Source organism: Elgaria multicarinata, chromosome 11 (genome assembly GCF_023053635.1).
Source record: "Elgaria multicarinata webbii isolate HBS135686 ecotype San Diego chromosome 11, rElgMul1.1.pri, whole genome shotgun sequence".
Taxonomy (NCBI): domain Eukaryota; kingdom Metazoa; phylum Chordata; class Lepidosauria; order Squamata; family Anguidae; genus Elgaria; species Elgaria multicarinata.
In genome coordinates, this window is record NC_086181.1 from 6556915 (window position 1) to 6701093 (window position 144179).

A 144179-nucleotide genomic window follows, 5' to 3' on the forward strand; every position below is an offset into this window, starting at 1 on the left:
GCCGCTGATCACTTGGTGCCTCATAGTGGAAAATCCAATTAGCACCTGCCTCCCCGGATGCCGCCTGCAGCAGATGCTGGAGATGCAAATTGTGGCAATGTGTTGGAGGACAGAGCTGTCTGAATGTGTCACATGGCTTGTTCCAAAGATAGCCAGCTGCCCTCAGGTGCACTGGAAGATACTGTCCTTTCACCAATGTTGAAGAAAGTTTTAACTGTGTGTCCAGTTGGCTTCTGTATTGGGACATCTTGTTAGTCTCAAGTTGTAAAATACCTTGGGCTGTCCCTGGGCAGCTGGGCCAAGCAATGACCCACCGAGCAGAATACACCCCACCAGCCATGTATTGTGGTTTCCCATGTGCTACAATCTACCCACCCGCCCGCCACCTGCCACACACACACACACACACAGAGATTATTTTCAGTTCCCAAGCAAAGACAGCAACAGGAGACCTCTGTTAGACCATCGTATGTGGCTGATGGACCCTGTTGGTTTGGTGAGTCACAAGTCATGCAGGCCTGGTCAGAAAGCTTACCAGGAAAAGCAACTTCTCGCATGATACCCATTTGGAATGTCCTCAATGCTTTCCCTTAGAGAGGAGTCCCCATTCTTATGAAAAGAGTTCTCCGCAGAGGGATTCAAACATGCTTGCTTCCGTGAGAATGCAGTGGTCTTTCCACTGTGGACATATCAATGAGGCATGGAAGTGGGGGGGTGGGGTAAGCTGCCTCCAGAAGTCACAAGAAAAGGTTTCTCCTAAACACTCGTGACCCAGAAGCAGAATGCCAGGAAAGAGGAGGCGAGAATGCCATTATGCCCCTGGGCTGGCAGAGGCTCAAACTTCCTGTAACAACTGAGATGGCGGGAATCAAACAACAGCATAATGCAACTCTTGGGCTGCAGAAAAGGGTAACATGATTTTGGTTAGCCAAACAGGAGACCACACAGGAAATCCTATCAAAAAAATATTGTTATGAGGGTTTGGGCAACACAGTTACCTTTCCTTCTGAAATAATAACAGCAGTGCCATTTCCCAAAGTTACCTAAAATAGCAGCCACGGTTATCTGCAAAAACAAAACTGCGGAACTGGTGTCACACCGAATCATGGGTGGTGTCAAAGAGAAGCCACTATCTGTGGCACCAGCAGGTGGGAAGTGAAAAGCAGAATGGTTCAGGGGCTGAGCCAGGGGATCTTATGCTGGGACAGAGTAGGATCACTAAGCAAGAGCATGGGGCAGAGTTGGTCTGAGGGTCAAGAGAATAGATCACATGCCAAGCCCACTCCAGGCCACAAACATGTATGAAGTAAAAGAACAGGCCAAAGTCAGGGTTAAAGAGGTGCAACAGATTCTTACTGCTGACCCTACATGCTCCCCAATGGTCCTTGGGCCCCTTAAACTGTTTCCTACAAGTGCTGGCAAATAGGATAAAACTCTGGAGGCAGGGCTTGCTTGGCAAACAAGGGCCATTGCTCAGTGGTAGGGCACATGTTTTAGATGCAGAAGGTCCCAGGTTCAATACCTGGCATCTCCTGCCTGAAACCCTGGTGAGCCGCTGTCAGTACTGGGCTAGATTTGCCTGGCACTTTAATAAACCTTTTACTAATAATATTTTTGTAGAAGATTCCTTGGTTCCACCCTTGCCCTTGGCTTATTTTTTACTCCAAGATAAAATAAAAACAGAATAAAACACTTCAAAATATATTTTAAAAGAAGTAAAATGTACAGTGAACTGGCCATTAAGGAAAGGCTTCCTGGAATAATGACATTTTCAAGAGGTGCCTTAGTATTCCTTTGTATTCAAAGGAATACAAAGTTGGCGCCTGCCTGGCCTCCAGAGGCAGGGATTTCATAGAAGGGGGCTACCACGCTGAAGGCTCTTCTCCTGGTGGACTCCAATTGGGGGATGGGTAGATGTGGAACCACCAGGAGCATGCCCTCGGATGACCTCAGTGACCGGGCAGGTTGGTAGGGGAGAAGGCACTCTCTCAGGTATCCTGGTCCCAAGTTGTTTAGGGTTTTGTACGCAAGTACAAGAACCTTAAACAAATGAATGGAAGTACTTCTTCACACAATGCATAGTTAAATTATGGAACTCACTACCACAAGATGTAGTGATTGCCACCAATTTGGATGGCTTTAAAAGGGGGTTGGATAAATTCCTGGAGGCAAAGTGGCTCCTAGCCCTGATGGTTGTGTGCTATCTCCAGTATTTGAGGCAGTAAGCCTGTGTGCACCAGTTGCTGGGGAACATGGATGGGAGGGTGCTGTTGCACCATGGCTGATGGCTGGTTGGCCACTGTGTGTACAGAGTGCTGGACTAGATGGACCCTTGGTCTGATCCAGCATCAGAGCACTTCTGATATTCTTAAACCTGACCCAGTAGTGAATAGGCAGCCAGTGCAGTTCCCTCAGCAGAGGAGTTACATGCTGGAAAGGGGCAGCTCTAGACAACAGCCGAGCTGCTGCATTCTGCACTAGCTCCAGCTTCCGGAGCAGCTTTAAGGGCAGCCCCACATAGAGTGCGTTGCAGTAATCCAATCTTGAGGTTACCAATGCCTGTACTACCGTGGCCAATCTACCCCTGTCCAGGAGAGGCTGTAGTTGGCGAACCAACCGAAGCTGGTAAAAGGCACTCCAAGCCGCCATGGCCACTTGAGCCTCCAGTGACAGAGATGGATCTAAGAGTACCCCCAAGCTACAAACCTGATCTTTCAGAGCAAGTGCAACCCCATCCAGAACAGGTAATGACTCAAGAACCACTCACCCACAGGGCTTCCATCTTGCCAGGGTTTAGTTTCAGTTTATTGGCCCTCATCCAGCCCATTACTGAGTCTAGGCACTGGTCCAGGACCTGCATAGCCTCACCTCATTCAGCTGTCCCAGGAATATAGAGCTGTGTGACTTGAGCATCATCATCATCATCATCATCATCATCATCATCAATTTATTTCTTACCCACCTCTCTCTTTGGATCGAGGCGGGGAACAACATTAGAACAGGAATCAATACATCTTAAAAATTGATGATTTAACATTGAGCTGGATAGTCCTGCCGGAAAAGGCTAGTCTTTAAAGCTGCCTTAAAATCACACAGAGAGTTAATTTTACGAATCTCCTCCGGCAGGCCATTCCACAATCTGGGGGCGACAGAAGAAAAGGTCCTCTGGGAAACTGATGTCAACCTAGTTTTAGCTGACTGAAGTATTTTCACCCCAGAGGACCTGAGTGTATGGGGCGGACTATATGGGAGAAGGCAATCCCGCAGGTAACCTGGACCCAAACCATTAAGGGCTTTAAAGGTAATGACCAACACTTTGTACTTTGCCCAGAAACTAATTGGCAGCCAGTGGAGTGATTTTAATGTTGGGGTAATATGCTCACCCCTAGATGAGCATATTACTAACCTGACCAACCTGGCTGCCATATTTTGAACTAGTTGAAGTTTCTGAACTAGGTACAATGGTAGCCCTATGTAGAGCGCATTGCAGAAGTCAAGCCTTGAGGTTACCAGCACGTGCACTACTGTCTTTAGGTCTTCTGACTCTAAGAAGTGCACGCAGCTGGCGTATCAGCCAAAGCTGATAGTAGGCACTCCTGGCCGTCGCTTCCATCTGGGCTGTCATTTGGAGCGACGGATCCAAGCGCACCCCCAAACTGCGAACACAGCCTTTCAGGGTAAGTGTAGCCCCATCCAGAACTGGCTGACACACTTCCAAACCTAGGTCAGAGCCCTTGACAGCAAGCACCTCTGTTTTGTCTGGATTCAGTTTGTTTTTCCTCATCCAGCCCATTACTGCCTCCAAGCATTCATTCAGAGGAGACACACTATCCTTAGCTGACGCTGTTATTGAAGGTATAGAGAAATATATTTGGGTGTCATCAGCATACTGATAGCACCCCGCCCCATGCCTCCGGATGATCTCTCCCAGCGGTTTCATGTAGATGTTAAACAGCATTGGGGAAAGGATGGCACCTTGTGGTACGCCATACAGCTCCTTTTTTGAGGAGCAACTATCCCCAAGCATCACCATCTGAAATCTGCCTGAGATTCTATTGATGGCATTTAGCTCCAAATCCCCTAATGACCACTCCCAGCAGTTTCATATAGATGTTAAATAACATTGGGGACAAGATGGTACCCTGCGGCACCCATAGTTCAATTGTCGAAGAATGATCACCCAATGCTAATCTCTGAAAATGACCCTGTAGTTAGGACCGGAACCAGTGTAGCATAGTGCCTCCGATGCCCATCCCACAGAGTTGATCCAGGAGGATACCATGGTCGATGGTATCAAAAGCCGATGAGAGATCAAGCAGAATTAACAGGGTTGCACTCCCCCGTCTCTCTCTTGATAAAGGTCATCCATCAGGGCGACCAAGGCTGATTCAGTCCCGTAGCTAGATTGGAACCCAGACTGGAATGGGTCTAGATAATCAGTATCCTCCAAGAGTGTCTGCAGTTACTCCGCCACAACCCTTCCCTAAAAAAGGGGTGGTTGCGACTGGGCGATAGTTGCCTAATACCATCGGGTCCAGGGTGGGCTTCTTCAGGAGTGGTCACACTACTGCCTCCTTAAGGACAGCAGGGACCTCGCCTTCCCAGAGTGAGGCATTTATCACTCCCTGGACTCACCCAGTCAAACCCCCTTGGCTTGCTTTTATAAGCCAGGAGGGGCAGGGATCGAGAGAGCAAGTGGTTGGTCCGTATTGCCGCAAGCACCTCGTCCACACCATCAGGCCGCAATAACTGGAACGGATCCCACAAAATCGGGCAGATGGTGGCATCGGACACCTCAACTGGAGCTGCACTAACAACAACATCGAGCTTGCTGCGGAGAGAAACAATTTTGTCCTCAAAGAGCGATGCAAAAAGGTCACAGTGGGTCCTCAATGGGGCCAGGGCCCCATTTGCTGGGGAGGGTGTTAGTAGCCCCCAGACCACCCGGAAGAGCTCCGCTGGATGGCTATTCGAGGATGCAATGGAGGCAGAAAATTAAGCCTTCTTTGCTGCCCGCACCGCCACGCAGTAGGCACAATTACGCGCCGCTAAGGCAGCTTCCTATGTTCCTAAATGATCCAAATCCAGAGAGTGGTGTGTTTCTGGCATTCTCCGCAGCTCTCCACTAGAGGATTGAGGTGCTGAAATCCAGAAGCCATTGGTTCAAGACCACCACCACCACCCTATGACTTGGCAGCTAGATGGTACCAAGAGGCCATTTAAGGCACATCCCCATGACTCACTTCTAGTTACGGTAGTTAAACTGGCATGGCTTCCCCAAAGAAAGGTAGGAACTATAATTTGGTGAGAGTGCTGAGAATTCCCAAGCACACCTGCATTACCTCCAAAGAATAGCTTCCAAGATGACCTGCCCAAAATAAATTATTATTTGCCAAGACTTGAATTCACAGCAGGTCTTGAATTGGTGACCTCAGGAGTGACAGGCAAGGATTCAGCATGTGCAACACCTGCTGGCGATGGACAAAGGATGGAATTGTAGGGTGATCCAAGGAAATCTCCTTGCTTTAATAGGTGGTGGTGGTTGGTGGCTCCAATGTCAGTGGGGCAGTAATTCCGCTCCAGGTTTCAGTCAGAACTCCAAAGGAGCTGTCCAAGGTGCTTTACAGTCAGAACTCAAGGTGCAAAAGCACCTTGGATAGTTCCATTGAGTTCCGACAAAAAACAGGAGTGGATTCACCACCTCACTGACATTGGAACCATCAGCCCCCACTGCTAATAGGCAGAGCAGCTCAGGTTATACTTCCTTGGTCCATATAAAAGCTCCCAGACTAGACTTGCTCCATGATCTGAACTTGCTCCTGCTAAGGTACCAATAATCTTCAGCTTTTGCTTTGACTCTCTCTGCCCTCTACTTACTGCACTGGAGCCAGATTTGACCTATTAAACCTGTATATATCTATGGTGTAGATACATATTTTGTCTAGCTCTCTGCCAAAAGTCACCCCTCTCCCAGCTTCCAACCCATTTGCCTTTACAATCCAGAGTGTAAAACGCTTGTAAACAAGCAAAACCACACACTGCAGTTTCCCGACATTAAAAGCGCGATCCTCTGCATGTTGGCTGGGGAATGCCGGGAGTTGGAGAACCTTTTTTCGGTCTAAACATACATAGGACTGCAGCCTCAATATGGCAGAGCAAAGCTCTGGAGTGAATAAAACCCATCAAAGGAAATTTGTACCAGACCTCTCCACGCCCTCAGCATTGCCCTTAACTATGATGGTCTGCAATTCCCAGGGGATTTGGAGGCGAAGCCCATCACTATGACCAATCCCAATGGGTCAGAATTGAAATATTGTGATACAAATCAAGGGGCCTTTTCGCAACTGACACTTAAATCGGGATTTTGCATTTCCGATGTTCTGGAATTAAAATTATAAACTGGTCTTGGGTAGAATGTACATGCAGTGTAAATGCTGCTGCCGCCGCCTCTCTTCCATGTGTGTGCAGAGACTGTGTAAGACTGGCTTAAGGGCAGCTTCATGTCTGAAAGCACCCAATATTTTTGTGTTGCTTCTTGCTGGTATAGCAGTGGGGGCTACTTCCTCCAACATTTTCTTAAAGTTTTTGTTTCCTAAGCCAGCCTTGCCATGGATACTAGTGCTCTTCTCTGAGCTGAATATCATTCCTTTTAAAGAAATGTTAACTGAAGACCAAAAGTATGGTCCCAGAGGAGATCTAAGGAGGTTACACTTATTTCAGATGGACCTGAAACTACCGTATTTCTTTGATTGTAAGACGCCATCAATTGTAAGACGCACCCCGTTTTTAGAGATGTTTATATGGGGAGAAAGTGTGTCTTAGAATCGAAGAAATATGAGATTCCCTATCCTTAATCATCTTTCTCTTCTAGACAACTATCCATAAGAAGGCACCGCAGCTGTATTGATATGCATGTGGCAATTGCTTCAATTCCTTCTTCCTTGAACTGCTTTCTTTTATCAGGCTTGGATTTCCCTCCCTGCAAATGCAACCCTCTCCCCCGGTCACCTTTTTAGACACATCCTTATGTTTGCCTTGCCTTTCTGCTATCTGTTAATTACAGTTAGTTAAACACAGTCCATTTTCCTCGATGGCCACCTTCATTACGGAGTCTGGGAAGCCCTCTGGCACCTGCCCACAGATAAATCAGTCTCTCTCTCCCCCCTTCTCTCTCTCTCTCTCTCTCTCTCTCTCTCTCTCTCTCACACACACACACACACACACACACACACACCACTTCCATTCCCTCCCGCCCCACCAAGCAAGGCTGCAGTGCGGTATGATTGTGCCGCACACCTTCTTCCCTAGCAGCCGAGGAGCCCCCTCATTCTGCATTCAGACAGGGTGGGAGTGCGTGGGAGGCTGGCAGGGAGGTTTATAAATAGTCGATGTCGCTGAAGCAGCTCCTGCTAAATATAGAAACGTATATTGACCCAGACTACAAAGCAGCAGCAGCTGAAGCAGCATTGACCTCTGGGGTAGGGGGCTGGGGGCGACAGCAGGCTGTGGAGAGAAAACAGCAGGCTGGCCTCCCTGCAAGGGACAGCTTAAGGAACTGGAAGATGCCACTCAACCAGGGAGAAATCTGCAATGTCACTGCAAGGACTGCCGGGAAGATCCACAGGGAGAGCTTTTCATTGGAATGCCTGCCACATATTTCTTGAGCAACCCCGAGCAGGTCTCTGAGCCTCGGTTGTCCCCCCGCAGACCTTCCGTGTGCGTTCTGTAAAATAAGACAGGCGGAGAGGCCTACAGAATGCTTTGTTTTCCTGCTTTAACAGGCTGCTTTGCTTTCGCATTTTATTGAGGTTTCAATAAGATTCTAATTTATTGCAATTACGTTTTCATTCTTTTTATGTAAGCTGCCTTGAGAGGACTTTGTCCTAAAACAGGGGTGGGGAACCTGGGGCCCTCCAGGTGTTGCTGGACTCCAACTCCTATCACCCAGGCATTTGGCCATGGCTGCTGGGGGTTGGGGGTCTAGCAAGCTGCAGGTTCCCCACCATTGCCCTAAAAGATGGGTTATAAATGCTTAAAATAAATACATACATAAAATAATGCTTTTCCAAATGGCTTTGCTAAGCTCTGCCTTCTCATAGCTCCAAATGCTTGGCATGCATTTTTTTAGATTTTTGCCCAGTTGCACACCTGAATGGCATTTCTTGGAAATAAAGACAGAGCCTTTTCTAATCTGTAACTCCCACTAGCTTGCCAGCATGGTCAATGGTCAGGTATGATGGGATTTGTAGTCCAAAACATCTGGAGGGCAAAAGTTTGGAGTAGGATAGATACATAGAGTTCTAATCAATTATATGATTTAAATATACATATGTTTAAAACAACAATTTGGAAGAAAAGGCAGGCTTTCTCTGTTTTCAGATAATGCACATATCATGCAACATCTTAGAAAGAGGCATTTCCTCTTCTGTATGAGAAAGGAGTTATGCTTCTTCTAAGATGAGGATGATGATAGACATATGCTGCCTTGCCCAGCTCAGCACCCCCCAGATACATTGGACTACAACTCCCACCATTCCCAGCTAGCAATGACCATGTTGGCTAGAGATTATGTAGTTCGGCACATCTAGAAGGTACTGGGTTCAGGGAGGCTGGTCTGAGGAAGAGACTTCCAGTGCTGTCACATGCATGTTTACTTAGAGGTCTCATTATGGTCAATGCAGCTTACACTGAAGTAAAGTATTCATACTATCATCTCCCCAAGCTAAAACGCAATGCATGTTTACTAGGTAGTACCCTATTTCTTCGATTCTAAGACACACTTTTTCCCCCCTATAAACATCTCTAAAAATGGGGTGCGTCTTAGAATCGCGGGTGTGCCTTAGGGTTTTTTTCCTGTTGGTGGTACTGAAATGAGTGTGGGTCTTACAATCGATGGCGTCTTACAGTCAAAGAAATATGGTAAGTCCCATTGAACTAGTGATGTAGTTATTTTTGAGTATACAGGCTTTAAGATTGCACTGCAATATCTATTATTTATACTACATCAGTCATATACATAATGCTTTACAGAGTTAAAATAAATATGCAAAAACGTTTATAATGGCCCCTGAACTCAAGGTGCTTACAATCTGAAATTGACAATGGGGAAAGGCAATAACAGAGGCAGAGGAGTCATGGTGGTGCATGAACGGGGGAAGCAGCTCAAAGCCTTTAGCATCCTCCCCTTCCTCGAAAGAGCTGGAGATGTCAGAGCAAAGAGCATTAGCAGGCAGCCTCCTTTTGATAGCAAGTGCAAGCAGAAATCCCCGGCATCCCCCATCCTTCCAGTCCCTCCTCCTCCACCGCCGCCTGCTTTCCTACACAGCAAAAAAACTGGCTGCCTGAAGGAGATGAATATTTATGGGGATTGAAAATAGCTCCGGCATTCGGTTTCCCCCTCACGTGCTGAGCCAGCAGGGATCCTGCTAAATTGGATGTCAGCACGGAGAAGGGATTCTGCTCATTCAGCCAAGAGATCGGATAAAAATAGACTCTGTGTGTGTGTGTGTGTGTGTGTGTTGTGGTGTGGGTATATCTCCTGAGCAAAAAACTCCTTGAGAAGCTTGCACAGCAACGGGCAGCATCCTGCCACCTCTGGATCTTTGCTTTCCTTCATGACTGCAGGCTTTGCCCGCTCCATCATTTCTCCTGAACACCCCCCTCCCCATGCACCACACAACCCCTGCTTTCCCCTCTACAGCGGTCCACATTTGTGCTCATCTCCGAAGGCAAGCCAAGCCAAGATGTTAACACAGCAAGTGGATGAATGAAATAACAGAGAGAAAAGAACTGTTGATCATTTCCTCAGATGTGAATGGTACCCAGGGCATTTCCTTTCCCTCTTCTCCCATACCCCAACAATCATTGGCTTCCAGGCCCTGTCTTACTTCTCCGAAAAGAAGGAAGAATCCCCATCCCCACCCCCACCCCCTTCATCCTTCCTCTGAACCATATTTGTCTTTCACAATAAAGCACGAGAGCCCAAGAGCCCCATTTCTAATTCCCAACCCCATTTCTTTTGCTTTTATGGGGTGTCCTATTACACCCAACCCCACTGTAAGGAAACAATTATGATGCAGAATGAACTGAGCAATTGCATCATGACAGAAGAAGGGAGGCAAAGCTCAGCGACAGGGTCCAAATTTTGCATCCTCCTCCTTAGCATCCCCCAGCAAAGCTTCCTCAACCTGGTGCCCTCCAGATGTGTTGAACAACAATTCCCATCTTGCTAGCTGGGGTGATGGGACATCAAGTGGGAGAGGCAAAGGAAGTGCAACCTTCCTTACCATTTGTATCCTCCTATGTAGCTACTATATTTGTAGCTAGTTGCTGAGTTCACAACCAGTGTGGGTTGCAATTGAACCGTGGATTATCATGTTGTTTGAATGCAGTCTGTTTTCCGCAGGGTGGGTTAACATGTTGTCAGAACACTGCACATTTTCCACAGGGTTGCTTGTTAACCACCCTGAACAATCCAACAAGAAGCCATTGGTTCTCAAGGCGGCTTGTTTGAGAAAAATAAACCACACTGCATGGTTAACGAGCCACCTTATGGAAAATAACCCACTGTGTGAAAAACGTACTGTGTTCAGACATGTTAACTCACCCTGTGGAAAACGTACTGTGTTCGGACAACATCCATGGTGGGTTAGCATGTTATGTGAGCCCAGCCAGGGTGTGTGTGATTTGGCTGAGATTGGAGGGCACACTGTCCCTGGCCACTCCCCAAATCCAAGCATTGCATTGTTGTCAGATGGCTGAGATAGACCTCTGCTGGAGTTCCCAAAGAAATGGGTTTGAGATTTGCTGCCACTCAGGGTCAATAATACACAGGGGTACTATTGGGGGTGGCTCCACTTTTGCCACATTCTTTAATTGCCACGCTGGACTGATCTGGTTCTCTGTGGCAAGTTCCCAGCTGGAGCTCTTCAGAATCTCAGAGCTCTTCAGAATCTCAGAACGGACACAGAGAACAATCTGGCAACTCCCTGGCTCTAGCATTGCCAACTGCAGCTGTGAGGAAATCTCTACAAGAGAGACCCTCTCTGCACTGTGATAAAATGACGTAAGCCCAGCACTTAATAACCTAGCAGTATTTCATAGCGGCTTCACCAGCTTCCAGCACAACAAAAAACTGGTAGGATGTAATGCCATCTATTGGCTAAAAACAGGAATAATCTGGTGAGTTACGTTAGTGCACTTTTAGGGGCCAATTATCACACTTTAACAGCCTCCAGAGAATTTGCTGCATTATTAAGGCAGTATTCTCAGTGGTGAATATGTACTGTTAAATGTGAAAAGGAGTTGTGCCACCTTCAAACGTGCAGTAGACACACGCCAAGGGAACAACATCCGTATGTTGACTGCCCTTCAGCTTTTCTGGTGGTACAATATGTAAACACCAAGGTAAAGGCATAGCTTTCCACTAGGCAATGTGAAATAACCCTTACTTTGGGCTGGACGGTAGGATGCTTGAACAATATGTCGCTTGCTGACAGGAGGACATTTCATGCAATCCATTCTGCAACACCAAAACGTTCAGAAGTAGCTATCTTCTTGCTCCCTAATGAAGATTAAAGGCAAACCTTTTCGTGTAACAAGACAGGAGCTAGGGGTGTCAGAGAAATCCGCAATGGATTCAACTTCTGCGAATCCAACCTGCAGGTGCCGGCTTTTGCTGAGTCATGAGGATTCTGTGGACTTGTGGAACAGGGTTTTTTTGGGGTGGGGGGGATTTGCGCAAGTGTGCATTTGCAAAAAGGAACAAAAATCCCATACATAAAATCTGATTCCGTCAATGAGCGGACTACAGCCGAAAGATGCCTAACAATCCATAAAATACTGATGGAACAGATTTTGTTGAATCTGTACATCCATATTTGCCACACACACAGATTGATGCTCACCTTGTCATGGCAAAACTGAACCACAGTGTAGTGAGCTCTGAACTGGGTACCCAAATGAAATAATTATGTAAGTCCATGGCACTGCCAGAACAGATGCAATATGAAAGACCCTATTAAAAGAGACAAGATTAATGCTGCAATCCTAGCCATTCTTACTTGGGATTAAAAGTGCTTCCATATGAGACTTTTAATGTGCAATCACCCTTCCTCATTCTCAGAATTTTACAGGCGGTCCAGATGACATTGTCGTTAATTTATGCCTCTCATGTTTTCCCACTGCTTCTTTCATCTTTTTTTCTTAATGCGGAAGAAAAGACAGAACAGCTGCACAATGCCTTTTGACTGTCCAGAAGCACTCCAAGTACCATTAAACTCAATGGGCAGTATTCTACATGCACCTGCACTAGTGGAATAGACCACTAGTAGTTCCTGAAACAACCAGAAATGAATGGCAATGTTCATTTCCAGAAAAGGGCAGGTCAGCAGAGCTCACAGAAGGGAGCTGCACTGATCTGACCTGTTCTTCAAATTATATTATTATTTATTTTGATAGGTGATCTTGATAGGCTGGAGTGCTGGGCTAAAAACAACAGAATGAAATTTAATAGGGATAAATGCCAAGTTCTACATTTAGGGAATACAAACCAAATGCACAGTTACAAGATGGGGGACACTTGGCTCAGCAATATTACAAATGAGAAAGATCTTGGAATTGTTGTAGATCACAAGCTGAATATGAGCCAACAGTGCGATATGGCTGCAAGAAAGGCAAATGCTATTTTGGGCTGCATTAATAGAAGTATAGCTTCCAAATCACGTGAGGTACTGGTTCCTCTCTATTCGGCCCTGGTTAGGCCTCATCTAGAGTATTGCGTCCAGTTCTGGGCTCCACAATTCAAGAAGGACGCAGACAAGCTGGAGCGTGTTCAGAAGAGGGCAACGAGGATGATCAGAGGTCTAGAAACAAAGCCCTATGAAGAGAGACTGAAAGAACTGGGCATGTTTAGCCTGGAGAAGAGAAGATTGAGGGGAGACATGATAGCACTCTTCAAATACTTAAAAGGTTGTCACACAGAGGAGGGCCAGGATCTCTTCTCGATCCTCCCAGAGTGCAGGACACGGAATAACGGGCTCAAGTTAAAGGAAGCCAGATTCCGGCTGGACATCAGGAAAAACTTCCTGACTGTTAGAGCAGTGCGACGGTGGAATCAGCTACCTAGGGAGGTTGTGGGCTCTCCCACACTAGAGGCATTCAAGAGGCAGCTGGACAACCATCTGTCAGGGATGCTTTAGGGTGGATTCCTGCATTGAGCAGGGGGTTGGACTCGATGGCCTTGTAGGCCCCTTCCAACTCTGCTATTCTATGATTCTATGATTCTATGATTCTATGATTACTTATTACATTTCTGTACCGCCCCATTGCCGAAGCTGTCTGAGAGTTTCCTTGTTGCACTAGCAGTCCATTCCACTGGTGAGAACTTATGGAGACACAGGATACTGGCCAATGGGATTTACTTCCTAGTAAACATTGATGGAATCAGGCTCTAAAACAGGTTTAAAAAACAACAACGCATCTGTGCAATTATGTCATATACTAAAACTTCTTTATGCATGTTCAGAAGTTTGAGCTGCTTTTTTTTCAATCTTAGAAATTCCAGGGCTAGCATATTCAAGAAGACACTACTAGGGGGATAGTCTGGAAAGCACGGAACTTTCTAGAGATAATTGTTCACATTAAACACTGCCATTTCGTGTCTGACAAACTGCATAAACCATAATCAAAGAGACACATAAACATGTCATTTCTCTTCTTTTTTTCTTTTAAACACCACAGCACTAGAGGCAAAACAACAACAACAAAAACACTTTAGTGTAATTCTTAGGTGCAAAACTAGACAATGTTAATTGCATGTACTTTGCTATGTAAATATCAGCCCAGGAGAACCCTGAGCAGCTTCAGTACCATGGTGGGTGGAGACAGGGACTTAAACTCTCCCCACTCCACCCCTGCCACATTCCTCTTTGAAGCTGCTGTTTGCATTTCAAGGGAAGGCTCCAAGGGCAGCTGGTGCTTGTGGTGAATAATTCAGAAATCCTATCCACCATGAGCGGGGTGGGGTGGGGTGGGGTGGGGGAACTACCATGCCTAGCCTTGGAAAAACAAAGTCCTGACGACAAGGCTGTGTCAGGGAAAGGCAGCAAGTGGAGGCCCTTTGTTGCGCACAGCACTGAGTTGGGGTGGTGGTGTCAGGACTGCTCACTGGGGCCAATTTTCACACAACGCACTCCCCAACCTTTCTCCTGTCCTACCACTATTTCTGCCTCAATATTTCCTTTCCACCCCCTCCAGACCACTTTTATTATGACATTTCCAGTACTCACGGTTTCCAGGTATGTTCTAATCAATGGGTATTTAACCCTTTATAGGAGTAGAACCTGTTTTGCAACATTTCCCCACCACCACCTTTTCCCCATGCTTCCATATTTTTCTCCTTTTCCTTCCATTCCCTGCTCTTTCCTTGCAAGATTTTTTTGATAAGATTTGCATCTGTGATTTTTAACAGCTTTTTTTCACTGTGCATCTACATTGCTGCACAGCTGTGAACAGCCACACAATTTATTTATTTTAATTCCTGCACATCTGCAAGGGTGCATATGCAGGTTTTTTAAAAAAATTAAATAGAAATGGAGCCATGCCCTCCCCACCCTCTTCCCCCCACTCCATGACTTTCTTCTCTTCCTCCCCCCATTCCCTGTTCTTTCCTTGCAAGGGTTTCAGTAGGACTTGTGAGCAGGAAACCTGGTGCGGGGGGGGGGGGGGGAGGGGGCGAGTTAAGGCTGTTTTTGAGGTGCGCAGCTGTGAATAACTACACAATTCATTATTAAATCTGCATTTCTGCACTTCAGCAAAGGTGCACATGTAGAGAGCAGACTCAAATTAAAAACGATCAAACTTATTTTCCCTGTAATTGCAACACTATACTGTGGTTTACTTTATGGCACGTGCTTGCTCTATAAATACAAAAGAAACAACACACGTCACCTTTCGAACTCCTCCTACGTCTCACACAATTACATTATACATTGCTGTGTATATTGACGCCTTATAAATAATGGAGATACTGCACTGTATTTAACATGTGTCTCCACAACAGCAATTTCATTTAAAAAATACTAGCTACAACTGCCTCAGAATCAAGAGGTTCCATTGATGGTTTGGTTAGCCCTTATTGTATAATTCACTGCATGCTTGAGTCCTTACAAAAACATCTGACCACAAGCAACACTTACTGCTTTTGGTAACTGGGTATCAATTAATAAAATGGCACGTTTATTTCAAAATGTGGTGAACTCAGCATAAATTCACACAACCACTGTTCACAAATTTGGAATTACTATTTTTAATTGTTGTTAGTCACCCTGAGTGGTGCAGAAGCACTAGAAGGCCAGGATATAATCTTGTATGTAAATAAATAAATAAATAAATAAATAATACACTTTTATTTAATGCAATAGCTCTTAGTGGATATATAACTGTGTGAGCTTAGCAAGACAGGAAATATACATTGAGGCCAAGGAGCCAAGAAGAGCACCTAAGAGAACAAAGCAAACTGCTGTAATTAAATCTACCTGTGTGATGGAACAAATCACGCACACGCACACCTGTTTCTTGCAAAACACACGCCAGCAAAACAAGTCATTAGATGCAATTCCAAGCCCTTTCAAAATCTCCGTGTAAACGTACCCAAAATGTACCACACAAATGAAATTTAAATATTAATAAACTACATTCTCTTTGTCCCCAAACATCACTGTTGTACCTTTTCATGTTCACATACAATCCTTGGTCTAATTAGGCATGACACCAAACAGGTATAGAGCAGGTTCATGTGACAAGCAGGTGAATGGGAGGCCCTACTGAGCCCTTCCGCCAAATCCCCTCCCATTTGTTTGGTTTTTTTCCTGGCTGAGCTTAAAAAAAAAAGCCCTAATTGGGGGTCAGAGTGAGGGGCTGGTGCTAGGAAATTTATTGGAGAAAAAAGGATCCTGCACCATTGCCTGCCTGCTTCGCTGAATGAAATTGCCATCCACACCTGCTTTATGCCAGCACCACCATCATGACTTGTTAGCTCCATGTAGAAGCACACAGCTTCACAAAAAGAAGACCCAACAGTGGATCCCAGTGGATCATTTACAATAATCAGGCATCTGCCTTTCAATCCAAAGTCCTGAGCTATCAAGCTCCTGTTAATTCGGACGATGGCCTAGGCACCATGCAGAAGGACCCAGGCCAGGGATACTAACGTTCCTGCTCAGTGTGGGTAGTGGAATGAAATGTCAGAGAACAGCTGGGATGATAGCAGTGCAGGTGGCGGAGGGGTGTGTGTTCTTCTTGTTTCTAAGATCACCCTGGGAATCCTCAGCTGCTCCTCTCCCAAACACAGCGTGGGATTGGTATTCCCGCTGCATGAATTCCGGCAAGTGAAAGGCAGGGCTCTCGGACGTGGGACGCATTGGGGGAACTGCAAAGAAATTCTCAGCTGGAATTGCATTCTTTTCAGGAATGAGAGGGTGGTGAAGGGGAAAAATTTGCTAAATGAGTTTGAGAGAGAAGGAGAGCCAAAAGGACTTCAGAGAGGAATGGTGATTTAGCAGCACCTGTAGTTCATTGCGATGAGACTGGCCCTCTGTACATGCCAGCACATGCACCAGTTTTTCACAACGGACATTCTGGAATGCCTTAAAAACATCCGTGGAGATGGTCAGGCACTGGGGCTGTGAGCTAACACGGAGAAAATGGCCTGGTTTGCCCCTGTACCTTTAATATTAACTTGGTCTACAGAAATCAACAGACAAAGCTTTCATGGCATAAAAATCAGTATGATCACTTACAAATGTCTGCAAGCAGAGGAACAGAAGCTGGGAAAGATGTTGGCAGCCCTATTATTTATTATCAGTATATCCATGATGCCTTTCATGGGCCAAAGCCTTCCCAAGGTGGCTCCTGTACAAAGTTAAAATATAAAATGGAGACAGATAAAATCAGTTTATGAAGATTATAAAATAAAAGAAGCAATCTAAAACGTTCTTATCATCCGGTGCATCAATTCTCAGCAGCTGTAAAAGCAATAAAACATCTGAAAACCTTTTCAGTGGTGGCACTCCAGTTGTGGATGCCCTCTCCAGAGAGGCTTGCTAGGCATCTCTACACTGTGGTCTTTATGGCACCAGGTGAAGAAAAACACCCCACAGCGTTTTAGGCCCTCAGTTTTAAAAACAGTGATAGTGTATTTTTAGATCTTTGCACCGCTGCTAACTTTTATTCTTGTTTTTAGTTGTTTTTATTCTGTTTTATAGTTTCTAAGGGAGCAATCCTAGACATTGTTTGAGGTGCTCTAGGATACTGGAGATTCCCCACTCTGACCTTGGAAGGGGGGGAATCAGAGATGTGACCTCCTCCACCCCACCCGGTGGGGAAAGAATTATGTCGGCTACCCTCCAAGCTTGGAATGGCGACCTCGGGGGGGGGGGGGGCGCATTTCCATTGGTGGGTGGAGGCCGGAAAGTCTGGGCCAGGATATGAGCAATTCTGAGTCTCTTCCAGTCTCCTTCCCTCCCCATCTGAAGCATCGTTGCTAGATGGGCAAAAAAGCCCATCTAGTAAAAAATGCTGGCAAGGAAGACGGGGAGGTGAAGACTGCCTCCACTGCACTTCCTGTTCTGCACTGGATAATCAGAATCCTCCAAGTTTGAGCACTTCTGATCATCGAGAGCACAACAGACAGGCCCAATATTTTGATTTACTGTGTTACAATATTTTATGATTTTGTGTTTTGTTTTATGAACTACTCAGAGGGGTTTGGCTGTAGAGCAGTATCAAAACGTAATAAATACATAAAAATCTGACACAACATATTTAAATAAAAGCAGAACAAACCTGAAGGGTTCTCAAGGCTGTTTAAAACCTGACAAGCAAGAGCCCAAACATATATCACTCATGAGTTCCACAACTATCTCTATTATGCAGAAATTCTCCGATCTGAGAATGAGCAATTTAGGAAACAGGATAATTGTTCCTGAGCATTCTGTTGAAAAATACTGGTTTGGCTTTATAAGGTGAGGGGTGGATTTTTTTTCATGAGCCATTTCTCTCTCACACACACTCACATACATACCTAAAAACGGCAATTTTTGCACCAAAATGAAATTTCAAAAATTGAATGAAGGCCAAGCCAAAAGCAAGCCAAGAGCAGATCAGGGGGGTCATTCCTAATTACTTTCCCAATTCCCAACCAGATCCTGCCCCCAAATTTAATGAATTCCCCATTAATTAATTACTTCATTTGTCGATCAACATTACCTCCATAAATAAAATTTGAAATAAAATAAAGTGGTGCACAATTCCATTGGGTGGTGAGTGTGTTAAAATGCTGGGTGGGTGGAGAGTGGGACAGAGGAGATAAGAGGAAAGGGGGCAAGGAAGCAGATTAGTAAGGGAAACCCACACTATGCACCACAGCCCAAGACAGAGACCTACACAAAGATCTAGGGGCAGATCACACGCACATGCGCACACAAGACCAAGATCTTGTACAGTACCATGTACATTGATAGTGCTATATAAATAATAAATAAACAAATAATAATCTAATACAGACTTGTGGTACCTGCAGAAAAATCTCCTACTGAGAAGGGCAAAACCCACTTTTCCCCTCTTTGTTTCTTGTCCACTCTTCTCCCTCCTGAAGGAAAATTGCTCCCATTCCTTACAATTTCCAGGTCCAGGTTACCTGCGGGATCACCTTCTCCCATACAGTCCGCCCAGCACACTCAGGTCCTCTGGGGTGAACTTACTTCAGTCAGCTAAAACTAGGCTGACATCAGTTTCCCAGAGGACCTTTTCTTCTGTCGCCCCCAGATTGTGGAATGACCTGCCGGAGGAGATTCGTAAAATTAACTCTGTGTGATTTTAAGGCAGCTTTAAAGACTAGCCTTTTCCGGCAGGCCTATCCAGATCACTGTAAAATCAAGAATTTTTTAAGATGTATTCCTGTTCTAATGTTGTTCCCCGCCTCGATCCAAAGGGAGAGGCGGGTAAGAAATAAATAAATAAATTATTATTATTATTATTATTATTATTATTATTATTATTATTATTATTATTATTATTAAGCTTAGGGAGGAAAGCTTCAATTGGCATCATAGGAAGGCTCTCTCCCCCTCCCCTCCCCTCCCCTCCCCCAGCTTAATTTCCATTAGGGAAGAGTATTCTTGGGGCCATATCACACAGGGAGGGGAAGGTTAACTGCAGTCTCCTCTGAACCCCACCCCGCACCGCATGGCAAATACGGCAACCTTTTAAAAACCCTCCCATTGACATAATGGAAATATTTTTTCCTAAGTTAAATTACCATTCAGTGGGGATTTGGGGGGCGTTATGCAGCTTTTGGGGAGGGTTGACCCTCCCCCCCAGTTCTAAACCCCCTTGAAAATTGCCCCCTGCATGTCAAAAGTCTGTGGGGGGGGGGAATTCCATTGGTACCAATGGACACTCAGGATCCTGGGGAACAGGCACGGTCCATCAACCCAGCAAGGAACAAACATCCTCTGTGTGTTATAGAAAAATCATCACGTCTGGGGACATGTCTAGTTTTCCACATGGCAGGATTTATTTATTTATTTATTTTTGTATGGCGGTATTACCTGAGCCCCCGACTGCAGGGAAGAAAAATAACCTAGCTCTTTCGGCAGCTCCTCCCACCGCTAATATTACCTTTGAAGAAATTTGGGAGTTGCGTGTGTATCAGCTGCTCCCTTGAGAACTACATTTCCCAACATGCCCCAGTGTCTGCTGGTGATGATGCGTTTGGAGAGGAGGTGCTGCAAAAGCTCCGTGCTGTGTTGTCAGCTCTTGAGAAGTCTAAGCTGCGGGGGTCTTTCGAGGGAGAGAAAGACCCCCCCCCTCCGCTCTTCCAGGCAACTCACAACAGGGGCCAAAGGGGGAAGTCTTGTTCCTGTCTGTATTGAAAGGTAAGTGAGGGGCATGGCGCGGATAGAATAGGAGAAGAAGGGTCAGACTGCTTCAGCATGAAAGCTAGCCAGAAACACTGCTGGGGGCGGGGTTGGTGTGTGTGAGTAGGTGTGTGTGTCTGTCTGTCTTTGGTAGTAAACATAATCAGGAAACGCGAGGCAGTAAGAAAGGAAGTTTAAAACCTGGGCCCTTTGTATGTGTCGTGAGGAGGAGTATCTTGGAAGGAGGGGATGCAGAGATGTGACAAGGGGAGCACATATTGGTGCTCCTAAGAAGGGGTGGATGGATTAACGAGCGGTCTTGTGGGAGAAGGGTGCGCGCGCGCGTTTGGGAAAGAGACAAGTTATATGTGAGTGACTGTATCACAAAAGTGATGTCTCGTTTGGAGAAGCTGGTGGGTGGTTTAAAGTTTAAATGGGAGAGGAAGATGACAGCATCTCAAAAGTTGGGAGTAAAGTACCTGTTTTTTGTTTTGCTTCCTCTTGTGCTGTTGGACCTAATTGGGAGACTGGCCTGGTTCAGACAACACGCTAAACCATGCTGCTTAATCACAAAATGGTTAATGGAATGGTTTAGTGTGTTGTCTGAACCAGGGCAGTGTAGAAAAATCTGCAGTGTAGCCAAGGAGAAGCAGGCCTCGATGTTGTGGGGTACACACACACACCACACACACTGTGCCCCTTTTCTGTGTGTCAGAACCCATGACTAAATTTAGATCCTGGGAATTATGAGTCATTAAACTCCAGTATTACACTCACTGACGAAATCCTGGAGAACAGACAAGAAGGGGCAGAATGAGATCTTGAGTTATCCAAAAAAGCACAAGGGATTAGGACAGGAAGGGGAGAGAAATTGCTTGAAATGGCTGGAAAAAACACAAAGTTTCACAGCATGGCTGTAAAAATATGAAGAGAGTGATCCCATGTTGTATCCCAGTTTGGGTGGTGGTGGTTGTGTGTACAGAAAATGTGTGCATCTGCATGATATATGGGGTGGGGTATGTGTGTAACTTCCTTGGCGCACCCAATTCCTATCTACATTGGATGAGAAGATGGTGGCTGAATGGGCATAGTATTCACTGGTGCCATTACAGCAGGGCTTGGGGACAGATGTCCAAGACCTCACTCAATAGAATGAGCAGGAGGGCCCCCAAATGCAGCAGGGGTGGATTACCACATTCTGAAGTGAAATGTAAAGGGCAGGAGCTATAAGACAGTCTAAAAATACCTACCTGTACCACCAACAGCTCTGCTGCCTTTGGCCTCTTTTCCGGGTCTGATGCAAGCAAACAATAAGAGGTGCACACACACAAAAAGCATTTTGAAGAGCACATCGCTAATAATATCAAAGCCAACAATAAAGAATTCTTTAATTATATCAGAAGTAGGAAATCAGCTAGGGAAGCTGTTGGACCTTTGGATGACAATGGAGTTAAGGGAGTACTAAAGGAGGACAGGGAGATCGCAGAGAAGCTGAATGAATTCTTTGCAGAGGATACAGGACAGATGCCTATGCCTGAACTGATGTTTTCAGGAAGGGAGTCTGAGGAACTGAGGCAAATAGTGGTGACAAAAGATGAAGTTCTCAACCTTACTGACAAATTGAAAGCAAATAAATCACCAGGCCCAGATGGTATACATCCTAGAGTTCTCAAAGAACTCAAATATGAAATTGTGGACCTCCTCACAAAAATATGCAACATGTCCCTAAGCTCAGCCTCTGTACCAGAAGACTGGAAGATGGCCAATATAATACCATTTTTTTAAAAAAGGGATGCAGGGGGATCCGGAAAATTACAGACCAGTTAGCTTGACATCTGTTCCACGTAAATTGGTTGAAAGCATTAGTAAAGACAAGCACATAGAAAGGCATGTCCTGCTGAAGAAGAATCAACATAGCTTCCGCAAAGGCAAGTCCTGTCTCACTAATCTTCTAGAATTCTTTGAGCGTGTCAACGAACATGTAGACAGGAGTGATCCAGTGGACATTGTTTATTTGGACTTCCAAAACGCTTTTGATAAAGTCCCTCACCAAAGCCTCCTGAACAAACTTAGCAGTCATGGAGTAAGAGGAGAGGTCCTCTTATGGATCAGTAACTGGTTAAAAAACAGAAAGCAGGAATAAATGGTCAATTCTCACCTGTGAGGGAAGGTTACAACAACTGGGATTGTTTAGCTTGGAAAAAAGGAGGCTAAGGGTAGGTTTACAGAATTATGCATGATGTGGAGAATGTGAATGGGAGACATTTTTCTCCCTCTCTCAAAATACTAGAACCCGGGGTCATCCCATGAAGCTGATTGGTGAGAGATTCAGGATAAATAAAAGGAAGTACTTCTTCACACAGTGCATAGTTAAATTATTCGTGATAGCTACCAATTTGGATAGATTTAAAAAGGGGTTGGATAAATTCCTGGAGGAGAAGGCTATCAGTGGCTACTAGCCCTGATGGTTGTGTGCTATCTCCAGTATTCGAGGCAATAAGCCTGTGTGCACCTGCTGGGGAACATGAGTGGGAGGGTGCTGTTGCACCATGTCCTGCTTTGTTGGTCCCTGGCGAACGGCTGGTTGGCCCCTGTGTGAACAGAGTGGACCCTCGGTCTGATCCAGCATGGCCCTTCTTATGTTCTTATGATGTGTGTGGTGAGGCTTCCAGCTCCCTTGACCCAACTGCCTTATGTATATTTGTCCATTTGGCTTCAAAAGTGCTGACCTCAAGTGTTGGATCTGAACTGTTTGTTCCCAAGGCAGAATATTACCCTGACTAACACACGCTGCTGATACACCTGGTCAAAACTTCCCATGCTGCTGCTGGATAAAGTTAAATACTGTTTCTGGTCAGAGTCAGCTGGTTTCTCCTTTTCCTTAATGTTTATCTACAATAGAACGTGCTGGAGCATCTTGGAGGTGGATAAGGGATTTTTTGTCATCGAAGAGAATGTAGATCAGTACAATTTAGCAATGAAGAGGTTAAGAAGATAAGGCTTAGGAGAAAGCAAGCCAGGCTGACCAAAACAAATTGTGTTGTCGATACTAATATGGGAGGAGAAACTGGAGCCAGACCAGCAATTTATATGCAAAATCTTTAACCCAAAATCCTTGAGCAATAAAGGAGTTGGGGCGGGGGACACATTTAGCAAAACTACAGGAGAGCCCGACTGCAGATTCATGACTGCTTACTTGGATTTTCTGTTCAAAAAGAAGCAGAACAAAAGTTGCCTATATATGTCAGAAATGTTATTTGGGGCACTATTTGCCGGAGTTTCATAAGCAAGAGATTGGTCACAATCATTTTCACTCTGCCCTACTTGGATCACACCTCAGTTTGGATACTTTCCTCCTACTCAGTTAGATAACTAGAGTTATACTGTAAAAGTCAATTTAGAAAGAGATGCCACGATCACAAACGATGCTGTAGTTAAAGAATCACAGACCAGCAGAGTGGGAAGAGTCCTTAATAGTCCAATGCTATGGTACACAGTGTCCAGGAATGAAAAGCAGGTACCCATTGAACACAATTGTATGTGACATCACAAGCTATGTAGCCCCCGGGGAAGGTATAACTATGCTGTGCATGAGTTGTGAGTGGGCAGAGGTGGTGATAGACCAAGGGAATGAAGCAATTGCCACCCATGGACTTGGCAATTGTCCAAGACTTGGATGGAGTCAGACCATCTAGGCCAGCCTTTCCCAACCTTGATTCTCCAGATACTGTTGCACTTCTCTGCCCATCATCCGCAACAATTGCCCAAGTTGGCTGGGGATGGTATTTCAGCAACATTTGGAGATCCAAGGCTGGGAAAGGCTGATCGCTCTGTATTGCCTGCTCTGATTTGCAGTACTGCTGCTCCAGCATTTATTTATTTATTTATTTATTTATTACATTTTTATACCGCCCAATAGCCGAAGCTCTCTGGGCGGTTCACAAAAATTAAAACCATCATAAAACAACCAACAAGTTAAAAATACAAATACAAAATACAATATAAAAAGCACAACCAGGATAAAACCACGCAGCAAAATTGATATAAGGTTAAAATACAGAGTTAAAACAGTATAATTTAAATTTAAGTTAAAATTAAGTGTTAAAATACTGAGAGAATAAAAAGGTCTTCAGCTGGCGACGAAAGCAGTACAGTGTAGGTGCCAGGCGGACCTCTCTGGGGAGCTCATTCCACAACCGGGGTGCCACAGCGGAGAAAGCCCTCCTCCTAGTAGCCACCTGCCTCACTTCCTTTGGCAGGGGCTCACGGAGAAGGGCCCCTGTAGATGATCTTAAGGTCCGGGTAGGTACATATGGGAGGAGGCGTTCCTTCAAATAACCTGGCCCCAAACCGTTTAGAGCATCTCTCCCAGGCAGTTCTGCTGCCTTGAACTTAGGAGCTTCTGCAAACCCAAGTGTGAACTCTGCCACTGATGCTCAGCCCTGTCTCCTGCGTCACACTCCAGAGCCACACTCTGGCTAAACAGAGCTTTAAAAGATGGTTTAGGGTGGTATTTACCAGGCCAGCCCCCTTAACTCACTTTTTGCAATTTAATATTGCTGCAGTAATATCGTCAAATTTTTGAATGAAGACTCTTTAAAAAAAAAAAAGTGCAACTATATGTAATGTTTGTTTAAATTTGTATCCCAGCTTTCAGTTACCATGCTCAAAGCTAATTAAAATTGCATTAAAACAGTTAGGTTACCTCAGTACAAAACATTCCACTCCTCAGGTAAGGCTGTTGAACTGGCTCCCTCACACAGAAAATATGACTTCTAAATGAAAGGGAGCTCTCGCTTAAAATAGTTTGCTAAGCAAATAAAGAAGAATAAATGTTAGATTTCAGAAGTTTCAGTTTCTGTCAGGGGTAAGCTGTGTGGTATTCACGCTCGATACTCTTGTCTTTTGTTGCAGTTAACTGGAACTTGAGTTGTGCAATTTAACTCAGTGTGTTCAGGGGCCCAGTGAAACCAAAATGCTAGAACGGGAGCACAGGCAGGCCACGCAAATCAAATATTTGCTCAGAACGGCCATGGGGGTGGGGTGGGGTGGGTGGATGGCTCCTCACTGTGTTTCAGATTATGTGTGATTATGTATCAGGAGCACCTCTGGATGGATAGATAGATAGATAGATGGTTGGTTGTTCATCCCTTTTTAACCGCTTTTCCCATTGACCGATTCTCATGAAACACACTTCACTGGAAAGCTCTTGACCCACAGATTCCGCAAATAACAACTATACTTCAAAGTTGGGACTTTTAAAGAATTAGGCTATCTTATATAACAATGTGTTGTGACTTTTTATTTTTAATATAAAAAGTATAATTAAATAAACATAATTCATTGCAAATTGGAGCAAAATGGAATAGGAGCACAAAGTCTCTGTACACCTTTATAAACACAGGTGCGGGCCAAAGTATAATGATATGCCAGTAACATACAGCCTGTAAACAAATCATTAAGGGATTAAGAGACATTTACAGTTAAAAGTAACCCAGTCAAAGTTTAGTTATTGCTCAGAAAGGAAGTCTCCAGCTGTTAAATTTAACAAAAATTAAATTAAATCTTTCGTAAGGTTTGATTTTGCTCTGTGACCTGTGTTTGCAGGGAACCAACTTGTTTCTAGACAAATGACTGAATGATTTAGACTGCAATCCAGTTTTTGATGCTGCTGCTCTAAATAATTGCACAGAAGTACAGCTACACCATTCCCTCAAGTTCTTTAGCCATGATGTTCATCTTCTTAACATTGATCTTTTTCCTTCAATTTTCCCTTGTATAATAAGTTGGACTAGGGTATATTTTTCTTCTCAAATAATATGACCAAGATATTCCCATTTTCTTTTGATGGTGTTTATTAATTCTTTTGGTTTATTTGCCCTATGTAGTATGTCCTCATTTGTTTTTCAGTCAGTCCATGGTATCTTCAACATACGTTATACCCACATTTCAAAAGTTTCAATTTGCTCAAATTGTTTTTCTTAAGTGTCCAAGCCTCCACTCCATAAGATAATATTGAAAACCACAGCATCTTACCATCTGAGTCCTTTGTGTAAGATTAAGGTCCCGATTACATGGCGGTTGTTTCATTTTGACGAACACTGTTCCTGCCATCTCTATTCTTGTGTCTATCTCTTGTGTTTGATCATTACCTTCATTGAGCCAAGTTCCTAGGTATTTATATTTTGTGACCCGCTCGATTGGCACATTATTTGTTGTGTCGTTAGGCACAGTCGAAAACTTTTTGCTTATTACCATATATTTCATTTCCTTGAGATTCATTTTGAGTCCATAATCATTACTCACTTCATTGATCCGATCTAGTAGTTTTGTAAATCAGATAGGTTGTCTGTCATCACCATGGTGTCATCAGCACATTGAACTGTGTTAATTACCTTTCCATTAATGTTTATCCTAGCTATTTGTTCGGCAAGTGTTTCGTTAAATATAGCTTCAAAATACAAATTGAACAGCATAGGTGATAGAATGCAACCCTCTCTCACTCCTCTTTGGAGCTGAACTTCTTCAGATAACTCTCCATCTATCCGAACTGAAGCTGAAGTAACCCCGTTTTTTAATTTGTTTCTTTGCTTTGTTAGAGTTCTATACAAAACTATGAATTTGTACACACACATACAACATATAAACTGGCTTTCCCTGATTTTGTCACGCTACAATTCTCATCATCCCTGACAATTATTTCTTCTAGCTGGGGTGATGGGAGTTGTAGTGCAGCACATCTGGAAGTCAGTTAGGTTGGAGAAGGCTGAGGAATTATAAACAAACAAATATACGTGTGTGTAGATTCAACGTCGCCTGTCCTTTTACGCTTCAACACAAAGTAAATAAATTCCTTGCAATGTCTGTCCTTGTAGTTGCCTGTTAATAGAACTTAAGGCAGGAGCCATTCTTTAGACAGACTACTCTGGTGCCAGCTGTTGCTTTTGTGTGCTCTACACAGTTAGCTCCACTATTTTAGACTTTTTAACAACTAGTTTTTCTAATATGAAGTTACTTTTGTTTTCCACTGGCTTGTGCACCAAGAACATCCCCTCGGATGACCTTAGTGACCGGGCAGGTTGGTAGGGGAGAAGGCACTCTCTTAGGTATCCTGGTCCCAAGTTGTTTAGGGCTTTGTACACAAGTACACGAACCTTAAACCTTTTTATCATGGTGAAGATGCTGTCTTGGGGCCAAACTACATGTGATCAGCAACTTTGCCTAGTTTTCTAAAAAGAAAGAAAGAAAGGGTAGCCATGGTGGGCTATAATCTTGAGTAGAGGACCAGATGTGGTTGGGTGGGACAGATGACACATCCCTGTATCCTTCTCCCTTGTGTGACAAAAAACAGCCAGGGAAGGGGGTACTTTTTGAGAGGAAAAATGGGAAATGGTTAAGCATCAGCAGTTTTTTGTTCAAGAGAGGAGCTCTTCTAGTTGTTTTTCCATAACAAAATAAGCGAAAATAAACATGTAGTTTGATTTTCCGTGTAGTTTGGCTTGTGCAATAGCAAACATCGTGCGATTTGCATATAAATAAAACCATGTTTTAAAATAAGAAATCCCAAACTGACATTTTTTCCCAAGAGCAATGAAAAGAAAGAACGCTCAAATTTGCCAGTATTATACTACATTCCTCATCCCATGCAAGGCATGCATTTCTAATGTAATGGTATTGCAGATTTGGAAGAGGCACAAAGACCATCCACTATAATCACCTCTCCCAAAAAGAGCTACTCCTAACTCATCAGTGCTCTCCCACTCCACTTCTCAGATTTACCTGTACAATCCGGACCAGAGCATCCCACAAGTAAAGAGCCGGGATATGAAAGAAAAGTGGCTTAAGGGCTGGCTACAGGCAACAATTTTCAAGAATGCTGGAGGCATTTGTATCCCATGATGTATATGCACCTTTCTTATAATAATGCGAGCAATTTGAGGGCAAGTCATAGAATCATAGAATAGCAGAGTTGGGTTTTTTTATTTTTTTATTTTTTAAAAATTTTATTTAAACATACACATTTACATTATCACAAAAAAAAATAACATACTACATAATATTGAAATGTTGAATACATAATATCTTATCTAAATAACATAATCAAAATTAACATACAAGTGCACCCCCCACCTCGGGATCTCATTCCTGATTCCAAAATCTCATACTTTCTTCTGCTGGTGGTTTCCCACTTCCCTTAGAAAACACAAATATTAGGAACTGTTTCCAAATTCCTTCAAAATCATTTGATTTAGCTATAGCTCGTCTCCATTTAATATTACATGTCAATTTATCATTAATAGCTATATCCCATACTTCTTTATACCATTCTTCAATAGAATATTCCCCTTGAATCTTCCAGTTCCTAGCTACAATCAATCTTGCTGCAGTCAGCAAATTCGTTATCAATTCCTTGATTTCCTTTTTACATTTCAAATCTTCAAATAGTGACAGTAATGCAACTTTTGGTGTTCGTTCTATCTTCATTTCCACAATTTCTTCAATCTCCAAAAACACCATCTTCCAAAATTTTTGAACATAGTTGCATTCCCACCACATATGTAAATACGTTCCTTTACTCCCACATCCTCTCCAACAGTTTGCTGATTGCTGATTATTTATCTTATTCAATCTAACCGGAGTTAGGTACCACCTCCATATAATTTTAAAACAATTCTCTTTTATTCTTACTGACATATTTCTCAACGCTCTTTGTTTCCATAGTCCCTCCCAGCCCTGTTGTCCTATTTGTACATTCAAATCTGTCTCCCAAACCATTTTGCCTGAATTATCCATCAACCCTTTCTCCACCAGTATTCTATATATTTCACTCATCAACCCTTTTAACACTGTTCTTTTCTCCCTATCATTTTCTTTAACTATTAATTCCTCAAACTTCATCAATTCTCTACAATCTCCGTTATCTCTTACCCACTTTTTAGTCCACTGTTCTAATTGCCAATAATTTAACCAAGTTAATTTTTTATCTTTAAGGACCTCTTCCATATCCTCTCTTGTATTCATTCCTCTTAACCATTCCCTTAATTTCATTTTATTTTTTTCTATTAAAACTTTACTTAATCTACTCTTTAATTCCTCCGGGAAATTCTTTAACATTATTACCGGTGACAAAGGGGAGCCGCTTGGAAGCAGCTCCCCTTTATATTTACTCCAAATTTCCCAGTGAGACCTCAAAAGCAGGTTATCTATACTTTCTACCCATTTTTTTCCCTTCCCTAAAAAAAACATTTTCCAAATTAATCTCTATATTACTTGTAGTTTTATCCTCCATCCAATCTAATTCTCCTATTCCTGTAATTGCCTCCACAATATGTCTTAATCTGTTAGCTACATAATGTAGTTTAATATTTGGGAGACCCAATCCTCCCTTTTTTTGACTTAAATACCATTTACTTTTATTTACCCTCGCTTTCTTATCACCATTACAATAATTATTTATAATACTTTGCCAACTTTTTATCTCTAATTCTGAAATTTTTATTGGTAGCATCCTAAACACAAAATTAATCTTTGCTAAAATCTTCATTTTTATTAACGCTATTCTTCCAAACCAGGATAAATTTAATCTTTTATATTTTTCCAATTTTGCTAAAATTTCTTTTTTTAACACTTTTAAATTCTCTTTCTCCAAACTCTCTAACTTCTGCGTAATTTTTATTCCCAAATATTTAATCTGATTCTTAACTCTCATTTCTCTTCCCTTTTCTTCTCAATCCTTCTCTTCCTTTTTAGTATAATTAAACAACATCATTTCTGATTTGGACCAGTTTATTCTTAACCCAGTAATATCCTCAAATTCTCTCAATTGCTGTTTAATTCTCCCCATCTTTTCTATTGGATTCTTAATAGTTAGCAGCATGTCATCTGCAAACATATTCAGTTTAATTTTTTTCATACTACCTATTCCTTCAATCTCCTCATCTTCTCGTATTGCATTCGCCAATAATTCCATTACCATTACAAACAGGACCGGCAAGAGTGGACATCCTTGCCTTGTCCCTCTGGCTAGTCGTATCTTATCTGTCACACCATCATTCACTACCACTACAGCTGTATTTTGAGAGTACAACTGTTCTATTATAGCTTTAAATTTATTTCCAAATCCCATTTTATTTAAAACCATCTTTAAAGCTTGCCAGCTCAAACAGTCAAAAGCCTTAAAAATATCCAATGCCAAAATTCCAGCTTTAACCTTAGACTTATTTATCACCTGTATTACATTTAAAACTCTTCCCACTAAATTGTGCATTTGTCTGCCTGCTACAAATTCACATTGATCCTCCCCTATATATACATCTATAAATTTGTTCAACCGCCTTGCTAAAATAGTTGAAAATTTTTTAGCATCTTGGTTTATTAATGAAATAGGTCTATATGAATCAGGGACAGTCAAATCTTTGTCTGGTTTTGGTATTAAAGTTATTAATGAATGTTCCCATGATTCTGGTGTTCTTTCTCCTTCCAATATGGAGTTGTACAGCTTCAATAATTTCGGTACTAAAAAAGTCTTAAAATCCTTATAATATTCTGAGCCTAAACCATCTACCCCCGGTGATTTACCCATTTTCAAATTCTCAATTACTTCTTCTACTTCTCTTTGCGTTATTACCTTCTCCATTAACTCTTTATGTTCTATTTTTAGTCCCTTCTTTATATACTTTTCTATATATGCTTCCAACTTCTGTTTTTGAGTGTCCTTACCCTTATACAATTCTTGATAAAATTCTTGGAAAATTTTTATTTTACCCTTCATTATATGACAATAATTCCCTTGTTTATCCTTCAATATTCCTATCCCATTCCTGGCTTTTTCCTTTCCAAAGGGGGGCGGAGCTGGACGCCATGATGGGTAAGATTTCTCCTTGAGACTCCCGTACGGGGAGATCTGAGAACTTAATTATCTCATTCAAAAAGGCATGGGTCGTCAATGAAAATGAAGGGAAATGATTATGACTTTTAAGTGAGGGTGAAAATCTTGTTTTTGGAAGCAGAATCAATATAAGGAGGGAGAAAAGCAGCCCGGTGTTTCTGGCTGTAAATTAGTCAGACGGAACGGAGGGGGGAGTGATGAAAATGAAACTGGCTTTGTGAATGTCAGAGCTCTTTCGTATCCCAGTCTGATAAAGACGGTGAATTACACTCCTTATCTGAGAAGAATGTCTAATTGGCAGTAAATTCACCCTTTAAAAAGCATCGAAGGAGGAAGTGTTTATCTGCGTAGAAAAAGAGACGGTGCGGAGTGTATACGGGACATTAAGTGAGAGTCAAAAATAGATCCATGCCGAATGTTAGAAAATAATAATAAAAAAAACCCTGGGAAGGCTACAAAACGCCCCTCTAATCATAATTTGGCCCGTCTTGAGAAACTGTCTACAGAAGAAGTTACACAAAGTAGTGGAAGTGAAAGCGAGAGCGGCAGTTCTGTCAAGATGGCGGAGAAACCTGGCATGGTGCCAACTTCAACTACAATGGAAGATCTGAAGAGGCTGATTTTGGACAGTACAGCAACGCTGAGTAAGAAGATGGATGTAAATGCAAAGAAGGCAGATCAGAGGATGGGGGTGCTCGCTGACAAGATTGCTCAGAATGACAGCGCTATAAAGATGCTAGATGCTGAAGTAAAATTAGTGGAGAAAAGGCAGGATGTCCTTGAAAAAGGCTGTGAGGTGAAGTTCCAAATCAAGAATTAAAGTTGATCCAGTTGCAGGATCAGGATCGACGTTCCAACCTACGAATTAAAAACTTTGTTGAAGAACCAGCAGACGATTTGAGAAAAATAATTCTGAAATGGTTCAATGATATGATGCCTGATCTGGATATAAAAGACTGTGACCTGGAAAGGATCCACAAAGTGGGAGGAGCAAATTACAGAGGAACCAAGGACATTCTTGTGAAATTTGGCAGTTATTACAAAAAGGAGCAAGTGATGAAGAAATTGAGGTCCATGGACAAACCCTGGCAAAGCAGTGCAAGTATTCAACGATCTTTGTCAGCAAACACTCCAATGGAGACGCAGCGTTAAGCAAATAACTGAAACGTTAACAAGAAGCGCAATAAAATATGCTTGGGGTTACCCTGTTTTCTTAAAGTTTTCTTATGGTGGGAGTCAATACAGAGTAACCTCTTTGGATCAAGGCAAGGAGTTGCTGAAGAGTCTGGATTTATCTAAGGAAGCAAGTCTTGGAGCTGAAGTTGGAAACGGAGCTGAAGCGGGGGCGTCTGGGATGGGGTAAAATGTTGAATGGTTATGAGATAATAATACATAAAAGCTGTTAAGTATAGAGATCTTGCCGCTCAGGCGGAACTCCGCCTCCCCCCCTCCCTTAAGGTAGTTAATGGCCGGAGTGGTAGACTTACGGGGATATGGGGGGGAAGGAAGGGGGGATTGGAGATTGGGGGGGTTTAATAGGGTGGGAGGGAGGGAGTTGAAGGGGGGTTCAGGGTTTGTGTTTTTTGTTGTTTATGTTTATGAGATGCAGAGCACACGGGATTGGAAGAAGAATCAAAAGAGTAAATATGGATAAAAAAATTAAAGTATCAACGCTTAATGTTAAAGGTCTGGGGGCAGTCGTGAAAAGTAGGAGAATAGAACAAATGTTAAATAAAGAAAAAACTGATATTATTATGATGCAAGAAACACACCAAAAATTTGATGGCGTAAACGAAATACGGACAAAGTGGTCAGTCTATTATGAAAAGTCATTGGGGACATCAAAAAAAAATGGAGTGGCAATTTTGATTTCAAAAAAAAGTGGATTTATATTAAAAACTATAAAAAAGGATGATAATGGTAGATATCTTATGATAAAGGGATAAATTGAAAATGAATCATATACATTAGTTAATGTTTATGCCCCCAATGAGAGACATAGAGAGTTTTTTATGGAATTATTTAAAGAAATAGAGGAGTTTAGGGAGGGGCATCTTATTTTAGCTGGGGATTTTAATATGGTAATGGATAATAGAGTGGATAGGTCAAACCCCACTAATGCGGAAAAGAGAAATAATATTACTATATTAAATAAACTAGTAAAAGAAAAAGATTATGTAGATTGTTGGCGTTTACTGAATAGGTCGAACCCTGGCTTCTCTTACTACTCCTCAGTTCATCATACATACTCTAGAATAGATTATATATTGGTTTCAAAAGAGTTTGCAATAAGGTATGTAAAATGGAAATGGGGGTAATAAAGGTAACAGACCATGCATTGCTAAGTTTAGAGTTCACAGTTAGAAAGAATTATAAAGAAGCGTTTAGGTGGAAATTAAACACAAAACTTTTGAAGTACAATAAAGTGGTAGAAAAAATGCAAAGAGAACTGACAGAGACTTGGGAAATTAATGAGAAGGGAGGAACGTCAAGGGCAGTAGTTTGGGATACCATGAAGGCAGTAACAAGAGGGATATGTATTAGAGAAATGTGCAATTTAAGGAGGCAACAAATAGCAGAGCAGGAAAAATTGGAGGAAGAGATTAAGAAATTGAAGAAAGATTATTGGCAATTTAAAAATAAATATAAATTAATAGAAATACAAGCAAAGAAAAAGCAATTAGAAAATTTAAATTTAGAGGAAGTTCAGAAAAATTTAATATATATGAAAAGGGAGTATTTTGAAAACAGCGATAGAAACTCTTGCCAGACTCACACAAAAGAATAGCAGAGTTGGAAGGGGCCTATAAGGCCATCGAGTCCAACCCCCAGCTCAATGCAGGAATCCACCCTAAAACATCCCTGACAGATGCTTGTCCAGCTGCCTCTTGAAGGCCTCTAGTGTGAGAGAGCCCACAACCTCCCTAGGTAACTGATTCCATTGTCGTACTGCTCTAACAGTCAGGAGGATTTTCCTGATGTCCAGCTGGAGTCTGGCTTCCTTTAACTTGATCCCGTTATTCCGTGTCCTGCACACTGGGAGGATCGAGAAAAGATCCTGGCCCTCCTCTGTGTGACAACCTTTTAAGTATTTGAAGAGTGCTATCATGTCTCCCCTCAATCTTCTCTTCTCCAGGCTAAACATGCCCAGTTCTTCATAGGGCTTTGTTTCCAGACCTGATCAGCCTGGTTGCCCTCCTCTGAACACGCTCCAGCTTGTCTGCGTCCTTCTTGTACTGTGGAGCCCAGAACTGGACGCAATACTCTAGATGAGGCCTAACCAGGGCCGAATAGAGAGGAACCAGGACCTCACGTGATTTGGAAGCTGTACTTCTATTAATGCAGCCCAAAATAGCATTTGCCTTTCTTTATGGTTTATGGGAGTCCCAAACAATCTACACCAATGGTCCTCTGTGTCAACAAATGAGGTCAAGGATCTCATTTCCCAATTAAAGAAAAACAAAGCTACCAGAACAGATTTTATACCTCCAGAACTTCTAAAATCAAATATCAACTGGTGGGCCCCTCTGCTGTCTGTTTTATTTACTCATATTACTCAGACCTTTTTATTCTCCCAGCATTTTAACAGTCTATAAATAAATTTTAACTTGGTGTTTTAAATTTGTAATTTTGCATTGCTGCTGTTTTTATCTGGTTGAGCTTTTATATTGTATTTTATATTATGGTTTTATACTGTTGTTTTATACTTTGAATGTTTTTAATTTTTGTGAACCCCCAGAGAGCTTCGGCTATTGGGCGGTATAAAAATGTAATAAATAAACAAAGAAAATAAATATTGATTTAACAAGGATAATCCCCCAGGAGTGGAATACTGCAGTAAGAAAGGCCCAAAAACTGATCCAGCAAATTACCGCCCAAATAGTCTGTTGTGTATAATTAGTAAATTGTATGCAAAACATCTGTATAACAAGTACTCCACTGGTTGGATGAAGAAAACATCCTGTCAGGTGTACAAGCTGGATTTAGACAAGGTAGATCAACTGTAGTTGATTATTGCTTGGTTTTGTCCCATCTAATTGATAAATATGTAAAAAAAATTAAACAACTAAAGGAGTATTATATGCTGCTTTTATCGATTTAAAAGCAGCATTTGATTCAATCTCTCGTTCGAGAATTTGGGGAAAACTCACATTAACATCCATAGATAGAAGACTTCTTTTCTTGATCAAAATTAAGATAAGATGCATGAGGGATGGTGGTCTGACAGATTCAGTTTCATCATCCAAAGTGGTCAAGCAAGGATGTATTCTGGCCCCTGTTTTGGTCAATCTTTATATAAATGATATTGTTGAATTTTTATCATACCCCAATTTTCATGCCCCAAAAATAGCTACAAAGAAGATCTCTATCTTACTGTATGTAGACAATGCAGTAATTCTATCACAGACTAAAGTAGGACTAAGGAGGCTATTAAGGACATTTTCTCAGTATTGCCAAAAAAACAATCTCATAATTAACTATACCAAAACAAAGGTAATGGTCTTTTCCAGAAGTTATAAACCACATAAATGGCACCTGAATAGGCACCTTATTGAGGAAGTTAAAGTATTTAAATATCTGGGAATAGTTTTCAATATTCTGGAATATGGACAGCAAAGCAAGATTATGTAATTGAAAAAGCTACAAGACGCATTAGAATTCTCTTGCGTTTTTATCGAATGAAGGGGCACAATTTCATTCCTGCAGCTCTTGGAAGTTTTTAAAGCTAAGCCTACAGCCCAATTGCTCTTTGGGATTCCAACATGGGCTGATAACCAATTTAAAATCATTGGAGTTAGTGCAGTCCAAATTTCTTAGACAAATTTTTGCAGTACCTAATTGTGTTCCTAATGCTGCTTTGTGGGTTAGGGCTGGTGTTATTTCTATCCATGTGCAGGCCTGGATGAGGACACTTACTTATCGGCTGCGGCTGCATTTAACTGCCCCAGGTCTGCTCCCCCTGATTCTGAGAAACTCCCATAAAAGTACTTGGCTGAAAGCTGCTAATAAGAGGTTAAATTTAGCTGGTTTTTCATCTCAACATCTATTAAGCCTAGGTTTTCCCAATGCTAAAGAAATTCTGAAACAGTGCTTATTGGACATCGAAAGACAAAACAGCTTATCCACAATGAGGAAATTGAGTCCTCATCTTAAACTGTCCTCATTCAGTTCTGCAGATAAGATACCCGTTTATTTACAGCAGCTCATACACCCTAAACACAGAACAGCTTTTTCAAGAGCACATTTTAACGTGCTTCCTTCTGCAGTTCTAGAAGGCCACTTTAGGAGAACTCTATACCAAAATTGAGCATGTATCTGTGGAGATGGAAACACCGAAACCACTGCCCACGTGCCGCTATCTTGCTCTCTGTACAGAGATACTCGCAAAGAGTTAATTACCCCCTTATTATCGCCATACCCAGGGCGTTCAACTGATTATTATGTGAATTTTCTTCTTGAGGATTGCAATAGGATGGTTACAGCAAAAACTGTGAAATTTTTAGCAATTGCCATTAAAATTAGGGCTGCAATTGCACCCTTAGTTTTAAATTACTTAATTTTAGCCCTAATTGTATTTAATGTTTCATTTTCTTGGTGACACTGAGTTTTCTATGTTAAGGATTTTGACTTTCCTTGAACATTGGGCATTTATTGTCTGTTTTTTGTTTCATGTTCAGTTAATTGCCTTAAATTGCAATGGCCAATGGCTTGGTGCAAATAAAATTTGATTTGATTCTTTGGTTCTATACACCTTTCTTTTAGTCCTGCTGTCATCTGTAGCCAAGGCAAGTTTTTTGAAGCATTGCCACACACAAAAAAGAGTATGGACAGAGATGATAGGAGGATGTGTACTCACAATCAATGATGCCTCCATCATACCACTTTTCATCTTGTTTGAAAAGGCTGCACGTCCCAACAATTATTGTTTGTGTTAAACAAAGCAGGTAAAATAAGTCTGACATTACAGGGGAGATTATGGTGATGATGAAGAAGAATCTCCAGCTGATGTCTCTAGCTAATGTGCAGAAGAGTCCTTTCTGACCCCAAATATAGCTGACCATGATTAGAACCAACCAAAAAGAAATGTTTTAAGGAATGGGCACAATTTTCCATCTTTCAACATCTTGCCCATCAAGGGAGCAGGGGAAAAGTATAGAGAAAAAGGGGAAAGCCCAGATTGCGTTCTAAAGATCTTCGTCAGCTCTGGCCCTCCAGATATGGATTGAATTCTTTCCTGTGGCCTATTTCATTTGATTAACAGGTGGCTTCAATAGGAGTACTGGGCGTAAAGGCATTAAAAGGGAAGATGTGAGTGACATTAGTTTTGATGTTTTTCCTCCTCCTTAGATCTCAGGTCAGCTGGTATGACTACTTAAACTGCAATGATGTGACCAGACCCATAAATTATATTGCACTGCCAATCCTTCTTTCCTAATCTCTTAATCTCTACATCTGCTCCAGATGGAAAGAGGCTATTAATTTTTTAAAAAAATAACACACCCACCCCAAAAAATAACATTTAGACTAGGGTTGTTTTCATAATGCTTCATTTATTATCATTTAGGAATGTAGAAAGCTGTCTGATTCTGTCAGACTTTGGGTGCTATTGCACGATGAAAGTGGTATATAAAAGACAGGAGCCATACCAAGCAGGATATAGTGGTATGAAAACAGTATATGGTATATGTCAATGGGCTCCAATAGTTCTCAGTGCACTTTAATATCACTATAAAGCAGTCGTGTGGCTCCTGCATTTTGTATACTGCTTTTATACCACTTTCATAGTGGAATAACCTGCTTGATGTAGATGAGCCCTTGGTCTATGTAGGTCATTATTGTCTATACTACCTGGCTGTAGCTCTCCAAGGTTTCAGATGGGAGACTTAACTAGCGCTATCTGGACGTGCCAGGGATTTAACTGGTAACGCATACAAGCATGTAATCTTCTGCTGAGCTTCGGCCCTTCCTCTGAAGGGGGAAGCTAGTGGTCAGAGGGTCTTGCTAGATTTGAATAGGAATGAACAGGAGTTGGCAAATTGGAAGAGATTTGGACAAGAGTGCAGAAAATGGGTATCGGGCAGGGCTCTGGATCCTGCAGCCCTCCTGATGACTTCCACCATCCCTGACCACTGGCCATCTTAGTTGGAGCTGATGGGAGTTGGAGTCCAACAACACCTGGAAAGCTGCAGGTGCTGCACCTGCCTTAAGGTCAAGCTACATGTGGTGTTATTCACATGTTTAAAGAAGTGAGCTCAACCCAGCTGCTTTTATTTTGGGGGAGAAAGCAGCTACAGGACCAGATCCAGAAAGTGACCCTGTTCCGACAGCATGCTAAGCCACAGCAGTTTAGCATTTTGATCTAAACATTATGGCTTAGCGTGTCGTGTGAACCATTCCTAACCATCGTGGCTACATAACCACATTTTAAACACGCTTGCTAACCTTTTGCTGCAAAAGGGTTAGCGGCCTAACCATGGCTTAGCATGTAGTCTGAACAGGCCCAGTGTTTCAACACTTGAATAATATAATGTGTAGTTTGTCCCTTGTGCAATTCTTAATTTTAAAAAAAATTAATTCGTACACCCACTCTCCAGCATCTCCAGTTAATGACATCTAGCTAGGCTGGAAAAAGATCTCTGCCTGAGAACTTGGAGACCTGGGCCAAATGGGCCTTGGCTGGGCTCAAGATAAAGCAGGTCCTTATAGTTTAAGATGTTGGTTTAAACTGACATACTAACATACTCCCATCCACCTGCATATCTGGCTTGCTGCTTTGGATGTCAATAGTACTGGGGAAACCATGTTTTCTGGTGCCCCCAGTACCTGGCTCACAGCTGTAGTAGTATGCCAGGTGGCTGAAGGTGGGGTGGGATGCCAGGGAGAGAGGGAGAAACAGAGTGAACAAGAGCTTCTTCCTCCCACTCTTGATGGAGCAGTAAAGAAAGAAATTGGATTGGGTTAGTAACAAGGAGGGAGGCAGAGAAGGAGGATTTGACTTCTTCTTTGGTCTTTTTGCTGCAACTGACTAACATGGCTATCTCTTTTCAAATTGTATCAAACACTATTAGTAATGGTGGTTAAATGGAAACTAAAGGTACTTGGAAATATTCTGCCTCTGAACCAACTTCTGGTGGTGGACAAATTTCAGAGGCTTGGTCCGTCATGGCTTGGAAAAGGGCCTTTAGAGTTCCATCACACCTACTTTTCCCTCCCGCTTTGAGTCCGCCGTTTCCCCTCCATTTCCTTAGCGAGTCTAGCACTGGGCACTTTCACGTCTCTGCATCGTTGCATTTTTTCAGGTCATGTATCTTTTCAGCTGTATTGCTACTGTGCCAGTGAAATCTCCCGCCCCGCCCCTATATTTTTTATTTCTGCGCAAATACAATAGTACAGCAGCCTGAAACTGTGCAATTATGGTAAAACAAAACACTATGCTTTCCCCTGAGATCGTATTAAACAATATAAGTGATGAGAAAGTATTACAATTAATTTTTGGAGAAGTTTGTGGTCAGTGTTGGCATGGCAATGGGAAGCGACATTATTCTGGTCAGGAAACCTCAGGAGTAAGAACCATAGAGTTGAATGGGACTGAGTCCGGGCATGGGCATCAGCAGCCTCACTCGCCTTCTCCGTGGGTGTTCAGGCGCCCTCTCTCCCAACCCCCTTCACAGTTGAGCAGAGAACCGCCTTGCCCTCCTCTTTTGTCAGCCCCCAACAAAAAATGGGATGGTCCGATATAGTGCAAAGACAGCAATATACGGGATGGAGGAGCAGCTTTATTGCGCACAGAGGGGGGGGGAACGGACTTTCCCCACTCCAAAATAAGACAGAAAAGGGAGGGGAAGAGGCAAGATAAGCGCAGGACTTGGACCACATTAGATGAGTACCATGCTGCAAAAACACATACAAGGCATGGTGAGAGAGCGATAAATCACGGGTGTGATGGAGCGCTGAGTGTCCTAGTGCCTGCTCTCTAGGATTGCCTACCATCAGGGATTAAGCAGGTGCCTGCTGAAAACATATATTTTCCCATAGGCACTCTCAGGAAGGTAATCTTGTCCTCCGCATAAAGGGTTGTTTTTCTATGTCTCTTTGAAATTTCTTTAACGTAAATGATTCATATCTATCATTAAATAAATAAAATGAAAAGGGTCAAATTTTAATAGCAAAGTAGTTGTGTGGGTGAAGGGTGCTAAATCCTCCCCATGCCTGCAGTGTACCTCCCTGCCACCCCTCTTCCAAAGTGGGGTTTCGCAAATAGGTCCCTTCTGGTATCTGCTCAGGTGGAGAAATGAACATAGGCAGGGAAAGGTTCTACACTTTTCACACCATGTTCCTTTTTTACTTTTAAGATCTGGTCGCCAGCTCTCTCCACCCACTCCCTGAAATGCAACTGATACTGTTTCATCTAATTCAACCCTTGCTGTGCTTGGAGAGGCAAGACAGAATTACAGTTTGAGATGTTATGAAACCCTTGCATAATTTGCATAAGTCCTTGGTCGGCTGCCATGGTGGAGCTGAGTGCTAAAGCCGCCGTCAGGAATCCATTCCAAATGTGTCCATCTCTTACACGCAGAAAGAATCAATACTCTGACCTTTGTTCTGTGCTGCAGATGTTTGGTTTCTAGCATTCTATGCAATCCCAGCTTTGAAACCTTAGTCTAGGCCCAAAGAAAGCCATTAAAGTTTTCTCTGCTCCTCCTGGGCATAGTCACACAGATAAGAGGGCTGGGCCTAAAAGCTGTCTCTTTTTTTGCTCGCACAAGGATGTGTGTTTTCACTGCGTTGCAGTCATCAGTAACACAAAATTCCACATGTAAATTTTTACAAGCCTCATAAAATTTGTTGCTGCAAGAGGTTGTTAATTTTTTATAGTTTGGTCTTCTTTTTTCTTTCTCTTCATTACTCTTTTAAACCAATGTCCAATTGCTTGTAGTTTCAGAATAATAGCTGGAGTCCCTGCAAGGCAAATGTTCATGAACGGGTTGGGGAGAACTACTAGATAAATACAGTGCCTTTAATTACCTGATTCACAGGCTCAGTTCTGATCAGAAGAGTGCATACAGAGAGATTCCTGTTGGGTGTTGCACACTTTTGGAACTCTCTCCCTTTGAAAATGCATGTGCTTTGTGTATCCACAGGTTTATGAACAATAGGTCCCCCCCCCCGCTTTCTGTACACAAATTATTAGTTCAACAGGAATCCATACCACAGTGACAAAAATCCATAAAAATGTTTTATCAGCAACCCACTTTTCAGTTCTATAAGAACAGAGGAAACCCAATACATCAGCCGGAAACCTGGGACAAAGAGAAAGTACGGAGAATGTGGTAAATACAGAGAACCCCATTCCCAAACTAAAAGCAATGCATGCATAATGTCTGGATTAATCCCTATAAATGGATGTAAATAGGCAGACTGATCCATAGACTCCTTAAAGGACCCTTGCTGGGTGAATCCAGCCCCGCCCACTATTAGCTCAGAATAGGAGGATCTATAAATAGCTAAAGAAAATGTGCCTGATTTGCATCCCAGCTGCGCAGATGGCAGTCCTCAGACTGGCCAGATGTTTTGGATCTGAGATTACATGAAGCTTGAAGGACAGGACAGAGCAACTACACAAGCAAGCTCTGTGTGTGTGTGTACGTGTGTACTTACTGGGACAATGCAGAACTATGGCCTTCAAAGTAGTTCAGGCCCAAGTCTAAATCTAATTGTGAGCGTCTAGTGGCCACACTGCCAAATGATGCCAGAAAACTGACTGCAACCTGCTTTTATATCGGGATGCATGAGCTGTAAAGAAGAGAAACATTTTGAAAATGGGAGCCATGGGAATCCCTCAGTCAGAGCAAGAGGGGTGAATGCCTGCTGGAACTGAGTTGCATGCAAACTGTCATAACAACGCTCATCTCCCTTATAGGGCTGTTGTAAGGATTGCGGAGAATAATGTATGGGGAGGGCAGCTTTACATTCAAAATGTCCCAGGTTCAATTCCGATATCTCTGAGGAGAGGTGGGACAGGCCCCTGCCTGAAATCTCAGAGAGCCACTCTGAGAGGTGCCGTTTAGTAATTTTAGATCCTGGACTTAACGGTCCTTCAAGGGGTCCCCTCTTCAGATGGCAATATGTTTTGCTTCGCTTTACTTCAAAATGTGGCAAGCCAGCCCTGCTGTGTTTGGGCCCCCTCCTGCTCAATCTGCAAAGTGGGGCCATGAACCGGTGCCCCAAAGTTCTGCCCTGATGGCACCACTGGCCAATACCAGGCGGTCTGACTTGGTGTAAGACTGTTTCTTGTATTCATTCCAAATTATTACATATATGCTAAGTAGTGTTACTAGGGAAGTGGCAGGAACTGGGGCAGCTGTCTAATTTCTTATGCTTCTCAAAGCCTCTTATAGGTCCCATACGTTCCACCTCTCCCTATTTAATGGGGACACTTCCTACTTTCAGAGTCCTTATAATGCCTACAGTGCTTTTTATACTGTATTTTGTATTTGTGTTTTTAAACCGTTAGTTGTTTTATTGTGGTTTTAATTTTTGTGAACCGCCCAGAGAGCTTCGGCTATTGGGCAGTATAAAAATGTAATAAAAAATAAATAAATAAGAGGAGATGGTGGAGATGCCTTTTAAAAAATGTTGCCAGGGTGTGCACACACACCGTGTGGTGTCTGCCCTTGGTCCATAGGAGTTAAGTCTGAGTGGAGACGGATGTTCCTTGACTCTAGTGCGCATGCACACACGTAAATGCAATTCGCAAATGCGCAACTACCTTTCCAGCCCTTCCCTAACCGCCTCTCCAGATAGTAGATGTTGCTGAATGTGTTTTGTATTGCAGTTGTTCTATAAGTACAAACTGATCCATTGTGAAAGTAAATATTAAGTGCTTTAACAAAAAAAAAAAGCAAATATTATTGTCAGCTTAATTAGGAGCCAAACTAGATGTGATGATATTTTCATCTTTAGCCCTTGCTTTCCCCCCTCCCAATAAATAACCAGTATGGCGGGGTCCAAGCCAGATTGAAATGATGGCATAAGGGAAGGAGGTCTGTGTGGGTGCTATTTGCACCCAAGGGAACTTTCCTTCCATTGCAAATAGCAGGCACAAGGACACCAATTTAGATCCTGACCATGACAACGAACTCCCCCCCTTTCCTCCCATACCATGCTCTCAGTCCAATTTGGGCCTTCTAGCACTGACTGTTTAGTTAAAACAAAAACAAAACAAAACAAAAAAGCATCAGCCGCACAAGCCTAAAGACATGATAACGCCATGTCTAGTTTGGCCCTAGTACAACCTGCTTCAGAAGCCAATACAAGGCAGAATAAATGAATACAGTGTACAGCAGATGGAGCAATATTTCATAGTGGGCATGTGGGTGGGTGGGGCTGAGGCCATAATCCGTGGTGTGAGAGTTGTGGGTATCACGAGTACACAGGAATACCTCTGTTTTCATGTGTTTTAGATGGAGGATCTAAGAGCCCTAAAATTAGAATATTAACCTGTGCACCACCACGACCATGTCCTGCCTAAAGTAGCGAGCTATAAGCTGATTATCCAGTTCTGCAAGAAGCCTCTTGAAATGCAGTAAGGCTTAAATCCTCACCACCACTCCCAGCTCCTCATTCATTTAAATCCTCACTCCCCTACCACAAAGATTCTAGATCAGGTTTCTTTTTAGTCGGATGCACGAAGATATTTAGCTTGCTGCTCTTCCCTGCCGTAGCCACATTTATTCATTTACAATATTTATATACTGCTCCCCATTGAAAATTTCGGAGTGGTGTACAAGATAAAATAAAATACCAGAATAAAACACTTTAAAATAGATTTTAAAAGAAGAAAAATGTACAGCGAACCATGACTGGTCATTAAGGAAAGGCTTCCTAGAATAATGATGTTTTCAGGAGGCGCCGAAAGGAATACAAAGTTGGCGCCTGCCTGACCTCCAGAGGCAGGTGCCACGACACAGGCTCTGAACACCAGACCTCACGTCTGCCACCACTTACTATAGGGCGACACAGGCTCTGAACAACAGACCCGGCCGAGGCTATTCCCTGCTCAAGCCAAGCACCACCGCTTGATACGCCTGAGGCAAGGGATAAAAACCACCTTCCTCCAAACTATGTGGAGAAAGGGGTTTAAAATGGAGAAGGATTTTAATATATATAATAATGCGCTGTGATTTATACCTGCTTAGGTGAATGATTGTCAGAGTGGGTGTTATATGTGTAAACTTAAGATGATAAATGCCAAACAGACACGTGGGACTTTTGTGGTAGTTTAAAAACAAAACAATCAAAATTTATTTTTAAAAGTTCATAAGTTTTGTTTCAAATAACATTTAAAAACCTTTTTTGAAACCTTTCATACAATCCGGTCACTCATTCACATTCGCGCTTTCCTTTTTCTCACACAATCACTCTTGAACTTTCTTTATTATCAGTATTGATTAATATACTTCCACTACGTGCACACCACACTCTAAAGACACCACTCACTACACTGACTCTCAAATTTCCCAGAACTTAAGTACCATAAACACAGAGAGCACTACAGACTCTAAGAGTACCTAACAAGCCTCCCTGAAAAGCTTTCCTGAAAAGAACAAGAACAAGAACTCACAATTCCCTCAGTCCTTCCCTTATATATCACTCCTTCCCCCTCCCCAGACATTCTAACTCCGCCCACTCAGGCCAACATTTTAAAAACCACAGACTTACAAACTGCAGACATACATTTGGAATTGACTTGTGGGGTGTAACGCCACAGCAGGGAATTCCATAAGAGCTGAAGGCTCTTCCCCTGGTGGATTCCAATCAGAGGATGGGTCTATGTGTAACCACCAGGAACATGCCCTCCAATGACCTCAGTGACCGGGCAGGTTGGTAAGGCAGAAGGCGCTCTCTCAGGTATCCTGGTCCCAAGTTGTTTAGGGCTTTGTACACAAGTACAAGAACCTTAAACCTGACCCAGTAGCGAATAGGCAGCCAGTGCAGTTCCCTCAGCAGAGGAGTTACATGCTGGAAAGGGGCAGCTCCAGACAACAGCCGAGCTGCTGCATTCTGCACTAGCTCCAGCTTCCGGAGCAGCTTCAAGGGCAGCCCCACATAGAGCGCATTGCAGTAATCCAATCTTGAGGTTACCAATGCCTGTACCACCGTGGCCAGGCTACCCCTGTCCAGGAGAGGCTGTAGTTGGCGAACCAGCCAAAGATGGTAAAAGGCACTCCGAGCTGGCATGTCCACTTGAGCCTCCAGCGACAGAGATGGATCTAAGAGTACCCCCACACTACGAACCTGATCTTTCAGAGGGAGTGCAACCCCATCCAGAACAGGCAATGAACTTATCTCCAGGACTCGGGAACCACTCTCCCACAGGGCTTCTGTCTTGCCAGGATTCAGTTTCACTTTATTGGTCCTCATCCAGCCTATTACTGAGTCTAGGCACTGGTCCAGGAGCGGCACAGCCTCACCTGATTCAGTTGTCACAGGGAGATAGAGCTGTGTGTCATCAGCATATTGATGGCCTTTACCTCCAAATCTCCTAATGACCACTCCCAACGGCTTCATATAGATGTTAAATAACATTGGGGGCAAGATGGTACCCTGTGGCACCCCATAGCTCAATTGCCAAGGGGCCAAGGAGTGGTCATCCAATGCTACTCTCTGAAAACGACACCGTAGGTAGGACCCGAACCACTGTAGCACAGTGCCTCTGATGTCCAGCCCACGGAGTTGATCCAGGAGGATACCATGGTCAATGGTATCAAAAGCCGATGAGAGATCGAGTAGGATTAACAGGGTTGCACTCCCCCTGTCCCTCTCTCGATAAAGGTCATCCATCAGGGTGACCAAGGCTGATTCAGTCCTGTAGCTCATCCTCCTTGACTTGGCAGGAGTAGGGCCTGGCAGTGCTCAGAGCTGTGTGTTCTCTGCAACGAATAAAAAAAGAAGATAGCACAAGAAAAGACTTTGATATACAAAAATCACGCACACCTTCTAAATTTACGACTCTGATTCATTTCTCTGCACTAGTCATGGGGAGGAGCAAGAAGCTGTGCAGGATGACTAAACCCTTTCTTCTGGTCGCTGGAAATCTTATTTGGGCCCCTTGGACTTCTTGGATTTCACACACTTCTGAGCTTCTTTTCACAGCCCTAAGGACTAGGAACTTGAGTTTTTAAAATGAAATCTGAATTTCCCAATATGTTCAATTCTGTGCCAAGCATCGAATTCCAGGCTTGTATTGCCAAATGCATACATTCCTGCTTGTGTCTAACCCAAATGTCAAGGTCTACCTTGGAGAAATGCAGGCCGGTCATGGAGCTGTGAACACAGGTGAGGCCAGTAAGCAGTCTTTGCATCACTGTTTGGAACCAGAAGCTGTGCCTGCCCCCATATCCCCCTGCTTTGTGTGACTCCATTCACACACACACACCAAAGAAAGGTACATAGCTACCTCTTCAGGAGAGTGGGAGGACGCAAGCTGATGGGTCTCTTCACTCTTTCCAGAACATTTGAGAACTACAAGTTCAATCGCAGCTTTTAAAGCTCAGCTAAAAACTTTTCTTTTTCCTAAAGCTTTTAAAACTTGATTTTCTTCTGACTTTTATACTAACTGTTTGGTGCATTCTCTTCCCCTCCTTATTGTTTTATTATGATTTTATTAGAATGTAAGCCTATGCGGCAGGGTCTTGCTATTTATTGTTTTACTCTGTACAGCACCATGTACATTGATGGTGCTATATAAATAATAATAATAATAATAATAATAATAATAATAATAATAACAACAACAACAACTTATTCCTAACTGCTTCCAATTCTGTTTGAGGCATAGATGGGATGCAATTATGAGTGTGAGAAAGAGAGTGCACAATTTTTTTTTGGCATTGGTGAATTGTGAATCCTATTAACCAAGCATTGTTACTCTGTGTTCTGTTCCAGGGCTGCTGACCTGGAGAAATGAATGTGGGCACAGCTCACAGTGAGGTGAACCCCAACACTCGGGTTATGAACAGCCGCGGCATCTGGCTATCTTATGTCTTGGGAATCGGCCTGCTGCACGTGGTTCTCCTCAGTATCCCTTTCTTCAGCGTCCCTGTGGTTTGGACTCTAACCAACATAATTCACAATATGGTTCGTCAGCCCCTCTTGAACAGTGTTTGGTTCTGATGTTTGGTGTTACAGGCAGATGATTCTTTGACAGCCAGTGCAGGGAGGGGAAGCCAACACAGTCTCTTCCCTGTGCTCCTTATTTGATCGGCAAAGAGTTTTGGCAGGAGTTTTCCACTGTTACCGCATGTTCAAATCCAGTTGAAATACAGACTTGTAGTTTAATGTGTTTAATGACTGCTGCAACCCATTACCTGAGTCTGATTGTGTCCTTAGATCTCTAATTTCTCCCTATCCATCATATGCTTTCAGAACACCTCCATGGGGACAATAGATGCCCCCTGCCTGGTTTACAAACCACAGTATCTCAACTGGGCCATTGCTTCTCATGGCTCCTGTTTGATTCCTGCAAACTGTTTTCCTTCAACCTCCCCCGCCCCCAGAAATAGCAATCTAGTCTAAGAATATCTGCTGAGAAGAGGCTGATCAGCAGGCACCAGTGCATGTACAAGACTGAGGCTAGTAGCAAGATTGACCAGAAAAATCCATCATAATATCAGTGGCAAGGGTGGCAGATTTGTTGTGGTCAAGTAAGCTGAGCAGACTTGCTATAGTAAGGTAAGCTTCTTCAGTATCTGAGTAGGAGTACCTAGGTGGCAAAAGAAATATATGGAGTTACTCTAATGTTGCTCTGCCTATCTGTTAGCTACAAGAGGCATTGATTTTATCAGAGCTTTTGGTTTTAGCTGTTCCTAATATCGGTCCACTTCTAATGGAGACCTCCTCCCAATTTAATTTTTGTGTTATTCTTGCAGTCATTGCCCATTTCACACTGTCTTATAGAGACAACACATACATGTGCACACATACCCACACGCAGCTGGTTCAGATACAAACTCTCAGTGTCGCAACCATGTGTTATTAATCCAAGAACAGTTGTTGTGCCCGTGCACTCCTCTCATGCACAGGCTTCTGTCATATAATGGGAAACTGTATTTAAACCACAGTTTCCCATTACATCCAAACTGGGAAACTGTGATTTAATCTCATTTTACTTAACAAACTTGGCTTCATGTGCTAGTGAGTAAACTGAGATTAATCCACAGTTTTCTGGTTTGAATGTAATGGGAAATGTATTAGAAGCACCAAAGCAAGTACACAAGGGGATGAAGGAGCACATGGGCACAGCATTCATTCTTGTTTAACCAACCATGGTTTATTAAGCCAGGATTGCTACATCTGAAGTATCTTACACACACACACACACTTTGTTCATCACACCCACAAAGGGTGCTTCCAGACAGAGGGGTCCTAGTGCTAAGTATGAGGACATTGTGCAGGAGAAGTGGTGTGAAAACACAGGAGGGTTAAAAGTGGGTGATATTATCTGAACTCCCTATAAAATTCTATGAACAAGGCAGGGCATTTGCACATTTTAAAAAAAAAACTCCATCTAGAAGCACCTAAAGTCAGTGTTTGGCTGTGTGCAATATAAGATTATTTAGGAGGGAAAGTCCTCTCTAAACCAGTTATGAAAATAACATCCCATTTATGAGAGGAGGAAAAAATGCTTAAGAGAATATGGCAAAGGTTGGATGTGGAGCTCATGGGAAAACGCCGTGTTAAAAGTGGTATGTTAAGAGTTGAGGCTGTGGTGTGCCAGTTTTGGACATAGCCTTAGCTATGGGGTATTATTCTCCCTAGTTTTGTAGCGTGAGCACAACAGCCCGTCCCTGAAGCTGGTCCCTTTCTCTGGGGGCAGCTCCCTCAGTCCACCTTGATCTGCAGGGTCAGCCATCTAGACCAGCCTTCCTCAACCTGGGGCGCTCCAGATGTGTTGGACTGCATCTCCCAGAATGCCCCAGCTGGCTGGGGCATTCTGGGAGTTGTAGTCCAACACATCTGGAGCGCCCCAGGTTGAGGAAGGCTGATCTAGACGCTACCTCAGTTCAGACCGAGCGGCCTGCTGGCGTATGCTGTGGGCTCACCGTGATGCATCTCTCTGCATCTAACCAGAGGCGAGAAAGCAGTGGTCTGACTGATAACCCCAGCTGCTCGGCTTGCAAGTATTACTTCACTTTAGCAGTAAAACAATTAGGAGTGACAACAGTGCCCTTTGGGTTCCGACTCCCATGATATATTTCATTTGTCATTGCACTGTTCAGTGTCTAGTTCAAGAATGTTAGAAGGATTTTTAAAATGGCATCAACATATAGAGATGTAACTTTCTCAAAAGAAGACCAGGAACAAGGAAGGAATCCTTGGTAAAGGTTAATTAATTAACTGGCTCATCTCCAAGGCCTGCCTCTGTACAGCTGCCACCTGGTACTCCAGTCCTTGCTGCCCTATTTGCTTACAAATACAGCACAAGTCCAGTGTGTATGTGTGCATGGGGGAGGGGGGAAATAGCCGTGTGCCCACATGGGCCTTTCTTTGTATGTTTTCAGACAGTGCGCATTGTATTCCATGGCATGTGCATTGACGTGAGCGGTATCTCAGAAAAACATGTTGGCAGAAAAGGATGTGACTGGGGAGGAGGGGGAAAGGCAGGTCAGTTGGACAGGATTTGTAGGCCTGACGTGATCCTGCATGCACACACCTGGTCACCTATTGTAGAACAGTGATAGAGACCTTAATGCAGAGGGTTTGATCTAGATTAAGTTAGTTGCACTTTTTCAGTGGGAAATCAATGGGAAATAAGTGCAACTAACATAGTCTGGATTCCCACCCATGATATGCATGTGAGAAACTGAAATCAAAGAGGACAGAGGTTCACTAGAACTGGAAGGAGCATTCAGAAGACTCAAAGCACCGCCACTACGGTTTCCCTATGGTGCTTCAGCTCACAGGTTATCTCTGGTGTCCCCCCCCCACTTTTTTTTTAAGACTCCTCTTCCCCCATGCGGGAAGCTAATACTGTCTTTATGGCCACCAAATTCTCAAACCTAATAGCCTCTGTAGGACTGTACTGGCCTTTTCCAGGGAAATGAAGTTGTGGGATGCTTCTTGTGGGCAGCTGAGAATGGTTGTTTAGCGGCTGGGTGTTCTGTTGCATTCCCAAGCCTGTTTAATGTGATTGCATGGATGTTGCACCCAGTGTTCATGATTCATAACCAGTTACACCACATGAACTGCACCATTGTACATTTTTCAGTCCCACCTTGACCACTCCTCTGTGTTTACAGGCCACAATAATGGACTGGCTAATGGACTGTGTTTGGATTGGCAGGTCCAAAGTATATAGGCCTGACAAATGGCTATGTTTAATTTACCATATGTGTATCACTTCCATGTAGGAAATGGCGTGTTGCCCACATGTGACAACTGCAAGTATGCCTTAAATTGCTGCTTATGCTCACTATCTCAATCTACTGCCAATTTAGGCTTTCTGCCCAGGGCGGATTCAGGAAGTTCTCTTATTAAGGGTGGACAATTTAACTGGTGCCCTCCCACTTCCAATAATTAACTTCTGGCACAATCTACGGGGAAGTTCTCTATACCAGCATCTTTGAATTACTCACCAGTGTGGCAGCATTTGATTATAGTCCCCATTCATTTCAATGAGACTTGCCTAAGATAATTTCCTAGTGGGTTGGAACCCAAGGATCAGTCCCATCTGTCTACCACAGTGGTTCCCAAAGTGGGCGGTACTGCCCCCTTGGAAGTGGTGGGATTGCATGGGGGGTGTTAAGAGGCAAAAGGGCGGCAGGGGGGCGCTCGAGGTGGTGTTTTCTGAGAAGCGCCTCTCCAGAACGTCTTAAAACCCAGGGACATTTTATGGGAGAAGGTAGTTTGGTCCCAAGCCATATAGGGGAAGAATCCACACATGCATTAATACCACTTAAGAAGAGTCCTTTTAACGGTGAATTGAAATGTTTCAAAAGCACCAAAATGCTAATGAAGAGACATATCTTGCTTGGTGTGCCCCGCCACGCCGGCTGCAAAACAGAGGCGTTCGCTCTCTTTTCCCTCCCTCCCTTGGCAAGCCTACAGTGGGTGCTTTGGATTTTCAATAAATATTCAATTAATTGTTACTGTTTTAAATTTTATTGTTATTATCTTCCTTAGTGGGTTGTTGAAAACCGCTATTCTGAATAATGATTTTTATAGTGTAGGGTAGGGGGCACTGGGCATGAGTTTGTGGAACCAAGGGGGCGGTGACCTGAAAAAGTTTGAGAACCACATGTCTACCACAACCCTTAAGGCTCTAAAATCTCCTGCTTCATGGAAGGGATACTTCTGTCGCTAGCACATATACACTCAATCACAGAGACACATATGGTGGTGGGGCACTGTTTTCAGCCTAGATGTAAAAGCCATATAAGAAATTCAACTTGCGTAGAGCATTCAACTATTGCATGTCCTTTGTAAAATATGCACTTGTGTCTGATCTGCCTCTTGGGTCCTGGTCAGGTACACTTTTATGTGCATCATAGCATTTGAAAGTCTGAATTTCTTAGCATTACTTACTAATCAGCAGAAGCGGCGATAGCTCCCCCTGGCTGCACGATGTTTGAATGACTTTATTCCATGCCTAGTACACATCTCCATACTATATCTTGCTTTTCTTCTCGGATCAGGCCTTCTGAGGTACTTATAATAGCAAGGGTGAGGAACCTGTGACTCTCCAGATGGTGGACTGCAGTTCCCATCATCACTGGCCATGCTGGCTGGGTCTGATGGGAGTTGCAGTCCAACAACATCTGGAAGGGGTATGAGTTCCCTGCCTCTGATATATATGATCCACCTCCACCACGTTCTCTTTGATTGCTCTTCTCTTTCTCCATTAGATTTTTAGAACTGTAGGAACAAATAATATTACTGTTTCAGGCACTGTTCTTTGTGGACTTCAAGTACATTTTCTAGCGGTTTTTCCCCCAGCCACACTTCGCAGGGTTTTGGTTTGTTTGTTTGTTTGTTTTTTAACGGCACAGCAAATGAATAACATGTTTTTCATGAGAGCTAGTGGAAGAAAGGGCAAGATGTCAAACACCAGTGCAAGGCTCACCTTCGTCATGGATTTACAGTTTGTAGTACAATAAAAATAAGTTAGTGCATATTGTGCTTTTTGGAGTGTTCAAAAATTTTCACATTTGTTTCTACTTATTTTAATAAGGACTGAAATACACAAGGCAGTGAGCATAACAATTTGAAAAAACAACTCAATATAAAACAGTTAACACAGAGACAGTGCAGATAATAAATGTGACAGAATGAACAAAATAAAACACAAAGAGAGCCAGGTCTCTTGAGACAACAGACAGGTTAGAAGCTTGCTGAAATCCAAATGTTCTCAGCATCAGAATGCCAGAACTCAGTGCCACAAGATGTAGTGATGGCCACCAATTTGAATAGCATCAATGGCTACTAGTTCTGATGGCTATGTGCTGCTTCCAGTATCAGAGACAGTAATCCTATGTACACCAGTTGCTGGGTAGGAGGGTGCTGTTGCACTCGTGTACCACTTGCAGGTCCCTGATCGATAGCTAGTTGGCCACTGTGGTATGATCCAACATGACTCTTCTTATGTTCTAATGGTCATTAAGAAGGGGACCTGGTGGATCTCTGGAACTCCATACCCTGGGAGGCTGGATGCCTCAAAGGAAAAGGCTCCTTGCATGTTCTTGCCAATGACATTGTCTTGGTCATCTTTATAACAACTTTGTAAGCTAGGTTAGCAATTTTATTGCCACATTGAAGGGAAGGAGGTTGAAACTGAGAAATAGTGTATCAGTTCATGCACACTGAATTCCCCCACTCAGAACAGTCCCAGGGCTGCAGTCATATGGAATCAGTCCATATTTAGCAGGCAGGATCACAAAATTTCCTAACAGTGATTTATATGTGTATGGGGAGGAGGCACATTTTTAACCACCTGTGTTCACCCTGACCCAGTTCACATGTAATGGCAGCAAATTGTAGATTAACCTAGGATTTGATACCGCTTCTGATTACAGTATGCAATCTGCAATCAGCCTGATTGTAGGTTGCTGTATGACATGTGAACCCAGACACTTTGGGTTGTTTGTAGGTTAAACAATCCAAAGTTAATCTACATTTCTTTCATATTGAAATCAGAGGTGGCTTGCATCTAGCATGCACCATAGGTTATGTGCAAACTGGCCAACATTAGTAGGTAGCTGTGTGATCTTGTCAGCTCTTATGCTATTTCCTCCTTGGGGCTGTACCTACGGGATCATTCAATGTGGTGGATTCTTTTAACTTCATATGAGCCAGGAGAGTGGCTTGCTCTATGGCCACCTAGTAAATCCATGATGATTGAGGTGAGCCTTGCACTAGTATTTCACATCTCACCGTCTCTTCTGCTAGCTCACATTGAAAAGTTGTTATTCATTGGCTGTGCCATATCCAGGCACCTTTCTTTAAGGATAGCATTTCTGTTGTAAGGCTGTTGCATTTTCCCCTCACACTTAAAATGCCATCCAAAACAAGAGAGAGAGAGGCTCAGTTCAGACAACACTTTAGTCAATGTCGTATGAGACCTCCACTCAACGGTTGAGTTTCTAGGGGGTACTGCCCACACAACGGCTGCGTTCGGACAACACAGTAGTCAATGGTGGCTTAAGTAGTCAACCATTAGTTAAATAGTCAATGGTTGGTGTGTTGGGCAAAAACTATCCCACAATTAACTATTTCCTCAAAATAACCAACGGAGATAACGAACGCTCTGCAGAGTTGACGATCTGCACACCGTTGGTTAGTGTGTGTCTGTCAGGCTCAGTGGACTATTTTGCAGGGTTGAGTTGACTATCTCGGCTGGGTACAGAGTTACTGGGCAAGAGTGGCCAAAACTGTGCCAGCTGCTCTGTTACAGCCAGCACAGGTCACAGAGGCTGTTTGGAGGAGGGAGGGGAGAGGGGCGGGGCTGTGTCAGTCAAATGCCAGGTGGACTATTAGTCCACTCAACACCAGCCCCAACCACTCCACAGTTGTGTAGGAACAAGTTGTGTGGGGAGTATCCCCTCGATAATCAACCACCATTGACTATTGTGTTGTCCGAATGCAGCCAACGTGTTCTAACTCCACCGTTGTGTGACTGTGGGCTACGCAACTCTGTTATTATTTATTTATTTATATAGCACCATCAGTGTACATGGTGCTGTACAGAGTAAAACAATAAAATAGCAAAACTCTGCCGCATAGGCTTACGTTCTAATAAAATCATAATAAAACAATAAGAAAGGGAAGGGAACGCACCAAATAGGCACAGGGGAGAGTGCATGGAGTTTTTCTGACACACAACACATTTCTCAGTGCTGGTGTACAGACTTCACTGTGTAGTTCTAAAACCACCATTGACAAATGTGTTGTCTGAACTGAGCCACAGAGACTGTACTAACAAGCTCAACAACAAAGTAGGAGGCCCCCTCTGCTGCCCTAAACAACAACATTTTTGTGTTTTCTTCCAGAGCATGTACATTTTCTTACACACGGTGAAAGGAACACCATTTGAGACTCCAGATCAGGGGAAAGCCCGGCTGCTCACTCACTGGGAGCAGATGGATTATGGTGTACAATTCACTGCTTCCCGCAAATTCCTGACCATCACACCAATCGTACTGTGAGTAGTAACAAAGACCTGGGACTGTACAGCTGTATTCTCTGACTTCATTGCATACTGAGTGCTACTGTTCTCACTAAGATAAAAGGGGAACCATATGGGCCTTCAGCAAAGTTATGTAAGAAGGCAGGGGAAAAGATGGAATGTCCCTGTTAGCACATAATGACAACCCATGGGTTGTTGGGGCCACACAGCAGTGAGCAAGTACACTGCTTCCTGCCTGTTCACTGTTTTTGCTTTGCATCCAATTTAGTAAACAAACCAGGAACAGCCCATTCCTGTGTTGTTTGCTGTGAACCCAGAAGTCTAGGTTGTTGAGGGACGAACAATCCAGAGTTTTAACCCATAGTTTGTTGTTGGGATAAAACTCTGGGTTATTTCCCTCTCTACGACCTGGAGTTCCAGATTCATATGTTACAGCAAACATCCAAGGAATGGCGCATTCCTGGGTTATTGATAAACCAGATGCAAAGCACACTGGCTTTCTCCTGCATAGCCCTGTCAACCCATGATTTAATTAATCCATGGTTGGTCATTACAGCTGAACCAGGTCAATGAGTCCTAGAAATCTAAAGGCTTATGTACTAAATTTAATTCACTAAGCATAAGAACAAGATTGTGCTAGCTAGATAAAGGAGAAGGAAGAGACTGTGCATAATTTTGCAACTGATATCCACTTGCTCGTTTCCTTCATTCATTTTGAGTGAAAACACATGGCCATGAGGCACATGGCATTGGTAACTGCTTTTCACTTTAGTCCCTCATTCCACAACCCATCCAGTTCTTCTAACATTTGCTTTAGCTGCAAGAGAAGGGATGGTACAATTTCACATGGTTATAGCTGCCATGTGCCCAAGCACAGAAGTACAGGGATGACATCAGGAAGTCTAAAGCTGAGAACGAGCAGAGGCTAGCAAGGGATGATAAAAGCAATAAAAAGCCTTCCTTCAGATACGTAAGTAGTAAAAGACAGAGAGAAATGGTGGTTCAACTGCTTAATGAGGATGGCAAATTGATAACAGATGACAAAGAAAAGGCTGAAGTGCTCAATTCCCACTTTGGCTCAGTCTTCTCCCAAAAGTGGGTCTGTGACCACCACCCCTGGCAAAAATGAAGTACAAGCTGAAGGGACAGGATTGAAGGTTGAGGGGCAAGATTGAAGCTTCAAAATGGGCACAAAGGAGGAACCTGGGAACTATAAACCAGTTAGTCTGACATCAATCCTTGGGGAAATTTTGGAGCAGACTATAAAGAAGTCAATCTGTAAGCACCTTGAAAACAATGTAGTGATTACTAGAAGCCAGCATGGATTTGTCAAGAACAAATTCTGTCAGACTAATTTAGTCTCATTTTTTGATTGGGTAACTTCCCTTGTGGACTGTGGGAATGCTGTGGACATAATATATCTTGACTTCAGCAAAGCTTTTGACAAAGTACCCCATGACATTCTGATCAGCAAGCTAGCTAAAAGTGGGCTAGATGGAACAGCTATTAGGTGGATTCACAGTTGCCTACAGAATCAGATTCAAAGAGTGCTTATCAGTGGTACCTTCTCAAACTGGGGGGAGGTAACGAGTGGGGTACCGCAAGCTCAGTCCTGGGCCCAGTGCTCTTCAACATTTTTATTAATGATTTGGATGAGGTGCAGGGAACGCTTATCAAATTTGCAAATGACACAAAATTGGGTGGGATAGCTAATACCCTGGAAGACAGAAACAAACTTCAAAGTGATCTTGATAGGCTGGAGTGCTGGGCTGAAAACAGCAGAATGAAATCTAATGGGGATAAATGCCAAGTTCTACATCTAGGAAAAAGAAACCAAATGCACAGTTACAAGATGGGGGATACTTGGCTCTGGGCACCACACTTCAAGAAGGATGCAGACAAGCTAGAGGGGGTTTAGAGGTGGGCAATGAGGATAATCAGGGGTCTAGAAACAAAGCCCTACAAGGAGAGACTGAAAGAACTGGGCATGTTTAGCCTGGAGAAGAGAAGACTGAGGGGAGACATGATAGCACTCTTCAAGTACTTGAAAGGTTGTCACACAGAGGAGGGCCAGGATCTCTTCTTGATCATCTCAGAACGTAGGACATGGAATAATAGGCTCAATCTACAGGAAGCCAGATTCTGGCTAGACATCAGGAAAAACTTCCTGACTGTTAGAGTAGTAAGACAATGGAACCAATTATCTAGGGAGGTTGTGGGCTCTCCCACACTAGAAGCCTTCAAGATGCAATTGGACAACCATCTGTCAGGTATGCTTTAAGTGGATTCCTGCATTCAGCAGGGTTGGACTTGATGGCTTTATAGGCCCCTTCCAACTTTACTATTCTATGATTCCAAGCAATAACCATGTGGTTTTTGCTCATCTGTTTCCTGCCTCAGCCTGGATTAGTTGCAAGATGGTGGTTGTGAAGAGCAAATATAATACAATTCTCTCCTCTTTTTTCCTTCACAGTTATTTTCTTACTAGCTTCTACACTAAATACGACCGGATACACTTCATCATCAACACTATCTCATTAATGAGTGTCTTGATCCCCAAACTACCCCAGCTGCATGGCGTTCGCATCTTTGGGATCAACAAGTACTGAGCTCAGATGTTCGTTTGTTTGTTTCCCTTCCGGTGAGCTGCAAGAGGCCAGCGTGAGAAGCCCACTTCCTTACTTCTGGCTGCGTCTTCATGATACCGTTACATGACAGCTCTTTTTAAATGGGCACATATTGCACAGGATTCCAAGATCCAACAAAACTCAACCAGCTCAAGTGATGCTTGAATCTTTGGTAGAGTTTAGCTTGCAGAGAGAGACGGGGAAGCTAAAACGTATTATTATTGTTATTATTTCCTCTTGAGAAACTGAAAATAGATACAGACAACATTGTGGTTTTACAAGGTACTCATAGCTTTTTCTCTGGGAGAAAAGAGAAAGTTGAACACACATAGAAAGGTTACAAGGTGACATTTAGGGTGACGGCAAATGCACTTTAACATAAAGCTGTCCCTTCTGGGAAACTTTGACTTCCTCGTTGAAAGGGCTATATCAGAAATGTGAAGACACATTAAGAATAGGGTAGGTAGATTTCCCCATAATTTGGAAACCTTTGTTGATCATGTAATTATTTGGTAGGTAGGTGGGAAAGATTTGCATTCTTTCTACAGGGACACAGTCTATTTTCCGGGTAGAAAGCAATGCTCCTCAGAATTTTCTTTGAAAAGTTTTTGCTCTATCTAGCTATCTGTCGTTATTTTTACCATCCAAGAATTTGGGAATGGGGTACTCTATAGGGAAAGTGCTTAGATATTAAAATAAAACTGGAGCAAGAAGGAAAAGGAGGAAAAGCAGGATATTCATGACACTTGTGACATAGTGGTTACCATGGATTGGCGGTTACAGTTGCCACATTGCAGTGTTGTCCTGGCTGTAGAGCTAATGGCTCAGTGACCAGTCTGGTGAAATATGAATGGCTTAATATGACATTTCCATTATCTTAGAATCATAGAATAGCAGAATTGGAAGGGGCCTACAAGGCCATCAAGTCCAACCCCCTGCTCAATGCAGGAATCCATCCCTATGAGACAATAGTGGTGTTGAAGACAAGAGAATGGGCCATGAAACCCAGACCTCATTTCCAATTTCCCTCTCGCTGTTCAAAATCCAACATAAGTTGGTCGGGCGCCAGGCTCTGTTGAACATCACTGATTCATGCCTGCACTGGAGTTCAAAGAGCGCTGTCTGTTACCGCTCTTTGTGATTTCAAATGGAGACGATGTATTTGTTACCTTGACACCCACCACGCATGTAGCAGAATGGGTTTTGCATAAGTGCATCACTGTGGCAGAATAAGATCTGCCTTGTTTTCCCTTACCTAGATCGCAGATCGTTGCCTATATTTGGGGCTTGAAAGGGCTCCTACCAATCAGCCTGCTTTCTAATCAGCAATGGGGTTCATTATTAGCAAGAAGGAGGAGGATTCTCTTCTGCTAATGCACTGGTAAGTGCATCTGAAGTTTTTTATTAGGATGGGGGAAGAAAAAAGAAAAATAAAAAACCCCATGAGCTGCAATATATTAGGGTGTGTATCACCAACAATCTTTAAAGTACAATCTGCAACTCATTCATCTGGGCATCAAGAAAAATGTTTGTATTAAGTTTTGATGATCAACATCTTGGATACTTGAGGTTGCTTCTTCTTGTCTAGGATGTAGCCTAGTACAAAAAGTTTGAAAATAATATTCCTACCACCACCACCACCCGCCCCTGAAATGCACACAAGTTGCTAGCTAGGAGACTTATAATGGAATTAAACAAGGCCAAAGTATTTCCTGGTGTCTCTTTGCCAATCCTCCTAAAAGTCAGAGGCTGGCGGTAACTTGGCCTCTGCATTGCTTCCTTAGCAGTGTACTGGGATGGCTTGGAAATATTTGATGCTGGTGCCAAGAAAAGGAAAGGGGGGAAATCCCTTTTCCAGTGTTAGAGTGTTAAACACTTTGGACACTTCTCAGAAAGTAGCAGGGGTCAGGGTGGGCGATCTAAAACATCACCACTGCTTTTAGGAGTTTCTAAGGGGGAGCACATGCCCTTGTGCTACCAAATTTGCCGCAGTCTGCTTAATAAGAAAGGGTTAAACCTGCTCCCCAAAAATGAAAAAGACAACTAAGTGGTTATGTGGGAGGAAATAGATATTATAATATGCAAAATTTCAAAGACTATGGGGACAAAAAAAGTGGGTGGATGAGGAGTTAAGAGTTGCAATTCACCTGCACCGGCAGAGCTACAGGCTACCCAGTGCATCACTTTGAGGCTCGCCAACTTCCTGTACTTAATGGCATATTTATATCATAGTCGAAACTCCTAGCACTTGAACCGGCAAGGCTGGAGTTGAAGGCTGGGGTCCTGGCCAGTGAGTGACCCGCGACTCTGCGTACTTGGAGCTTTCTCTCTCCGGACACGATAGGGCAGAGGCAAACAACCTTTGGGGGCTGTGGACACGTTTGGCAATTTGAGCAACTGTCCTGGGCACTTCCACAAAATGGCTACCATGGAAGGCATGGCCAAAAAAAAGACTGAATACAAGGCAGGAGTGGGGGCTGAGACCCAGCCCATTAAACAACTCCTTTGAACCCACAGCTTTCAGCATCAACAGAAATTTCACAGCAATCCCAGCTGCCAGTAAGAAAATGTGTTAATTGAAAATAAAAGTGGGAGTGGTAGGGCACCTTGATGGATGCAAAGAAAGTATCCAGGGTGCATATTGGTGTAGGCCTACCACTGTAATAAAAAAATAGGAGTGCCTAAGATCAGCCCTTGCAATTGGCAGGCAGCAAGAGACCGCTGGATTGGCCAGGCCAAGTATAAATGCCAGGAGCCTGATCAATTACCCTTGCTTGATTAACAGAACAGTTGTCCTCCTGTTTCACTCTAGCCTCCAGCTCCTGAGTCAGCTTCCTGTTATTATTGACTATGAGCTTGTAAATTAGGAAGGCAACAGTCACTTTAGAATTAAAATTAGATAATGAGTGTCATCTAACGAGTGCTTTATAGCACACTCATTGCTCATGGTTTTTCATGGGTCCTTTTCACGATGCCTCCCGTGCATCTCCCATTTTTTCTGGGCTTTTTCCATCCTGAAACAAGATAGAGAAAATCTGGGTTTGGGGGCTGTAGCGAAACTTGATGCCATTTCCTGCTGTGTGCAGAAGAAGCAGCATGATAAAAACATCCACTGAATGGGTCACATGGTCATTATTGCTTGCTTCCTCTTTCTTCCCCATGTGAAGAAAGAGGAAGCTGCTCATCCTGATTGTGGGACAGCGGCAGAAGGCAAAGCGATGGTAGGGAAATGTGATTCCCCCCGCCCATCTAATGATGCTCAATGTGTAGTGGTGATGACTGATTTTGCTCAGAACGTGTAATCTAAACATGGAGAGAGAGGCAGGATCTTTCCAGTAAAATTCTTCTCTGAGAGAAGTAAACGACCATTCAACGCAAGTGGTAAAGGGGATTAACACTGTAAGCTATTCACCAAAATCCTAGTACAGTTAAGATTCTGGGCAGCTATTGATTTGAGTAGAGCTAGCACATTTACTCCTAAGACATCTGGAAAACAAGGCATTTTTAAATCTTCATGAAAAGGGAAGACAACAGAATAAGCAGCATGTGAAATATACTGAAGTAGAGAGGTGAACTTGTGCATCATTCGTTCTTCCCATTTTTAAAAACACTAGGTTAGAATTTGTTACTTTCTTTGATGACTGATAGGGGAGTGCTGGTTCAGTTGAGTTCAATATTCCCCCTTCAATGTTCTTCTCTCCCCCCCACCCACATTGTTTAAGACATGAATGAACACATGAACAAAACAGCTCCTGCTTTGATGACAGAGCAGAATAGTTTATTATTATTATTATTATTTATTTATATAGCACCATCAATGTACATGGTGCTAACAATCCCTTCTGAGGTAAATTGCAGAGAACGGAGATCTGATCAATGTTGCATATGGTTCGAAAGATAGATAACTTGAAAATTATGTATTAACACTGTTCCTATATAGGTGGTGAATACCTTAAACACAACTCAGAGCTGCACTCTTCTGAAATAGAATTGACAAACATTATTTCTTCAAGAGTATAAATTGTTGCCTTGTACAGTAAAGGGATAAAAAGGAAGGAAGGAAGGAAGGAGAGCTCATTAAGGCCGTGTCTGTTTAGCAATCAATTTTCATGTAATTTTTCCACAAGCACTTTCTCCCACCAATACGTTTTCATTCTTTTAAGTACGAGAGCACTGACCAGAGTATCTCTCCACCTGCAATGTTCCTGTTGAATCCCTTTAGACCTGGGGTAGGCACTCTGGTATCCTCCAGATGTTTTGGACTACAACTCCTATAATCCTTCACTATTGGCCATGGTGGATGGAATTTATGGGAGTTATAATCCAGAACTAGGATTGTCTGCCCTTGCTTTAGGCGATGTTTTCTCATTGTCTATAAATATTGACAGCTAAAAGAGGCAGGGTAGAATTACCTTTATGGAAAACTGGGAAAAAGTGAACCCTAAAATAACTTGTTTCAGAAAGCATGTGGCTCAATGACTTTTATGTTGGCCAGGTCAAGGTTCAGCTGAGGATTTTTTAATAACTGCTTCGTAATTGGTAGAGAGAAGAACCTGATCTATAGCCAATCCTATATGCTCATTTGGTGAGCTCAAATCTTGACGGGAAGGGAATCAGTCAATATGGCATTCAACCCACAGTTATCCATATTCTCTGATGAAGCTGCTACTTGCACCTGACATATGAGTTCATGTAGGCTGCCATCACAGCAGGCTTTTTATACCACAACCAGGGCTTTTTCCTCCAGATTCTTTGCAGGGTTAAAATCAGCTCCTTTACATGGGTGAAAATGTTTGTATGCAAATTCTATATGTTTCATTATAGTCACTAGATGGCACTGCAGTAATGAGCATGAGACTCCCTAGAGGTTGTTGATGCTGTGTAAAAAAATTGCAAATGTCCAAGAGTGATCAATCACAAGCGAGCAATAAAAGCCTCAGGTAGAAATGCTCACAATGACCTTGTTAACTGTTTCCTGTTGGGTAAAATAGAAAGAGCTTCACAAAGTTTAGTTTCCACAAGAGGCAACATTTTGTACACCAGACCTCCCCACCTTGGTGCCCTCCAGATGTTTTGGACTTCAGTTCCCATCAGCTCCAGCTAGCTTAGTCAGTGGTCTGGAACATTGGGAGCCAGGAGTCCAAAACATCTGGAGGACACCAGGTTAGGAAAGGCTGCTTCTATACTGCCAATTCTAATTGTTTCAGTTTGGGATAAAACAAGAAGCGGTCAGCGTTCTCACCTGAATGTAGAGGGCACACTTCCTTAGCACTTGAATGCTTCTCGACTGTGGTGCCCAAGTTGCCAGGACACTTGCAGTTCTGTCTTCCAACCAGCACAGGGTGGCTTTGTTAGAAGGGAATCTGTGCCTGACCTGTAGCACTCCTGGTTTGAGCCATGCAACACTTGACGCTTAGTTTCTTGCTGACCACGAGAACCCAGGAGAGAAAAGTGCTAAAGAGTGGCTGAAACAACAGGAATATCTGATTGCACAATGGTCCACTTCCAAGATCTTTTAAAAGTAAGCAACTTGTTTCAAAATATCTTCTACAGTGAGTAGATCCTGGTTAAGAGGCTACAAATTGCCTGCTCATTACTAAATTTGAGGGGATTATCCGCCAGGTAAACCATGGCAGGCTCACCTAGGCAATCCATGAATATGTGGGGGAAACTCAAAAGAAAAACAGTACTTAATGGGCCCTTGTCAGGAGTGTATGTAGCACTTCCAGAACTCTAGAAATAGAAGGGAAACACACCACCACCACCACCCTACCACCAGACTCCTTTCATGACTTAGCTAATACCCATGCAAGATACTGTGTTTACTAGAGGAGTTAACACCTGTAGATTCAAACTGACATCAATTGACTATCTGGATGAGGTCTGGGTTTTCATTTAGTTTTAAGCTGCATATTTCACAAGGGTCTAATTTGCAAACAAAAATAATCCAGCTATTTTTTGAAGTACGGTGTTAAGCTCTTTAGGAGAGCAAGGTAGTTAACTCACTGTCACAAATTGCATTTTGTGACACGTGTGTGGCTTATTTCTTAGTTTTAGTGAAAAATCCTACTGGCATTAGTTTGTCATTATCTGTGAAATCTAATTTTTAGAATGTGCATGAATGTCGTTCTCAATTAGCTTTATCATTTTTACATGGAACATCCTTGTGTCTGACATAGAATTGTGTTGGTTTCTCTCCTGCCCTTTCATGCCTGGATTTGCTCGTTTTGTTGTGCACACATAAGAAAAGTGTTTCATCTGGAGAACTTTCTAAGATAAAGTGTGGATATTATTTTTATGAGTCCTTTCTACAGTATTCTGAGACTAATAAAAAACAACAACCCAGTATTCAGGTAGTTTCTTGTGTATATTCTTTAAGTCTGGAGTTGTGTAGGAACACAAGAAGAGCCCTACATCTAATCCAGCATTTTGTGGCCAAACAGATGCTTTTGGGAAGTTTACAAGCAAGAGTATGAAGGGAACAATCTTGCTATGCTGTTTGCACCCTGGCAACTGGTAATCCGGGATATGCTACCTCTGAACATGGAGATTCCATTTAGCTATCAGGACAATGGGTCCATCATCACCTAACCTGCATAAATTTCTTGAATTCCTTTTCACATGGTAATGGCCATTGCCACGTCTTGTGGTAGGAAAAAAGGAAAGGAACCTCTTGTGCAAGCACTTGAGTCATTGCTGACTCCTAGAGGGAGGCCTGCTTTCGCTGACGTTTTCTTGGCAGACTTTGTAGCGGGGTGGTTTGCCATTGCCTTCCCCAGTCGCAGTTACCTTTCCCCCAGCTAGCCGGGTACTCATTTTACCGACCTCGGAAGGATGGAAGGCTGAGTCAACCTGAGCCGGCTGCCTGAGAACCAGCTTCTGCTGGGATCGAACTCAGGCCGTGGGGAGAGTTTCGGCTGCAGTAACTGCCGCTTACCACTCTGTGCCACACGAGGCTTGTAGAGAATGCTGTAAATTTTGAGGTTATTATTATTATTATTATTATTATTATTATTATTATTATTAATCTGAACAAGTTAAAAGTGGCTAATAACATGTTAACAGGTAGAGGGCCTTTTCTGCTGTGGTTGTGGAATGAGCTCCCTAAAGAGCTCCACCTGGCCCCTACGTTGTACTTTCAGCATGGCATTTCCGAGGCATTTTAGTATTCTAGTCTTTTAGCTCTGCTGTTTTAAATCTTTATTTTAAATTTCTACATTGCTACTACATTTTATTCTGGTTGTACTTTTACAATGTAGTTTTAAGCTTTTCATTATTAGTTTTTTTTCTGAATTTGTGGTTTTATTTTTTATGAACTGCCAAGAGAGCTTTGGCTTTCGGGCAGTACAGAAATGAAATAAATACAAAATGAAATAAAATGAAGCAAAGCAGACACAGAACAATAAAGTTGTAGGGGGAAAAGATTTTAAAATATAGCAACTACCAAAAATCATTTCACTACTGTTACAGTTAATGTGCAATAATTATTTTTTCCACACTGGGGACTTGTTTTCTCACCATTATTCCATTAAATAATAGATAGTTAACAAAGATGTTTCAATTGCAGTCAAAAGGTGGCACTACTCTCCCAGATTTCTGTAATGTGGGTGTTCAATCCAGTGCAACCACATTTTATACAACCAAATACAATGTATTTCAAAGGGAGATTAGATTGAAAGACTGCTGAGTTAGAATTCATCAATGGGCTCAATAGGAATTTCTCCTCAATCCCATGTTGCACTTTAAATAGTATTACTCCATTAAGCAGCTCACAATTAGTGAGTGTTTTGATTTTTTTGGAGGGTAATAAACATTTTATATATTTATGCCTGGAATATTGTGTTCATGGTTGCTTTGCTGCCACCATTTGTGCAGGATTTGTTTTACAGAAATAGATGAGAAAATGGCAACTCCCTTGAAGAGGCATGGATGATTGTGGGGGCTTATGATGGTCCGGGTAAGGAGCAGGGGGCTCACACGGTTCGCACACTCATTGGGCGTGTCCAGGGGAAGCAAGCAGGGGCAGCTGCTTAACAGGCGTGAGACCATCCATTCAGGCCGCAGAAAAGCCTAGCAGGGCCAGACTGACTGAGTGGGCCACCAAAATACCTTGCAAACTGACTTTTAGAGGGCTGGGTTTCACTGTGCACACTGACTTTTAGTGGCTGGAGTCAGGTCTCGGTGGTACGTTAGCGTTAGGCTTAAGACTAAGGTTAGGGTTCAGGAGGCACAACAGCCCGGAGATGAACCAGGGCTGTGGAAGAGCCTAGCAGGGTCAGACAGACTGAGTGGGCCACCAGGATACCTTGCAGACTGACATTTAGTGGCTGGAGTCATGTCTTCGTGGTACATTAGGGTTAAGGTAAAGACTCAGGTTAGGGTTGAGGAGGCACGGCACCCCAGAAAGGAACCAGGGGCGTGGAAGTGTCTAGGAGGGCCAGACAGACTGAGTGGGCTACCAAAATACCTTGCAAACCGACTTTTAGAGGCTGGAGTTATGTCTCAGTGGTACATCAGGATTAAGGTTAAGACTAAAGTTAGGATAAGGGTTGAGGCAAGGCTGCTCAGAGAGGAACCAGGGCCGTGGAAAAGCCTAGTAGGGGCAGACAGAATGAGTAGGCCACTAGGGCCATAGCTAGACCTAAGGTTTATCCCTGGATCGTCCAGGGGTCAAACCTGTTCATCTAGGTGACACACAGGGGATCCAGTGCTCAGGCGGGGCGAACCCTGGATGATCCTAGGATAAACCTTCGGTCTAGCTGTGGCCTAGGTTACCTTGCAGACTGACTTCTAGTGGCTGGAGTCATGTCTCAGTGGTTAGGGTTAGGGTTGAGAAGGTACGGCTCACTGGAGAGGGACCAGGGCCGTGGAAGAGCCCAGCAGGGCCAGACAGACTGAGTGGGCCACCAGAATACCTTGCAAACTGACTTTTAGTGGCTGGAGTTATGTTTCAGTGGTACATTAGGGTTATGTTTAAGACTAAGGTTAGGATTAGGGTTGAGGAGGCACGGCACCCCGGAGAGGAACCAGGGACGTGGAAGAGCCCAGCAGAGTCAGACAGACTGAGTGGGCCACCAGGATACCTTGCAGACTGGTTCTAGATGGTGATGCTTGGAGATAGCTACTCCTCAAAGAAGGAGCTTTTGTATGGCATACCACAAGGCGTCATCCTATCCCCAATGCTGTTTAACACCTACATGAAACTGCAGGGAGATATCATCTGGAGGCATGGGGCAGGGTGCTATCAGTATGCTGATGGATCCCAAATATATTTCTCTATGCCTTTGACAACAGTGAGCTAAGGATAGTGTGTCTCCTCTGAATGAGTGCTTGGAGGAAAAACAATGGGCTGGATGAGGAAAAACAAACTGAAGCTGAATCCAGTCAAGATGGAGGTGCTTACTGTCAAAGGCCCTAATCTGGGTTTGGAGGTGTGTTGTCCAGTTCTGGATGGGGTTACACTCCCCCTGAAAGACTGTGTTCACAGCTTGGGGGTGCTTCTGGATCTATCGCTCCAAATGACAGCCCAGATAGATGCGACGGCCAAGAGTGCCTACTATCAGCTTTGGCTGATGTGCCAGCTGCGCCCCTTCCTAAAGTTAGAAGACCTAACGATGGTAGTGCATGCGCTGGTAACTTTGAGAGTCGACTTCTGTGATGTGCTGTGCCTAGTCCGGAAACTTCAACTAGATCAAAATATGACAGCCAGGTTGGTCACCGGGACATCTAGGGGTGACCATGTTACACCAACTCTAAAATCACTTCACTGGCTGCCAACTAGTTTCTGGGCAAAGTATAAAGTGTCGGTTATTACCTTTAAAGCCCTACATAGTTTGGGTCCAGGTTACCTGCTGTATCGCCTTCTCCCGTACAATCCACCCCACACACTCAAGTCCTCCAGTCAGCCAAAACTAGGCTGATAGCTGTTACCCAGAGGACCTTCTCTTCTGCCTCTCCCAGACTGTGGAATGGTCTGCTGGAGGAGATTCACCAACTTAACAGTCCTTCTGGGTTTAAAAAAGCTATAAAGACTGATCTCTTCCGGCAGGCCTACCCAGTCGAATTTTAAGATATTTGACTGTTATTTTAATATTATATTAATTTTATATGTTTTAATCAGTTTTATGTATTTTATGGTATTTGTATCTAATATTCCCCGCCTGGATCCAGAGGGAGAGGGAGAAGTGGATGATGATGTTGATTAAATATCTAACTCAGTGGTTCCCAAAGTGGGCGGTACTGCCCCCTTGGGGGTGGGTGGGATTGCATAGGGGGGCATTAAGAGGCAAGGAGGCAGCAGGGGGGCGCTCGAGGTAGTCTTTTCTGAGAAGCGCCTCTCCAGAATGTCTTAAAACCTATGGACATTTTTATGGGAGAAGGTAGTTTGATCCCAAGCCATATAGGGGAAGAATCCACACATATATTAATACTGTTTAAGAAGAGTCCTTTTAACGATGAAGTGAAATGTTTCAGAAGCACCAAAACACTAATGAAGAGACATACCCTGCATGGTGTGCCCCGCCACGCTGGCTGCAAAACAGAGGCGTTTGCTCTCTTTTCCCTCCCTCCCTTGGCAAGCCTGCGGCGGGTGCTTTGGATTTTGAATAAATATTCAATTAATTGTTACTGTTTAAAATTTTATTGTTATTATCTTCCTTAGTGGGTCGTTGAAAACCGCTATTCTGAATAATGATTTTTATAGTGTAGGGTAGGGGGCACTGGGCATGAGTTTGTGGAACCAAGGGGGCAGTGACCTGAAAAAGTTTGGGAACCACTGATCTAACTTCTGTTTGAGTCTCTTCCTCACACCCTTTTATTTATTTATTTATTTATCCTTGATTTTTATTTGGCCCCTCACAGATAGGAGAAACGGTTCCCTTTTTAACATTTCTCAGTGGCTGTAAGAGCTGCAGCCGGTAAGACGGGGAGAAGAAGCTCCCCCCGCCCCGCGCCTTGCTTTCGACCGGGCTCCAGCTGGTTGGTATTGCTAAAAAACGGGGCGGGCTGGGGGGCAGCCTTCCCCCGCCTTCTGCTCCTTCTCGTTTGGGCGCATCTGCCACGAAGAGCGGACAGACTTCAACGCCTCCCCGTTTCCTCGCAGGGAGGGCGCCTGTCGCCACAAGTTCCCTGCCCGGCCAGCGGATTAGTCAACGCGTGCCTCTAAAAAGACACGATTATTCCCCAAGACGGGGAAAATAAATTACTGCAATATTCAGCTACTTTGAGGGAAAAAGAAACAAACAAGAAAGTTCCCACCACCACCCCCGTCGCAACCGGAAGTTAGAAAAGAAGATTCCTTTATTTGTAACCGAGATCTCGAAAGGGCCGTGCTGCTTAAAACCGAGGAACCAGATTTGAAAGAAAAAGCCACCGGTTTTGTCCCTGGAGAGGTAAGAAGGGTTCAGGCTTCGCAGTAAGACAGAAGTGGGGCAGCTCCGTTTCTGTTTTGGCGACGCTTGTCTGTCCACTTGCCTTCGTGGCTTTCAGGATCTACACTGCTGCTTCAAAGCGCTTTATAACAGTTTTGACAACTGTTGGGGCCATATACACACTCCATATACAGTTGTCAAAACTGTTATAAAGCGCTTTGAAGCAGTAGTGTAGATCCAAGAGGCTGAGCAGAAGCAAACCGGGGGAACTACTTTCCCCCCAAAAGCTGTAGCTCATGTTGTTATGGTTCTCCGGTTATTATTTTTCTTCAAACAGACTAATAGAGAGGAAAGTGGGGGAGCCGCGTTATATTGCAAGGAGAATCAAGTGTTTGTAAGCCAGCCGATATTAATCTGATGCGTGAAGTGCCTCCTTGATATTTAGTGTAGCACGTTAAAAAAAATTGTATCAGGTTTGGCACAGGGAGGGGGAGAGAGGGCGGCGTTTCTGTACAACGTGCTTGGTAGTGCTCACTTAAGGGCGTATTCCTATGCTTATTTAGATAGACAGAAAAACTCCTACAGCTCCCAGGAATCCAGCCAGCTATATTGGCTGGGGAATACTAGAAGCTGTAAAACTTTTTTTTTTTTCTAAACATGCATCGGATTGTGTCCTAAATCTCACGCCCAAAACAACTATGACTTTAAATCTGGGTCTAGGAGCTATGTCTTTTTTTCTTTTCTTTTTTCATTTTTAGAGTTGACAAGACAGAGGAAGGATAAAAATGCTGAGAAGAGTTTCCCCCCTTCCCTACCTCCTGTATAGTAGAGGGAGAGCTTTTTTAAAAACCTGATGATGCACATCACTCCAATCCAAATTTCCACCACCATAGAAATGTACTAGGATCTTGAGCAAGCTCATTCCCCCCCCCCCGCCCATTGTGTTCCTTCATTTTCCTTTACTCTTCCCTTGACCTGACATCCTCAACTTTCAGTGGTCTAATTGCCCTCAACTGTCCATGGATCTGTATGCTGCCCTGATATCTTAATGATATAGGGTGGGATGCAAATGTTTAAATAAATAAGTCCTGGTCAAGTATTTGCGGTTTTCTTTAAAAAATCTTTCAAAATTTAATTTACAAATGAATATACCATGGATGTATAGAAACTACTTCCTTATTTGGGGTGACCTTGTTTCACTTCAAAACTATAACACCGATTCTGGCCCGCTTGCATTGGCTGCCTATATGTTTCCGAGCCCAATTCAAGGTGCTGGTCTTAACCTATAAAGCCCTACATGGCTTGGGACCACAATACCTGCTGGAATGCCTCTCCCGACATGAACCTACTTATACACTGCGCTCAACATCTAAGGTCCTCCTCCGAGTGCCTACTCCGAGGGAAGCTCGGAGGATGGCAACAAGGGAGAGGGCCTTCTCAGTGGTTGCCCCCCCCCCCGACTGTGGAATGATCTTCCTGATGAGGCTCGCCTGGCGCCAACGTTGTTATCTTTTCGGCGCCAGGTCAAGAATTTTCTCTTCTCCCAGGCATTTTAACAGCATTTAACAACGTTAAGTTTGTTTTTAATGGACCCCAGAATTGTTGTTTTTAAATGGATACTGTTGTTTTTATACTGTTTTTATGTTTTTAATTTTTTGTATACTTTTAATGTTTACTTTTTTAATTGTTGTAAACTGCCCAGAGAGCTTCGGCTGTGGGGCGGTATATAAATGTAATTAATTAAATAAATAAATAAATAAAAGGCACAAGATCATTCATGTTTGGCATTAGAGCAAAAGAGAATTGCAACCTGGTGCCCTTCAGAAGTTTGGGATTACGACTACCATAAGCCACAGCCATTGGCCATGCTGGCTGGAGTTTATGAAAGTGTAGTTCAAAACATCTGGAGAGCACAAGTTGCCTACCTCTGAAGAAGGTGCACAAAGGACACTGCGTGATTTAAATTACTTTCACTACTGAAAGGAAAGATCACTTGAAAAGTGGGGGGGGGGACATTCTTCAGCATATTGCACAACTCATTGCAATTCATGGTTTTGTTTCTCATTGCTTCTCCCTTTTAGAGTAAACTGCATCAGTCCTGGAAATGTCATTCTGTAAGGCAACTAAATCTTTGGCAAAACAACTGGACCCAAAAGGAGATCTGATCCCAGTAGACAGCATTATAAACCAAAATCATTTTAGACCTCTCTGCCTGGTTCAAAGGAAGACAAAGAGTTCGTGGTGGCAGAACTGTCCTTTCCATAAAACTGGATATGAACTAGGGGATGTGCTGTCATTAGAGGACCATGCTGCAAAATTAGGTAATCTCCAAGATTTAATTTCCAAATATTGAGTTGGATCCAGATTTAAGGTGTTTCCAGATAGAGAGCTCTTGCACTACTAATGAAAAGGTGTTGTGCAGCTGTTCCCACTTTGCTTCCTTAAGAAAGAAACCAGAAGAAGCAGTGGGAAGACTTAGGAGAGTTAAGAGTGGGAGACATCATTGTCTGGAGCCCCCCATAAATGTCTATGAATGAGGCAGGGTGGTGGCACCACAAAAACAGAGTCTGGAAACACCCTTTGGCATGCATAGGGTCGACCATTGAAATTAATGGGACATGTTAGCCATAGCTGGCTTCAGTCCCATTGATTTCTACAGGTCTGTTCTAAGTATGACTAAGTCTGGATCTAACCCATTATTTACAAGGCTGTGTGTATGCCACGATTTGACAGCACAGAAAAATGCAGAATGTAGCACTGGGTGCAGAATTCAGTTTCCTGAGCATAATGGGACTTTTTAAAAAGCAACTTTCTATCCCTCGCAGCTACCAAACTATGCACAAGAGCATGTGCGCAATGTCTGCTAAAATCTCAGAATCCCATGGGGGCCTTATGCCCTCTCTGTTTCTCTTCCACCTTGCATTGCACAAGTGCCCCCCCTTCATGGAAAGGAAGTTTCCCACCCTGTCTTCCTCTTTGCATTTCCAGAGGGTCAGTGGACCATCCTGAACAATGTAGTCCAATATGGTATGGGATGTGGAGGGCTGCTCTGGGGTGGAGAAGTTTAATCCATTAATACTTTGGGATTCAAGCAAATGTGGGGAAATTGCCCCACATCCAGTAGATCCCTGTGCCCAATCCCATATTGTTCTGGGAAGACCCCATACCCTCCAGAGAGAGTCTGGAGGGTACAGGTGCCAGTAGGGGAGAGGAAAACTGGTTCTTGTCCCAGAAGACTGATGGATCCAGATGACTTTCTGGTGGCTTTTGGGGATTCTCCTGTCACCTCAGCAGGTGATTCTGTTGAAGCCCTCATTGATCTCTGGAATGGCAGTTGACATGCTCGCTCCTGAGCATTCTCTCTCATGGAGTGGTGCCTAATAAATCCCCTGGTTTTGCAGGTCGCTGCAGGCAATGAAATGAGTGGGACATCAGCTAGCGCAACATTGGTGGAAAACTCTGTATGAGTGCAATCAAACACAGGCTAGAGCTCATTTGAAAGCCTACTCCATAGCAATGCAAATGGTGAAGAAAATGTACTTCGCCACCATTGCATTTGCTCAGTTGCCAGCAGGGGTGGTAAAAACCTCTTATGCTATGGCCCACAAGAAGAAGAAGTAAACTACTTGATAGCCCATAGTGATGAATTAGCGTGAGACCTTGCGGATAAAAATGATCATAACTGTGCCAACTTAGATGCTATAGGAATGTAACTTTGGCTCCTGTATGCTGAGTTATAATGGATAGTTTTCAGTTTGTGCAACCTGAGGATGTGAGCAGGATCTTGGAGAGGTGAGGTCTACCACTTGTGTGCTGGACCCATGCCCTTCCTGGTTTATAAAATCAGCAAGGGGAGAATGGCTGAGTGGCTAAGTGAATTCCTCTTTACAGTAACGTGGTTCCATCTTGCCTAAAGGAGGTGGCAACAGGTATTGAATAATTTCTGGTTGGTCTCCAATATTCTATTCTTGGACAAGGTGGTGGAATGTGTAGTGGCTTCTCAGCTCCAGAGATTGCTGGATGAGACAAATTGTCTAAATCCATTTCAATCTGGCTTCAGGCCTGGTTTTGGGATAGAGATTTCTTTGGTCGCCAAGTGGATAGTGTGGCTAAGTCACACTAAGCTCCCATTAAAAGCAACGGGACGTGTGTTGGTCATAAATAAATTTTCACAGCAATTCCTATGCAATCTATGGGTAACTTAGTTTAGACTGGAACTGAACCAAGTTTAAAATTCAAAATTCACAATCAGCAGCAGTAATATCCTACTAAGAGTGCTTCCAGATGAAGCTTTGATTATGCAATTGCACTTCCTCATTCACAGAATTTGATGGGTCATTCAGATGGTGGCATTTCCTATTTATAGCCCTTCTGTGTTTTTCACTGCTGCTTCAGTTTTTCTTCTTCCCGGAAAAAAAATCCATTAAAAAAGAAGAGACAGAATAGCTGTACAGTGCCTTCTGAATGGTGAGGGTAGAAACCCTCTGCCTGGAAGCACCATTCTTTCTTTCTGTATTTTCACCCTTTTCTTCAGCTGAAAAGGCTCCCAGAGCAGCTCATATCCCATCAGTAAAATAATACAGTACTTTCCCACAGGTTTATAATCTGAAAAGGCATGACCTGCAAGAGAAAAGGGAAGGGAAGAGGAAAGGGGGGAAAATAACTAGTCTTTCAGCAGGGCTGGTGAAGAGGCCCTGCTTCCCCCTTTCATCTCCCTCAGCTCAGCCAGCTGCAATGGCTGCTGGTGGTGACAGCTGAGGGAGGAGGAGCTTTCATGGGAGTGGAAAGGGTTAACTGTCTCTAGAGTGATGGAAAGAACTGATGCCTCCCTTATTTCTCGGGAAAAGGTACTCCATAAATGGAGCTTGGTTTTGGAACATGGTATTATACATGTTCCAAAAACTCTTCAAATACTTAAAAGGTTGTCACACAGAGGAAGGCCAGGATCTCTTCTCGATCCTCCCAGAGTGCAGGACACGGAATAACGGGCTCAAGTTACAGGAAGTCAGATTCCGGCTGGATATCAGGAAAAACTTCCTGACTGTTAGAGCAGTATGACAATGGAACCAGTTACCTAGGGAGGTTGTGGGATCTCCCACACTAGAGGCATTCAAGAGGCAGCTGGACTACCATCTGTCAAGTATGCTGTAGGGTGGATTCCTGCATTGAGCAGGGGGGTGGACTCGATGGCCTTTTAGGCCCCTTCCAACTCTACTATTCTATAATTCTATGAACTTCTTAAAATGTAATATGTAAAGTGTCTGTCAGTGATCACTTAGGAAAGCAGATAGACACTGGCCTCGTCCAGAAGACACCTTAAACCATGGCTTTAACCTCAGTGGTTAAGCCAGAAAGCCAGGCCATGTTCAGAAGACACCTTAAACCATGGCTTTAACCATGGTTAATAAGCCTTTTTGCCCTAGTCACCATAGTTAAAGCCATGGTTTACGGCGTCCTCTGAACACACTTTTGTGACTAATCCCCACACAGAAGGCAGTGCGGGCTTTCCAGAGGCCATTCAGCTAATCCCCTACCTTCTGGGCAGGCTTTTGTTGACTAATCAGGTCGCCTGCCTCCCGGGAATGCCTCTGCCATAACGACAGAGCGAGGTTAGACAGCAGAAGGGCTGGGTTCACCTCGCTCCAGCCAAAAAAGTTGGGGTAAGTCTCCAACTTGTTAAATGCGAGGCTTCGCAGGAAAGCCCCACAGTAGCTTTGACATGGCTGCTGCGTTGCATCACTGATGCAGCGCCACCGTGGGGCTTTTAACACACATAGACAGCTTCTAGGACTAAGCAGTTGTTGTTTTTAGTTTTTGCAGTGCTTCTGCATTCAGGTGGAACGATTAACAAAATCAAAGAGCACAAATCTCTAGTTAAATAGCTAATTTCAGTGCTGGAGCTGAGGACAACCCATTCTAAGGAGCTAAGAAATTCAGGAAGTGATTAAGTAAGGGGCTGCTAGTGCTAATTTCTTAAAGGGACTGCCCAGAGAAACAGGAGCCTCTTTAGATAAAATGGGATGCCTGCAACATAGGACCAGGGTTACAACCAGAATCTGCACATTTATTTGGAAGTAGCAGCTGCTGCGTTCTGTATGTGATCTCTCCCTGCTTTTAAAGCTCATTCCCCACATTTGCACTGAGCCTCTTTCTGTTCATAGAGCAGCCAACCAGGAACCCACAAGCAGGACACAGGTATGACAACGCCCACCCATGCTCCCCAGCAACTGGTGTATATAGGCTTACTGCTTTTGGTACTGGAGGTGGCACATAGCCATCAGGACTAGTCTTCCCCTCCAGGAATTTATCCAACCCCCTTTTAAAGCTATCCAAATTGGTGGCCATCGCTACATCTTGTGGTAGTGAATTCCATAGTTTAACTATGCACTGTGTGAGGAAGTACTTCCTTTTATCTGTCATGAATCTCCCATCAATCAGCTTCATGGGATGACCCCGGGTTCTAGTATTTTGAGAGTGAGAGAAAAATGTCTCCTGTCGGAGGCAGTAACTCTATATACACCAGTTGCTAGGGAACATAGGTGGTAGGTTGCTGTTGCACCCCTGTCCTGTTTGTGGTTTCCTGGTCAACAGCTTGTTGGCCACTGTGTGAACAGAGTGGTGGACTAGATGGGCCCTTGGTCTGATCCAGCATGGCTGTTCTTATGTCTCCCTATCCGCATTCTCTATACCATGCATAAGTTTGTACACCTCTGTCATGTCTCCTCTTAGCCTCATTTTTTCCAGGCTAAGCAATCCCAGCTGTTGTAACCTTCCCTCATAGGAGAGATGTCCTTATAACCGTGGTATATACCTTACCACTACATAGACCCTACCAAATTCAATGGGCTATATCTCATGGTGGTGTTGCTGAAGCAAAGTGTGCTTCATGCAAGTTGGAACACCCGATTTTTGTCAATTTTTCTGTATAATTCAACATCATATCACTTTCTGTTCCAGAGGATCCCCAAACCTCAGGAGAAGTTTTTTGAGTAAATGGGGGCCTAAGCAAGGGTGATGGTGAAAATTGGGTGCCCTGACTTGTGTGAATGGTGAAAGCCCCCCATTAGATAGAAGACAGTATCAATAATATATTTGGGGACCAACAGGTAAAAAAAAGTGATTTATGTGTGTTCACATCTACATCATTTAAGGTATATTGTATGCTCAGAACACTCTTATTCTAACATACTGCTGTTTTTCTTCATCTTTCTAATGTCCCTTTCACTGTTGCAGATGTTCTCAATTTTTGTCTCCAGAGGTCAAAGATTCAGATCCAATCATTATTGTGGACCAGGTAGATGGAACAGTGGAAGGGGATTTTGGTGGACGTGTTGATGCAACAGCCGTAGAAGTGAAAGGCACTGCTAGCCTATCCCATGCAAGGTCTGTGAAGGTGAAAAAAATACATGTTTCCTCCAGAGTCCTCGACTCTTTAACAAGCAAAGGGTAAGTCTGAAAGAAAACAACGTTACGGATATTGACTTTGTATACCCAACCAATACCCAACCAAACTCATCACCTCTCAACACCACTGTCTTTCATATATGGTCAGATTCCAAGGTCATAGAATCATAGAATAGCAGAGTTGGAAGGGGCCTACAAGGCCATCGAGTCCAACCCCCTGCTCAATGCAGGAATCCACCCTAAAGCATCCCTGACAGATGGTTGTCCAGCTGCCTCTTGAAGGCCTCTAGTGTGGGAGAGCCCACCACCTCCCTAGGTAACTAATTCCATTGTTGTACTGTTCTAACGGTCAGGAAGTTTTTCCTGATGTCCAGCTGGAATCTGGCTTCCTTTAACTTGAGCCCGTTATTCAAGCAAGAACAAATGCTAAACAGTACACAACTGCACAAAAACTGATTACAGCCAGGACAGTGGGGTAAAACGACTTAATATAATGTGTTAGCATGAAAGAAATTATAGCAGGATAGAGACATATATTATATACTTATAACATATATGCACATGACATAGTAAAGTCCAAAAACAGGTTCATATATTTGGCATTGAAATGTTGAGTGACATAAGACTTTAACAGGACTTCAAATTTTACACCGGTTTCACTGCAGCTTCCTCAGAACCTCGCTATAATTACACTACTAATAAGCTTGTGCCATGGGAGAAAAGGTGAGGCAATGTAACTGCCCCAAAACATCTTTGATTATCCTCCAAGTCGGATTGACTTACATCCCAAGCAAGTTTAGTCAACACCCCTGAAGCTTTCCCGAAACTTGCCTGGGATTTAGTCCTGCACAGAGGCTCCTGTCAATGTAGAGCTATGAATTGTTTCCCCCACAACCCTTTATAGTTTGGGATTAGTTAAAATACATAGCTGGGATTGTTTAAAACTACTCTGAAATCTTACAACAACAACTGAAAGTTCTCACTGGATTCCTCCCCCCCCCCCCCCAGGATATTTAGTTCTCTACTGTAAGTTTATAAGTGGTTACACCTCTGGGATTTAGCTTCCTTTGCTGTGGCCTTGTTTTGGCTTCAGCACTTGTTTATGAATTTTAAATTATAAATGTTTACCTCAGGTAACAAAATAATTAGTTAAGTATCTGAAGGTTGCTCCATTTCTGAAAACTCTTCATTGGCTTCCAATTCACTCCAGAATCCAATATAAACTTCTCCTGTTGACCTACAAAGCTTTTCACTGTCTAGCTCCTTCCTGTCTCTCCTCTCTCATCTCACACTATTGCCCCGCTCGTGCTCTTCGCTCCTCTGATGCCATGTTTCTCGCCTGCCCAAGGGTCTCTACTTCCCTTGCTCGGCTTCGTCCATTTTCTTCTGCTGCGCCTTACGCCTGGAACGCTCTTCCAGAACATTTGAGAACTACAAGTTCAATCGCAGCTTTTAAAGCTCAGCTAAAAACTTTTCTTTTTCCTAAAGCTTTTAAAACTTGATTTTGTTCTGACTTTTATACTGTTAGTTTTACTCTACCCTGTGCCTGTTTGGTGCATTCTCTTTCCCTTCTTATTGTTTTATTATGATTTTGTTAGAATGTAAGCCTATGCAGCAGGGTTTTGCTATTTTATTGTTTTACTCTGTACAGCACCATGTACATTGATGGTGTTATATAAATAAAAATAAAATAAATAAAAATAATAATAAGGAATGCCTCCTCCCATATGTACCTGCCTGGACCCTAAGGTCATCCTCAGGGGTCCTTTTCCGCGAGCCCCTGCCAAAGGAAGTGAGGCAGGTGGCTACCAGGAGGAGGGCCTTCTCTGCTGTGGCACCCCGGCTGTGGAATAAGCTCCCTAAGGAGGTCCGCCTGGCATCTACATTATATGCTTTTAGATGCCAGGTGAAGACCTTTTTATTCTCCCAGCATTTTAACAGTCTATAAATAAATTTTAACTTGGTGTTTTAAATTTGTAATTTTGCATTGCTGCTGTTTTTATCTGGTTGAGCTTTTATATTGTATTTTATAGTATGGTTTTATATTGTTGTTTTATACTTTGAATGTTTTCAATTTTTGTGAACCGCCCAGAGAGCTCCGGCTATTGGGCGGTATAGAAATGTAAGTAATAAATAAATAAGATTAGATTGTAAGCCTATGCGGCAGAGTCTTGCTATTTACTGTTTTACTCTGTACAGCACCATGTACATTGATGGTGCTATATAAATAAATAATAATAAAATAAATAATAATAATAAAATAAATAATTTCACTTACCTTCCCTCATCCAGTTGCTTAACATGTGTGTGTCCTGACACTTTGTCACTGGGGTTGAGATGCTTCGTCACTGGTGCTCCTTGTGCTCGGAGATTTTTATATCCATAACTTTTTATGCAACCTGTTCTGCTTGAGACATATTGAATAACGGATGTGTATCTCCTACATCAGGAATATCAACATGGACCACGAGTTTATTAAACAATCAAAGAAGCTTCAAAGGAACCTTTATGTGATCTCAGAAGCAGTAGAGGTTGTGGAAGAGACACAGTTTGATGAATCCAGCAAAGCAGAAGGCAGCATCTTTTACGAAGCCTGGATCAAAATGAAGCTGAAGGTCCGATTTCAGTTGTGTCCTATCATGAAATAGGAGGAGAGAAACAAAACATCTCCTTTCACCTATATTTTGTTTCATGTAGTCGATCTAAGGTTTCTTGTCATATTCTAGGGTGCCAGAGACACCAGGAAAGCAATTGTCATCCCAAAGGCCTGCATCCTGGCATTTGCAGTTAAGCAACTGCGAATCCAAGATAATACAGCAAGTAAGTACTAGTTTATGTGAGAGCTGTACTACGATGAGCTGTACTACCTTGCTTTGATGAGAAAATTTTAGTGTCCTATTCTAGCCAAACTGTGAGTTATCATGGTTATTAGATCTGCCATTTGGCTGGCAACTGCTGGAAATGGGGTGCTGGATTAGCAGGGTTGATCAGCAGGGCTTTTCTTAATGCACTTGCAGGAGCTGGAAGAGTTCCCAAGGAAGACAGACATTGGTGGTCCATAGCTTAACTGAGGCTTTCAATCCCAGAAGTGCCAGAGCTTAATTCAAGCAAAATTGCAGAGAACCTAACAGGATCATGCTGAGGTCTGAAGCTTCATGCTGCGGAGTTCTTGAATATCTTTGACCATGCCCTCTGCCAGCTTTACTAGAGGTTCCTCAGGCAAAAAATGGCTGTGAGTGATGGATGCCCCATCCACACTCTGAAAGATCTAAACTGTCTTTCATAGGCTTAGAGACTAGTAAACCATCCCCATCTTCATAAAGATTTGTCTCAGGCTCTAGGTTTGGCCAAGCTGTGTGACCTCCGGGGCAGATGATCTTGGCTCAAGGATCAGAGTATGAAGTGTTATTAATAGACAGGTCTAGAAGCTAGTTCACAACGCATACTGCTATGGTCTTGCACATCCAGTTCTACTTGAATGTAAGCATAATCCAGAGATTATCTGGGTATTCTCGAGTCCTTCTCGTGGAAAGGGCATAGGGAGGCAGCAAAATTGAAAGCACAAAAAACTATAGGGGCTTTAATGAAGTTTTATTATAATAAAGGGGGACAGTTGATCGAACCTGCCCTAAAAATCTTTAACACTAAAGTAATAACACAGCTGCTTTATGGGTCTAAAATCTGGGGGTCTGACAACACCATGACTGAAGCCTTGGAGATTGTGCAGAACAACTTCCTTCGAAAACTTTTCTCTCTTCCATCTGGTACCCCTGCAGCTTTTTTGCGCACAGAAGCTGGTAGTCCTTCAGTTAGGGCAAGAATTGAGAGTGCGCAGCTAAAATATTTTAAACGAATCGCCATCTTGCAAAATGAGCGTCTTCCTACTAAGTGTTTTCTAGAAATGGATAACAATTGTCATTGGACGGCAATATCCCAAAAGCTCCTGTATAGTTATCATCTCCCTGAATTGAAGTTTGCTCTAAGCATGGAAAAGAAGCAACTAAGGGATTGGTGTTTTTGGGTAGATTTCAAGAGGGACCTACAACTTATTAAAAATTCTAAATTCTCTCGGTGGTTCCCTCTTCTAAAAACAGAACACTATAGAGCATGTTATCTGTCCAAATTGAGGCCACTGCCCCTGAGAAATGCTTTCATTGAATTGAGGTTTCAAGTGATGCCAACTGCAGTGCTGGATGGACGCTACCACAAGGTACCATTTGAATCGAGATTATGTATCTGTGGTCAACAACAAGTGGAAGACATAACACACTATATGTTAACTTGCCCTCTGTATAGGGACCCAAGAGAGAGACTCCTGAAACCGCTGCTGACATATGGAGGCATGAATGCCAAAGCAGAAACAGTTCTCTTCCTCCTTAGCGATACCAACAGTTATGTCACTCATAAAGTGGCCCTGTTTGCACTGGCAGCGAAAAAGATTAGGAAGCGAGAACTAGATAAAATTGCTATAAACTGCCATGGAGACTCAGAGTGCTGAGCGAAATGAGAGCTTTAGTCACAGTAAATTTAAGCATGTCTGTATGGTTCTCTTGGTTATTTTAAACTGTTGTGTACTTTTATAGTTGTATGCTTTTCTATGGATGTATTTGTCATGGCCTTCGGCTAGCACAATAAACTGATGATTGATTGATAATCCAGAGATCCTTACAGTGGGATTTAAGCTAATGTGAAATTGAGAAATGTTGACTTGGAAGATAAGTTAAGCTTGAGGGATTTATCTGAAGATAAGTTAGCTCAAGGAAGTTCATGGAAGGAAAGTTTCCCATCCCTCCAACCTCTGCAGCTATTTGCACTGCTCCCAAAGCCACTCGGGTGGTAGGGGGTGCCCTCCTAAACAATATGGGATGTGGCATTGGGGGGCAATTGCCCCAAATAAGCTTGGATCTTACGTTAACACAAGGAAGTACTGGAAAGAAAAGATTCCTGATCCCAAGCACCCCCCTGTACTCCATCCCACATTGTTCAGAAGGGCCCCCAATCCTCTGGAGAGGCTTTTGGATGTGCATAGAAGAAGAGGGGGTGGGAACTTCCTCAAGTTAACTTATCTTCAGATCCAAGCCCATAAGAAAAGGGTAGCCTACAACAGGAATGGTAAAACAAAAATATAAATGAGGAAGTTGTTGGTGTGTGATAGTGGTTGGAATAAGGATGCTGAGGGCAAACTCCCACAGCCATTCTGCGGCATTCTGAGCTGCTGCGTGTAAGTGGTATATGTGAGCCATATACATCACAAGGACTAAAATGCTTAGTAGTGGAGTCCTACACACACCTAATTAGATGTAAGCCCTACTAAGTTCAATGGGACTTACTTAAGTTAAAGCTTAACTTTCTCTAGATGGTATTCCATAGTTCTTTCCAGGTTCAGACAATATTGGGAAGACATTCTCAAACACATTCACAAAGTGAATCTTCAGATAAATTATCATTATTAATCCCCTTTTATGTAATTATTACTGTTTTCCTGTTCTCCCCAGGTCTTTACTACTATCCAAATAAGAAAACAAGAACTTTTGGTAAGCACATTTTATTTGATACCTATGGACATTTCATTAGATACATAGTGATAGAAATGGTTTTATTGTACCATCACTGCCCACAAAACACACACATGTTTTCTCCTCTGAGGTGATCTTTGAGAGAGACAGAGAGAGAGAACGAACAAGAATTCTGGTTGTTGTTGTTTTGTTGTTTTACTTGATTCGAATTGAACCAGGAGATAGCTCACTGTAGTAAGCCATGGAAGCCTATTATCATTACCAACACATCTCTCAATTTGTGAATTTAACTGTGTGTTGATAAAGCAGGGGTTTTGAACCTCCTTCAGCCTGAGAGGAGTTCCATTTTGGAGGAACACCTGAGGGCCACATTTCAATGGTGGTCGGGACCGAAGGCAAAAAGGGTGGAGTCAAAATACAGAATCTGCCAGGATATTTTAGCTTAAAGCTCTGACTGCCAGTAACTAAGCTTTAAGTGGGGTGTTTGAACCTTTTAGAATGGGGGGGGAAACTGCACAAAAGCCGGGGAACTACCAGATGATTGGTGGGTTGGTGGAAAGTGGGTGGGGCTGGGGAAGGGGCTGGAGCCATCTGTGGAACCCCAGAGGGGTAGATCTGGCCCCCGGGGCTGAAGTTCTGCACCTCTGGTATAAATTGAAGGATTAACACATGGTTCAGTAAATGTCCACAGTTTAGTGAATCCAGACAGGTTTTACGACCATCCAAAAATACAGTGATACACATTCAGTTAAATGAAAACGTGAGCATGTGTCAACAACAAATGAAGATCAGCATGCACGTAACAAAGGAAAGAGATGTTTTCATTTTGAAATGTAGTTGTTATTAACATGGTTGTTATATTTGAATAAGACAAGGATCTAGCAAGCTGGTATATAGTATCAGGCCTGTCCTGCTAAAGTCATTAATACATTGTATTTGGGTGACGTCTCTCCTTCAAAGAACATTTGAATGGGCTTTCAGCCTTCACAAATCTAGTGAGATAGATTTAAATGGAGACAGAGAGACTTGCCTAAGGCCACCTACTGAATTAATCCAGTTTTGCATGGGTTGGAATAGTCCTTAGTTTGACACAGTGAAGTCTTCAAGTGCATTTATGGAGCCATCAGAGTTGAACACTTTGTGCCCACCCCCTTTGGTGTGAAGTCACACTCACTGCCACTCTAGCCACTGAGGGAGGAGCCTATTCATGTTAAAAACAAAATAAGCCTGAGGTGCACAGTGCTAGGGTCCTTTTAGTATACATGCCAGGTTTCAGTGTCCACATTTCTCAGTCTTGGCACAATGGCCCTGATAGACAATAGTCAAACATAAAAATAGACAATAAAACCATATTAAAACAACATTAAAACTAATAGAAGCAATTTTAACATCCCAGTTGAAAAGGTGAGCATTTGAAATTCCTTGGGGGGAAAGATTTTAAATGTTTGTAAAAACAGCATTTGGTACAAAAATAGAGTTGGTTCCTATATTACATGTCTTAGCACCAATCTATCTTACTTCTTGGGTTAAGTGAAATATGTGGGTCCAACAACCAATTTGAATCAAACCAAACCAGATTCTTCCATTCACGTTAAAAAGTAACCATAGTATGTGTTTCCCCCTATTACATGGCCGTAGTTTATAGGTGCTACTAAACTAGAGGCAGAAGTTATAAGAACCTATTACTACTACTAGATTCTAGAATTGTTGACACACATCCTCTCCAAATAAGTTTACAAGCCATGAAAAGAGACTTAGAAATTACAACATTTGAAATTATAAGGAATTGAGGAAGTTCCAGGTTTTGAAACTCTACTGCATATGGCGTCATATTTTCAACAATATTGCCACAACTGTAAAAGCCAGAAATATACTTTTAAACAACAAAGAAGGCCCTGGCAGCTGCCCGCCTCACTTCAGCTCAAACAGGGCCTCCACTGGAGATCCTGTGGACACTCAGGTATGATCATATAGGATCAGGCAGTCCTTCAGGTATCCTGATCCAAGAAAACATTACAGCTTTAACCAACATTTCAAAACCAGCTTTTTGAATTGCACCAAGAACTGAATTGGTAACCAGAGCAAATCTTTATGCATAGATACAGTATGATAACTTCTCTCAATTTCTGTCAATAACCTGCCTGCTGTATTTTGAACAAATAGAAGTTTCCAAATGGTGTTCATAGACAGTCCTACATTGCAATAATTTAAATAAAATATTTCCAAGATATGGATAACCATGTCAAGAGCAGGCTTCCATCTTCAACCAAAGTTGATGGAAGGCACTTTTGAGACATTGAAGTCACTTTGGTCCCCATAGCTAAATCTGTATCCAATATCATGTGCACACAAACAAATTGCATATCTGATCCTTTAAGCCTTAAAAGATCAGATATATGTTCATAACCCTCCTGCTTCACACACACACCTTAAAGTTTAAGGGACTTGCTTGTGATGGTGGTGGTAGGGAGGGTATGAATGTACAAGTAAATACTGTACATAAATGTGTGTCAAGGGCTGTATGTTGCAAAGCTTTGCTCTAAAATTGTATGACAGGTACAAAATGTAGTAAGGGTGCAATCCTATCCACATTTACTTGGGTGTAACCTCTATTGAGATCAATGGGTCTTCTGAATAAACATGTTCAGGATTGCGCTGTAATTCTTATCAAACAGCAATATGTATTCATGGCATTCAGGGGTGGAGTAAGGAAATACGTAGACAGATCATTTACAGGGGTTGTATTATGTTGGGGAGGAAAAGCAAACTAAAATGACATCTGACAGTGATTATACTATTAACATGTCACATTTTCTCACCTCTACCTCCTCCTTATGATTCCTTTACATTTAAGAACAACCAGGATTTCAGTCTGATGCAGGTAAAAAAAACTTTTTATTCTTCCTTGACATCTGAGTTATTTTTTTTATCAGGCATATCATTTAAGGACATCCTGATTCTAATATGAACGTTTATTATTTTAAAACTGTTTGTCATATCATCGTCATCATTATTATCATTGTTGATAATAATCCGTTTTTGAGAGCTGGCAGAACTTCTCTGAGGGTAATAGGTTTGTAAACTATCAGTACCAATGAATCAAATCACTGTAACTGCTAACAGAGTGTGTTCCATGCAGCATTGCTGCAGTAACTGTGTTAAGCAGAACAGTTGAATTAAATTAATTTAGCAATTAAGTTAGATTTTCATCTATGCAATCTTCAATTCTCTGGACCATGTCCTAAGTGGAGATGCTCTTTATACAAATGAAGAAGCCCAATATTCTTTGGGCAAAACTACATGAGATGGGGGGAGATCTGTAATTTGATCTCCTGACACTATGTTTACTTAAATGTAAATATGGGAAGTGGTGGGGAACCCAGCTTTGATCAGAGCACTGGAGGAAAGGCTTAACCCAATTTCCTGAGCTAAATCCCTCCCCCTCTAACACTGCTATTTAGCCCCACAATGAAGGCAGAAGAGGAAGAAATACAGACACTGTACAGGTGTTTTGGATATCAACTGTAATAAAATTAGTAAATCAAACTTTAAATCCCCTGCAAACGCTCTGCACGATGTAAAATCTGCTGCAAATTAATTTCACTGGGTGCCTTTTATCCTAGTGATCATACTATGTACTAATAACTTTTTATGTTGGGCTCACACGGCGGTCTGAGTAAATTATGTGCATAGAATAGTTACATAGTTATATAGAATAATAATAATTCTTAGTCCTATGATTTGTCCTTTCATTAACTGGGATAGCAGCATCAAGCCTCCCTTCTCGGTCTTTGGTGGGCTGTAAAGACCTAGTGGAAGAAGTTAAGTGGGAATATGCCACGTTCACTTTGTTATCTGCAAATCTGTGTTGCAAGTTTCTAACTGGATTCGTGGCTATCATGACGGAGAACGACCTCTTGCTAAAACTGGAGCTCCAGGTAAATATCTCCTTTTTGTGAGTACAGCTCTTCTCTTCCTTTGGGTCTCATGGTTCCCACGCTGTTTACTTTCAGCATTAATTGTAGAGTTACGATGTCAATTGCCATGTTGACTTTCTAGGCTTCTCCCATTACTATCTTCCACATTCAGTAATGTGCTTTATTTACTAACAGAGGGGCAATTTTTTTGTCCAGCAGTTTTCTGGTGTTAAATCAAAGCCTTACTTGCTGTGTATACATGACGAAAGCCCCAGTGTGGGTGCGCAGTGGTGCGGGGTCAATTATATGATGCAGAAGCCACCACACAGGCGTCCTGGGACTTTCCCCTAAAGCTCCGAAGCAGAAAAGTTGGGGATTTACCCCAACTTTTTTGTCTGGAGTGTAGCGAGGATGATGCTCTGGGGGTGCGTCGGAGGCATGGCCGGGCAGACGGTGACCCCGGATTGGTTGCTGCCCACCCAGGCAGAGGGGAGGGGGCCAGCCAGCAAGCTGAATGTCCACCAGAATGCCCCTGCACTGCCATCATGGGGAGAAGAGTCTTCCTTTTGCTGCAGGGGAAGGTTCTCCCTTCCCCAGGCTTCAATCCCTGCAAGGTAAGGGGGGAAAGCCAGGGAAGATGGCAGTGGTGGTGGCTCCCCCCACCCCCATGATCCATATAAACCCTGTGCTTGCTCCTTTGCATGGGGATAATGCGGTACAACGCCGCAAGAGCAAAAGCACAGGGATTTGGGAGGATGCGGTGCCAACTCGGCACTATGGAAATACCCCTCCCCCCAGTCTGTCACTAGACCGTCAGCTTGAGCACTGTAGTGCTCCCTACTGTGCTCATGCACCAGGAACCATCACTGCTCCTACAGCAAAAACCTCCTCCTCAAAGTCACTTTAGCCCAGTTCCTCTAACATTAGATTCAATGTTGAAAACTAGGAGGGCACAAGTAGTTGCTAACAACAATGTTTTTAGCATTACTCCCAGTTTTGTCCTCAATAACTTGTGTTTCTATTTTGTAGAATTTTTAAAACAATGTTTTCTCCTAAGGTTTCTAGGCCCTATAGCATGGGGTGGCCAGTGTGCCGTCGTCCAGATGTTTTCACCTACAGTTCCCAGCAGCCCTAGCCAACATAGCCAATGGTGATGAGAACTGTAGGCCAAAATATCTGGAGGGCCTTCCATTGCCCACCCCTGGTCTATAGGGTTTAAGACCTGCCATATCTGAATAAAAATGAATTGGTCCAAATCCTGAACTTCACCAGTACTTACATAAAAAGCTATACCCAAATCTCATCACCTTGAGAAACCCCTCCTTTCACCAAATCCATATGTAACAGGTTGGCATTAATATCTTTTCCTCTTCCTAAAACTCTTAGCTGGAAGAGGCTATTGCCAACAATGATCAATCCAAGCTGAAGGCATTCAAACCAGAGTTGCAAGGCCTGGTGGAGAATTTATGTGATGCCAGTGGAGCCATTAACACTGACCTTGCTGAGGCAGTCCTCTACTTTCTTCAAGCTCTAAGTGGTAAGGATTATATCCTTCAAAATGCAATAAGCACCAGGATGGATGGATTTCGCTAAAGGATCTCTGTGCTCATGAGCAGTTGCAAGTAAAGCTGGAGAAAACCTCATCTTTAAGCCAGTCTTAGATTTCAGAACCAAAGGAGCAATCCTATCCATGCGTAGGATTGCAGCCTAAAGCTGATTGAAATTTGACACCTGCCTCTTGTAGACAGAGCTAAGCAGTAATGGCCCTGGATTTGATATGCAATAGTATTTGCATCTTACATTACACTAAGAATGCTTAAGAACTCAATCTTTTTGAATTCAGGGGTAAATGGCCTGATCCGGACCTTCTGAAATAATGTGTAGACTGGAACATATTTATCCATTAGCTTTCACAGCCACCAGATATTCTCCTACATTTCTTGGCTAAAGAATGTATCAAAATCTGTATTAAAATGCATGTTTTGAAATATTTTTTTATATATATATGAATTTTATAATAATTTGCAGGGTTATGTTTGCAGAAACTGGACAGAATGGACTGATGAGTGAACATATACTAAAGTGATGGATTTGTCCACTCCAGCTTTCTGCCATAATTACAATCACACAAGACATTAATTTTAGCTGCAAATAAGGATTTCCAAATTCCTCAGCTATGGGACATTTTCTTGATTTATACTCTGAGAAAGCAGACACGTCCAAGGAGTATGTCAGTACTGGTTTCTCACAGTTCTGACAATGATGGACAACATTGATTCAATCACTATAAAAAAATGTCTTTGTTGGCAGGCTGTAGAAGGCTGTATAACAAGTACGTTACCCTCAAATTTAGGGTGTCTGGGCTGGGCAGAGGCAGCTCAGTCATAGGATAAAGAACGATTGGGGAGAAGGCATGGGGGACTTATAGCCTATGGGTTTTCAACAGGCAAGGGTAACAGTTTTAAGGTAATTCCAGTATAGAGAGAGGTGATCTCTTGAGCAAACAAAATAAATAAAATGCATATCTAGGACTATTTAAAAGAGATGTAGGAAATCATAGTGAAGCTGCTGAGAGAATATCTTCATAGATATTCTAACTGATTTGCCAAACTGCTACTGAATCACTTCTCTGGGAGGCCAACAATCTGTGGATTGAAACGAATAATTTAACAACAAATGAGAGGGGACGTTGTGCTTCTCTTCTCTTGGATATCCCAACCAGCTGAGAACTATGGTAATTATTGCTATTATTACTGACTATAGTCTTGCCAGGTCTGCTTTGGCAATGCACTTCCTAGAATGCAACCCTTTCCTCAGACTGTTTTCCTTATTTTTCCAGAATTGATGGAGGACCAATTGATAATCCTGGCAGAATCTGTGGGGAAGAAAATTGTGTCCCAGCAGCTGGCACTGGTAAGAGAGAGTTCCTGTCAAATAATTCTTATACTTTTCAGGGGGCAGTGCTTTTTTTTTTTTTAAAAAAAAAAAAGCAGAGGCAGAAAACATTAGGCAGATACACTTCCTGAAATCGGATAATATTCAAGAAAGGCTCAGTATCACAACTGCACAAGTCTAAAGGCTACAGATACCTTTAGACTTGGCCCATCAGAGCATGGCACATGAACCTTCTCTATAGCTCTGCTATTCTAAAATGTATTGTGGCTACTAGCCAAGCAGAAGGATTCCATGTTTAAGGTTGCAATCCTTCGCATGCTTACTGGGAAAGGCGTTCCACTGAACTTTAGGGTGCTTGCCTTCTAATAAAAATGCATAACATCAAGCTGCACGTAGTACACTCAGGATATCATGACTACATTTTCGCAAGGCATCTTACATCTCCTGGTATTTTGACGTTAATTACTTTTGATCAAGTGATGATATTACAGACCAACAAGTTCTGTTTTTTCTTCTTTCTTTTTTTGCAAAGGTTGAAAGCATCCTAAAAAATGATTTCAGCTGCACAGAAAAAAAGTTTGCTGTACATGCCCAGCATTTAACCGAAGAAGACTTGAATATAACTGGAGCTATGATCGAAATGAGTGGAGTGACCATGGGGAAAAATGGACCCCACCTTTTGGGGACTGGAAAGCCTGCTGCTTTCACAGCCCTCAGTGCCCTGTATGTGGCTTTGTATGGATTCAATCTCCTATCCACATAAGAGGGTAACTCAAAAACCTTTAGGCCTAATGAGTTAGTTTGATTCTACAAAAGCAATAACCTGAGTTTCTTGATGGAAGAGCTTGATATACAGAAGATTAAGGCTGCAATCCTATAAATACCAATCTGGCAGTAACACCAGACTTACTTCTGAGTAGAATATATAGAAATGTGCTGCAAAATACATACAAACATACAATCCCTGTCTTTGGTTCAGCGTTTGATTTGATTTGACAAATTCTTTTCTTTTTCAGGCAATGGTAAGTGGGAGTGGGGAGTTAGAATGGTGAGCTGTGTGAATGTTGTCGTATCATTGGTTTGGTTGATTTGAAAGAGAGAGAGAGAATAAAAGGTGGAGTGGAGAGAGAGAGTTAAAAAGTTCCATCCCACGACCCTGCTTCCCTCGGATTATCCCCGTAGTGCTAAGCTTTCGTGGTGGTTGTTTTTGCTACCGGGCGGCAGTGATCCTTTGCATACCAGGAAGTGAGTTTAAGGGGGGAAATGTAAAAAAATCATTAAAAAAATCAACGGATGACCAAATTCAATTCAAATTTGGTCTCTTAAAGCTCTCCCTAATATCTATTACTGTGCCAATTTTGGTGTCTTTATCTTTAAAGCTTACACAGATGTAAGCATTTCTTTAAAATCCTGCTCCTGCGCTCCAGCGGCAGCTCGGAAGATACGCTCAACAAGCAGGGGCTAAATACGGCGAATCTTTTGGCTTCATTGCACAATTAAGGCAGGATGCCTGGGAGTACTTCACAATCAAAGCAGATTATAAGGTGGAAAACTTCTGAGTCCTTTGCATGCAATTTAGAATGTAAGCCTGAGGGTAGGGACTGTCTTCTTTATTGATACATTGTAAGCCGCTCCGAGAGCCTTTTGGCTGAGGTGCGGGATAAAAATACTCTAAATAAATAAATAAATAAATAAATTTGCAGTGACGGCACAGTATAACGCTGGTGTGATAAAGCTCTTAGAGAGTTGGAGAATGAGAGTTAGTGAGGGTTGGAGTGAGTTAGGGTTACTAGAGGTTTGCATCAAGATAGGATTAAGAAAGTAGAGTTATGGCTTATAGAGGTGTTTAGCATTCCCTGGGAAGTGGAGTGAAATAGATTTAATTGTATAGCAAAAACTTAAAGTGTCTTTTAAAATCGTTTACTTTACGATTAAAGCATCATAGAATCATAGAATAGAGTTGGAAGGGGCCTATAAGGCCATTGAGTTCAAACCCCCCCCCCCCGCTCAGTGCAGGAATCCACCCTAAAGCATACCGGACAGATGGTTGTCCAGCTGCCTCTTGAATGTCTCTAGTGTGGAAGCTCAGATCCTATGAGGTTATACTTGAAGTTAGGGGGGGAGTTTTTTGCCCCAACATGCATCACCTTACACTTGCTTACATTAAACCGCATCTGCCATTTGGATGCCCACTCTCCCAGCTTGCAGAGATCCCTCTGGAGCTCTTCACAATCCCTTTGTGTTTTAATAACCTTAAATAATTTGGTGTCGCCAGTAACCTTGGCCACTTCACTGCTCACTCCTAATTCCAGAGGCTTCAGCCCATTAATCATTTTAGTTGCCTTTTACGACACTTTATCCAGCTCTAGAATATCTTTTTTTTAGGTGTGGTGAGCAAAACTGTACACGGTAGTTTAAGTGTGGTTGCACCATAGATTTGTATAAGGGTAGTATGATACTGGCAGTTTTATACTCAATTCCTTTTCTGCTTAACATGGTCTTGACTTCTTTACAATGGCTGCACACTGTGTTGACATGTTCATTGAGCTGTCCACCACAATCCCGATATCTTTCTTGTTCGGTCACTGCCAGCTTAGATCCCATGAGGTTATACTTGAGGTTGGGTTTATTTTTACCCAAGATGCATCACTTTACACTTGCTTATATTGCAGATGGAGCTGTGACAGTGAGAGCAAAGTTTATGACAGCCCTGCAACATATCCAGTGTTACTACCAACATTATAGATTTGGGGGTAGGTGCTAAAATATAGTGGGTTATGATAAATCGGTAATGTAGTCCACTGTTAATCTTTCATGTTTGAGATGGGGCCAAGAGTCTTAGTAGACAAGACAAAGGAGATCAGTGCATCCATACTTTTCCTTGGTCTTTAAGCCCCATAGTAAAGCTGAGGTCGCAGTGGCACACTACTCGTTTGCTGCCCCTAAAGATAGGGAGAACAGCATATATTAGTAGCGAAAGGCTGTAGGCAGGGTTGAGAGATGGAGGGTGCAAAGGGAAACAAGACTGGGCATCGGGGGGGGCATGTGCCCATTTTACAATGATGCACAGATCACCAAGAGACAAGGAAATAAATGCTGCAGAGATGCTGCAGCACAGGACCAGCCTTTTCAACAGGCTGGCTCTGCGAATTAATTAAATCTTTAGAATTTACAACAGGTCCAAGTCCAATGTTTCACTTAGCTTAAATACTTTGCTGTTTATATTATTATTTTGCTCAAACTGCGGAGTATTGCGTGTTCCAATCTGCTGTTTAGGATAAACTCAGCATTTATTTTATTTATTACGTTTTTATACCGCCCAATAGCCGAAGCTCTCTGGGCGGTTCACAAAAATTAAAACCATGAGGAACATAATAAAACAACCAGCAATCTAAAAACCCAAATACAAAATAAAATATAAAAAGCATAACCAGGATAAAACCATGCAGCAGAAATTGATATAGGATTAAAATACAGAATTAAAACAGCAAAATTTAAGTTAAAATTAAGTGTTAAATACTGAGAGAATAAAAAGGTCTTCAGCTGGCGACAAAAAGAACACAGTGTAGGCGCCAGGCGGACCACTCTGGGGAGCTCGTTCCATAGTTGGGGTGCCACAGCGGAGAAAGCCCTCCTCCTAGTAGCCACCTGCCGTACATATATATACCTGCCTTGATCCTTCAGGTAACCTGGGCCCAAGTCCTTTAGGGATTTAAAAGTTAATACCAGTGCTTTGAATCGGGCCCAGAAATGGACTGGAAGCTAGAGCAGAACAGAAAGTGCTGCAATAGAGGGGTTCAGTCTTATGTGCTAAACCCCAGCCTTTGGCATATGCAGAAGGCTGTTAGAAGTGCAACCCTTTAGAAAACAGTTTGGTATAGGGGGGAAAGCTGATTTTGTAAAAAACACACACACACAAATGGAACAGAAAGGTTTACAAGGTATGATATGAAATAGAAGGCAGCCGTATACATTTAGAAGTATAATCTTATTCTCAGCTGGCAACCTGCAGAAGTCCAATGGAAAGTGTCCAACTGCAGCAATGATCAATCTGCTGCAGATCTACACCAAGCAGGATATGACACTGTGAAAACGGTTTGAAAGCTGTACAATACAGAGTGTGTCCTGGGCCCCAACAGTTGTCATTATGCCACGACACAGGCTCTGAACACCAGACCTCACGGCTGCCACCACTTACTATGGGGCGACACAGGCTCTGAACACCAGACCCGGCTGCGGCTACTCCCTGCTCAAGCCAAGCACCACCGCTTGATACGCCTGAGGCGAGGGATAAAGCCCACCTTCCTCCAAACTATGTGGAGAAAGGGGTTAAAATGGAGAATGGATTTTAATATATATAATAATGCGCTGTGAGTTACATCTGCTTAGGTGAATGATCGTCAGAGTGGGGGTTATATGTGTAAACTTAAGATGATAAATGCCAAACAGACACGTGGGATTTTTGTGGTAGTTTAAAAACAAAACAATCAAAATTTATTTTTAAAAGTTCATAAGCTTTGTTTCAAATAACATTTAAAAACCTTTTTGAAACCTTTCATACAATCCTGTAACTCATTCACATACGCGCTTTCCTTTTTCTCACACAATCACTCTTGAACTTTCTTTATTATCAGTATTGATTAATATACTTCCACTACGTGCACACCACACTCCAAAGACACCACTCACTACACTGACTCTCAAATTTCCCAGACCTTAAGTACCATAAACACAGAGAGCACTACAGACTCTAAGAGTACCTAACAAGTCTCCCTGAAAAGGTTCCCTGAAAAGAACAAGAACTCACAATCCCCTCAGTCCTTCCCTTATATATCACTCCTCCCCCTCCCAAGACATTCTAACTCCGCCCACTCAGGCCAACATTCTACAAACCACAGACTTACAAACTGCAGACATACATTTGGAATTGACTTGTGGGGTGTAATGCCACAGTCACTACTGTTATAAACCATTTTAAAGCAGTAGTGTAGCTCCTGCCACAGTTAAACTGCCGCCCCTCTCCCCCGTGCTTGCTCTGTTCGCTCCCACGCAGCCCCTTCCCGCGTCTCTCTCTCTCTCTTCCACAACATAGAACGGAGACCCCCAAACCACGCGAGCGCGCGCGGTTGTGATTATCTGAGCTCGTCTCTCTGCCGCGCGCCTTCCCCGAGGGGGCGGGGCCTCTTCCCTACGCCCTCCCCTCGGCGATCGGCTGGTCGAGTCTGCTCCGTTTTTCCCGTCGTGCCTCGCGATTGTTGCTCTGTCACGGTGGTAGCCGGTGTGTAGAAGGTGGAAGCCATGAAGCAGGAAGGCGGCTCTCGGCGCCGCGCCGGGTCCGAAAAGGCCAAGCCCGCGCCCGCGGAGCCCCCTCAGCCGCCCCCACCGCCCGCCGACGTGGAGATGCACGAGGACGCGGCTTCGGCCGAGCCCGCCTCGGCGGAGAAGTCGCAGCGGGAGCTGGACGCCGTCACGCTCGAAGGTGAGGAGGGGGCGGCGGCGGCGAGAGAGTAGAGTCGGCCGGGGGGGGGGGTAAAGGGGCGTGGCTTGAGCCCCTCATCAGTCCCCTTTGTGGATGAGGTGAGGGCGTGGCTAGCTGGCGGCCGAACGTCGGTTCCCGGGGCCGGTGAGTGCGCGTGCGCGTGGATGGAGGAGGTGCAGACCAGCCTCAAGAATTCTAATCTCTAGGGTGGGGCTAAAGGGAGCGGGGCTCATCTCTCGCGGCCCCCCAAACCTATTATAGTCGTGCATGGAGGGGCGGGGCGGGGCTACCCAGTGGAAGGTGGGAGACAGGCAGTCCAGTGGCTGAGTTCGGACGACACGCTGATCAACCCGGGGGTGGGGATAAGAACAAAATGGAAAACAACCATTGATTAGCGTGTCGTCCGAACTCAGCCAGTGTGGTAGCGGAGGGTTGGTTTTGAACAAAGAAAATCCAGGTCCAATGGGTTGTCCAACTGAAGCTCATGGAGGGCGTGGCTACACTGGTTAAACAGTTACATTGGGCAAATGGATACATCACTTAGTGTTGCCTGTGATGCATTTGTGGATGTGTGTTTGGGAAACACACATCTGAGAAGCCTGTCGGGTTTCTCAGTTGTGTGTACACGGGAGATGCTGCGGTTTCCTTCAGCAATCATAATAGTTTGCATATCATTAACGAGTTATGGGTTGATAAAAAGGCAAGTGGTTCCAACACACACCTACTTTCACTGAGAGATAAGTAACTCAGAGAAGCTCCATCTCTGGGTTGTTTCTCATGACGTCCGAACCTAGTGGTTGGGGAAAGACAACACAGAGTTGGAACCCATGGTTTGCTCCTGCTCGCCTTTTCAACAACCTGTGAATTGAAAAGCAGGGGTTGTTGCGATGTACAAATTGGGTCAGTCTGTTAATTGTCTGGTTTAACCATGGGTTGAAACTCTGGGTTGTCTCTCCCCCAACAACTCAGAGTTCCAGCCTCATACATCACAGTAATCAACCCAGGGATAGAGCATCCCTGGGAGCAGGCAGCCATTAACCATCACAGTAATCATGTATATTTCGGAAGTGAGTTGTGGGAAAACATGGCTAGGAATAGTATCCTTTTTATGCATACTTAGGAATGACGCAATTTAACAGAGACCACTGTGAGCTTCATGGAGAAAAAATGAGGATGAACACACACAAAGTTTATAAAGATAAATTGATGATGTCCTGCTCCAGATTCTATTGATTTATGAGGTTAAGAGGAGCAGAATAGCATTATGTAGTGTGGCTTTGCAACTTTGGGAGCCCTTCTCTAAGGTGACCTGCCAGAAACCAGCCTTGCAGTGTTTTCAAAAACAATAATGTTCTTACTTTAATTGCATGAGTGGGGGCATTGTTTGTTGACTCTAGCTTTGTAACATGGTGTTTATTTATAGGACTGATTTTCTTTTTCTTTAAGTACTTCTGTTTCTTGTTGATTTGTTTTAGATCTTCTTGAACAGGTTATATGTTTAAAAATACCATAACCTATAAATAGGCCACAGAAGTGTGTTATGATTAGAGAAGGCTAGGGATAGAACCTCCTTCTTGGAAGAAAGTGGGCATGAATGTCATCATATGTACCTCCATAGATCTTCTGTGATCTAGGTATTTATTTTGCACCAGCACAGTGCTAACTAAACTCTGTATAGCGTGGATGAACTAGCTTCAGCCTTGGGTGCTCTTCTATTTTCCAGCTAGGAGACCTGTGGTCCACCGACTTATTTTGAATTTAAAGAGCAAGAGTACATACTTGGGAATTCCCACTCCTGCTGTAGGGAACACAGAAATAGCACACGGCTTCCTCAGGGAGTTGGGCAAATGTGTTAAGATGAAGGCTGGTAATTTAAATTATGATAAAATATGAAGAGAGCTAGAGTTCTGCAGGGGGTGGGGGCAGAGGTGAATCAGAAACTGACAAATAGGAGCAGCAATGTGGAAATACAAGGTGAATGTGGGTACTTGGAGATATTCATTACAGAGATCAAGAGTACTATAGTATCTCAAGAGCTGTGCATTACTGTGGCAACACCTCATTAGATGCATGAAGTGATCACAAAAATGCTTGCAGTTGCATGTACAAGATCACATCCTTTTTTTCCCTGTGATAAGCCAATATCACAGCATCACTCCAGCATTTTTTGCCTGCTTGCGTGTCAGGAAAAAGAGTGTAGGGGGATGCGAGTGTATTTTGTGCGCTTGGCTGTCAGAGTTTCGTGCATTGAGCATGAAGGTCTGTATAAGGGTTCTGTAAGCACATTCAGCAGAACCTGCTTAGAGCCTTATACAGACCTAACCCTCAACACACAAAAGCCTAACAGGAAGCTTGAAGTGTGAGGAGTTGAGGCTTTTGTCCATGCCCACGTCCCCCTACATACTTTTCCCCCACATGTGAACAAGAGAATGCCTGTTTAGGGCTTAACATGGATTAGAATCCAGTTTACTCACAAGTAAGCATTGAAATGGTGGAGGAATAATACACTGTTTATCTGCCCTGTGAGCATAACCTGAGAGATGATTATTGGATGCAAAGGGATAACTAAATTGACTTGAAATCTTGAATGTGCAATCTGAAGCAACATCTTTCCACAGTAATCCAGTTGGTCTCTAAAGCACCACTATGCATTTTATCATATTGCTTCTATTGAACATGTTTTCTTTTCTGTAACTTTCAGGCTGCCCATCACTACTCTGGCAACACCCTTAATCTGTCCTTGTGTTGTACAGGACTTACCTGGAGTATTGCTAGTGTACACATCTGATATCCGTGGGACCCCAGCACTCCAGGAGGGCCCGTCATCATGCCATCCATGGGTCCCCCTTAACATTGTTTTATTTCCCCTTCCAGTCTAGCACTACAACAGTACAAACAGTGCTGTACTGACGCTTAGCAATAGGAGAGGAAAGCATTACAACACATGTTCTAATACATTAAGAGGAACAGCTATGTAGAATTCTTTTGAGGATGGTTGATGTCTGCACCCTAAATCTGATAGCTAAATACTCATGTAAATGCATCATAACTGAACTCATAGTCCCTCCAAATATACCCATAGAGTGAAGAACTTATTTATTTATTTATTTATTTAAGGATTTTTATGCCGCCATTCAGCCAAAAAAGGCTCTCACGGCAGCTTACAAAAGTATTTCTTGACAGTCCCTGCCCACAGGCTTACAATCTAAAAGACATGACACAAAAGGAAAAGAGATTGGGAGGGAGGAGGAGGAGGGGGAAAAGGAAAACAAATTCAGGCACTACAAGCTTAGTTGCAAAGTTCAGCAGTTACAGTTGACAGCAGGAGGGAGGGGGCTCTCAGCTGGAGCTGGACCCAGGCACGGTGGAGAGGTGCCTGGCTGCTGCTTCCTCCCTCACTGGTGGCCTCTGCAGAGACAGTTGGTAGCAGGAGGGAGGGGGCTCTCAGCTGGAGCTGGACCCAGGCACGGTGGAGAGGTGCCTGGCTGCTGCTTCCTTCCTCACTGGTGGCCTCTCCAGAGACAGTTGGTAGCAGGAGGAAGGGGGCTCTCAGCTGGAGCTGGACCCAGGCACGGTGGAACTTCCTTCCATCATTAATTAGGAGTTTGAACAAACCTGCTGTGGTTCTGAGGGCTTTGAGATCGTTTCCTGACATAACTGTAGTTCTGTGATTTCAGGAGTAGACATTCCACAATCCAACCATTTGTGGACATTCACCACCTTATCGTATTGCTTAACCTGTTTCACTATTAAGCTTGTTGTTCCTTGTTGCCCATTGCAGACATCAAGGAACATGTGAAGCAGTTGGAGAAAGCCGTATCTGGGAAGGAACCGCGTTACGTTCTGCGTGCCCTGAGAGCGTTGCCATCCACTTCTCGCCGCCTCAATCCCAATGTGCTCCAGAAAGCCATCAATGGATTTTTCACATCTAATAATGCTGTGCGAGACTTCCTCATCAACTTCCTGGAGGAGGCAAGTCCAAAAAGGATTTATGGGAAGAATGCCAAATATTTGAGAGAGAAATTCTATTGCTTCCAACACGTGATCCTTTTGGGTGGCTGATGAATTCCAAGATTACTAGCTGTTGAATGGTAATAGGTGGGCAATATGTGGACCCTGCTATGGATTTAGGTCTTTGCTGAGTATTTTCAGTCTGTACTTCCAGTATTTAGGAAGCATCTGGCTGCCAGTTAACTACTCTAAGCTGATTAATACACTTCAAACAAAGTGTATACCCCAAATTGTTTGAGGTTGATTCAATTTTTGTTTTGTACTAAAAATAATTCGTAAAGGAAATTTTTTTTATTCATTTTTAATTTTTATTAGAAATATACATGTACCATCACATAAGAATATAATTTACATAAAATGACATTAAAATATTTGTGGATGTTAAACAGCTTTGCTATTTAGAACTGAATGGCTTAACAGAAAATAGAATTTCCTAAACATTTCTTATTTTTAGACTTCTAGTCTCATCTTAAAAAGGAGAGATTGCATTCTAAGTATCAAGTTCCCATACTGAATAGGCTATTCAGATGACAAGTACGCAGGCCTGTTGGGCTTCTAATAAGAAGCTTCCACATTCTAAAATCAGTGCATATTTATACTTGTTTATGTAGAAATTGCCTTATAACTAACATTATCTACTTTCCCATAAATTAGGCTCACATATTAAGCATTCCTTAAACAGAATAGAACATACAAAAAAGGCTTATACGACGTACACCTTTCAGGTTAGATAAGAACAATTTTGAACTATACTTTTGAGAAGATAACTATTTACTCAGTATTTGCTAATTAAAGCTAAGTCTGTAACTGTTTCTAGACATCTCTAGTCACTCTCTTCAGTAATCATTTTGACTACGTTAAGGACTGTGCCACCAACCTTTTGTGGTACATCCATGACATTATCTCTTGCCTAAAAAGGATTGTTGTGACTACTGGTTTCTTCCCCTAAATAATTTTCAAAATATGGCACATTTTCTTCTTGAGTTTCCTGTCTCTCTTGCTTGCTTGTAGCCTGTAAGTAAAAGTGTTTTAAGCATTTGGCCATACTTAGTCTTCATGGATTTTATTCCAGGTTTCATTCTTATCAGTATATTCCATATCACTTCCAGATATCTCATCAAGGTCATATGCCGGATATGTTTCTTTATATCACTTTAATGTCTCAGACATGCCAACTAGAACAGAGGCTAAGTCAGGATTTACATCAGGCACCTCGTTTTTAAAACATATTATTTTTTCAATCTAAAAGAAGAGAAAATCTTTGCAGACAGGCGTTATATGTTTGTATTTATAACATTTCTTTGCAAGTTGTTAACTTTTATCTTTTGTTGTATTTCATTTTAATCACTTATTACTTGATATATTTTCAAAATTATCAAGAGGATAAACTCTAGTGAGACAACCCAGAATTCCTGCAAGATCAGTTTTTAATTACACCTTTGGAAGATATTTTCTTACTCAGTATTTTCTAATTAAACCTAACTTTTCTAGGCATCTGTATGTGGAACTGTTTGATCTGTATACCTTACATAAACCATAGTGCAGGATTCACACGTATCTGTATATTCTTAATTAAGAAGTGAAACAGTACTCAAATAAGTTTTTGGCCCAAGTAATGTTTTAACTTGACCGTTTTCTCTTTGGATATCATCCAGGCCAACTTGACCATTATTGTTTAGCTCAGTTACCCAGAATTCATTGTTAATTTGCTTGTGTCTTCTCTATTGGTGCCAGTTACTTTATTATTTATTTAATTCTTTATGCAACATGCTTAATTGCCCGGGGCTTACACAAATTAGCTTTTGCTTTTTATAGGGGTGGGGTGGTCACTTTGTTCAGTAATTTTGAGTCCATTGAGGACTGTGCCACCAACCTTTCATGGCAGATTCATGACGGTACTAACATGTCCCCTTTTCAAGAATGTGGGGAGGAGGGGGTCACAAGCTCTTAGTGACCTGTTTGTATCTCTCTCACACCTCTTTGTAGCCTATGGACACAGAAGCTGACCTACAGTTCCGGCCTCGCACAGGAAAGGCAGCCTCCACGCCTCTCCTGCCAGAGGTAGAAGCATATCTCCAGCTTCTCCTGGTCATCTATCTGATGAATAGCAAACGCTACCAAGAGGTAATGAATCTGTATCCCCATATGTCTAATTCTTGCACTTGAAATCAGAGAACTGCCAGGGATTGTAAGTCAGCAAAAAAAAGAAGGCACTATTCTTTATCACTTCTTTCTCCACACAAACCCAACGATGCTAAAGGCTGCTGACACAAACACAAAAGCTAGAGTATTAGCGATGGTGAATTGTATTTGTGTGGGTAGGTGTAGTTGTGTACGTTACAGATACCAATAACCCCTGAAAAGCCTTGGGAAAGCTTAAACCCACAGGAACTGTTGGTGGTTTACGCAAAGGTCTCAGTTCCTCTCCTGGCTCCTTCGTCCTCTTAATGCCTTTGTTGCCCCAGATATTCTATAAACATTTCCCCAAGTGCAATTTTGTGCAACAAAATCTGTGCACCACTTCCTCGACTCCATCACACACTTAATTTCTTTATAACTATAATCAAGCAGTTCCTGAACTATGCTGGGAGCCGTCACTAAATCACATCTCAGAGTCTCAGATTTTTAGGATGGGGGAATGAAAACATTCCACCTGCTACAATGGGCTTGAGTGAACTCTTCTTAAAGATGCACAAAGGCTTCCTTATGTCTGATTTATAGCAACCTGCCTTGCTTCCACGAAGAGTACCTGTGAGGGGCATGCAGGCTGAACTGGGGTGCTTTTTGCAGACCAGGCAGGAATTTAAACAGTTGAGTACTGCACTGAAAACTGTTGCATGTCTCTGTGACGTATAGGTGTCACTCTTTGGTACCCACTGACACAGCCTTGCAAGTGTTCCCTGTTTCTCCTTCCTCCAGGCCCAGAAAGTTTCAGATGATCTGATGCAAAAGACAAGTCCTCAAAACCGCCGAGCTCTTGATCTGGTGGTGGCCAAGTGTTACTACTACCATGCTCGTATCTATGAGTTCTTGAACAAGCTGGATGTGGTCAGGAGGTAAGTCTGGCGGCATCAGATGTTGCCAAAACCTTTCTCTATACTCCTTGGTAGTGTTTTTCCAGGCCTCCAGCTGACCCACCCTCTCCATTCCTTCTTCCAAAGCTTCCTTCATGCCCGCTTAAGGACAGCAACCCTCCGCCATGATGCAGATGGCCAGGCTACCCTCTTGAATCTGCTGCTGAGGAACTACCTTCACTATGACCTCTATGACCAGGCAGAAAAGCTGGTCTCCAAATCAGTGTTCCCTGAGCAGGCAAACAACAATGAGTGGGCCAGGTACCTCTACTATACAGGTGAGAGGCAGCACTTAACCCCTTGTTGAGATCCCAGATGGCCTGAAATCAAACATAGGACTCAAAACATGCACCTGAACACCGTACACTCCACTTTATCATATGTTTTAGCCCAAAAAACATGAAATACCATTACCCAAATAGGTTGGGCACAGTATCCTCTGATTTGTATAATTTATTCTGCTTCTGCTAGGCAAGAGGACGGAGCAGGTTTTCTGTGCAGAATGCTAAAGCCCCACTCCCTGAACACTTGTTCTGCTCAGTGGTCCTCTGATTTCTGAGATTTAGAACCATCACCATGTGTTTTCTGGTTTACTTCTATAGCCCTTTGGCTTGGCTTTCACAACTTGGTGCCCTCCAGATGTATAGGACTACAACTCCCAACACCACCCACCCAGGGCTAGAAAACTGCTGCTGCTTCTTTTCTTTTCTTTCTTTTTAAAAGCTCAGAATACCAAATTCAGTACCAGGTAATGAAGTCCATACTTGTACATTACTAAAAGAGACAGGTAGGTTCATGTCAAGCAACCTTTGGTTTCAGATTGGCTGGATCAAGGCCTTGGTAATGAAGAAATGGCTTGAAATGTTTGCTTCCCAGCTTCTTAAGACTTTGGCAGCGGGGAGAGGAATTTGTCCCTGCCCACTCCTCTCTCTGTGCTAACGCTTGCAGAAGTTTCTTGTAAACAATATTCATTTCGTTATTTTAAAATAAATATTCTGCTTTTCTACAAAATGGACAATTCAGAGCAAATCACGTTAAAAATGTGAAACAGCAAAACAAATATATATTCTTCTTATCTATACACAGCTTGGGAAGCTAGTACCTGTACTTCCTGTGACAGCCTAGAACCTAACCTGCTGGGTTAATACCTTCTGCACTCCAGGAAATGCAGCAGGGAGCCTCCTGATCTTTATTGGCTAACTGGGCATAATACAGTTATAAAGAGGATGAAGTAAAAAAAAGTGGCAGATAGTAGAAGTGAAAGAAAAGATCATTATTGTTTTGTGTGCTATTGTTATGCTACTCAGTAGAGAGAGTGACAACATTTCAATTTACCTAGGGTAACAAAGAACGATGGCCCAGATTTGGCCAGGACAGGCAGTATAAGAGCTGGACTAGGTCTCATTGGGACACAACTTGTCCTGTTTACAAGTTGAAGCTGTTTTAGGGGCACACACACACCCAACAGAGGGTGTTTTGGGGGATTGGTGTGTGTCGTGTACTGATGCGGTGCCCCTTCCAGTCACATGTCACGTAGAAAATTGGGTTCAAGAGGATCAGCGTGGATGGCACAGTGCCTAAGAGTGACTGTAGCACAAAACCCTCATTTGATTGAGCAGCACCGTCTTAAGGAACCTCCCATTCCCCACTCCTCGGATTCCAATTTAGCACTGCGATGCAAATCAATCATGAGGGAAGCTCTCATCTGGAGGCAGCCATAGTTTGTTACATCCACACCAAACCTTCCTAGCGCTGAGCTCATCTTCTCTTCCAGGTCGCATCAAGGCCATCCAGCTGGAATATTCTGAAGCTAGGAGAACCATGACAAATGCCCTACGGAAAGCTCCACAACACACAGCTGTTGGTTTCAAACAGACGGTAAGTAGAAGCTGGCTCCTCCAGGTGGCGCTGTGGGCCAATGATGGGAAGAGAGCACGCAGAATTCTATGACAGTCTGTCCAAAGTTTTGCTTTATGGTTAATAACAGTACAAATGGGTCTGTGCATCTGTGCCGTAGGTCCATAAGATGCTGATTGTGGTGGAACTGCTACTAGGTGAGATCCCGGATAGACTGCAGTTTCGGCAGCCGTCTCTGAAGAGATCACTCATGCCCTACTTCCTCTTGACGCAGGGTAGGTAGTGTGGCTGGGGTCACACTTCTTAGCGTGGTGAAAACAATGGCCAATGATATTGCTGTGGTATAGTCTGAAGGAAAAATGCAAGAATATGGAATAAATAGTTTGTAACGATGTGATTTTTCCATATATGTCTCAGAATTCTCTTGGACAGCATAGTCCATTTGAAATGTTGCTCGTAGAGACTCATGCTTCTTGCGGTCAGTAATCTGCTGAATTTGAAAGGGGTACATGTTTTTGTTTTACATTTAGTATAAGAAACTGAAATATAATACGGTGTGCATAATACAATACATCTTTTCTTAGTAACAAAGTCCTTGTAGGTACAGACCAATGTTGCACTTATTTCATCCACTTCCCCAACCTCCAAACACAAGCATCACCAGTAAAACAAAACTGGTGGGGACAATCTGCACACAAAGGTAATGGCATCTAAAAAGTAGGAGGAATTATTTGCTTGGCTTATAGCTGTCCTTGCATTTTTCCAGTTTATAAGATCTTGATTTGTATCAGTGTCTGTTCAAAAAGAAAAGCAAGAAAGCTGGGCAATATTTTCAGTTCATTTTTTCTTGAGAGTTAAAGCAAATGCCATATTATGCACCTCCTCTGTAAATGCTATTGTCTCTTCAAACTTTTCAAAGATGACATTTAAGATACTCTACCTAAACTTGCCTAATCCCTTTACAATGTTATGCACATCTACCGGGAAGTAAATCCCATGAAGTTGAATGGGACTTAATCCCAGGTAAGTGTGTACAGGATTGCAGCCTTAGTTAAGGGATTCTAGTCGTCATAAGCTAAAATTCAAGAGAAACATTAGCCCTATTCAAACGTTTTCAACCTGAATAGGGCAAACACGTGAGGGAAAGGAGGGAAAGCCCCACCCCTCTCCTTTGTCACATTTGTTTATTTATTTATTTATTACATTTTTATACCGCCCAATAGCTGAAGCTCTCTGGGCGGTTCACAAAAATTAAAACCATAATAAAACAACCAACAGGTTAAAAGCACAAATACAAAATACAGTATAAAAAGCACAACCAGGATAAAAACCACGCAGCAAAATTGATATAAAATTAAAACACAGAGTTAAAACAGTAAAATTTAAATTTATTTATTTATTTATTACATTATATTAATTATATTAATTTTTATGTTAAAATTAAGTGTTAAAATACTGAGAGAATAAAAAGGTCTTCAGCTGGCGACGAAAGGAGTACAGTGTAGGCGCCAGGCGGACCTCTCTGGGGAGCTCATTCCACAACCGGGGTGCCACAGCGGAGAAAGCCCTCTTCCTAGTAGCCACCTGCCTTACTTCCTTTGGCAGGGGCTCACGGAGAAGGGCCCCTATAGATGATCTTAAGGTCCGGGCAGGTACATGTGGGAGGAGGCGTTCCTTCAGATAACCTGGCCCCAAACCGTTTAGGGCTTTAAATGTCAATTTGTCACCTTTAACTCAGATTTTTTTCAGCATTTGGGTCACGTGGAGAGCCTCCATGAATACAGGACTGTCACCTTCCACGAGCTGAGGGTAATGGATGCAATGGGGGAAAGTAGCCGGGCTGGAGCATCCCCTCTCCTCACACATCCAGGTTCAAAACACCAGTCTAGGGCTGTTCTCTTTAGAAATTCTAAACCGCTTCACCGAAAAGGCTTGGCCACACATTGATTATTTCTACATCAAATAACTTCAGACCTGCTGTGTGAGGTGCCTGGTGCATGTGAATGAAATGACTTTATAGTCCTAGAAGTACGTGTCTGCGTGTGATTAGACTCCACAGATTGCCAAGGATTCTCTTAACAACAGTCCTACTTGTTAAGAGTTTGCTTATATCAGAAGCCAGAGGTTTCTTTCCACTTGCTGGATGCATCCACTGCAGGGATTTGGAGACCAGACTTCACAAAATACAACATGCAAACACTAAAAGAACTGCAAAGTTTTCTGAAGAATATTGTGATGATTTCTGCCACAACCATACTACGTGGTTGAGCCTTTGAAGTTTTTCATAGGTATATAGCCATTCATTAAATAAAATCATTAATATATAGTAATGATTGGGTAAGTGATCAGATACTAAATAGGTATATATTTCACACCATGCTGCTTAACCACAAAACAGTTAATCAAATGCATTAAGGTTAATGCATTCTGTTAACCATTTTGTAGTTAAGCAGCATTGTTTAGAGTGTTGTCTGAACGGGGCCTATATAATATTTGATGAAGGCTCAAGGTGAGTTTACACAACAAAATCAATGCATGCTTTTTGATATGGTCACATGTCTGGCCAATAATGGAGGCTATATTTGATACGTGGCACATTCACATGCTAATCCAAAGCACCGGCAAGGAGGACAATACGTTATAGCACAAAAGAAAGTTAGAATTCCCAGGCCGCAGTTACGGACACGTGTTTTAGCATGCACAGACAAAACTCTTCACCTCTATCCTCCCTGGTGTCCCTCTCTGTTCTCACAGCTGTTCGGACAGGGAACTTGGCCAAGTTCAACCAGGTCCTTGATCAGTTTGACGATAAGTTCCAAGCAGATGGAACCTACACCCTCATCATTCGGCTGAGACACAATGTGATTAAGACAGGTGAGAGACCACCAGTTGCTCAGAGTTGTGATGTCCCATTCCATGGCAGCATGGAGGTTTGAGGTTGGATCCATGTTTAAAATCCTGGCTCAGCAATGCATCTGTTTCTCGGTTACCAGTAAGTGTGTCCCCTTGTTTCCCCTTCTCTGTCCTGCCACCATTCGATAGGCAGGTGTGAGTGGCAAGCAAGTTTCTGCTTCTGCAAAAGCACCCCTTGAGAGAAATTATCACTTTTATCCAGTGGCTGTCCGATTGCCTGTCCACCTCATTTTCACTTCCTTTGGGTTATCTTTCGTGTCTCATGCAGGTGTTCGCATGATAAGCCTTTCATACTCGCGCATCTCCTTAGCTGACATAGCCCAGAAGTTGCAGCTAGATAGCCCAGAGGACGCTGAATTTATCGTTGCAAAGGTGAGTGGCTGCAGTGAAGCCCTGGTGCTGGGCTTAATAGGAATTCCCAATCATCCTTTCACTTTCCAAGCCTAGTAAAGCTCTGTGATCATCTGAGTCTTAAACAAATGTACTTTATCTGTCAAGCCATTTGGGGGCTTAGCCTCCTGGTCTTGTGAGATACAGAAAGATATCAGAACTTTGGCCACCGTAATCCTGATAACTGTCTCCCTTCAAGCTCTGGTTTACTGACACAGGATATTCAAACACTGTAAATGTGTGAGCAAGAATTTGAAAGACCTTTTTGAGCTACTCTTGGCAGTATGGCATGTGTCAGATGAAGTTTCATACCCATTCTGTCATTTCTCATGAGTTTTAATTGGATTTTAAGTACAGTATGTATTAGTAAGTCACTTTGAGAGGGCTCTTTTGTCCAATTGGTGGCCTATAAGCATTTTTAAACACTCAAAACAAAATAGGAGTTCTGAGCATGTTGTAATTGCCTTTCCCTATGCAAATAATTCAAGCCTGCCACCGTACATTTGCAGTGAGGCTCATGGCGGTTAGGAAGACAACCCCTTCTCTAAAAATTGACCTCTCAAGAAAGCTCCGAAGATTTTGCTTCAGCACTGTTTTGCTTTGCTCCTGGATATTGCCGTTGGAAGGCAACTGACTCATTGTCTGTGGTTCCCAGGCCATCCGGGATGGTGTGATTGAAGCCAGCATCAACCATGAGAAGGGCTATGTCCAGTCGAAGGAGATGACTGACATCTACTCCACACGGGAACCCCAACTGGCCTTTCACCAGCGCATCTCCTTCTGCCTCGACATTCACAATATGTCTGTCAAGGTAAAGGAACAAGTCTGCACCGGTGTCTTACAGGGGTGGTTTTGGGCATGTGCTGTATTTGCACAAAGCAGAAAAGAGTGGAACCTCTATCCCACAGCTAGAACAGTGACTTACAGTGCTCTGCATCAAGTCTCTGTTATCTTTCAAATATGATCAAATTAGAATTGCTGATGCCACAGTTTATGCATTCCTCTGCCACTTTCTTCATTGAGGGCTTGATACCTAGCAACATCCAGCGATTAAATCACGTGAGGATAGGAATTGGATTCCTTTACACTTCCTTCAGGAAATTCAGGGGTATGAGTTTCAAATGGATTGACTAGCGTGGTGTAGTGGCTAAACTAGGAATCCAGAAGTTCTTAGTTGAATCTCTCATCTAGTGTGAACTTGCTAGGTAACCTTCAGTAAGCCACTTTCTCAGCTTCAGCCCCACCTGCAATGTCGGAATAATTGAATAATCTCAGGATGTTGAAAACAGTTTTAATGATGAAAAGCGCAGGCCTTACTTGCAGTGTGCTCTTCTAATAGTTAAACATATTTTATTTCTGTGTTGTCTCAGTTATGTTCTATATATGTATTGTTACAGCCCTCTGAAGAAGGCCTAACATAAAAAAGAGGCCAAAACACGTTGAGCATTTCATAATTAAAATTGTTTTCTGCATCCTGAGACTATTCTCTCCCATGGAATAATATTAGTGACCTAACCTTGACCATGTTGTAAGGATTACTGAGAGCACGAGAAGTGTTTTGAGCGCTTCAGCACCATATCAATGCTAACTATGATTTACTGTTGCAAAAGACTCCGTGCTTAAGAGACTGGACTTAAAGATTTGATTCCTGACACCAAAGTCGTAGTAGGAAAGTTGCACAGAGCTTGCGCACCAATCTCAAGCCCCAAAGAGCAAGGGCATCCTACCTGTAAAAGTCCTGTTTGTATCTGTGCATCTGCTGTTGAAGTTCTCTACGTTTGGGCTTCTTGCCCTGTGACACTTCCCTCCAATTAATGTGGTCTGTCTCCTCTCATTTTCAGGCTATGAGGTTCCCTCCGAAGTCTTATAACAAGGACCTGGAGTCTGCAGAGGTGAGGTTCCCCTGGCAACTATTGGACTGCAGCCCCCAAATCACCCTTGAATCTCCAGTTTTTGCCACCCAGCTGCAGAGCTTTTTGCCACTATCAGGGTAAAGCCTTCACAGGCAAAGATGGAGATCTGCCATCTTCAGTAGTCCTTCAGCTGTCCTCCCTGGAAGCTTAGGGTTGCTCTTTTACTGGGCAATTTTATTTAAACATTTTAAGAGTCTCTCTTTAGGATGTGTTGGGGAAATGTTTTTCCCGTTAGCCTTTTTCCCTTGTGGGAAACCTGTCAGGGGTCACATGCCAGCAGAGGGCAGTGTCAGAGCTGGCAGTGGGTGGAGAGGGGAAGTTCAAAAGAAGTCCAAATGAGATGTATTAAGTAAGTCGAGGGTCGAGAGTGCAGTCATCTTCTAAAGTGCAAAGTAATGAAAGAGTTGCAAGTAATCATCAGTTGCCTGACAATAGAGCACAATATCAGCAACAGCATCTTTCAGAAGCTTCTCAAAATCCTGACTCACATCATTACTTAGATTTCTCTAGAGCCAACAAAACTGCAGCCACAACAGTACACACCTTTACCAACTCATCTGAATACTTTTTAATTTTTTTGCCAGAATTTCACTCATGGCATAACTGGCTTGTACAGCACCTTCCATTTTTTCACTTGGTCTTTTGAAAACTCCATGCTGCGTATTCAAATTCTTTGTCAGTGCTGTTATTTTGTTTTCTTGCAGCTGTCCTTGAATGTCTTCATAGTTGCCATACTTTGTAGTATAGTATCTTTCAAGGTTAGCTTTTGTTCATGATACCAAAGTTTTCCCACAAATGAAGCAAAAAGGTGTTCCTTTCACATCCACAAAAAAGTCCATTGTCTGTTTTTTGTTTAAAACATGAAACACTTCAGATACTTTCCTCTTTTTTCTTTTTGATTGCATTTTTACAAGGTGATATAATAACAGAAAAATATATGTACCATGTGTAAATAGTTCTGAGCTCTCTTCAGGAAAGAATAAAAGTGGACCGTGTTCTCTCCACCCTCATATTTATCTCTGTTGCCACTGCTGCCACTCTCCATTTATTCCTTCCTGGTCCCATCCTGTTCTCTCCCAACCCCCCAATTTCTCACTCAGGCATTGGGACATCACATTAAGCCAGGAACCCGGTTGTAATCAATCATGATGTGAATGAGCAGCATGCTGGTGCATGCAGCCTACTCACTCCAAGTGAGTAAACCAAAGTTGACTTCTGAATCCTGGCTTCTTTGGGTGTGCTTAACCTGCTTTGTAGCGGCGCCCTGCCTCGTGTGGTTCAGGGGGCACAAAACGTAACATCCTTTGCCTCCTGAAAACATCCCTTTTCACACAGGCTTTCCTTGGACTGTTACTTACCTAATTTTATATTGCATTTTAAAACTTTTAACATTTTAAATTTATTTGGAGCCTTGTTGTATTTTATGGTTTTAATTGTGCCCAGAGAGCCTCAGCTATGGGGCAGTGTAAAAATGTATTAAATAAATAATCATGGGCTCTGATATAACGCAAAGCCACCCCTTCTTGTTTGTTTATACACTTGCATGAAGGGAGAAGTGAAGTCAGAGAGAACGGGCTGCTGCTCATTCACATCATGGTTCAATGACACAATGTGACATCCAATCGCAGCCTCCTCACTCTCTTTAGGCAGGCTATTGCTCTTTCACCACTCCCCTCAATTCAGTGCAAGATGGCTCATGTTGAAGCAGCAGCAAAATTACTTCCTCTTGCACACTTACTTTTGGGTCCTTTGTCTGACCAAATAGAGAACAGGAGGCAGTCTGGTTACTCGTGCAAGTTTGGCGTCTCAACCACTGAGTGTGGTTCCTAGAGCATTGTTCCAAACAACGCTGTGTCTTCATAGGAAGATACATATTTCCCTCATACCACCCATGCTACATAGCCCCAGAAACATAGCTGGCATTTTATTTTAAATGGTTTTCTTATGTTATAAACTGTGTCAGCCATATCAACAGCTTAAAAAGGAGAGAAAAATGCATGTTTGCAACCAACATTTAAACACGTTTTCTGGGAAGTTTCTATGGCCTTTTTTAAATTGTTGTGTGAGATATCCTCCTTGGGGTTGTGCCATCAGTCCTACACTGGGGAATTGCCTTTCACAAAGCTCCATATCAGTGCATGCTGACTAAGTTGCACTAAATCGTGATGCATTTGCTTTGCAGGAGCGCCGGGAGCGTGAGCAGCAGGATCTAGAATTTGCCAAGGAAATGGCAGAGGATGATGACGACGGTTTCCCTTGATGCTCTGGGCATGACTGCATTTATTTTGTTTTGTTTTTGTTTCTTGCCCAATACAAACCATTGTCTACTGGCTGAAACCCAGAACTTGCCTTTCTTTCTATATTTTGCATGTTGAGGGTGCTACAGGGGGAAAAACACCCTGGAGCTGCTGTGGAAAAGAAAATAACAACCCAAATTGAAGAAGTGGTCTTCTAAACTGAAGTTGCTTTGTGGTTTTCAGTCACAGATGTCCCCACAAGGGGCTAAATGCTCTTCTCCTTACTGGTTTTTAGGTGAACCTAGGGGTTGGGGACCGGGGGGGGGGGGGCGGGCTGCAGGCCCTGGCAGATCTGGTAGCACTGTGAGCACCTCTTCACCTGGCAGAGTAACTTCAGTTGGATGCCTTTGTCAAACTTTGTTTAGGGCTTTTAAATAAAAGTTTGGGGGAAATGGAATCCCTTTTGTCCAGAATGTTATGTGGAACAGCAGTCTTGGAACTCACAGGAAATTCCTTGGAAAGGTGGAAACTCAGCCTCTATTTTCCCTGTCCATTGATATTAGTAATAGAATTCCTGAAGTTCTCTGGCAATTTTGTGATAAATATTCAAAGTTACAGGCAGCAGAATAGAGGCTGGACTCCCATTGAAATCAATGCAAAGAAAGAAAGAAAACTTGAAAACCAATGAGCTTATAGAGAAGGAAAATTTAACTTTTAAAGTTAAAAAAAAATGGAGAATTGAAACACGCTTTTTCTTGCACATTCCTAGTCTTTACTCTCCTGAATAATTTGATCCCCTCATTGCTCAACTCTGCCTTCAGCACCAGTCCTAATTCAGATCCTTGAAGGATCCCGCTTCTTACTTATTTCCATTGTGAACATTGTCCATTCATTCCTACCCTCTGCTTTCTGTTCTTTAACCAATTACTGATCCCAAGGAGTTGACCTCTTATCTCCTAAGTTTACTGAGTATCCCCTGATGAGGGACTCTCAAAAAGCTTTGAATATCAACAAGTCCTTGATGTGCCAGAGGCCTTGGGTGGCCCCAGTCTGTACTAGACCTTACTGCACATGTCCAGGTTTGCCAACCCTTTTTTCTTCATTAGCGTCTGCTCTCATACTTTACAGCAGTGCCAGCATTAGCAGTTGATCATGCTTACTTCTGTCCTGTGAAATGCTCCATGTGCTGATTTCTGCAAATGAAGTACAGAAGCAAACCAGTTGGGATTTTTTTCTCTCTCTCTCAGACTTATATTTGACCCAGAGCTCACACCGGGTTAACTCCAAAACCCATTTTCCCTGCTAAAGCCTGAAACATGTTAAGTAATAGTAATGAAGTGTACTTTTGATCATACAAATTGCCGTTTACTAGCCGTGTCTTCGCAACTTTTTTTTTTACATAGATGAAATATGGTGTAACAGGGCTGTGTGATTTTTATTACATCCAGGCAATCCAAACTCAGCCAAAAAAAAGAATGAATTCTGCAATCTGTACAACTTGAGTAAATTTGCATAAGATTTTTCGCACAGTTCTGGAATTTGCAAAGTTTATTTCTGGCTTTGTTAATTAGAGTGAGGGGAAGAGCTATTCCTGTCACAGAAGACCCACCCCAACTACTGCACACATTTATTCCATCTCCTCTCTAGTTTTTAAGTATATATTTGCAGCTTTAGGGGCAAGAAATGTATTGGGGACGGTGAAAGCTCAGACTTTCCATTGAATTTTGCTTCCAGTATCGCATTCCATACTTTTTTCTGAGCTGCTTTGGAATCAGTTACACACACAGCCATAGATATAGTGGCAAGGGCTTCTTGGGCACAGGGTGCAACAAGCAGTTTCTAAAATGAGGGAGGACCCTTTGAGGTGGGGATACTTCCCTTCACAGCTTCTCAACATTTATCATGCTAGTACAGTGTGACCCCCCTCCACAAATGTCACCCAGCATACGGTTGTGTGATCCTGAAATCATTTAGGTTGTTAGGGATTCAGTATCTCCAAAGTAGAATTCTATAAATGTGAACTGTTCCGTGTACAGAGCCATGGATGATCCCTTCTCTTACCTTTCCTTCTTTCTGTTGCAGACTGGCTTCAGCACAAGAGTTCTAGCACTAAACTAGAGATCCCCTTTATCTTGAATGAGGGAATTCTTTCATAATCTTAGTATAAATAGCCAGGATCAGATCTTGATTTAGCAACTGACATTGAGCTAGAGTTCCCCAGTTCAGAAATAATGGGGAACAGTGGCATAATGCAAATCAGGAATTCTGCACCAAAGCCAGTACATAAGGGTAAGAGCCAAGAGAGGAGAACCCCATGGGTTTCAAGCATGGCTTATAAAGCCATGGGTGAGTGTATGAACATCGCTTACAGCTAATATATGTGCTTACAGCTTTAGAAGCCTCTCTAACCCAAGGGGGGGGCAGTGGCTGATGTGCTTGGTTGTAAACAAGGACACAGTTAACAGAAACCTGATGGATCAGAGAGAATCTGTGGAATATCTGTGGAATATACCCAGTATTCTTGGGTATAGTGGTGTTTTAAAGGTGTGTAGTTTATATGCCAAGGAGTATATAGAATCCAATGAACTAGAAAATGAGCAGACACCTATTAGAATCACTGTGGATGGTAATACCAGGCTCAAAATATAATTTAATTCTGGGAAGATACTATCACCTCCATTCCTGGTCAAAATGCTGAGGGCAATTGAGAAATAAATCACTGAGGTGTATCGGAAAGAAAGTGTTTCAAGGATAGGATATTTTGATTACTCTTGCATTGACTGAGTAAATGCATGTTTAGGTCATGACAAATAGGCAAAATGTCTAGGTACTGGTAGCGAAAGGGAGAAACAGGTGAAAGAATGCCCTGCATTGGAAGGGCAGAAGAGTAATGGTGACAGCATTCCTCACACACGCACACACTCCCCCCCCCCTTTTGAGGCCATTTGTTTATGGGGTTTTTTAAAATCCTCCCATAGCTCCCAATGGGAGGGAAAATAAACTATGCCGGCTTCATAGCTGTTGTGGTTTTCTCCACCATTTCATGGCTATGTAATTCACAACCTCTCCCACAGTTCCTGGCACACCTTTTTGTCTATTCCAGAATCAGAGTAGAATTGGTTGTGGACCTTTCCACAGCCACAAGTATGTGAGCTCGGATCTCCCTCTTCAAGGGCAGAGCCAATTTCTATTGTCTCTCAGATGGCCTCTCAGGGACTATAGGTTTATATCCTAAATGACTGTGCCTTTGAACAGTTGCTCATAGAACTGACCAGAGGGAGGCAACTTAATCATTAAGTGGTGTTATGTCATATAAGAGTTAAACTGAAAGGGGACAGACCCTTCCAAAAAGGGGTATCAGGCACCAGTAAGCCATGAGGTACATGGTGAAACTGATACCATTTTGTTGAGTTCCCTCTCCTGCATCCTAAAATATCCATTCTGACGGCTTTAGATGAAGCCAACCCCAAGTCATATTTAATATGATTGAAGGTGTAATAATTTCCAGTGTACTAAACTCTGCACATCAGTTCTGAAATTAGGAACTATTGTAGCAATAAAATCAATGTAATAATAGTAGAGTTGCTACAATTATTTATTTATTTATTTAGAGTATTTTTATCCCGCACCTCAGCCAAAAGGCTCTCGGAGCGGCTTACAATGTATCAATAAAGAAGACAGTCCCTACCCTCAGGCTTACATTCTAAAAAAGACATGACACACAAGGAAAAGTATGGGGAGGGAAGAGGGAGAAAATAAAAAGAAATTAAGGAGACTGTTTAGGCTGGTGGGAAGGCCCTGCTCCGTCCTCTCATCTCCCAATGGAGGGGCAAACCAACAGCTCCTTCTTCCCCACAGGGTGAAGATGGCAGTTAGCCCTGGGGGGGGGCAGGGGTTCCAACTGAAGTAGGCTCTGATGGTGTCTGCCTGCTCCAGTCTCCCTCACATCTTCTTCCCCACAGGGTGAATTAGAAATTCTTCAGTCTTTACAATGATGCTCTTCAGCTGTATATGAAGCCATACAGTGATCTTTCAGCAAGCAGTCTTGCCTCTGTGAGGATGTGCATGCCTTCAAATTCCTCAGCAAACTTCCCTACTGTCTTGAAAGATGCCAAGCAGATGCGAAAATCACCAGGCTTTAGGAACAGCTTGTCAAATTTAGGACTTTTGTCTGCTTGTCTGCTACAAGTTTCGCAATAGCCAAGTTTCTGCTAGCACTGTTGAGCTCTTTTGAGGGGTCTTGTAATTGTTACTGCGACGACCTGTAGTGATGTTGAGAACTGGTTGATTTGTGGGAAATATGTGGTTTTCTATTGGGAAAGGTGATTCACCAAAACTTTGGGTTTCCAATCTGTCCACACTGAGCTCCCTCTATCTTAAATGCCACTGATATTCACATAGTGCCAAGCAAAATGCAATTTTTCAGAATTATCCAGAACTGCAGATCTTTTATTGTATTGGCATGCTTCCAAATGAGGGGTTTTATGGTGCAACCACCGTGCCTCATTCATGGACTTTTACAAGGGATTCAGATGTCATTTCTTCCATTTGTAACCCTCTCATGCTTTTCCACTTCCATCTTTTTTTTTTCTTTGTACAATAAATCCATTAAGGAGGGAAATATGGAATAGCTGCACAATGTCTTTTGATCAGTACTGCTAGAAGCCCTCCATATGGCCTCTACCTGTATGATTTCATTTCCAAACCAGAGGCTGTGAGAGGTCTTCTCTTCCCATTTGCTATTGAGGGCTTTAATAAAGTGTCAACAGTTTCTTCTTCTAAGAGTTCCCATACAACATTTTGAAAACAGATACCAACTATGTCGTGGAGCGTTCCCTTTCCATTAACAGTTTTGACATCACTTCCCAGGCAATTCCTCTTGGTAATGGTGATAATTGCATTTCTTCTAGGCTGACCCACTGCTCATCAAGTGATGCAAATTTTAATTCAGTCCCCGACACTCTGTCCTAGATGTTTAAGACTATCAAGGGCGGGATACAAATGTTTTAAATAAATAAATAAGGGCCTTCCTATTAGAAGTGATACTTTTTATTGTGACACAATGTAGGAGATGTTTTGATCGCTTCACATGCCAGTTTGTTATAACATACACAACGTCTTGGGGAAACAATGTTGTAGAGCTCCAGCTGGCATCTGTTAATGACAGCACCCCTGGCCATATTGCTGCAAGGGGGTTCCATGGTTTCCTGTCTGGTGGTTGCTGGTGATTATGCCGGATCTTTTCCACAGTAAGCTCAAAAAACAGAAGTACCAATACATTTCTGGAGTTGAAGTACCATTACATTGCTGAATTCAGTTCAGTGGAAATTGTTATGACTCTGTTCATGTTAACTGGTCTGATTTGGAGTTGGTTGCATATAAAGTAATCAGAATGAATATTTAAAGATGAAGGATAGTGATCTCTACAAAGTGGTACCAGTTTCAGCCACATATTTTTGCTCCCTGTTATCCCTTTTTGCGGGGCTCAGAACAACAAAGTCGGTGAGATTGGTCAGTCTAGAATTATGTCCACTATACCCCAACAGATGCTGTTTGTTTTATCCATGTACCTTATGACCTGGGGCCTCTCTTGATGACAGCACATTGGCACTGCCAGGCCCCCAAATTCGGCGGTTTCGCTCCTGCAGGGTTGTCCCCACACCAAGGAGGTTTACATCTATTGGAGGAGGGGGTGCTGCTGCTGCGGTCCACACCACTACTGCCGCCACCCGCCCCTCTCTGGCTTCCTCCCTCTTACCTCACAGGGTTTTCCCCATCAATGGAATAGAGAACTTTACTTCTCCCCACACATGGGGACATTCTGGCAGCCATTCTGCTTGCCGGCCCACCCCCTCCCCCCTGCCTGGGCAGACAGCAACCAATCATGGGTCGCCATCTGCCCCGCTATACCTGCGCCACAACTTGAGTGGCGATAGACTCTGGATGCGCTGTCCTCACCTTGCTACTGAGAAAAAAGATGGGGTAAGTCCCCAAGTTTTTTACTTCAGAGCTTTGGGGGAAAGCCCCGGGATGGCTCCACAGTGGCAGCTGCATCGTGTAAGTGCCACCACAGAGCCACCCTGGGACTTTCCCCCCTTATAGACAGCCCCATAATTATGGACCTAGAAAAGGATTTTGGGGTGGGACAGGCAAGTGCTATCCCCTACATGTCCCAGCAGTTGTTCATTAAACTGGAGGTTCTTGAGATACCAAAACTTTTGTCAGATTTATTTATTTATTTATTTATTTATTTACATTTATATACCGCCCCACAGCCGAAGCTCTCTGGGCGGTTTACAACAATTAAAAATAGTAAACATTAAAAGTATACAAAAAAATTTAAAAAATAAAAACAACAGTATACAAACAGTATCTTTGATAGTCAAATCTTTTGTTCCTTATGATGTAAGTATTTTGTCATTGGCTTTTGGACTGTTAGGAAAAGTACCATCAAGGGCAAGAGGATGCCAGCATGACTAACAAGCAGAATTAAGTAAGTATTCAATAATAATAAAAACCTGCCAGCTTAAAACACCAGAACTTAAGGCTTTCTCACCTTGGTGCAAACTCCATGCAGTCAGGAAATTGGAAGCTAAGGCTGATGCCTTATCTGACATGCCCTGTGATCAGTCATGATGTTGTGCAATGTCATAAATTGTGCTTGCTTATAACTTACCCTCCATGCATTCACACCCACAATTTTGCACCTTCCAAATCCAAATTGGGTGGATGGAGAGCCTGGGGCCAGTGTCACTACAAGGTAAAACGGAATTACATTGGAATTCAAGGGTGGTGTTTTTTTTTCCTGGATTGTGAATTGCGTCATCATCATCTCTTCTAGTTTTTCTAGATGGACATGACTGGCTTGGCCAGGTCATGCTGTCTTTTACTGATTCAGGAATTTCCTGATAATTGAACATGTTTTAATAATGACTGCTTTCTAGATCTTAGTGTGGATGTATTTTGGTAGGCCCAGTTTCTGACGGTTTTCTGCATAGTGCTGTTGAGCACATCTCATAATAAATGAGACAAAAAATAATTCAACCCCACACCGAGATTTCCATCAGCAGCCATCCTGCAAGATTTGTGGGTGTTTGGTTGAGATAGAATGTGTTTGGAATCTGAAAGGAAAAGATTCATTGAGATTTCCACCAGCACTCATATTGCAGAAGGAACTCATGGTTGTTTTGGATTTTGAGATGTTTGGTGAAGATAAAACAGTTTTGGTGATAGGGTGTTATAGTTTGAAAGAACTGCTAAGCAGAAGGCTTAAACACCCTCTTCCAGGACACTACTTGTTGGTTTCAAAAGCATCTCCCTAACATCATTTCACCTCAGAAAAAATGTGTGGGTTCAGGTTTGTGAACTCAGTTGCCTAGGTGAGCTCCTTTAGAAGGGAAAAGGCACTGTTTTACAAAAAATACTTCAATTTAATAAATTTTAACCAATTTCTACTCAAAATTATTATGTTCCCCACCCCACATTACTAAGTTGCACTTTTTCTTGGTGCCTCTTAATAATCTTTGAAACAGTTCCCTGTCCCCAAACATCTTTTCACATTTCTCACATTACTGGTAGCAGCATCAGTCATAACGTTGCTAGGAAATAGAGCTACATGTACCACACCCCATTATTAGCAGCAGTACCACTCTAAGCTAGGAATGTTTTGCATTTCCACCCTGGTCGATGAGGGCAGCGGACGCCCATGGTTTCAGCCCTCACTAGGTGGATGTGCCCAATACTGGGACAGACCTGTGCCTGAGTGCTTGTGAGCCCCCAAGAGTACTCAGGCACAGGTCCACCCTAGCTGCTGGATTGCGCACTTTTCCCTGTCGTGTTAATGGAGCAGCTATTTCCCCAGCTTTGGGGAAATCATGCATTTCTCCCACCACCACCATGGCCAATGGGGGCTTTAAAGAATTGGTGGGGGAGAAGTGGATTATTTCTCCAAGGCTGGGGAAATTGTATATTTCCCCCCTCCACACTAATGGCGGCTGCCATGAGCACGGAGGGAGAAAATATACAATTTCCCCAGAATTAGGGGAAAGAGCCTTGTGTGGCGCAGAGTGGTAAGCGGCAGTTACTGCAGCGGAAACTCTCCCCACGGCCTGAGTTCGATCCCAGCGGAAGCTGGTTCTCAGGCAGTCGGCTCAGCCTTCCAGCCTTCCGAGGATGTTAAAATGAGTACCCGGCTAGCTGGGGCAAAGGTAACTGTGACTGGGGAAGGCAATGGCAAACCACCCCACTACAAAAAGTCTGCCAAGAAAATGTCAGCGAAAGCAGGCCTTCCTCTAGGAGTCAGCAGTGACTCAAGTGCTTGCATGAGAGGTTCCTTTCCTTTCCTTCCCTCCCCTCCCCAAAGGGGGCCTTAAGGCCCTATCATGCAAATTGCATATTGCCACCGTTGCGCTAATGGTGGCTGCCATTACCTTTGCATTAATGGGTCATGTAAGGCCACCATCAGCATAGTAGGGAAAGCACACTTTCTGGAGGCTCCAGAAAGTGCACAATTTCCCCCACTGCAGTAATAGCAGCCGCCATTAACGCAGACAGGGAAAGGGCCGAAGCCGGACAGGCAGCTGCCAAGTACCCATGAACCTCGCAAGCCCTCAGCAGGGGCTGGTAGTGCCCAGTTTGTGGGGGGGGGAGGCAGGCCAAGGCAGCTGGTGGGGCAACTGCTTGCAGGGTGAGTATTCCCTGGCTCGCCAACCCCTTACTCTCACCCTGGCTACATCAAAGGAGATGCCCATGTCTCACAATCAATTCATCCAATAAAACCATGGGTCAACTCACAGAATATTACTTCCTAGTGATATCACACATTTTTCCATCCCATCTGTGATTTCATTATGTCAGCTTTTCCTAATGAAGAGTGATGCTTCGCACAGTTTGTTACTCCCCTCCCCCTGCATCCTGGGAGTGGAAATTTTAGAATGTCCAGGATTTCCCAAGATGGACTGATCACAGGATATAGCTGGAATGCGTCTCCAGTCCCAGTCACACTAATAAATGCACAGCTGCTACAGATTTTACTTCTGTTTTTCTCAAGGTGACACTTCTGCTTCAGGGGATATTACATCATCCTGACACTACAATATGCTGTCAGTGGGAAAATGTATAGATTTTTGATTTGTTGATTTGATTTATACCCCACTGAGAAAAAATGGCACTCAAGTTGACTTACAATCATAAATAAAACTTCATTAAAACAATCAAACAAATGCAATAAATCACAACTAAAAACACAACAACAATAATAAAAACATCAAATCCCACAGACTTGCTTACATGTGATTTGTGGATATGAGATTCTTCTCCCCGTCACCAACCCCAGTAATATATCAACTATGATAGTTAGGGATGGTTCAGAGATTATTTTAGGTATACACCTAAATTGATTCAGGTGTATACTTAAAATGTAATCTATGAATAAGATAAACATAATTGCAAATAGATAAGCCCAGAGGGACGAATCAGGGTGCTCATTGTTGCGAGGTGGGGGTGCGTTCCCGGAAGCGCTTGACGGGTCTTATTTAGCCTCTCGGGGGCTGCCGCAGTATGACCTTTCACTGACCCTGGCCGGAAGAAGCAAAGCTTCCCTCTCAGTTACCCATGTGCATTCTTTTCTTTAAATTTGACCCGCGACCTGTTTCCAAAAATGCATACAAGCTTATCCTAGCAGCTAATAGAGATGAATTTTACCAGCGACCATCGAAATCAGCCGACTTCTGGGACAGCAGCTATGATATCCTCAGCAGTTTGGATATGGAGGAAGGAAAAGAAGGGGGGACCTGGCTTGGAATCAGCAAGAAAGGCAAAATGGCGACCTTGATGAACTATATGCAGCCAATAGTAGACAAGAATGCAAAAGGAAGAGGTGCCCTAGTGACATTTTTTTTTACTTTGGATGTGGACAGTTACTCTTACTTGAAGAAAGTTGCCATAGAAGGACACCTTTACAGTGGATTTAATTTGATAGCAGCAGATTTGAATGTGCCTCTTCCCACATCAATAGCCATATGAAATCAGTCTTGTAATTAACAAGTGGCCTGGTAGCCAAAGGAAATGAGGGACTCATTTGAGCAGGCAAGTGGTTTTGCTGGCAGAAGAGGGACGGATCTCTCCTCTATAGGCCGCTTGGTTTTCGTGCTGGCTAAGAAAAGAGAGAAGCCCACCCTTCAGATCTTTCCTTCCTCTGTTAGCCTATTTGGTAGAAGGTTGTGTGGTTTTTACTAGCCTGTTAAGAGACTAGTGTTTTGTATTTCCATGCTGCATGTAGCAGGCTAGTTGTTGTTGTTTTTTTAAAAATGTGGGCTAGTAATGTGGACTTGTTCACTGTTTTAAACTTTTATAAACCGCCCAGAAAGCTTCGGCTGTGGAGTGGTATATAAATGTAATACATTTTTGTGAACCACCCAGAGAGCTCCGGCTATTGGGCGGTATAGAAATGTAATAAATAATAAATAAATAATTGTCAAGGAAATATAAATGCAATTCCTTCAGTAACTGCATTCTCTCATTCTCTTGTGAACACCCCTGTTCTTGAACCATGACCCCTTACCTGAGACAATGCCTCCAAGAGTGGCTCCTTGAGGGAGCAGCCCAGAGGGCTTCGCCTGCTGCCCACCCTCCCCAACTGGAGAAGGTGAAGGACAGGTGAAGCCCGTGTGTGTGTGTGAGAGAGAGAGAGAGAGAAATAAGGGGGTGCATATCTACGTGAATCTGAGTATGTGAATGAAAGGAGTGTGAGGCGTGCAGCCCCCAATGAGCTCATCTAGAGCCAATTTGGCCCCTGAGCTGAAAATGGTTTTACACCCCTTCAGTGGAAGTTTCTAGGTGCATGTGATTCCTGTTATCCAAGTCAGCAGCCCCAAAACACACATCTTTTACTCATGCTGATGGTTGCCTTGCAGGCCCAGTCCTGCCATTCATCAGGGCACAGCAACCTGCTTCTGGTGGTTCCATGGTTGTGGAAAGGAGCAGAGAACTCCAGGAAATAAAGCCAGACTGCTCACTTGAGGAATGGTATTAAAGGCAAAACTGAAGTACTTTGGCCACATAATGAGAAGACAGGATGCACTGGAGAAGAGGCTGATGCTGGGGAAAGTGGAAGGCAAAAGGAAGAGGGGCCGACCAAGGGCAAGATGGATGGATGATATTCTGGAGGGGACAGACTTGACCTTGGGGAAGCTGGGGGTAGCGACAGCCGACAGAAAGCTCTGGCGTGGGCTGGTCCATGAAGTCACGAAGAGTCGGAAACGACTGAACGAATAAACAACAACAGAAATTACTGTCTGAATGGTTCAGTGATCCTTTTAAAAACAATAGCTTTTCTGGGGGAAGGGTGCACCATTTGAGCTCCACTTCAGCCAACAAAACATCCTGGGCCAACACTGTTTTGCCTTGAAGTAGAAGAGGAGAAAGAAAGCAGTGGCGATCCCCATGGGCACCACCTAACATTTACACCAAAATGGACTTCTAAAGGAGATATGAATTCTTTCTTCTGGGGAAAGGAATTTGCAAGAAATATTTATCTGAACCCCTAATACTAATTGCAAGTTTCTTGAGAAAATGAAATACAGATGAAAGTTCAGGCTGCAACTTTCATCTGTATTCTGATTCAAGCATTACTGTTGATCAGTAGCCAGCAGAATTGTTATTTTAAGAAAATGACTCACCTACATACTTGTCCATACATTTGCTAAATAGTAGAGAGAGAGAAAAACCCTGGATTTCTTCATCACTACTCTACACATTTCACAATCACAGCAATTCATTCAGGACTTTTTTTTTTCTTTAAGTTTTAAACACTTCATCGTAAATCTTAGAATGTATAAAAGAATAATAAGTAGTTTACATATCTTTATAGTTTTAATTGTTCTATTACAGATTTCAACAATATAACAACTACAACAGAACAAACTAAAACACAGCAGTACAAATATTCTTAGATTACCAATGAAAATCAAACCAATGATTACATTTGAGACTGAAAGAACTGGGCATGTATAGCCTGGAGAAGAGAAGATTGAGCGGAGACATGATAGCACTCTTCAAATACTTAAAAGGTTGTCACACAGAGGAGGGCCAGGATCCCTTATAGAATCATAGAATCATAGAATAGCAGAGTTGGAAGGGGCCTACAAGGCCATCTAGTCCAACCCCCTGCTCAATGCAGGAATCCACCCTAAAGCATCCCTGACAGAGGGTTGTCCAGCTGCCTCTTGAAGGCCTCTAGGGTGGGAGAGCCCACAACCTCCCTAGGTAACTGATTCCACCGTCGCACTGCTCTAACAGGAAGTTTTTCCTGATGTCCAGCTGGAATCTGGCTTCCTTTAACTTGAGCCCGTTATTCCATGTCCTGCACTCTGGGAGGATCGAGAAGAGATCCTGTCCCTCCTCTGTGTGACAACCTTTTAAGTATTTGAAGAGTGCTATCATGTCTCCCCTCAATCTTCTCTTCTCCAGGCTAAACATGCCCAGTTCTTTCAGTCTCTCTTCATAGGGCTTTGTTTCTAGACCTCTGATCATCCTGGTTGCCCTCTTCTGAACACACTCCAGCTTGTCTGCATCCTTCTTGAATTGTGGAGCCCAGAACTGGACACAATACTCTAGATGAGGCCTAGCCAGGGCCGAATAGAGAGGAACCAGTACCTCACGTGATTTGGAAGCTATACTTCTATTAATGCAGCCCAAAATAGCATTTGCCTTTCTTGCAGCCATATCGCACTGTTGGCTCATATTCATTCAGCTTGCGATCTACAACAATTCCAAGATCTTTCTCGTTTGTAGTATTGCTGAGCCAAGTGTCCCCCATCTTGTAACTGTGCATTTGGTTTCTATTCCCTAAATGTAGAACTTGGCATTTATCCCTATTAAATTTCATTCTGTTGTTTTTAGCCCAGCACTCCAGCCTATCAAGATCACTTTGAAGTTTGTTTCTGTCTTCCAGGGTATTAGCTATCATTCAAGGAAATTAGGTGTTCTTTGACCATTTGTTTATCTATCTCAAACTGCAATCCTGCCCGTCAACTTCTGCTTCACTTTTTCCAGGGGGGTCATAGACCCGCTTTTGGGAGAAGACCGAGGCAAAGTAGGAATTGAGCACTTCAGCCTTTTCTTTGTCGTCTGTTATCAATTTGCCATCCTCATTAAGCAGTTGAACCACCATTTCTTTCCTCTGTCTTTTACTACTCACATATCTGAAGAAAGCCTTTTTTTTATTGCTTTTAGCATCCCTCACTAATCTCAGCTCATTCACAGCTTTAGCCTTCCTGACGCCATTTCGGCACTTCTGCACCACATGTCTGTACTCTTCTTTTGTAGCCTGGCCTTCCTTCCACTTGTATGTATCCTTTTTTGTTTTCAGGTCATCTCTAAGCTTTTTGTGGAGCCACATTGGTTTCCTCTGTTGTCTTCTATCTTTTCTCCTGGTTGGAATTGTTTGTAACTGTGCCTTTAAAATTTCCTTTTTTAAATACTCCCACCCATCCTGCACTCCTTTTCTCATTAGGCTCACTTGCCATGGGACCTTACTTATTATAGTTCTGAGTTTATTAAAGTCAGCTTTCCTAAAATCCAGAGTACGTGTATGGCTACGCTCGACTTTTGTCTCCTTCATAATCAAGAATTCAAGTATGACGTGGTCACTTTCCCCCAGAGTTCCCGTAACTGCCACTTTATCCACTAAGTCATCCCTAATCGTCAATAACAAGTCAAGGATTGCCGATCCTCTAGTTTCTTCCTCCACTTTCTGTAGGAGAAAGTTATCACCCATACATGTCAGGAATTTCTTGGAAGGGCCGCTTTTGGCAGTAATGGTCTCCCAACAGATATCAGGGTAATTGAAGTCCCCCATCACTACTACATCACACTTCCTTGAAACACTGGCAATTTGTTTCTCAAAAGTTTCAGCCTCGTCTTCTCCTTGATTGGGTGGTTGGTAGTAGACTCCGATTATCATATTCTTTTTATTCCTTGCCCCATTTATTTTAATCCAGACGCTCTCAACGGGGCTCCCAGTCTCATCTGCTCGTATTTCTGTGCAGGGATAGGTATTTTTAACATATAGTGCAACTCCACCTCCCTTTCTATTTCTTCTGTTCTTTTTGAACAAGATATATCCTTCAATTGCTATATTCCAGTCATGGGAGTCATCCCACTGAGTTTCAGTTATACCTATCAAGTCGTATTTGCCTTCATGTAATAAGAGTTCAAGTTCATTCTGTTTGTTTCCCATGCTCTGGGCATTAGTATATAGACATCGAAGACCATGTGTTTTATAGTCTGGCTTTGTTCCTGTATTGTTGTAGACACTATTTTGGGACACTATTGGAGCTGTTCTCTGTACTGTGGTGCATTGGCCTTCATCCATTGTTGCCTCGAAATGTACGTCTCCCGCCCCTGTAAGATTCAGTTTAAAGCCCTCCTGATCAAGTTCTTCATGCTGTGGCCGAACTCATTCTTTCCAGCCCTTGTGAGGTGCAACCCATCCCTTGCCAGCAGTCCATGTTCCAAGTAGCATAGCCCGTGGTCCCAGAATCCAAAACTCTCACAACGGCACCACCTTCTCGATCCTCCCAGAGTGCAGGACACGGAATAACGGGCTCAAGTTAAAGGACGCCAGATTCCAGCTGGACATCAGGAAAAACTTCCTGACTGTTAGAGCAGTGCGACAATGGAATCAGTTACCTAGGGAGGTTGTGGGCTCTCCCACACTAGAGACCTTCAAGAGGCAGCTGGACAACCCTCTGTCAGGGATGCTTTACGGTGGATTCCTGCATTGAGCAGGGGGTTGGACTCGATGGCCTTGTAGGCCCCTTTCAACTCTGCTATTCTATGATTCTATGATTTTCCAAATTTGTGCATAAATGGCAGGTGGTGAACATTTGTTTTCTGATACATTGGTGAAAGAAATAAGTATCAAATAATGTAAAATGTATCTGCACTAGTTTCTTCTTTTAGAAGCCCTAAGGAGCAATCCTAAGACTCTTAGTGTCTGAAAAATGCAGGGCAGGAGGACAAAGATTGCCTTGCACCACTCTCCCACCCTCCGCAGGATGTTCGTAAGCCTCCGAGCTCAGGAGCTTATGATTGTTGAGGGCACAACCCATAGAACTGAGCCCATAGAACCCATAGAACTGAGCCCTTCCTTGGTGTGTTAGTTTCTCAGCAATGGCTCTGTGCCAAATCTTTGGTTACCAAACTTCAACTGAAATTACAGTAGTACTTTTCTAGTGTCTTCTGAAAACTAATCTTGCTGCCATCAATACGAACAAATTATATTCTTATGCCTTATGTTCTTATTCAAAAATGCCCAACAGAGCTAGTCTGGGATCTTTGGGAATCTGTTGTACAGTAACGGATGAAATTTCTTTTAAGATGTCATCCCAAAAAGTCTCTGCTCAGGGACACAACCACCACATGGGGTAATATGCACCTTTATAGCCTAGCCAACATTCCAGTGGATGCATGCCCACTATTTGAGAAAGTTTTAGTGGTGTAATCTTCCACCTACCACCTAAGATTCCCTAATATGTGGAGACTAATTGTGACAATGCCTGGTTCCATACTGTCACCCCTTTTTCCTCTGAGATTTGTTCACCGATACCTTCTTCCCAAATTTATTTATTATTTATTTATACTATAAGATACACCATAAGTTGTGTAGTCAGTTAAAATCCTATAAATACCTGATTTTGATTTTGATTTTTTTTTTACAATTATACGGTGTTCTAATACCTTCAAAGGGCCTAGTCCTTTCAGCAGGGAGAGGGGAATCTACCCAGTCTGTCAGGCTGAGGTGGCCCCCTTTGTTGGGAAACCAAGCAGGAAGTTAGTAGACGCAGCAGAGCTCTGTGTTCCTTATTCTAAATCAAGGAATCCTGAAATGCAACATTTTTGGTATATATAGAGGGTGGGGGGAGAGAGAGAGAAAAGCAGCATGTGCAGCGAGTTTCATTCATCAACATGCATGTAAAGAATGGAGAAAAGTTATTGTGGCAGTGGGGGGAGGAACAGGGAGATTTCACCCACTGGAGGCTGGTGGCACCGATATCAGTGTAGGGCAGTGAATCTGCTCCAGGTTTCAGTCAGAACCATTCAGAACTCAAAAGGAGCTATCCAAGGTATACTGATTTCATCTAGACACATTCTGTCATGGACTGCCACCTCATGTGGATGTGAAATCCTACTTTGCCCACTGAAAAAAAGGAGCTGGGATCATAAGTTGCAAAACGACAGACAACAAAACCTGATATACATATTGCCTGACCATAAGTGAAAAAGGTCTCTGTGGAAAAAACTCTTAAACTCATCTTTGAAAACAAAAACTGTGAAAGTGCTAGAAAGTTACGTAGTTCAAATCTGCAGAATGCAGAGTTCACATGGTAAAATGGAAAAGAAGCAGGAGTTTATAAATCACTTAAAATTAGAGATATAAAACTCCTTAAGTCTTATTACATGAATTTTTTATTTTTATTTTTTTTAAGACAGAAAAGGCATTACAACACTTTTTAAAAGATTTGTTTTAAAAAATAAGCATAGCAATAAAATAGTGTCCACTGGCAAGGTGACAGAGTGTGGGCAGCCATTCAGCTCATTGAGCCCAGATTTCCTGTGCATCCCCCCAAACTACCCTGGGCCTCAATCCACCCCTGGAAGGCCCCTAGCCTCAATGCAAAGTGAGGTCACCTCTGAAAGAAGAGCAAAGAAGGTGGTGACCTCGGAGTAAATGAAAAAGTTGCAGTAAAGCAGCAACTTTTCAAGTCCACAGTTTCAGGGGGAAAGCCCATGGTGGGTGTGAGTTGGTGGCTGCAGCATATAAATTACACAGCGCCACTGCACAGCCACCATGGGTGATACAGGCCATATAGACAGCCCTCAAATCTTCATCTCCCCAGTAACATCTAGCAATACAAAGGTGTGAATGTGATATCATGTCATTGCATTTGGTGTTTCTGTACCTCCGCTCCAATTTAATGGCTGCTCCTTTTAGGGCATAATCCTAACTGGATAGTCCACAGCCTCTGAAATCAGAAACTGCTGACTATCCTGTCCTCCATGCTCCAGCTGCTTGTGCATTTTGGCTAGATGGGTGATTTTAGGGAGGAGGAGAAGGGACTTGGGGTCCTGATAGGAAGCTGCATAAAGCTTCCTTCCCCTCCTACCCTGGGACTGCCCCCTTTCCCCCATCTTCACGAAATCTGTAGCTGGCATGAAGAGAAACATTCTAGCAACAAGAGGGTTGGGGGCATGGTTCCTGGGTGCCAAAATCAGAGGCCTCGTTCCAATCCCAGAAACTAACAACCCTTGCTCTCTAGTGGGATAGGATTGTCTCTCCAAGAGTGGAAGATGCTGACCTGGTTAACTTGGACTGGAAAACTACCCTTTTCATTTAATGCTCAGTTAATAAGATTAATGAAGAGGAGTTTGTTTTCATTTCAGTATTGCCGCTTATATCTCACTTACCTGGGTACCAATACATTCAACTACAGCACTTGTTGGTGTCTATATATGGGCCATCAGTGATAAGTGCTTCAGCACTTTGCATATTGTTGGAAGAATTCATTGGTTCTTTATAGATGATTGTTCAGAATGTTAGACCGCAATGGAATAAGGAATAAGAAAGCTCTGCAGAGCCTCATCAATGGAAAGTGACCCCTAGCTTTGATACATACTATTTTTGCTGATTTAAAACTTACACTGATTCAACAGAAATGGATCTTTAGCATGGGACACCATAGAGGCTTGTTAAGAAGATTCTGCTAGATTCTGTCGATGTAATGTTGTCAATGCCTCATTGAGACACATGATGTGGACATGCCTTCTGGTGGCTTATGGGGGATTTCCTCTCACCAGTAGTGCCATCACCTGTGAGGGTTCTGCTCATCCCCATGGCAATCCCACCTATAGGGTTTCTTATTGACAGCAAATGCTTATTTTTCAGGTCCTGAAGAACTCTGCCACTATATCCAAGTGTTCCATAAGCTGACCCTTTTTCTGCTGCTCCAACTCTGTCATAATACTTTAAAAACTCCTAGTACCTGGTATAAGAGGCTTAGGTATGAGATGGGCACACTAGAGACAACATCAAATATTAAACAAGGTAATTTATCGAAAGGATATTTTGTACAGAAGGAAATACTAATATTTGCTTTGGACTTTTCAAAAGATTGCTTGCTGACACTTCTTAAGGACTCAGGAGACACGGTAGCTGCTACAAAGCCTCCTAATGACTTTCACCTCAGGCCAAATGTCCTTTATCTCCCCGCCAGCCAAATACACTCACAACCAGGTCCAGCTCTTGGGTACAGTCTTGACTCCCAGAGCTCCTCCTCCTGTGCTTCTGGCTGCTTGGACAGTTTATTTGGGCTTTAACTACCTGTTTGAATAACCTTCTTCTGGCAAGATCTGAGGGCAGACTTCTGGCAATTTATAGCCACCTGCTCCCTACACCTGATCTTCAACAGCCATGTATGGTTATCCCGTAGAGAAGGAATAGCTTAACATCCAGGCCTTATCTATTCACTCTCCCCTCATCTTTCTCCTAGTCCTTCTATAACAACACAAACCAACCAGAAGATCTTCTCCTTCCCTGACTACCTACCACAGACTCACTCTCAACTGTCAACTCCTTGACTGTCATTTCCCAACCTCTCTTTTTCACTTAACTAGACTCCCCAGCCATTCAAAATTGAATTTACCTGATCTAAGCCTCATCTAACAATACTTAAATCTTCCTACCCTTCAAACATCACTAAGCAACTACAATACAGGCCTTTGACAGTAACAAAGCAAGGCCTCAGGCCTACTCAGATACATTATAGCTTCACAGAATACAACAAAGTAAACAGAACAACAGCAGTTTTATACATGGAATTTCTTCACACATAGCCCTTTATAAACAATAGACAACATCTTCCACTCTAGGATACTGTGTACAGCATTCTAATAGTCTTAAGGGTAAAATGACTCTTTCCTACATAATTCCTCTGCTATTATATTCTGCTTACCTGCTAAATGTTTTACCTTAAAATTAAATTCTTTCAGAATCCATGATTCAGTTTTGTATTTGTATTACTCTGGAGCTATTTCAATGCATAATGCTTTAGTACTACCAACACGTCGCCCCACATAGGATTTTAATTTGCACAATACCCATGCAATTGCTCCCCATCTGAAAAACACCTTCAACAGTGTTGCTGAAAGCACACTGTTCTCCATTGAAACCACTCTGTTTCAGGATACTTGGTCATATGATTAAGAAAGGCCAGTCCAAACTTTTTTCCCTTTCACCCTTCATTTAGAAAAATGACCTCAGCAAATTCCTCCATGATTAAACTAGGAAGATGCTTCACGAAGTCCACCTCCTGAATTCCTATTCTTGGCTGCCTTTTCAAATGTAGACAAAAACTGCTGTGGATCCTGTCCCACTATAAAAGAAGTAAAGTCCTTTGGGGTCACTCTGCTGGGCTGCTGAAGTGGACGGCTGCTTTGCTCCAACTCCAAGCTCAGACACTCTTCCTCAAGCTGTAGCTGCTTAACCTGGAGAAGAGAAGATCGAGGGGAGACATGATAGCACTCTTCAAATACTTGAAAGATTGTCACACAGAGGAGGGCCAGGATCTCTTCTCGATCCCCCCAGAGTGCAGGACATGGAATAACGGGCTCAAGTTAAACGAAGCCAGATTCCATCTGGACATCAGGAAAAACTTCCTGACTGTTAGAGCAGTATGACAATGGAATCTTTTTTATTTTATTTTATTTATTTATTTAAAGCATTTTTATAGCGCCGCCTCACCATTTCTGGCATCGAGGCGCTTTACAATAACATATAAAACAGTTACCTAGGGAGGTTGTGGGCTCTCCCACACTAGAGGCATTCAAGAGGCAGCTGGACAACCATCTGTCATGGATGCTTTAGGGTGGATTCCTGCATTGAGCAGGGGGTTGGACTTGATGGCCTTGTAGGCCTCTTCCAACTCTGCTATTCTATGATTCCTTGAGGTGTTGTTGCTCCTTACATTGCTCAAATGCGAAAAGAAGGAAACCCCGTAGGGGAGTAAAAAATAGCCAAAGGCAAGGGCGGAACCAAGGAATCTTCTACAATAATATTATTAGTAAAAGGTTTATTAAAGTGTCAGGTGCCTATGCGTTTCGAACGCGGTTGCGTTCTTCCTCAGGGCTTTATAATGTTAGTGCAGTTGTCTGCACTGTTCAGCTGCCAGCTGTATATGCCTTTCCTTCAGCTGCCTCTGTTTGCCATGATCCTCACACTCCAACTATAAGCGCCTTGCTTATACCTCTGTCTCGTTCTGCAACCACGTCTCCTCCAGTTGGATCTTTTTGGTATTCATCCGTATTACACTGGCTGGGCAACACTGGACTGATATTTGTCACTGTCACGCCATCGTCACATCTAATAAGCACAACTCTGAATTTTTTTAGTAATTTTCCCTCATACTGAAGGTTCTTGTTTTTGCAAGCTTGGATCAAATTTAATAGACTGACATTTCTGTCTTCCACTGTGGTGGTATTGGCTCTAAAATCACAAGCTCCTTCTTTTCTCTTTAAAACCAAAATTTAAACCCCTTTTTTACTCTCACTCTGTGTCTCATTGTAGTTCCAATAACTTTGATAACTACTGCTAATGGAGTTTCTGTTCCTTCACTGGGCAATCCCATCTATGAATGTTCTTGTTTATAGCAAATGCTTATATTTCAAGGCCTAAGGAACTCTCTGTTTCTTAGTTACGCAAGCTGGTCCTTTTCTGCTGCCATTAATTCTCTTACAATATTTTAAAACCTCCTAGTAGCTGATATAAGAGTCTGTGGTGTGAAATGGGTGCAACACTAGAAACAAGATGAACTATTAAAGAAGTTAATTTATTGAAAGAATTTCTTTTGTACATAAGGAAATACTAATATTTGCTTTGGGTTCTCAGAGGAGTGCTTAGTGGCAATTCTTAAGTACTCAAGAAATACTGTTGCTGCTACAAGCTTCTTAATGACTTCTTTTACCTCAGGCCACATTCCCCAAACCTCCACCTCAGCCAAATACACTCACAACTAGTGTATTTATTTATTTATTTATTTATTTATTTATTTAATTTATATACCGCCCCACAGCCGAAGCTCTCTGGGTGGTTTACAACAGTTAGAAATAGTAAACATTAAAAACTACTGAGATATCAAATAGAATGTTTCTTACACCTGTTACCTCAAATAGTTTTCCAGGTACTATATCCTGATTGGTTACCAAGTCAGCTCGTATTACTGATACAAAAGCTCCTGTATCCAACATTCCCATGGCAATTCTATCCCTTTCCTGGAGAGATACTTTGCACATGAAGTTTACCTTCTCATCATTTGTTATTACAAAGCCACAAGTATGTTTCACTTTTTGTACCACCTCTTCTCCAGTCTTGTCTGCCATGTTTACATTCTGTACCTGTTTACCTCCAGAGGTTTCTTTTTGTTCAGGACATCTGGCTTTAAAATTACTTTTCTGACCACAGGCATAGCAGATCTTTCCCCCACATTGAGGGCTTTCAGCTTTTTGGTAAGGTGTTACTTTTTCACAAGGATAAAAACTATTTCCCTTTTTTATAGGAAATTCTTAGCTTGTTTTCACGAGGCTGTTAATCAGCTGTTAATCCATTGTATCTACTTCCAGTTTTATCACAGAATTGAGATCAAAGGACTACACCGAGAGTGTTTCCTTTCCCGCCTGTCTGCTACATAACCTCTGGGTGGCACTACAGTATAGTGGAATAGTGTAAGTTTAAAAAGTGGCTTTGTTCACTTTTAAAATTAAATACCACATTTTCCCTGCACTAAAATAAACTTGCTGAAAGTGATTTTTGACACAAAAGCGAAACTGGAGGATCATAACATCATCTAAGGAACCCATCAACAACCATGATGAGCATGCGATAAATGCCTCATGTAGAAAAGCCCTCTTTCTTTACACTGTAACCAAAATTCTTATCACTCTCAAATCACAAAGTTCTACTGCCATACCCCTCATGATTGAGAAACAGCTGATCTGCAGTTTCTGCAACCTGCATCAGGGTTTCTGTCACCTTGTCATTTACCTTGACCTTGATTTCCCTAGGGATCTGAAAATAAATTTATTTATTTATTTATTTATTTTATTACATTTATATACCGCCCCCCAGCCGAAGCTCTCTGGGCGGTTTACAACAATTAAAAATAGTAGACATTAAAAGTATACAAAAAATTTTAAAAACATAAAAACAACAACAGTATTCATTTAAAACAACAATTCTGGGGTCCATTAAAACAAACTTAACGTTATTAAATGCTGTTAAAATGCTGTTAAAATGCCTGGGAGAAGAGAAAGGTCTTGACCTGGCACTGAAAAGATAACAACGTTGGCGCCAGGCGAGCCTTATCGGGAAGATCATTCCACAGTCGGGGGGCCACCACTGAGAAGGCCCTCTCCCTTGTTGCCATCGTCCGAGCTTCCCTCGGAGTAGGCACTCGGAGGAGGACCTTGGATGTTGAGCGCAGTGTAGGGGTAGGTTCATGTCGGGAGAGGCGTTCCATCAGGTATTGTGGTCCCAAGCCATGTAGGGCTTTATAGTTTAAAACCAGCACCTTGAATTGGGCTCGGAAACATATAGGCAGCCAATGCAAGCGGGCCAGAATCGGTGTTATATGCTCAAATCTTCCTGTTCCAGCTATCAATCTAGCTGCCGCATTTTGCACAAGCTGCAGTTTCCGGGCCGTCTTCAAAGGCTGCCCCATGTAGAGGGCGTTGCAGTAATCTAATTTGGAAGTTATCAAAGTATGGACAACTGAAGCTAGGTTATCCCTGTCCAGATAGGGGCATAGCTGGGCCACCAACCGAAGTTGGTAGAAGGCACTCTGTGCCACCGAGGCCACCTGTGCCTCAAGTGACAAAGATGGTTCTAGGAGAACCCCCAAGCTACGAACCTGCTCCTTCAGGGGGAGTGCAACCCCATCCAGAACCGGTTGAACACCCCCCATCCGATCAGAGGAACCACCCACCAGCAGCATCTCAGTCTTGTCTGGATTGAGTTTCAGTTTATTAGCCCTCATCCAGTCCATTGTCGCAGCCAAGCACCAGTTCAGCACATCCACAGCCACACCTGATGAAGTTGAAAAGGAGCAGTAGAGCTGCGTGTCATCAGCGTACTGATGACAGCGCACTCCAAAACTCTGGATGACTGCACCCAATGGTTTCATGTACATGTTAAACAGCATGGGGGACAAGACCGACCCCTGTGGAACCCCATACCGAAGAGTCCACGGGGCCGAGCAATGTCCCCCAAGCACCACCTTCTGGAGCCGTCCTGCTAAGTAGGAGCGGAACCACTGCAATGCAGTGCCCCCCACTCTCAGCTCAGCCAGACGTTCCAGAAGGATACCATGGTCGATGGTATCGAAAGCCGCTGAGAGATCGAGGAGAATCAACAGAGTCACACTCCCCCTGTCTTTCTCCCGACATAGGTCATTATACAGGGCGACCAAGGCTGTTTCCGTGCCAAAACCAGGCCTGAAACCCGACTGAAATGGATCCAGATAATCAGTCTCATCCAAAAGTGTCTGGAGCTGTCCCGCCACCACCCGCTCAAGGACCTTGCCCAGGAATGGAACATTTGCTACCGGCCTGTAATTACTAAGATTTTCCAGGTCCAAGGAAGTTTTCTTCAGGAGTGGCCTCACTACTGCCTCTTTCAGACGGTCTGGGACCACTCCCTCTCGTAGAGAGGCATTAATCACCTCCTTGGCCCAGCCGGCTGTTCCATCCCTACTAGCTTTTATTAGCCAAGAGGGGCAAGGATCCAGAGCAGAGGTGGTTGCGCGGACCTGTCCAAGCACCTTGTCAACATCTTCGAGCTGTACCAACTGAAACTCATCCAAGATTACAGGACAAGACTGTACTCTGGACACCTCACTAGATTCACCTGCTATAACACTGGAGTCTAAGTCCTGGCGGATGCAAAAGATTTTATTCTGGAAGTGGCTGGCAAATTCATTACAGCGGGCCTCAGATGATTCTACCATGTCCTTGGGGCCAGCATGTAATAGCCCCCAGACAACTCTAAAAAGCTCCGCTGGGGAGCAAATTGAAGATTTAATAGTGGCAGCAAAGTATTGGTTTTTTGCTGCCCTCAGTGCCCCTGAATATGCCTTACTATAGGCACTTACCAATATTTGATTGCATCCACTAGGAGTTCGTCTCCACCTGCCCTCAAGCCTTCTCCTATTTTGTTTCATCACTCTCAGCTCTGGGGTATACCATGGAGCCGTATGAGCTCTACTCAGGAGAGGACGCTCGGGAGCAATCCTGTCAACTGCCCGGGTCATTTCTGCATTCCACAGATCAACCAGGAGACAGGAGAGCCAGCCCTATCAGCCGGAAAACTCCCCAGAGCCCTTTGGAAACCATCCGGATCCATTAGTCTCCGGGGGCGGACCATCTTAATAGGTCCCCCACCCTTGCAGAGGGGAAAAGCTGCTGTAAGTCTAAACCTCAGCAAGCAGTGATCCGACCATGACAAAGGGAGGGATGTAAGGTCCCCCACTTCCAGATCACCATCTCCATGTCCAGTTGTGAAAACCAGGTCAAGAGTGTGCCCCGCTACATGTGTTGGTGATGACATGTTGGGACAGTCCCATGGTTGTCATGGAGACCATGAAATCCTGAGCTGCCCCGGATAAGGCACCCTCGGCATGAATGTTGACATCCCCCAGAACCAACAGTCTGGGGGATCTCAGCATTGCAGCCGAGACCACCTCCGTCAGCTTACCTAGGGAGTTTGTTGAGCAGCAGGGTGGGCGGTACACCAACAGAATCCCTAATCTGTCCCGCTAGATCAATAAAATTGATCTAGACCCACTAATTCAACCATTTGACTGACATTTGTCACTGTCACACCATCATCGCATCTAATAAGCATAACTCTGAAATCTTTTAGTAATTTCCCCTCATACTGAAGGTTCTTGTTTTACAAGCTTGGATCAAAGCTTCTTTCTCTATACCTAAATAGTCTGCCATTTCTATCTTCAGCTGTGGTGGTGTTGGCTCTAAAAATACAAGCCCTATTCTTTTTAAAACTAAAATTTAAACTCTCTTTTTACTCTCCCTCTGTATGTCATTGTGGTTCCAATAACTTCAATCCCACCGCTAATGCCACCACATATGGAAGATTTCTTCTCCCATGCACTGCCAGTACCTATGGGGTTTCTATTCCACCTGTGGGACTTATTTATAGTAAAAGCTTATATTTCACGGGCTAGGAAATCCTCTGCCACAATTATTCAGAATTCCATAAACTGACCCTTTTCTACTGCCACCAATTCTAGTAGCTGGTGTAAGAGGCTTGCACATGAGAGACAAGATGAACTGTTAAACAAGATTATTTATTTTGTACATAAGGAAATACTAATATTTACTTTGGAGTTTTCAAAAGTTTACTTAGTGACATTCTTAAGGACTCAAGAGACATTGTTGATGCTACAAGCTGCTTAATGACTTCTTTTACCTTAGGCCAAATTCCTTCTACCTTCAGCCCAGCTCTTTGGTACAGTCTTCCTCTTACATCAAAGCTCCTCCTTATTGTCCTTCTTACTGCTTGGACAGTTTATTGGGTTTTTTACTGCCTGCTTGTATAATTTTCTTCTGGCAAGATCTGGAAGCAGACTCCTGGCATATCACAGTCACATGCTCCCTACACCTGATCTTCACCAGCCACGTGTGGTTATCCTATAGGGAAGGAATAGCATAGCTAGGGTGACCATATGACTGGATTTGCCCGGGTTTTTGATGGCAAATCCGGAAGGGGGAGGGGGAATCCGGATTTCCCCCCGAAAGAGCAGCTCTAATGGGAATTAATAAAAATGCTTATAACTCCGTCATTTTTAAAGATAAAGGCATGAAACTTGGCACAATGGTAGCTCTTAGCAAGGGCTTTAGTCATACCAAATTTGAAACAGATCTGTTCATCCATGGATTTTTTAGGATTTTTTTTAAAATTGAGGTTTTAAAATTATTATTTTTAAAATCATCATTTTTAAAGATAAAGAGATGAAACTTTGCACCATGAAAGGATTTAGATAGAGCTTTAGCCACACCAAATTTGAAACAGATCCATTCATCCATTGATTTTTTAGGAATTTTTTAAAAATTGAGGTTTTAAAATTATTATTTTTAAAATTGTCATTTTTAAAGATAAAGAGCTGAAAGTTGGCACCGTGATAGCTTTTAGGTAGAGCTTTAGCCATACCAAATTTGAAAAAGATCTGGGGCCAGTAGCAAACCCTGTTAACAACAACAGCAGCTTGCGATGAGTGAAGATACAGCCAGAAAAGATATTTGAGGGAAGGGGAGAATGTAACACAGAGAGTATAGCAAAAGCTTCAAAGTACAGCAAAACCTACAAAAGTAGGAGTGAGTGAAGTTAATTTCAGATACATTGAATCTCTCACTTGTTCTTTATTTCAGTGATTTTAACATTAAGATGTTATGTAGAACAGATTTGTCTTAAATGTGTGCTGTAAAATCAGACATGTGACCAAGGCTATGTTCGGGTGGGCACGCCCCCTTGGTACTGGACACGCCCCCTTGGGGGCGACCATGTTGTCCTCTTTTTTGGTTTCCAAAATATGGTCACCCTAGCATAGCTTAACACCCAAGCCTTACCTATTCACTCTCCCCTCATCTTTTCATAGTCCTTCTAAAAGACCACAAACCAAACAGCAGACCTTCTTCCCTGACTGCCACAGACTTACTCCCAGCTGTCAACTCCTTAACTGTCTTTTCCACCTAACCAGAATCCCCAGCCAATCCAAATTGAACTAACCTGATCTAGGCCCCATCTAATAATATTCAAAGCAATTCTCTCTCTCCCCCTCTTCGGAATGTCACTAAGTAATTACTACACAGACCTTTGACGGTCACAAAGCAAGGCCTGGTGCCTACTCAGATACATTATAGCCTCACACAGGACCCACAAAGTAAACATTACAGAACAACAACAGTTGTATACATGGCAGTCCTTCACATGGCTTCTTCCTGGTTGAAAGCCTTTGCCTGCATTAATTTTGTTCTTGAAAATCTGTAATAATTGTGAATTCTTATGCACTTTTAAATTATATTCCTGTTATGTGGGGATTAGGCGCAAAAGTGGATTTTGAAAGTCCTTGCAACTGCAAAGAGACTCATATTTCAAGTTTGGAAGGATAAACATACATCACCTATCATTCCATAGTCTGAAGATCTTTCTGCTGTTCCTACATTTTAATGAATATCCTATAGTTGTGAATTTCATTTCATTTGGAAGCTTATTTAGGTAAATGAACTGCTTACATTAATGTATTATACCTGAAATAGAAGTCTCAATTTCATTTCTTTTCTTTCTGTTAATGATGTTGTAAATTATTGTGAATGGATATGGTTGTATGTCATGTTCTTTCTTTTCTTTTCTTACCACCCCTCATTGCTGGTTTTCACCTCCCTAACCATGAAGACAGCATGACAAGTGTTTCTCTTACTAGAATTTGGGGGAGGGGAAAAAGGCAGGGAGAAATAGGTTGTCAATAGCCAGACATCCCCTGTACCATCTGGGTGAAGAGTTAGGGCCAGGAAAAGCATGTATGGCTGTCTGGGGAATCCCGGGGGGGGGGGCAGATTTGCCCCCCCCTTCCAGGCCTAAGGATATAAAGAGAGGTACTGCCCTCCATCAACTTTCCACCCCTGCCCTTTAGTAACCAACCTGGGTCAAATAATCCTCACTTCTTTGGAAGCAAAGAGATTTGTGCCTTGACATTTATGCATCTGTCTGCTTCATTGTTTATAATCAAACAGTTTACTGAATATGACTAATACTTTACTTCATTGTTTATTACTGTCACCACTCAGGGCCAAATTAGATGTCACATGAAAAACACTGCTGCTGGTGAAAAGCGCTGCTGTTCTCCCCCACCTTCCTGCTAGTGCCTAGTAGACCTTAGTCCTGATGCTTAAGGGAGGCTGTGGGATTAGACCCACAAGCATGCAGATGTGCATGCATAGGGTTCCTCGACGGAAGGAGGAATCCTCAATGTATTAGAGCGAGTTGTGTGCCACCCTCCCCAGTGTTTTGTGTTTCTCCATGAACACCACCCCATATGACTTCACATCAGCCATCACTGGCAGGGGACAAAGAAACACTGAATGCCATAACATCTCACAACACATGTAAGTAGATCCACCTTCCCCAGATGTGTTGGACTACAGCATGGCTGGCTGGGGGATGCTGGGGGTTGTAGTCCAACACATCTGGAGGGCACGAAGTTGGGGAAGGCTTTACTAGACATTCTCCCAATGCACTGCAGTAACATCTTTTACATGTACCTACAGCATGTAGAACCAGTGAGTGGCTGTAGACATAGGTGATCCTGCGGAATAATCACATACATTCTAAAACATGGGGAGGGATCCTGCTCTATCCTGATCCACCCCTTCCTAAATAGTACCCCTGACTATGTGTTCAGAAGTCTTCTGCACAGATCTACAGTAGAGGAGGGATACATCCAGCAAACTTCTATACTTGATACTTTTTGACCATAGCAGCAGCAGAACACACTGCAGCCGCTGAATACTTCCATGGTTCTCTGGATTCAGGCAAAAGCCTTTTAAAAATCCAGCCAATACTTCAATCCCAAATGTGTTTCTAGTATTACATCAGATGGTTATTTTTTCTTACTCACTGGCCCATGGTGTGGGGTGGGTTTTTTTTTTTTTATCTGTTTCCGTCATATCCTCTTACGACTGTGTCCTCCAAACAGGTTGGAACAAGAGTGAGTGGAACTTGAGAAGAGAGTGGTTTACAATAAAGCATAAGATCATTTCCAGGAAGAACCGGACTGCAGGAAACCCCTCAAAAGTATTCCACTGAAAACGTGTTCTGTTTGGAGGTATTTCACCAAATAAAGGAGCTCTTTGGTGCCTACTTTAGGGCTTTCTATTTGGAGGGGAAAGCAGGCAATAAATTCTCTTATAAATATCAAATAATTAAAATGAAACAAAACAGAAGACTTTCACAAGTGCTTCATATTATTTGATGTTTGCCACCTCTCCTAATACAGTAGTTCTCAAACTGTGTTCCGGGTCACCGGGCGGATTCCTCAGAGGCCTATTAGAGCTTGTTCAAAGAGAAGTTCAGGCTGCACGCAGGCTTCCCCAAAAGAGCCACCGCTCATGCATTTCCCCTGCAATAAGCGGCCACAGGAGAGCCCAGCAGGCCCTGCTCAGTGTCTGATACACGTTGGGCATGTATTCTAGAACTTGGCCCCGAATTCTTGGCAATGTGCAGTGGTTTGACGTCGACACACAGGGCTTCTTCAGCCAATGGAGTGAACCGCGTAAGGGTTTTATTATATTTAGCAGCATATAAATATCACAGTAATGGAGAAAGGATTCCCTGGGAGCAGAAAGTTTGAAAATGCAATCAGTCAATCATGGGATCAGTGTCCAGTGAAGAGGGATTACTGTTGCCTTTGGACTGGTATGTCAGCTACAACTTTACCTATGAAAAATGGACCTGACCTCAGTTAGCATGCCCTACTTACATCCAGACCACTGTAATATGCTTTGCATGGGGCTGCCTTTAAAGATGACTTAGAAACTTGCAGCCACTCAAAGCTACTTCTAGCAGTCAACTGCAAAACCTGGGATTCTCTCTCTCTCTCTCTCTCTCATGTTTATTGCAGCTCTACACAAGCAGGTGAACTTATGAACACAGGCCATTAAGCAAGCAACTTTCACCATCAAGTCGTACAAAAGCAGAGAGAACAGATCCCATGCACCATAACAATGCGCTACATAGAAGTTACACTCCTGATTCCCCTAGCTGAACTGAATATCCAAAGTGGGCTGCACAGATATCCTCTTCAGTGAGACCCCTGAATCCAGACGACCCCTGGAGCTCCAAGGGACTATGGGCAACTATGTCCTCTAATTGCCCTCCCCCCCACACCAACATTCCCTGAAAAGTTCTTGTTGTGCTTGAATAAACTCACCTTTTTAGGATGTAAATCCCAATTAATCCCTTTTCCAGGCATTGTGCTTATCCCTTTTACTTCCGTTTTCTCTCTCTTTTAGTGTAAAAATAAATAATTAATTTTCCTCTACGAAAATTTCCCAGAGAAGGCTGTTCCTTCCCCCCCTTTGAAACCCATCGCCAAGCAGAGGGAAAAAAGAGAGATTTGCATAAAGTTTGCACATGCCAATTTATCGATTGGATTTAGTCATACTTAGAGTAGACCAATTGAAATTAAATAGCTAACTCAAGTCCATTTGTTTCAATGACTCTACTCTAACTATGACTACATCTGGACTAAACCCATTACACATAGATGCCAACTGAGAAATAATTACTATAAGTTCAGTAGAAATACAGTACATCTTTCATAGTGAGCTGTGGGATGACAGGTAACCTGTGTACCTACTCTATCTACTGACCAGGTATGAACTGCTGATGGGCAACTCCAAGGCCCCTGCTCTGCTTCTCCTTTCTTATGGTTCTAGATCTTCAAGGACTTGGTCTGGATAGCCCTTCAAACAGAGGGCAGTTCCAGTAGAGGATTGCCATCTGTAAGCTAAGACACATGGCCACCCTAAATGTCAAACAGTGAAAAAATATAAACAGCCTACCAATAGGTTTCTTGTAGGTGCTATGGAATCCTTGACTCCTTCAACTTGAAGGGAAGCTGGCTGGCTGGATAGAGCAGATAATATAATTATTATGTAAGGTGACAGTAACAATTTAGGGCCAGAATGCCTCAACAACCGCCTACCCCTATATAATCCAGCCCATTCTCTGTGATAAACTAAGGGCAGGCAAATTTCAGGCCTTTCAAATATACTTTCTTTTTTAAATAGATCCCCAAGAGCCAGAGCCAGCTGCAAAAGGCATACAATTAGAGCTGCATCACACCAGCAATTTATTGCACATTTGCCATGCCTGGTATGCAATGTTGCAGCCCGGTACTCACATGATGTCATCCCTTTCCTGCACTCATTTTGCCTCTTCCCCTCCACTTTTCGTTTCATTTTGCAGTGGGGAAAGTCTGTTTTTCCCCTCCATGCAAAATAAATGCACTCCTCCTGCGTATGGCTGTCCTTGCGCTCTATCAGACCACCCCATTCTTTGTTGGTGGGGAGGAGTCTAAGGGCAGTCTCACTGACAGAGGAGGGTGGGGCAGTTCTCCGCTCAACTGCTCAACCGTAAAGGGGGAGGGAGAGAGGTCCCATTTAACTCCTTAGGCATGACCAGGGGTACATTTTCACCTTAAAAGAAATGCGGAAAATGCACTGGGGTGGTGGTGGTTCATCCCCGTGCCTCCCTAGAACTGTGAAGCTTCGCAGTTAAAGACTTGGGGTATTTTAGAACCGGAGCAAGGCACTGGCATGCCTGGTACCTGAGCTGCAGTGCATGTTCACTCCTCTTCCCCTATAAACCTTTCCCATGGCAAGCGGCAGCAACAGTCTCGGCCCCTGTGCTCCCTCCTGCTTCCTATAAATGGCCTCCCTTTCTTCTCTCCCCGGAGTTTGTTTAATATGATATCAGGGGAAAGTATAGTGTGTTGCTTTACCATAATTGCACAGTTTCAGGCTGCCGTAGTATTGTATTTGCACAGAAATAAAAAATATTTTAAAAAATTAACTGCAGGGGAAAGGAGAATGTGCGGGAGATTTCGCCGGCATAGTAGCGCTCTGGGTGAAAAGATTCATGAGCTGAAAGAGCACAACAACGCACAGACGTGAAAGTGCACCAGCACTCGACTCACTAAGGAAACGGAAGGGGAAACCACGGATGAGACCTGGATAAAAAAAGCAGATGTGATGGAGCTCTTAGAATGAAAGAACAGGGTGCCTATCTGCACATCCAAAGCTGAATATTCTACCCCGCCCCCCCAAAAAACGAACAGATCATTTTTGTATCGGGGTGGGCACCTTGTGGCCTTCCAGATGTTTTGGCCCACAACTCCCAGCAACCCTAGCTAGCATGGACAATGATGATGGGAATTGTAGGCCAAAACATCTGGAGGGCCACAAGTTGACCACCCCTGTTTTCCACAAAAGGGTGCCCAGTCCTTGTTACTCCCTAAGCTTTCTTCGTTTAGGAGGCAAAAGTCACTTGGGTGTTGCTATTGTTAAACAAGTGAGAGTCAGAAATTCTTGCCAGGCTACTGCAGTAGATCCAGATTTAGGTTCTGTACATCCCTGAGCTAGAGTGGCCATTCTGCAGATCCTGTTACATTGGTGGAAACAAGGCAGCGTCCAGATAATAGGACTCCCTGCCTGAGAGATCTATCATGGCCTCTCACATGGATTATTTTGCTGCCAGGTAAAATGTTCTTTGGTTTAGGCAAGCATCTGGTTTGCCTTCTGCTTAACTTTTTTAGGCTGCAATCCCATACCCATTTACCTGGAAGTAAGGCCAACTGAAATCTTACTTCTGAGTAGGCATGTGTAAGATTGCACTGTCTCTCACTGAAATCTTTGCTTTGTTCTGCTGTTGCTCAGTTACTTGGCTATATGGCTATATTGTCGTGGTTTTTGGTGTATTTTCTTTGTATTGTTTGTAACAAGCTGCCTTGAGCATTCTCAGAAAAAAATCCTGTAAATAAATAAATACATAATAAAACCATTTTAAAACACTCCCCATGTAAAAAAAAAAAAAATCTAGACAGAGCAATCTAACCAGGGTGGGGAAAGAAAAATCTGTGACAGAAGACCACTTCCTAAATCTTAAGTGGTCTGTATCCACCAGGGCTGAAAGAGCAGAGGAGCAGCCTTTCCCAATGAGAAGTAGTAGCAATAGTAATTTGCAAAGGGAAGTGGAATCCACCCTTTGTTACACAATTCAAAATGTGATGATCAGCATGTCAAAATTCTAGCGTTTGAAACTGAAATCCCTTGGTTAATACTCTTAACTAAAAAAATAAAAATTGCTCAAATGCTTGTCAGTCTTCCCAATGCCTATGCAGGCCATTGGCTAGAAATGAGCCAGCCAGAGTCCTGCTGGACCGGCAGCCATGACTTTTAGATGGCTACTAAGGCCAACATTTGTAGATCCTTGACAATAACAGTTACAGTGCAATCCTAGGCATGTCTGCTGAGAAGTAAGTCTCATTGAGTTCAATGAGGTTTACTCTCAGGGAACTGGGTATAGGATTGCAGTCTTAATTTGTTTCTGTAGTTAGCGTAAGTGTCAAACATGTTAATGATTAAAACATTGTTGCTCTAACAAAGTTAATGGGTTTGGGGGTTGTTGTTTTTTACAATACTTAACTATTATTTTAAGGTATTTGGCTGAATTGACCAAACTTTTCTTGACCAGTCAAATGTCCAAACTCTATGCAGAAGAGCCCTGATCAGCTATGGACTTTTTCCATGGTCATTTACTTAGTACATTTCTATACCACCCAATACACAAAGCTCTCTGTTGGGGACACGGTAAGTAAAAATATGTATAGACTGAAATTTAACTTTCAGTTTTACTCTTGATGACCAATGAACAAGCAACATGTGATAATAAAAGCAGCAATTAAAACCTCTGACAGACTACAACAGTAAAAGCTGTTAATACAACTACAAGCGTAATCCTATGCAGGTTTAGACAGAAAAAACCCTCAATGCTGCCTAGGGAATGCTGGGAATTGTAGTACTTTTTTCTATCTAAACCCGCATCGGATTGTGCCCTAGGTAAATAAAGATGTTTTTTGCTTGTTGCCTAAATGATAGCAATGTTGGTACCAGGCAAACTTCTTTTGAGGAGGGTATTCCGTAATCAGGGCAGCACTTTGTACCTCTCACACAAGGGGTGTTAAATCATTTTTGGTCTGAGGGCTAGACGGTCATTCAGGAAACTACCTGGGGGGCTGCCTGACAGCAATTAATGTAGCAAGAGGCCAAAGTAGGTATGGTCACCCCTCTCTCAGACAGTACTCACACAGACCTGAATACACCATTTGGTCACATTTTCTCTCTCTTGCACACACTCACACACTCAGCTTCACCTCCTCAGATGATCCATGCAGATCAGCTG

The 144179-nt window shown here is 43.0% G+C and overlaps 3 protein-coding genes across 4 annotated transcripts; all 3 read left to right on the forward strand.

Moving 5' to 3' along the window:
• The first annotated feature begins 19776 nt into the window (after positions 1-19776).
• On the forward strand, positions 19777-63682 carry ORMDL3 (ORMDL sphingolipid biosynthesis regulator 3). The gene is made up of 4 exons (XM_063138677.1): positions 19777-19937; positions 46756-46947; positions 54354-54505; positions 56964-63682. Exons 2-4 carry the CDS (start codon positions 46774-46776, stop codon positions 57097-57099), a joined length of 462 nt encoding a protein of 153 aa, XP_062994747.1. The 5' UTR covers positions 19777-19937; positions 46756-46773; the 3' UTR covers positions 57100-63682.
• Positions 63683-68191: 4509 nt separating this feature from the next.
• On the forward strand, positions 68192-89183 carry GSDMA (gasdermin A). Of its 2 annotated transcripts, none has more exons than XM_063137528.1 (11): positions 68192-68507; positions 70568-70807; positions 75743-75932; positions 78340-78505; positions 78617-78710; positions 81386-81424; positions 84261-84287; positions 85172-85344; positions 86710-86860; positions 88163-88236; positions 88751-89183. In XM_063137528.1, the coding sequence occupies exons 2-11, from the start codon at positions 70591-70593 to the stop codon at positions 88979-88981; spliced, it is 1362 nt and encodes a 453-aa protein (XP_062993598.1). In that variant the 5' UTR covers positions 68192-68507; positions 70568-70590; the 3' UTR covers positions 88982-89183. The 2 variants fall into 2 exon arrangements, with proteins under 2 accessions (XP_062993598.1, XP_062993600.1); XM_063137530.1 differs by having other exon boundaries at positions 85175-85344.
• Positions 89184-93421: 4238 nt separating this feature from the next.
• On the forward strand, positions 93422-110199 carry PSMD3 (proteasome 26S subunit, non-ATPase 3). The gene is made up of 12 exons (XM_063138735.1): positions 93422-93697; positions 97479-97669; positions 99695-99832; positions 100628-100764; positions 100870-101060; positions 102557-102660; positions 102800-102914; positions 105394-105513; positions 105821-105924; positions 106598-106753; positions 107784-107834; positions 110038-110199. Exons 1-12 carry the CDS (start codon positions 93517-93519, stop codon positions 110113-110115), a joined length of 1566 nt encoding a protein of 521 aa, XP_062994805.1. The 5' UTR covers positions 93422-93516; the 3' UTR covers positions 110116-110199.
• Positions 110200-144179: the final 33980 nt, after the last annotated feature.

Bases quoted from the DNA above. Each gene is read 5' to 3' on its own strand.
- ORMDL3 (XM_063138677.1), top strand. From the start codon at position 46,774: ATGAATGTGGGCACAGCTCACAGTGAGGTGAACCCCAACACTCGGGTT. The intron at 46,948-54,353 runs GTTCGTCAGCCC...GTTTTCTTCCAG, and splicing joins CCAACATAATTCACAATATG to AGCATGTACATTTTCTTACA. The intron at 54,506-56,963 runs GTGAGTAGTAAC...TTTCCTTCACAG, and splicing joins ACCATCACACCAATCGTACT to TTATTTTCTTACTAGCTTCT.
- GSDMA (XM_063137528.1), top strand. From the start codon at position 70,591: ATGTCATTCTGTAAGGCAACTAAATCTTTGGCAAAACAACTGGACCCA. The intron at 78,711-81,385 runs GTAAGTACTAGT...TGTTCTCCCCAG, and splicing joins AATCCAAGATAATACAGCAA to GTCTTTACTACTATCCAAAT. The intron at 84,288-85,171 runs GTAAAAAAAACT...TAACTGGGATAG, and splicing joins AGGATTTCAGTCTGATGCAG to CAGCATCAAGCCTCCCTTCT.
- PSMD3 (XM_063138735.1), top strand. From the start codon at position 93,517: ATGAAGCAGGAAGGCGGCTCTCGGCGCCGCGCCGGGTCCGAAAAGGCC. The intron at 93,698-97,478 runs GTGAGGAGGGGG...TGCCCATTGCAG, and splicing joins GGACGCCGTCACGCTCGAAG to ACATCAAGGAACATGTGAAG. The intron at 106,754-107,783 runs GTAAAGGAACAA...TCTCATTTTCAG, and splicing joins TTCACAATATGTCTGTCAAG to GCTATGAGGTTCCCTCCGAA.